The following is a 143743-nucleotide window of genomic DNA, read 5'->3' as shown; positions in this document are numbered from 1 at the left end:
CACGATTACAGAACGAAGGACCATTTTAGGTGCCCTATGTCAAGCCTGAACCAAGAAGCTCATAATTGACATCTAACGGATTCAATTTATTACAAATTGTAGATTAATATATAATCTCATGGTAAAAATTATTTATTTAAAAAAGTGTACTTTAATTTCTAATTTGTTTAATCTAATTTTGGAGTTTGAACGAAAGGCAAATGAAAAGTGTGCGTGCCGAGAGAGGTGACGTGTCTCATAGGAAGCGACGTGCTCCAGAGGGTGGCATCTGACGCTATTTTGGTTCAACACAGGGGGATTTTGCCGTTGTAAATTAATTGAACATTTGAGCCATCATGTCGATTAGTAGGCTCAGTTGCATATTAGTGTTCGTAAATTGACCACTGTTTCCTGGACACAAGTTGGACAGACTGCATTATCAAGGAGTGAAAGGTAAAGTTTATGACAGACAACGTCCACACTGAATTAGTAACGAATGCATACTAGCTGGTCTCTGATACTAGCTACTCTCAGGTTGATTGATATAAGCTCTATGTTCACTGTGTTTAGTGTAGCTGTCGGCTAGAGATATCTATTGACTTTTTCAACAACATCACGGTTAGCTGATGTTATGGAGCTTAGCCAATTCAACAGGAGAACGTTTTATGGGTTGTGGCATTGTAGACTAAACAATCCACCTCTCTGCCATGTCAATAATGTCCTCCATTCTGTAACGTTGTATTAAATGTATTAATACTGTCTGACCCTTCTGAACAAGCCCCATGTTGATGACGCACCTGTCAACCTGTCAGTGTCATCAGGCTTCTTTAAACATGTTGTCTGTCTACTCCAGGATGGTGCGGGTGGTGTTTCTCCACCCAGACCTGGGTATAGGTGGTGCAGAGAGGCTGGTGGTGGATGCAGCTGTAGCTCTACGCTCTCGCGGCTGCAGTGTTCAGATCTGGACGGCCCACCATGATCCCACACACTGCTTCTCAGAGACACTGGACCCAGACCTGAACGTGGTGGGTGTCTATAACAGTGTAATCTAATAACAGTGTTATAACACACACAAACACACTCGCACTGTTTTCCTATCTGACCCTGTTTGTCATCTCCAGGTGTGTGTGGGTGACTGGTTGCCCACCAGTGTGTTTGGGTACCTGCATGCCCTGTGTGCCTACCTCAGGATGATCTACGTAGCTCTCTACCTGGTCTTCCTCAGTGGAGTAGAGTATGACGTGGTCTTCTGTGATCAGGTTTGTGACACACCGTCAAATTTTATTTTTTCTCTTCACTTCAGCATAAATCAAATCAAATGTATTTATATAGCCCTTCTTACATCAGCTGATATCTCAAAGTGCTGTACAGAACCCCAGCCTAAAACCACAAACAGCAAGCAATGCAGGTGTAGAAGCACGGTGGCTAGGAAAAACTCCCTAGAAAGGCCAAAACCTAGGAAGAAACCTAGAGAGGAACCAGACTATGAGGGGTGGCCAGTCCTCTTCTGGCTGTGCCGGGTGGAGACTATAACAGAACATGGCCAAGATGTTTGAATGTTCATAAATTACCAGCATGGTCAAATAATAATAATCACAGTAGTTGTCGAGGGTGCAGCAAGTCAGCACCTCAGGAGTAAATGTCAGTTGGCTTTTCATAGCCGATCATTAAGAGTATCTCTAACGCTCCTGCTGTCTCTAGAGAGTTGAAAACAGCAGGTCTGGGACAGGTAGCACATCCAGTGAACAGGTCAGGGTTCCATAGCCACAGGCAGAAGAGTTGATACTGGAGCAACAGCACGGCCAGGTGGACTGGGGACAGCAAGGAGTCATCATGCCAGGTAGTCCTGAGGCATGTTCCTAGGGCTTAGGTCCTCCGAGAGAGAGAAAGAAAGAGAGAATTAGAGAGAGCATACTTAAATTCACACAGGACACCGTATAAGACAGGAGAAGTACTCCAGATATAACAAACTGACCCTAGCCCCCCGACACACAAACTACTACAGCATAAATACTGGAGGCTGAGACAGGAGGGGTCAGGAGACACTGTGGCCCCATCCGATGATACCCCCGGACAGGGCCAAACAGGAAGGATATAACCCCACCCACTTTGCCAAAGCACAGCCCTCTGACCACTAGAGGATATCTTCAACCACCAACTTACCATCCTGAGACAAGGCCGATTATAGCCCACACAGATCTCCGCCACGGCACAACCCAAGGGGGGCGCCAACCCAGACAGGAAGATCACGTCAGTGACGCACCCCTCCTAGGGACGGCATGAAAGAGCCCCAGTAAGCCAGTGACTCAGCCTCTGTAAAAGGGTTAGAGGCAGAGAATCCCAGTGGAGAGAGGGGAACCGGCCAGGCAGAGACAGCAAGGGCGGTTCGTTGCTCCAGAGCCTTTTCGTTCACCTTCACACTCCTGGGCAAGACTACACTCAATCATATGACCCACTGAAGAGATGAGTCTTCAGTAAAGACTTAAAAGTTGAGACCGAGTCTGCATCTCTCACATGGGTAGGCAGACCATTCCATAAAAAGTGAGCTCTATAGGAGAAAGCCCTGCCTCCAGCTGTTTGCTTAGAAATTCTAGGGACAATTAGGAGGCCTGCGTCTTGTGACCGTAGCGTACGTGTAGGTATGTACGGCAGGACCAAATCGGAAAGATGGGTATGAGCAAGCCCATGTAATGCTTTCTATGTTAGCAGTAAAACCTTGAAATCAGCCCTTGCCTTGACAGGAAGCCAGTGTAGGGAGGCTAGCACTGGAGTAATATGATCCATTTTTTGGGTTCTAGTCAGTGCTAAATACGGCTGCTAGAATCCTAACTGAAGTTTATTTAGTGCTTTATCCGGGTAGCCAGAAAGTAGAGCATTGCAGTAGTTTAACCTAGAAGTAACAAAAGCATGGATTAATTTTTCTGCATCATTTTTGACAGAAAGTTTCTGATTTTTGCAATGTTACGTAGATGGAAAAAAGCTGTCCTTGAAACAGTCTTGATATGTTCTTCAAAAGAGAGATCAGGGTCCAGAGTAACGCCGAGGTCCTTCACAGTTTTATTTGAGATGACTATACAACCATCAAGATTAATTGTCAGATTCAACAGAAGATCTCTTTGTTTCTTGGGACCTAGAATAAGCATCTCTGTTTTGTCAGAGTTTTGTCAGAGTTTAAAAGTAGAAAGTTTGCAGCCATCCACTTCCTTATGTCTGAAACACAGGCTTCTAGCAAGGGCAATTTTGGGGCTTCACCATGTTTCATTGAAATGTACAGCTGTGTGTCATCCGCAAAGCAGTGAAAGTTAACATTATGTTTTTGAATGACATCCCCAAGAGGTACAATATATATATATATATAGTGAAAACAATAGTGGTCCGAAAACGGAACCTTGAGGAACACCGAAATGTACAGTTTATTTGTCAGAGGACAAACCATTCACAGAGACAAACTGATATATTTCCGACAGATAAGATCTAAACCATGCCAGAACTTGTCCGTGTAGACCAATTTGGGTTTCCAATCTCTCCAAAAGAAAGAATGTGGTGATCGATGGAATCAAAAGCAGCACTAAGGTCTAGGTTACCTTTTCATTTTGACTCTCACCTTCACACTTGTCTTTTTTTGCTTTCACTTTTTCTGTAGTTGTGATTGTAGTAGATACAACCCTACTCTCTCTCCTATTACAGGTGTCGGTGTGTATCCCAGTCCTGAGGTTGTCTCGTCAGAGGAAAAAGGTTCTGTTCTACTGTCATTTCCCAGACCAGCTCCTGACCCAGAGAGGCTCAGCTCTGAAAAAGCTCTACCGCGCCCCCATAGACAGACTGGAGGAACTCACCACGGGCATGGCTGATATGGTGAGAGTATAGAACCAGAGAAAGAAGGATTAGATTTTAAGAGTAGAAAATACCAACAGTTTCATTCATTTAATTTCAATGGAAACTAGTTTTGATTTTCCCAATTGAGCTCTCTCCTCTGACCTTGTTGATGAGATATCACTGACTGATCCTTCTTGTTTCTTGTCCCAGGTGCTGGTGAACAGTTGTTTCACCGCAGTGGTCTTTAGGGAGACCTTCCGTTCCCTGGATGGGGTCCAGACTGACGTCCTCTATCCCTCCCTCAACACACACAGCTTTGACAGCCCTCCTGAGGAGCAGCTAGAGCAGGGTCTGGGGGGCTTGATCCCTGAAGGTGTGTCCTGCCTCTTCCTGTCTCTGAACCGCTATGAGAGGAAGAAGAGCCTGGGTCTGGCCCTGGAGGGCCTCTCTTCCCTGAAGACCCGCCTCGCCACAGGGGACCAGGCAGGAATCCACCTGGTGGTGGCAGGGGGGTACGACGGCCGTGTTGCTGAGAATGTCCAGCACTACGCTGAGCTGAAGGAGCTAGCAGCACGGCTGGAATTGGAGGACTCTGTCACCTTCCTGCGCTCTCCCTCAGACAGCCAGAAGGTGGCGCTGTTGCGGGGCAGTGCATGCGTTCTCTACACGCCCAGCAGAGAGCACTTTGGGATAGTGCCAGTGGAGGCCATGTACTGCTGCTGTCCCGTCATTGCTGTGAGGTCTGGAGGGCCTCTGGAGAGTGTAGGTGACGGGGAGACGGGCTTCCTGTGTGAGCCCACGGCCGAGGCCTTCTCCCTGGCCATGGAGAAGCTGTTCAGAGACCCCCAGCTCCGCAGGGACATGGGCCAGGCCGGCAGGAGGCGGGTTCAGGAGAAGTTCTCCCTGGAGGCCTTCTCAGACCAGCTGCACGGGTACATCCTCAGGCTGACCCAGTGACACCTCTGCTGGAGCAGTAACTGGGCTGGGGTGCGTTAGCGGAGCAGCTTTCGGTAGAAGTCGCCCTTAGACACATCTAGATCATCTTACCTTCTCTCAATCCCTGCCTAAATCCTAACCAAAGAATGGAGAACTGACCTGAGATCAGCATCTCATTGGTGCATTTTCATCCTACTGCAACTATAGCCAGGTAGAGGTGGATGGGCTAGATGTGTAGGGATAAAATACAGTTACTGAGGACTGGAGGACAGACTGGGGAGGGGGTAATGTAGAGGTACGCTGACTGAGGAGGACTCTAGACAATTAGTCATTGTTCCTCCAGGAGGGGTTACTGAGGACTGGAGGACAGACTGGGGGGGGGGGTAATGTAGAGGTACGCTGACTGAGGAGGACTCTAGACAATTAGTCATTGTTCCTCCAGGAGGGGTTGCTGAGGGAATGAAGGGATGGAATCTCAGCTCCAATTAACAAAAGAGTAAGGACTTTACCCATACTGCCCCGGGGCCTCTCGTAACAATACCAGCACCGGCCCTTGGTTCCAGAAGTGTGTGTGTGAGGGGGTGACCAAGGGCTTAATGAACAAGAGCTACAAAACCACTAGGATGGATCTGTAGTGTGATAGACGTGCTGCTGTGTGTTTGCGCATGCCACCGAGCGCCATTAGCCAGTTGGCAGCCACAGATCGATAAGCAGGATGTTTGCCACTTCCTCTGCCCTTTCAGACCTTGGTTACTTTTCACAATGAGGGAATGTTTGGCCTGTACATTACTGTTGCTGTCGGTCTCTGGGTTATTAGGAGATGATGCTGTGTGTTGGTCATTATGTGTGTGTGTGTAGCATAGAAGGTCATGTTGTCTGCTGGTCAGTCTGTGTTACTAACCTCTAGAAGAGCTCTTATTGACATTCCTCAAGTCTTAATAAAACAGTCAGAGGACACATTTCTGGTTTACCAACTCTGCTTGTTTTGTTGTCAAGTTCTTTCTTTTTCTATTTTGTACCAGACTGTTGTGTATCAGGCAGGTGTCCAACACACGAACACACACTCCAAATCCAACTGTCATCTACCCACTGCAAATGCAATGCCACCGAGAGAGGAGTGGAAAAGTAGAGATATATGTTTGTGAATGTGTGTGTGTGTGTGTTCAGTCAATGTTTCAGTGAGCAGAGGAATTAGCAGGCGATGAGGAGGGCTGTTACCACGGGATTTAGAGACCGTGCTAGGAGGGGAAGATAAAGCAGCCCTCTGGAACCACCAGTGAGAGAACACACACACACTGGAGCCACGGGGAGAGGAGTGTGGGAGAGGGTGGGCTGAGGTGGTGGGAGACTGAGTGTGGTGAACGGATCTCCTCCCCCCCCCCCCCCCCCAATCACCACCTGGGCTCTCAGCAGCTCATAAACACAGTGATTTAAACTAGGAGACTATCAGGCTTCTGGACACACAGGAGGACTGTTCTTCTGTCTCCCCATCTGTCTGTTTCTCTGTCTGTATGACTGTCAGTCAGTCCCCCTCATCCCTTCCCACCTCCTCCTCTGAGCCCTGTGGTGGGGTAGTGTAATTCTGTTATTGAGACACCATGTGTCCTGAGCTGCAGTGATAACCACCGACCGGGAGCCACCGGCACTCAGGCTTAATTCATTAATGAGACCGCGGGGTTGGTTTTAAATAGGCTCTAATTCCACACACACAGACACCAGGAGAGATTGGGAAGTTGGTGGAGAGATGTATAGGTGTGTGTCTGTGTGTGTGTGTATGTGTGCTGGGTTTTTATCGATGTGAATGTGTGCTGGGGGGAGGGGGAGGTGAGATGTATCGGTGTGTGTGTGTTTATCTGTTTTGTTGGCAGTTTGGGAGCGTGTACCCTTATTATTACAACATTAAAGATGAACTCTGTTTTTTTAAACCAGCTCTCTGATTGGATGTTAATCATGCTTTCTGATTGGGTGTTAATCATGGGCTAAATGGAGATGAGGGAATAACAAACAAGTTAATCACTACAAGCCTTCACCTGGTCACAGACCGCTGGGCTAGAGCCCCGAGAGAACACACACACACATATACATCTCGCCATCACCTCCAACCCAGAGTGATGAGAAGTCATGAGGATTGCTCCAACTCAGAGAGGGATTGTGCACTTATCAAAAGTCAACTGAATTTGTCTATTGTCTAGGACAGTAGTTCCCAACCAGGGGTACTAGGACTTGGTCTATCCACAGGGGGTACTTGAAGACTCATGAGAACATAGGCTTACTGGTAAATTGCAAATGGGGGGCACTTCTGGGCTACTCCGGGCAGAGCTAAATTCAGTTGGTGGTACAGTAAGGTAAAGACGTTAGGAACCACTGGTCTAGGATGTTGGTAGTTCTGGTAACTCTGTCCTCCAAACGTCCCTTGTTGGGATGAGTAATGTCCTCGTCAGTGTAAAGGGTTAATGCAGAGAAGAGAGAACGCTGTAGGCCTGTAGAGTGTCATTGATAGATTGTTTAAACAAAGCAAATCTACATTGATATTCATGGGACGTCTTTCAGCGCTGTTTTACATGGAACACGTTAGCAAATTATGGATTTCAGATTTTACTGCTTCTATAAAGTATTCAAATATATTAGCATATACTGTACCTCGTAACTGTTAACTCTGCAGAGCCTTCGGAGTGATACACGCATAAACACACATGTGCACCTGCATGCACACACACACAAACTTTGTGTAAAAGTGATTTAGTCCAGTGACATAAAATAACCATCTCTGGGAGGTTTTAATAAAGCTATCAACAATGTCTGATAGTGGCGGGTTATAGATAGCCTCAATAAAACTCTATGTTTATGGCTCTGCAAGGAGAGACATTATAGGACTAACTCTACCCAGTCTACAGTAGGCTGTAGGGGCTGCTGCTCAAAAGATGGCGTAGACAGAGAGACACAGATCTAATACTGTATTGTAGAATAGGAGTTATCTTTACTGTGAATAGAACTGGTCATATTTATCTAGTCTTGAATCTTGATGTGTCCTGGGTGTCACACAGGCTGTCTCCCAGAGTGGCAGTCAGAACAGAGGAGAGAGGTCACAGGCTGTCTCCCAGAGTGGCAGGCAGAACAGAGGAGAGAGGTCACAGGCTGTCTCCCAGAGTGGCAGGCAGAACAGAGGAGAGAGGTCACAGGCTGTCTCCCAGAGTGGCAGGCAGAACAGAGGAGAGAGGTCACAGGCTGTCTCCCAGAGTGGCAGGCAGAACAGGGGAGAGAGGTCACAGGCTGTCTCCCAGAGTGGCAGGCAGAACAGGGGATGGAGGGTAGGGATGGAGGGTAGGAGGGTAGGGATGGAGGGAGGAGGGTAGGAGGGTGGAGGGTAGGGATGGAAGGTAGGGATGGAGGGAGGAGGGTAGGGATGGAGGGTAGGAGGGTAGGGATGGAGGGAGGAGGGTAGGAGGGTGGAGGGTAGGGATGGAAGGTAGGGATGGAGGGAGGAGGGTAGGGATGGAGGGTAGGAGGGTAGGGATGGAGGGTTGGGATGGAGGGAGGAGGGTAGGGATGGAGGGTAGGAGGGTAGGGATGGAGGGTTGGGATGGAGGGAGGAGGGTAGGGATGGAGGGTAGGAGGGTATTGATGGAGGGAGGAGGGTAGGGTTGGAGGTAGGAGGTTAGGGATGGAAGGAGGAGGTTAGGGATGGAGGGTAGGAGGGTAGGGATGGAGGGAGGAGGGTAGGGATGGAGGGTAGAAGGGTAGGGATGGAAGGTAGGGATGGAGGGAGGAGGGTAGGGATGGAGGGTAGGAGGGTAGGGATGGAGGGAGGAGGGTAGGGATGGAGGGTAGAAGGGTAGGGATGGAGGGAGTAGAGTATGGATTGAAGGTAGGGATGGAGGGAGCAGGGTAGGGATGGAGGGTAGAGATGGAGGGAGGAGGGTAGGGATGCAGGGTAGGGATGGAGGGAGGAGGGTAGGGATGGAGGGAGGAGGTTAGGGATGGAGGGTAGGAGGGTAGGGATGGAGGGAGGAGGGTAGGGATGGAGGGTAGAAGGGTAGGGATGGAGGGAGTAGAGTATGGATTGAAGGTAGGGATGGAGGGATCAGGGTAGGGATGGAGGGTAGAGATGGAGAGAGGAGGGTAGGAATAGAGGGTAGGGATGGAGGGAGGAGGGTAGGGATGGAGGGTAGGAATAGAGGGTAAGGATGGAGGGAGGAGGGTAGGGAGGGAGGGAGGAGGGTAGGGAGGGAGGGAGGGAGGAGGGTAGGGATGGAGGGAGGAGGGTAGGGATGGAGGGGGTAGGGATAGAGTGAGGGAGGAGGGTAGGGGTGGAGGGGGTAGGGATGAGGATGAGGAGGGTAGGGATGAGGAGTAGGAGTGTAGGGATGGAGGGGGTAGGGATGAGGAGAAGGAGGGTAAGGATGGAGGGGGTAGGGATGAGGAGGGGAAGGGATGGATGGGGTTAGGGATGGAGAGATGGAGGAGGGTAGGGAGGGAGGAGGGTAGGGATGGAGGGTAGGAGGGTAGGGATGGAGGGTAGGGGTGCAGGGTAGGGATGGAGGGTAGGAGGGTAGGGATGGAGGGAGGAGGGTAGGGATGGAGGGTAGGAGGGTAGGGATGGAAGGTTGGGATGGAGGGTAGGAGGGTAGGGATGGAAGGTTGGGATGGAGGGAGGAGGGTAGGGATGGAGGGGGTAGGGATGAGGAGGAGGAGGGGGGTAGGGATGGAGGGGGGTAGGGATGGAGCGGGGTAGGGATGAGGAGGAGGAGGGGGGTAGGGATGGAGGGGGGTAGGGATGGAGCGGGGTAGGGATGAGGAGGAGGAGGGGGGTAGGGATGGAGGGGGTAGGGATGAGGAGGAGGAGGGGGGTAGGGATGGAGCGGGGTAGGGATGAGGAGGAGGAGGGGGGTAGGGATGGAGGGGGGTAGGGATGAGGAGGAGGAGGGGGGTAGGGATGGAGGGGGGTAGGGATGGAGGAGGGTAGGGATGAGGAGGAGGAGGGGGGTAGGGATGGAGGGGGGTAGGGATGAGGAGGAGGAGGAGGGGGGTAGGGATGGAGGGGGGTAGGGATGAGGAGGAGGAGGGGGGTAGGGATGGAGAGGGGTAGGGATGGAGCGGGGTAGGGATGAGGAGGAGGAGAAGGGATGGATGGGGGTAGGGATGAGGAGGAGAAGGGGTGGATGGGGGTAGGGATGAGGAGGAGGAGGAGAAGGGATGGATGGGGTAGGGATGAGGAGGAGGAGGAGAAGGGATGGATGGGGGTAGGGATGAGGAGGAGAAGGGATGGATGGGGGTAGGGATGAGGAGGAGGAGGGGGGTAGGGATGGAGGGGGGTAGGGGTGGAGCGGGGTAGGGATGGAGGGGGGTAGGGATGGATGGGGGTAGGGATGGAGGGGGGTAGGGATGGAGGGGGGTAGGGATGGAGGGGGGTAGGGATGGAGGGGGGTAGGGATGGAGGGGGGTAGGGATGGATGGGGGTAGGGATGGAGGGGGGTAGGGATGGAGCGGGGTAGGGATGGATGGGGGTAGGGATGGAGCGGGGTAGGGATGGAGGGGGGTAGGGATGGAGGGGGGTAGGGATGGAGGGGGGTAGGCATGGAGCGGGCTGGGATGGAGGGGGGTAGGGATGGAGGGGGGTAGGGATGGAGGGGGGTAGGGATGGAGGGGGGTAGGGATGGAGGGGGGTAGGGATGAGGAGGAGGAGGAGAAGGGATGGATGGGGGTAGGGATGAGGAGGAGGAGGGGGGTAGGGATGGAGGGGGGTAGGGATGGAGGGGGGTAGGGATGGAGCGGGGTAGGGATGGATGGGGGTAGGGATGGATGGGGGTAGGGATGGAGGGGGGTAGGGATGGAGGGGGGTAGGGATGGAGGGGGGTAGGCATGGAGCGGGGTAGGGATGGAGGGGGGTAGGGATGGAGGGGGGTAGGGATGGAGGGGGGTAGGGATGAGGAGGAGGAGGAGAAGGGATGGATGGGGGTAGGGATGGAGGGGGGTAGGGATGAGGAGGAGGAGGAGAAGGGATGGATGGGGGTAGGGATGGAGCGGGGCAGGGATGGAGGGGGGTAGGGATGGAGCGGGGTAGGCATGGAGCGGGGTAGGGATGGAGGGGGGTAGGGATGAGGAGGAGGAGGAGAAGGGATGGATGGGGGTAGGGATGAAGAGGACAAGAGAGGGAGGGTGGAGGGAGGGAGGGAGGAGAAGCGGTGGAGGAAGCTAACCTCAGTCTTCCTCTACCTCATGTGTCTGCATACACACCTACTAACCTCTCTGTGCTAAGCTCACACCCGATGCTTAGTTAAACACCCGGGGGGGGTTATTTGTGGAGACTTGCCTTGGGCATGGGTACTGGGGTGGGGTAGGGAGGGATGTGGTGCATGCGGGCGTCAAGGGAGGGGGTTGAGGCTGATTGGGGGAGCAGTGGGCCCAGCCTGGTACAGAGGGACCATCAGCACGCCAACCGTGATGCCAGCGAGCCCTCGTCTCAGCTGGAGAGAACAACCTCACATGATTACACACACCGGGGTGAACGTCAATCACTGTGTTTGTGTGTAGCACAAAGACAATGCATGTCTTCTTGTCTATATGTTTGCGTGCGTGTGTGTGTGGATATGTGTGTGTTAGCTGCAGAAAGAGAATGCCAGTCTGTTAGTCTGGTTTGTCAATGTGTTGAAGTCTGTGTTAAAGTTTCTGTGTGTGTTTATGTGTGTGTGTGTGTTAACTGCAGAAAGACAATGCCGTTTTTTAGTCTGGTTTGTCAATGTGTTGAAGTATGTGTGTGTGTTAGCCATTAGACAATGCCCTCCTCCTCAACATGAGATAGACTGTGTGTGTGTGTGTGTGTGTGTGTGTGTGTGTGTGTGTGTGTGTGTGTGTGCCCAGTGATGGCCTGTTAGATTGAGCTGTCAGTTGCCAGGCATCAGATGATGATTAATGTTCCACGCAAACAATACGAGGCTGGCAATGATCATAAATATGCTAATGGCCATTATCAATACACACACTACCCTGACGGGAGAGGGGGAGGGAGGTTACACTTTAATTCAGGTCACTGAGATAAATAGAGAAATGAATCCCCCCCACCCCCCCTCAACACAAACACACACTGTTGAAGCTGATTGAGTGGAGAGGATGGTGTGTCGTGTGTTATTTTGGGGTGGGGCGCTCACTGAAATGAAGAGGAGATGATTGGTGTCACATTAAGGATGCGTGTTTGTTTAGTGTGTGCATGTGTGTTTGCTGTGCGTGTGCAGAGTGTGTTTGTGTGTGGGTATAGGAGATGATTGGGGCGGTGTAAGGGATGTTTCTGCCAAGGCTCTGATTAAGACTCTACAGGTTCATTCAGCTATGATCACTGCTACATGGCAGAGAGATGCGGAGAGAGGGAAGAATGGAGTGAGGGAAAAGGACCAGGAGGGAGGGACAGACAGAGACTAGAAAGGACAGAAAACAGAGAGAGGGAGAGAGAGATAATGATGTTGTGGGCCACAGGTTATTATGTCTCAGGCTGTTCTAGTCCAGTAAGACTAACCTGACGACTTCTTACAAAGACTATCACTGACTGGTCAGTCTTGTCTCTTTTCGGTCTCTCTCTGGTCTCTCTGATCTATCTCTGGTCTCTCTTTCCGGTCTCTCTGTGGTCTCTCTCTGGTCTCTCTCTGGTCTCTCTCTCTGGTCTCCCTCTGGTCTTTCTCTGGTCTCTCTCTGGTCTCCCTCTGGTCTCTCTCTCTGTTCTCCCTCTGGTCTCTCTCTGGTCTCTCTCTGGTCTCCCTCTGGTCTCTCTCTTGTCTCTCTCTGGTCTCTCTCTCTGATCTCTCTCTGGTCTTTCTCTGGTCTCTCTCTTGTCTCTCTCTGGTCTCTCTCTCTTGTCTTTCTCTGGTCTCTCTCTGGTCTCCCTCTGGTCTCTTTCTGGTCTATCTCTGGTCTCTCTGGTCTCTCTCTGATTTATCTCTGGTCTCTCTGGTCCCAGGTCACTCTTAGATACACAGAGTCATTAGGCCTATACTAATTTAGCACATTATTTCTCCACCCACCTGTCTCCTCCTTTTCAGCTCTTTTCCCTCCCCCTTCTCTCTCTGTCTACTGCAGAGGGCTGTGGGGGGAGACTGGAGGTACCCATGGGTCTCTCTGACCTTCATCGTCCTTTAACACTCATACATACGCACATAAACTGTTGATGGAGAGTGTAATGTGTGTGTAGGGTGAGGGGCGGGGGTTGCTGATTAGGGCTAATGAGCTCACAGGGGACTGGGATAGAGGAGGACCAGCCAATCGCTCACTAAGGGAGTCAGTGTTGGGGAATAGTGAACTATATGTAGTTCAACTAGTAATTTAACTACATTTTGCAGTAGCTTGGTGGAAGTTGAAATAAAATAAAATCTTGGTTGTGTTTCAGTTAATTACTTTTTGTCATGTAGTGGTATAGCTAACTACTGCAACTTTGCAAAAAGAAACGAAAATATGGGTGAAGTAGGCAATCATTTCCTTTATTTTTCGGTGTCATAACTGCCTAATTCTCACATGAAACAGTGTTTTTGTGTTTAATAGGTTAAATTACATATTCTGTTAACATATGACCCCAAAGTGTAATGTTCTTGCAATTTCTAGTCGATGACATTCCAGATGTACATATGATCATTTGTCACAAAGTAGTTTGGATTTAGTGAACTACTTTTTCAAAGTAACTTTAGTTCAGGAAACTATATTTTTCTTAAGGGTAGCTCTAATGTAGCTTCACTTCTTGCAGTGTGAAGTAATTGGTATCTAGGTAAACTCTACTTTCAGAGTAGCTTCACCAACACTGGGAGCCACACTCCTCTCATTTCTGGGGACGCCTCACGTCCCAAATGTGTCAATCACAGGAGGTTGGTGGCAACTTAATTGGGGAGCATGGGCTCGTGGTAATGACTGGAGCAGAATTAATGGAAAGGTATAAAACATATTGTTTCTATGTGTTTGATGCCATTCCATTCTCTCAGTTCGGGCCATTATTATGAGCCGTCCTCCCCTCAGCAGCCTCCACTGGTGTGAATGTGTATGAATGTGTCCCGGGCACAGGGAAAGACGGTATGGAGGAGGTCTGCTCTCGGTCCTGGGGGAGGGAGGGAGGGTCACAGCTAGAGGGTTCCTCTCACAACCCTTCATGGTCCTTCAGCGCCCCACAGCCATTTAGCTCTACGCTCCACTCTGGGGTTGGTCATTAACCCTGGTCTGAGGTCAGGGCCTGGTCAATAAGGCTTAAGGTCAGTGGTTAGCGGTTTAACCGCAGTGGGACAAGGTTGTTGTTTGGTTGAGATGTAGAGTGCTGGTGTGATGGTCTGGTTAGCCAAGTGGAGATAACTCATATTAGAAGCCAGACACTGATCTGGAAGCCTGTGTGTTTCTGTAAGTGCGTCTCTGTTAGTGTGTGTTTGTATGTGTCTGCAGGTGTGTGTGTGTCTGCAGGTGTGTGTGTGTCATTAGAATGCATAGCGTCTCTCTGTCCGGCAGGCAGAGCCTTAGCCCCGTGCTCCAGAGTGGAGTTATAGATTAGTGTCCGTGGCTGGAGCAGGCAGGGGGCCGGGGGAGCCGCCATAGCCCAGGCTGGGGCAACGTAGACTGGGCACGGCTCACAGCTCATCAGCCTGTCTCTGGAGGGTGGAGAGCTTCACGCGGAGCAGAGCTGTGATTAACCACACTAATGACAGACCAGCTCCCAGCTCCCACTGCTGCCCAACACCATAATCACTGCTTCAGGGTGTGCATGTGTGTGTGTGTGTGTGTGTGTGTGTGTGTGTGTGTGTGTGTGTGTGTGTGTGTGTGTGTGTGTGTGTGTGTGTGTGTGTGTGTGTGTGTGTGTGTGTGTGTGTGTGTGTGTGTGTGTGTGCGTTGTATGTGCGTGCGTATGTGTGTGAAGTGGCTTGGCCATCATTCACAGATTGAGTCACTCTCACTAACTCTGCCTCTCTCTCTCCTTCTTTCTCTCTTTCTCTCTCCCCCCTCTCTCTCCCTCTCTCTCTCTCTCTCTCTCTCTCTCTCTCTCTCTCCCCCTCTCCTTCTGTCTCTCTCTCCTTCTTTCTCTCTTTCTCTCTCCCCCCTCTCTCTCTCCCTCTATCTCTGCTCTCTCTCTCTCTCGCTCTATCTCTGCTCTCTCTCTCTCTCTCTCTCTCTCTCTCCCTCCCACTCTCCTTCTTTCTCTCTCTCCCATTCCTAGTCCTCTCTCTTTCTCTGAAGGAGATTAGATCTGATCCAGGCCTTTAGAGCTCCTTCCTACTTAAGAAGCCAGAAGCCTGTGAGTGTGTGTGTGAGTGTGAGTGTGAGTGTGAGTGTGAGTGTGTGTGTGTGTGTGTGTGTGTGTGTGTGTGTGTGTGTGTGTGTGTGTGTGTGTGTGTGTGTGTGTCAGTGCTCTGGGACATTGAATTAATGGTAGAGGGACGGCAGGTAGCCTTGTGATTAGAGTGTTGGGCCAGTAACCGAAAGGTTGCTAGATCGAATCCCTGAGCTGACAAGGTACAAATCTGTCGTTCTGCCCCTGAACAGGCAGTTAACCCCCTGTTAGTAGGCCGTCATTGTACATAAGAATTTGTTCTTAACTGACTTGCCTAGTTAAATAAAGGTTAAATTAAAAATTAAAAACGTGATGGATGTCCTCTGTCCCTCTGCTGATAAGCCAATCCCCTCAGCCAAAGCTGGAGCACTACCCTCTCAGCCACATCCACACACAGCAAGACCAATCCTAGATGGTTCTATCTAGACCAATCCTAGATGGTTCTATCTAGACCAATCCTAGATGGTTCTATCTAGACCAATCTACATGGTTCTATCTAGACCAATCCTAGATGGTTCTGTCTAGACCAATCCTAGATGGTTCTGTCTAGACTAATCCTAGATGGTTCTGTCTAGACTAATCCTAGATGGTTCTGTCTAGACTAATCCTAGATGGTTCTATCTAGACCAATCCTAGATGGTTCTATCTAGACCAATCCTAGATGGTTCTGTCTAGACCAATCCTAGATGGTTCTGTCTAGACTAATCCTAGATGGTTCTGTCTAGACTAATCCTAGATGGTTCTATCTAGACCAATCCTAGATGGTTCTATCTAGACCAATCCTAGATGGTTCTAGACCAATCCTAGATGGTTCTATCTAGACCAATCCTAGATGGTTCTATCTAGACCAATCCTAGATGGTTCTGTCTAGACCAATCCTAGATGGTTCTATCGAGACCAATCCTAGGTGGTTCTATCTAGACCAATCCTAGATGGTTCTATCTAGACCAATCATAGAGGGTTCTATCTAGACCAATCCTAGATGGTTCTGTCTAGATCAATCCTAGATGGTTCTATCTAGACCAATCCTAGATGGTTCTATCTAGACCAATCCTAGATTGTTCTATCTAGACCAATCCTAGATGGTTCTATCTAGACCAATCCTAGATGGTTCTATCTAGACCAATCCTAGATTGTTCTGTCTAGACCAATCCTAGATTGGTCCACCCACACAGACAGCATCGTGAAAAAGGTGCAGCAGCGCCTCTTCAACCTCAAGAGGCTGAAGAAATTTGGCTTGTCACCAAAAGCACTCACAAACTTCTACAGATGCACAATCGAGAGCATCCTGTCGGGCTGTATCACCGCCTGGTACGGCAACTGCTCCGCCCTCAACCGTAAGGCTCTCCAGAGGGTAGTGAGGTCTGCACAACGCATCACCGGGGGCAAACTACCTGCCCTCCAGGACACCTACACCACCCGATGTCACAGGAAGGCCATAAAGATCATCAAGGACAACAACCACCCGAGCCACTGCCTGTTCACCCCACTATCATCCAGAAGGCGAGGTCAGTACAGGTGCATCAAAGCTGGGACCGAGAGACTGAAAAACTGCTTCTATCTCAAGGCCATCAGACTGTTAAACAGCCACCACTAACATTGAGTGACTGCTGCCAACACACTGACTCAACTCCAGCCACTTTAATAATGGGAATTGATGTAAAATATATCACTAGCCACTTTAAACTTTAAACAATGCTACCTAATATAATGTTTACATACCCTACATTATTCATCTCATATGTATACGTATATACTGTACTCTATATCATCTACTACATCCTTATGTAATACATGTATCACTAGCCACTTTAACTATGCCACTTTGTTTACATACTCATCTCATATGTATATACTGTACTCAATACCATCTACTGTATCTTGCCTATGCTGCTCTGTACCATCACTCATTCATATATCTTTATGTACATATTCTTTATCCCCTAACACTTGTGTCTATAAGGTAGTAGTTTTGGAATTGTTAGCTAGATTACTTGTTGGTTATTACTGCATTGTCGGAACTACAAGCACAAGCATTTTGCTACACTCGCATTAACATCTGCTAACCATGTGTATGTGACAAATAAAATTTGATTTGATTTAGATGGTTCTAGACCAATCCTAGATGGTTCTATCTAGACCAATCCTAGATGGTTCTACCTTAACTCTACCATTAATTCGATACAACAGTACCTTATCTCTACCATTAATTAAATACAACAGTACCTTATCTCTACCATTAATTAAATACAACAGGACCTTATCTCTACCATTAATTCAATACAACAGTACCTTATCTCTACCATTGATTCAATACAACAGTACCTTATCTCTACCATTAATTCAATACAACAGTACCTTATCTCTACCATTAATTCAATACAACAGTACCTTATCTCTACCATTAATTCAATACAACAGTACCTTATCTCTACCATTAATTCAATACAACAGTACCTTATCTCTACCATTAATTCAATACAACAGGACCTTATCTCTACCATTAATTCAATACAACAGGACCTTATCTCTACCATTAATTCAATACAATCATATGGTTTTAGATTCTGCTCCACCTCACTCTGTGATATCAAATCTAACCGTTTGTTTTGTTGTGCGTCAGCGTTCAGTTCTCTGTACTTGGTAATGGGTCCCCAGGGAAGCACAGATCATTTGAGGTCAGGTGGATCTGTGGGTGCAGAGTGACCACATTGCGGCCACATCACATCAATGCTGGAGCGATAGAGAGACTACAGCTGCCAACAGCAACAGCCTATTGATCCCTAACTAAAGGAATGTGTGTGTGTGTGTGTGTGTGTGTGTGTGTGTGTGTGTGTGTGTGTGTGTGTGTGTGTGTGTGTGTGTGTGTGTGTGTGTGTGTGTGTGTGTGTGTGTGTGTGTGTGTGTGTGTGTGTGTGTGTGTGTGTGCACCTGTGTAATGGCCCAGCCAGCTGTACTTACCCTCCTCTCTTGAGTGGAGTGATTCCTGACGGCTGCTAAATGACGTCTCGTGGCTGAAGACCCTACAGTTAGAGCACTGACCACAGAACATCACAGCGCTTTGTGTGTGAAGCAAGGAAGACCAGAAGGTAAGAGGGTAGGAGAGGACGAGAGAGAGAGAGGGGGGGGGGAGATAGATGGAGAGAGAGAGAGGGTAGGAGAGGACGAGAGAGAGAGAGGGGGGGATAGATGGAGAGAGAGAGAGGGTAGGAGAGGACGAGAGAGAGAGAGGGGGGAGATAGATGGAGAGAGAGAGAGGGTAGGAGAGGACGAGAGAGAGAGAGAGAGGGGGGGGTGAGATAGATGGAGAGAGAGAGAGGGTGAGAGAGATGGAGAGAGAGTGAGAGAGATGGAGACCAGATGTGAGTAGTCTGTCTGTGTTCAATAGGCCAGTATTCTCTGGAGACCAGTATTGATTGACAGCTCTGACTAAGCCATCCACATCACTGCTGATCCCTCTCAACATCCACATCTTACCGTGTGTGTGGGGAGATAGACCTGTACACACACAGACACAGGTATACTGACACAGATGCAGACACACAGTGCACACACAGACATACACACATAGATGCAGACACACACACACACACACACACACACACACACACACACACACAGTGGCAGTGTTTCTGAATTGGGCTGGCGGCTGTTGTTCTCTTGTCACTCACTCGTCTCTCAGACCCAGGAGACACACCGCTGACATTTAGCAGATTCTCTCCCTCCATCCATCCTCTCTCTCTCCCTGTGTGTGTGAGTGTCTAGGGTGTCTATGTGGTAATGAACGGGCCTTTGACTTTACTAAGATAAGTCAGGAGTCCCTCATTACCCACCATGCACTGCTCCCCCATGTAGAGTGGTAATTGAGAGGGAGAAAGGGAGAGAGAGAGATTGAGAGGGGGAAGGAAGAGAAACAGAGAGAGAGGAGAGACAGAGAGAGACAGAGAGAGAAGAGACAGACGAAAGAGAGAGAGGGAGAGAGAGAAGAGAGAAGAGAGAGAGAGACACAGAGAGAGAGAGAGAGAGAGAGAGAGAGAGAGAGAGAGAGAGAGAAGAGAGAGAAAGAGGGAGAGGGTGAGAAGAGAGAGAGAGAGAGATAATAATAGTTGGATAAACAGAGGATAATTGGGAGGATCGGGAGTGAGCGGAGCGATTGATCAGGGTCATTACAGAGCTCAGACAGAGAGAAGAGGGGTGAAAGGTCATCAGTGCAGCAAGGACACACACACACACACACTCACTAACACAAGCATACACACACGCACACACACACGCACACACGCACATGCACAAACGCACACACACACACACACACACACACACACACACACTGGATTTAGCAGCTGCAGAGACAGAGACAATTTGAACCTGTTCACGTGTTGCACTAGCAACACCTACAGGTGGGTTATGATTTTACCCCAGTCTTCCCCAGTCTCAGTCAGTCACTAGCAACACCTACAGGTGGGTTATGATTTTACCCCAGTCTTCCCCAGTCTCACTCAGTCACTAGCAACACCTACAGGTGGGTTATGATTTTACCCCAGTCTTCCCCAGTCTCACTCAGTCACTAGCAACACCTACAGGTGGGTTATGATTTTACCCCAGTCTTCCCCAGTCTCAGTCAGTCACTAGCAACACCTACAGGTGGGTTATGATTTTACCCCAGTCTTCCCCAGTCTCAGTCAGTCACTAGCAACACCTACAGGTGGGTTATGATTTTACCCCAGTCTTCCCCAGTCTCAGTCAGTCACTAGCAACACCTACAGGTGGGTTATGACTTTACCCCAGTCTTCCCCAGTCTCAGTCAGTCACTAGCAACACCTACAGGTGGGTTATGATTTTACCCCAGTCTTCCCCAGTCTCACTCAGTCACTAGCAACACCTACAGGTGGGTTATGATTTTACCCCAGTCTTCCCCAGTCTCAGTCGAGTCCCTCTCCGTCTGCCCAGCAAGAAATGTATGAAATGAAACAAAGTCTGTTATCATAAAGGTTGGTTTTCATATCTAATTATTCTGTTGGTTATTTCATTAACATAACAGTGTTGTACTTTAGCACACAATCATTGTGATTACTATGGCTAAACCAATTGCACAGTACCGACTGTGCCAGACATTAGAACAGTGGACCTATACTGCCATCTAGAGGCAGGGATAAGCACAACCAGTGAAGAAAGTGAGAATGTTGTGTGTGTGCCACTGTGCGGACAGCTGTTCAGGTAAAGACTCGTTCACACACAGACTGGTGTTGGTAAAGGAATCATGACAATTGAACATACTGTATGTCTCTGACGGGAATGTAAAATTTAAAAAACACTAACACCACCTCATTGAATCTGTAAACATGGGCACCCATATAGATATTATCCTGCCAAACTTGCCCTCCAAATTCACCTCTGTTGTTTTCAATCAGGATCTCAGCGATCACTGACTCATTGCCTGCATCCGCTATGGGTCCACGGTCAAACAGCCACCCCTCATCACTGTCAAAAGCTCCCTAAAACACTTCTGTGAGCAGGCCTTTCTAATCGACCTGGCCCGGGTATCCTGGAAGGATATTGACCTCATCCCGTCAGTAGAGGATGCCTGGTCGTTCTTTAAAAGCAACTGTTCAGGGAAGTCAGAAACCAATACACGCAGGCAGTCAGGAAAGCGAAGACTAGCTTTTTCAAACAGAAATTTGCACCCTGTAACTCCAAAACTTTTTGGGATGCTGTAAAGTCCATGGAGAATAAGAGCACCTCCTCCCAGCTGCCCACTGCATTGAGGCTAAGTAACACGGTCACCACCGATAAATCCACGATAATCGAGAAGTTCAATAAGCGTTTCTCTACGGCTGGCCATGCTTTCCACCTGGCTACCCCAACCCCGGCCAACAGCTCCACACACCCCACAGCTACTTGCCCAAGCCTCCCCAGCTTCTCCTTCACCCAAATCCAGATAGCAGATGTTCTGAAAGAGCTGCAAAATCTTGACCCGTACAAATCAGCTGGTCTAGACAATCTGGACCATCTCTTTCTAAAATTATCCGCCGCCATTGTTGCTACCCCTATTACCAGTCTGTTCAACCTCTCTTTCATATCGTCCGAGATCCCTAAAGATTGGAAAGCTGCCAAGGCCAAGGCTTTCGACTCTGTCAATCACCGTATTCTTATCGGCAGACTCAACAGCCTTGGTTTCTCTAATGACTGCCTCGCCTGGTTCACCAACTACTTCTCAGACAGAGTTCAGTGTGTCAAATCGGAGGGCCTGTTGTCCGTACCTCTGGCAGTCTCTATGGGGGTACCACAGGGTTCAATTCTCAGGCCGACTGTTTTCTCTGTATATATCAACGATGTCGCTCTTGCTGCGGGTGATTCCCTGATCCACCTCTACGCAGACGACACCATTCTGTATACATCTGGCCCTTCTTTGGACACTGTGCTAACTAACCTCCAAACGAGCTTCAATGCCATAAAACACTCCTTCCGTGGCCTCCAACTGCTCTTAAAAGCTAGTAAAACCAAATGCATGCTTTTCAACTGTTTGCTGCCCGCACCCACCCGCCCGACTAGCATCACTACTCTGGACGGCTCTGACTTAGAATATGTGGACAACTACAAATACCTGTGTGTCTGGTTAGACTGTAAACTCTCCTTCCAGACTCATATTAAACATCTCCAATCCAAAATTAAATCTAGAATCGGCTTCCTATTTCGCAACAAAGCCTCCTTCACTCACGTCGCCAAACATACCCTCGTAAAATTGACTATCCTACCAATCCTCGACTTTGGCGATGTCATTTACAAAATAGCTTCCAACACTCTACTCAGCAAACTGTATGCAGTCTATCACAGTGCCATCTGTTTTGTCACCAAAGCCCCTTATACCAACCACCATTGCGACCTATACGCTCTAGTCGACAGGCCCTCGCTACATATTCGTCGCCAGACCCACTGGCTCCAGGTCATCTATAAGTCTATGCTAGGTAAAGCTCCGCCTTATCTCAGCTCACTGGTCATGACAACAACACAAGTAACACGCGCTCCAGCAGGTATATCTCACTGGTCATCCCCAATGCCAACACCTCTTTTGGCCGCCTTTCTTTCCAGTTCTCTGCTGCCAATGACTGGAACGAATTGCAAACATCACTGAAGCTGGAGATTCATATTTCCCTCACTAACTTTTAACATCAGCTATCTGAGCAGCTAACTGATCGCTGCAGCTGTACATAGTCCATCTGTAAATAGCCCACCCAATCTACCTACCTCATCCCCATATTGTTTTTATTTACTTTTTTGCTCTTTTGTACACCAGTATCTCTACTTGCACATCATCATCTGCTCATCTATCACTCCAGTGTTAATTTGCTAAAATGTAATTACTTCGCCACTGTGGCCTGTTTATGGCCTTACCTCCTCACGCCATTTACACACACTGTATATAGACTTTTTTCTCCATTTTTTTGTTCTATTGTGTTATTGACTGTGCGCTTGTTTATTCCATGGGTAACTCTGTGTTGTTGTTTGTGTCGCACTGCTTTGCTTTATCTTGGCCAGGTCGCAGTTGTAAATGAGAACTTGTTCTCAGATAGCCTTCTTGGTTAAATAAAGGTGAAATAAAAAATATTTTGAAAAAAAATAATTGAAAATAATTGAAATGCGACTCTGTATGAGATGATGGGAGAACTGAACCTGTCACTGGGTTTGAGAGCTCTCTTTATCCCTACATGTTATATACACGTTCTATATTATACAGACCTCCTTAAACCTCCAAGGACGGGCTCTTAGTAGAGTGCTTGGTGTGGTTCCAGTAACATCAGTGGACATAGAACATGTACAAACTGTGGAGATGAAGAGAGATTTTCAACCCAATAACAGGTTCAGTTCTCCCACCGCCTCATACAGAGTCACATTTCAATGAGGTCAGCTCACCCACTGTTTCACTTTATCTGTCCTTGGTGTTGGTTTTTTTCTTCATTTGTTTCCGTCAGAGTCATATGTTCAATTGTCATTATTCCTTTACCAAGACCAGTGTGTATAGAGAAGGGGACTGAGTCCAGTAGACTACATTAGTTCTGAAGAGGTATTGTTTCAGAATGAGGGATGCTGGAGCTCTGCTGGTGTTGTTGTTCTGTCTGTCTGGGACATGGGCTCAGAGCCTGAGTGGAGGGGTTAGGGAGAATGACATCACTCTACAGGGTCACAGTGAACAGGGGGAGACCCTGGTTTCATCAGAGTCATACACCAACATTGGTGGAGTGTACAACCAACTACAGGTACTAATGACCATACATACTAAGGCTGCGTTTAGACAGGCAGTACAATTCTGATCTTTTTTCCAGTAATTGGTATTTTAACCCATCACATCAGATCTTTTGCAGAGCTGATCTGATTGGTCAAAAAAACAATTAGTTTAAAAATTGTTGATTGATGCGTTTATATTTTTGTGCCGTGTAGAACCATGTTTATGAGAGAAAGACATCTCCCTGCGTCTGTTCCGTACTGGTGTCTTCACAGCACCAGTGAGAGGAGTCTACTCAGATTCACCCCTTTTGATTACCACATATCGCAAACCCTGGGTGTGTGTCTATACAAGAATAGCCAGAGTTATATGGATACAGGAACATAATAATGATGAGGATAATACATACATATCTAATGCAATGTCTCTAGAGCTGGAGGATGGAGATGTGGTCTACATGAGTCTCCCCTCAGGCAGCGGGCTCTTTGATAATACTGATAACCCTAACACTTTCCAGGTCTTCCTGCTCTTCCCTTTGTGAGGGGAGCACCATGCATTCTGTAATGAATTCAGATGTCTGATGTGAGCTGCTCTGGGTTCCAATGTTCCTCTAACCAATAAATAAACAAGCATTAAAGACAAACAATTACAATTATTATCTTTGTATTGTTGACAAGAGAAGAAGAACCGGAGAGATTTGAGAATCACAATCCTTGTAAAGCCAGTTGTAACCACTGGTAAATTGTGTGGTTAAAACTGCTCTTTTCAGCAGTTTGGCCTTAGTCCTTGGGAGTTATCAATGCTGTCAACAATAACATGCAATGTAGATTCTATAATATTTTCACATCACACAAAGGAATAAGAAACCAACCTATCATAGCAGACATTTCTGCATAATAATTGTATAAATCCCTACATTACCTCATATTGCTATTCAATTGGCATCTGTGTTTACATAAACAGTGCTGAATGGGAATTTAAACTGTATATTGATAATGCAAAGTGTACATCGAGGTTTCCTATTGGACGCTGCAGCGATTGGCTCTATCGATGGACGTAATGGGCCATTAGGAGAGAGGAGAGGAGACGGGCGAAACCAACAACAGACACATTCATCCCTAAACTGGGATATCATTACATTATTTTAAGATGAAATCCAATCACTTGGATTATCATGGACGTCTCCGTTTCCCACAAGATTTAAGTGAATTGGCAAAACAGATCGGTTCAGTTACAAATCCCGCTAATTCCAGATTGGTTTAACCGAGGCTCATTCGTTTGACATGACTGGATCCCGCTCCTCTCGCGCCCATTCACACTACGGGAAATAGCCTACGACACACTGAACAACCGCGTTGAAAATATTCTGTAGTGATGCGATTGAGGTCCAGTGATTAGGCTCCGTAAAGAAATGCTGAAATACAACCAACAATGAGGATTCCGTCTCAGTTCTGTCTCCTTTAGACCGTTTTTACACTCCCTTTTTGGCCATGATTTTCCTGCGCAGCCTGCTACAGCTGACGGTGCTCCTGGTCCAGGGCAGTTGGCGGGGGGTAGCGCCGAGTCCCACGGATGAAGGCGCACTGCGGGCGAGCCACGGAGACCACGGAGAGCCGGGCCACAAGGAGCCCCATAAGGACTCATACAGTACGTTCGCCTCGGAGTTCCTGGAGTCTAGACATCTATCGGATGAGGGTGAGAAAGGGATACAGGATAGGCCATTTCTGAACGAGGCATTTAGCTTACTGTGGCCTTCATGGTCATCAAGGCTGTGTTTGTTTATGTGTAGGCCTTCTCTTGTTGGAAATCAGAGGGCGCATCTACATATCTGTGGTTGATACGTAATTCGTGGTTAATTGGCTATTTATGTGATGATGCGCAGGTTGACAGACCGAGCGTACAGTGTCTTACTTCCACTCGAGTCCACTCATGCATAGATCAGGACCCTGGCCAGCTACCCGCAGCTCCTCGCTCTGGCTCTCACTGGCCGGTCTGGAGATGGGCGAGCATTGGACAGTTCTTCACCACATTAAATGTTGTATATTATTAGAATTTATTTAGTATTTATTTTACTTTTAAAATAACATATTTCAAACTATCCCAATTTTGTTATGAAACGTGAAGGAACGTGCTTCTCTGAATGCACATTAGGCTGAAACCCACCAAATTACGAATATGGTAGAACTTCTAGAAGATGATTTTTGGGGAGGCAGGCCTAATGATTTTGTATGTGGTGTGTGTTCTCCAGGCTACCCCTTCCCCACCGCCCCTCCTGTGGATCCCTTCGCCAGGATCAAAGTCGTAGACTGTGGAGTCACCAAGGGCTGCATAAGGTCAGTGTGTGTGTATGTGTTTTGCTTGCTTGCAAGCATGTGTGTGTGTCAAGGGGTTTCTCTGTGTACTGTGGTCCCCCTCTGGCAGGTGTGGGTGCACATCACTCTGAAGAGGTTACATTTCCTCATTGTGTGTGTAGGTATGGGAAGCCGGGGTGTGATGCAGAGACGTGTGACTATTTCATGAGTTACCGGCGGATCGGGACAGACGTGGAGTATGAGATGAGTGCTGACACTGACGGCTGGGTGGCTGTAGGCTTCTCCTCAGACAAGAAGATGGTAAGGGACCGTATCTGTGTGTGTGCGGGCATAGGTGTGTGTGTGTGTGGGTGTGTGTGTGTGTGTGTGTGGGTGTATGAGCATGCGTGAGATCTATTCTTACACTCTAAATTTGCTTCCAACAATTGAGTGGGTAAACCTAATAACCAACATTACTGCAATGATGTTATTATGTTATTAGGTTATTATTTGATTAGGTTATTATGTTATTTGGTTTACCCATTCAATTGTTGGGAGCATATACAGAGCATTCAGAAAGTATTCAGACCCCTTGACTTTTTCCACATTTTATTACGTTACAGCCTTATTCTAAAATGGATTACATCATTTTTTCCTTCCTCAATCTACACACAATACCCCATAATGACAAAGCACATTTTTTGTTGTTGTTGCATATTTATAAAATAAAATAAACTGAAATATAACATTTAAATAAGTATTCAGACCCTTTACTCAGTACTTTGTTGAAGCACCTTTGGCAGTGATTACAGCCTCGAGTCTTATTGGGTATGACACTACAAGCTTGGCACACCTGTATTTGGGGAGTTTCTCCCATTCTTCTCTGCAAATCCTCTCAAGTTCTGTCAGGTTGGATGGGGAGCGTCGCTGCACAGCTATTTTCAGGTCTATCCAGAGATGTTTGATCGGGTTGAAGTCTGGGCTCTGGCTGGGCCACTCAAGGACATTCAGAGACTTGTCCCGAAGCCACTCCTGTGTTGTCTAGGCACTCTGGAGCTCTGTCAGAGTGACCATGGGGTTCTTGGTCACCTCCCTGACCAAGTCTCTTCTCCCCTAATTGCTCAGTTTGGCCAGGCGGCCAGCTTTAAGAAGAGTCATGGTGGTTCCAAACTTCTTCCATTTAAGAATGATGGAGGCCACTGTGTTCTTGGGGACCTTCAATGCTGTAGAAATGTTTTGGTACCCTTCCCCAGATCTGTGCCTTGACACAATCCTGTCTCGGAACTCTATGGACAATTCCGTCGACCTCGTGGCTTTGTGTTTGCTCTAACATGCCCTGTCCACTGTGGGACCTTATATAGACGGGTGACTGCCTTTCCAAATTATGTCCAATCAATTGAATTTACCACAGGTGGACTCCAATCAAGTTGTAGAAACATCTCAAGGATGATCAATGGAAACAGAATGCACCTGAGCTCAATTTCGAGTCTCATAGCAAAGGGTCTGAATACTTATGTAAATAAGGTATTTCTGATTTAAATGTTTAATAATTTTGCAAAAGAAATCTAGCAACGCCTGTTTTCACTTTGTCATTATGGGGTATTGTGATGTCATTATGGGGTATTGTGATGTCATTATGGGGTATTGTGATGTCATTATGGGGTATTGTGATGTCATTATGGGGTATTGTGTGTAGATTGATGAGGAAATGTTTTGTTTAATCCATTTTAGAATAAGGCTGTAATGTAACAAAATGTGGAAAAAGTCAAGGGGTCTGAATACTTTACGAATGCACTGTATAGAGTGTGGGACTTTCTTTCTTTTGATACAATCTACTCTTGGTTAGTCAACAGCACCTCTACAGACATTTTGGGGTCAGAGTCAGCTCAGGCTTTTACTACATCTGGTACACATGAAGTCTGCCATGAAAGACACATCACAAAAACAAGGCTGATTGGTCAACCTATCCTTCATGCTGATTGGTTCTCCTCACCCCCACCCCTCTCAGGGAGGAGATGACGTGATGGGCTGTGTCCATGACGATAATGGGCGTGTTCGTATCCATCACTTCTACAACGTGGGCCAGTGGGCTAAGGAGATCAAGAGGAATCCTGCCAGGGACGAAGAGGGTGTGTTTGACAACAACCGTGTGACCTGTCGCTTCAAACGGCCGCTCTACGTCCCGAGAGAGGAGACACTGGTGGATCTGCATCTCTCCTGGTTCTACCTGTTGGCCTGGGGGCCTGCTATACAAGGTCAGTCAAGGACTGGGTGTGTGTGTGGTATTGTGTGTGTGCAGAGAGTGGATGTGTGTGTTCATTAGTATGTACAGTCCATTCGTAAAGTATTCAGACCCCTTGACTTTTTCCACATTTTGTTACGTTACAGCCCTATTCTAAAATGGATTCCATTGTGTTTTTTCCTCCTCAATCTACACACAGTACTCCATCATCACAAAGCAAAAACAGCTTTTTAGACATTTTTGAAAATGTATTCAAAATAAAAAACAGATATCACATTTACATAAGTATTCAGACCCTTTACTCACTACTTTGTTGAAGCACCTTTGGCAGTGATTACAGCCTCGAGGCTTCTTGGGTATGATGCTACAAGCTTAGCACACCTATATTTGGGGAGTTTCTCCCATTGTTCTCTGCAGATCCTCTCAAGCTCTGCCAGGTTGGATGGGGAGCGTCGTTGCACAGCTATTTTCAGGTCTCTCCAGAGATGTTCGATTGAGTTCCCAAATCTGGGCTCTTTCCGAATGCACTTTACATGTAAATGATTTCCCTACCCTTTTTCTCTTACTCTCCTCCCCACTCTTCTCTTTCCTCCAGGTTCCATCACACGTCATGACAACGATGCTCCGCCAGTCTCTGATCACATGATCAGCATCTATAAATATGAGGACATCTTCATGCCGTCTACTGCCTACCAGACGTTCTCCTCACCCTTCTGTCTGCTGCTCATAGTAGCCCTCACCTTCTATCTGCTGATGGGCACCCCCTGAGAGAGAGGAGACGAGAGGAGATGAGATTAGAGGAGACGAGATGAGAGAAGATGAGAGAGGAGACAAAAGGAGAGAAGAGACAACCCATTAACCCAGAGAGAGGAGAGAAGAGAGGAGACGAGATGACAGAGGAGGAGAGAAGAGACGAGGAGAGACGAGATGAGGGGAGACAAGTGGAGAGATGAGAGGAGACGAGGAGAGAAGTGGAGAGATGAGAGGAGACGAGGAGAGAAGTAGAGAGAAGAGGAAAGAGACAGCAATAAGACTGAGAGTTCATTGTATTTCTGTCTGCCACACCCTCAATGCAGGGTGCTCTTTACACAGAATTACACTATAAATATATATGAATAAATATATACAGTAGGATACTATATATAATTTACATTGAGGACTCATCAGGAAGCTTGCAAATCATTCTGAAAATTGTACTGTGCTACCATAACAACATACACTAACCCATTAGTCAGAATATCTGAAATACTGTGTGTTTCTAGAGAACAGTAGCATAACCTTTAGTTTTGGCAAGGTATTTCATTTAGTGTATTTATGTTTACGACAGTAAGGTATCACACTCCTGACAACAAGTATTACTCCAACGCATGTGGTGAATCACAACTGGACCCTGAATATGTGAAGAACCTACAGACACGATACAAGGAGACATTACACACTGGGACAGACTACTGAGCCTGGAGAGAGACTTCACTTAGAGAGAACCGTCCAGATTGATGTGAGCCAAAGAAAGGCAGACGGGTCATAGTTTATTATCCTGCTGAAACATACTGCTTCTGTATGCAGCCATGCTTTACACAACACTCATTCTCCACAGGGAAATACAGTATTATTAGTAGTAGTATTATAGTATTTGTATACAGAAACTAAGACTAGGTGGTTGAACAGATGTTTTTTTGTTTGTTTCAGCCCAGTCTCACTGAGTAACACTGAACTCTCTACTGTATTCCACAATGCCATTTTACATGCTGATGATTAAGACAGGGTTCTCTTTTCTCTATGTGTGAGAGGGTCCATTTTCTTAGGACTGATTTATTCCACCACGTGCTTGGTCATGTTTCCTTTGTCTGTGGCGAGGTGTGTGTGTGTGTGTGATCACTGTTTGCTGATGATAGGGCAACTGACTGTATGATTGATGGTGCATGATTCCTTTGTAGATATGCAATAACACACCGATCAGCACTGAGGCTGTAGTGGACATGATGACAGCCAGGGACATGGGCTCTGTCTGACAGCTTGCCTTGGCCCTGCAGCATATGGCCTAACGCTGAAGGAATCTATGGCACAGAGTCCAGTTGTATTTGTACCGTTCACTGAACCGTTGTGTTCCATGGAAATGCTTCCTCACTGAAACAGTGTTTAGTGTCTAACATGCAAGTGTTTTTGTTATCAATAAAGCTGTGTTCAGTACACTCCAACATCTGGTTTTCATCCTTGTGGGTCATGTGATGGCTCTGTCAGCTGCATCATGTGCCCCTCTAGGCCACGTACATTTCATCTGCAATCTAATGAATTTACAATGAATTACACAACCATACAACAACTGTGTGGTTGTGTGGCTGACATATTTTTGGACAAGCAGCATATTCAAAATAATTCCAGATAATAGAGGATAGGGATAGACTACGGCTAACTAGGTAACCCTTCATTTTAAAAAGGCCCTTATTACAGTGTAATTACAGTGTAACAGGTATTGTCGTTAACTGTAACAGCTCATAGTTACAGTGTAACAGGTATTGTAGTTAACTGTAACAGCTCATAGTTACAGTGTAACAACATGTAACTGGTAGTAATTGAGGTCTGTAATTACAAAGGTGTAACAATGAATCCTTGTTGCCACGCTTGTTACAAAAGGGCAGGTTTCCACTAAATTCACCAATTGAGTGTTTTGTTTATTCTCAGCTGCATACAGTTCCAACTGTCACAAAGGTTGTGATCCCTCGTGGATGTGCTGGGTGTTGGAGAAATGATGCTCAATAGCCTGTAACCACTTACTCATGAATGTGCACTGTTGAAACTACATCCCCACTCAGTGTTGCTGCTAGCACTTGCCACTAAAATAAAGTGTTCAATCTGGGTTAATTCGGTCATCCCAGATGAGGAAAAACAAACTATTTGAAAGCATAGTACATGTAATGTACTAAGTACAATGTAATTACTAGTTGTTACACGGGATTTAGCTAGTTAAAATGAAGCGTATCTTGAGGGGTATTTAGTTGTAATTAATGTGTACTTATACAGTACACTACACATCCTGACAACCTGGCCCTCATTTTAAAGCTTCTGGAAGTTTCACTTAATTTCTGTACCTTATTGTGAAATGAAGTGAAACTTCCAGAAGCTTGAAGGCCAGGTTGTCAGGATGTGTACTGTATAAGTAAATACCCCTCAAGATACACTTCATTTTAACTAGCTAAATCCCGTGTAACAACTAGTAATTACATTGTACTTAGTACATTACATGTACTATGCTTTGAAGTAGTGTATTTTTCCACATCTGCGATACCACCCATATTAGATCCCAGCCAGTGAGGTTGACTTACTGATTTGTTACCAGCTCAACCAAGTCAACCCAGATTGAACACTTTATTTTAGCGGCAAGTGCTAGCAGCAACACTGAGTGGAGATGTAGTTTCAACAGTGCACGTTCATGAGTAAGTGATTAGAGGCTATTGAGCATCATCTCTACGACACCCAGCGCATCCACGAGGGACTATTGGTTGTTAAATACAATACTTGTTAAATAATAATACTTGTTACACATGTAATTACGCTCTAATATGGGCACTTAAAATGAAGTTTTAACTATACCTGTTTTGTAATGATTGTAATGATAGGCTATGCAAATATGTGATTACTTTGCATATTTCCTTCGTGACAGCACGGACATCCTGAATTCGTGGTGATCCTCCTGACAAAGGTCTGTTTATTCACGTTTCTGTGTGTAGTTCAACTGGGCATTCCAAAGAGTAGGCTACTAGCAGCAAACTAAGCAGCGAGCACAGCTCTGTGTGGCACCAGCCAGCTACAATACCCATCATACCTTGCGACGGTCACGTCACCAGTACGTCTAGTGTTGTGTTGTTCCTCATGTGTGATAGCGGTATCAAAGATCCTGGAAACGAACGCTTCTTCTTCCGTCTGTGGTGGAATTGGGTGGGATCCGCAGGAGGAACGCAGACCGAGGCGGATTCATTGAAGATGGCAGACGAGGAGGACTCGGGGCCGGAGGCAGAGCCGGCTCCTTCCTCTCCCGCGGAAACCCCTAGTTCCGCCCGGCCTCACTACGTCTCGTTCTCCGAGAGCGTCCAGCCAGCGGTGGGCATGATGAGCCAGCTACTCAGCCAGCCTTCCTCCCTCAAATTCGACAAGAACATCAAACAGGCCTTCTACAACACAGGAGCGATGATTTTCGTGGCTATCTGTTGTGGAGCGGCTGTGCTAGTCTTCTTTATCCTGGAAGCCTTTCTGAGACCACTGCTCTGGGCCGTTCTCTGCGGGACCTTCCTACACCCATTTAAACACTCCCTAGCCCGGCTGGGACGCTCCTGGCTCAACGGCCTGCAGGACACCGGGACGCCGATACTCCTGGGGACGCTGCTGGTCCCGGTGTGGTGTTTCAACCACGGGGTGGATTTCCTGGGGGGTCTGGTGCTGGAGAGGCTCACGATGCTGCTGGTGATCGGGGCAGGCGCGCCACTCATTTACTTCTTTTACCTGTTCTGGAGCGTCATTGGCATGCAGGTGATCATCGGGCACGTGTGTGGCGTCATCGGGAGCGCGCTGGACTGCTTCCACTATGTGTGGGTGAGTGACAGAGACACCACTGACGCTGAGGGAGGAAGGCCCCCACAACAATAAGAAAGGCTTTTCCAATACTGTAGCCTACAACAGGATGGGCAGGGGATAAGACTGTAATGCAGCCCTTACATGAATCAAGTACTCAGCTAACTACATTTAGATTTCTCTCTACTCCCTCATCATCGTCTCTGTCTCTCTCTCTCTCTACTTCCTCCCTCATCTTCTCTCTCTCTCTCTCTCTCTACTCCCTCCACCATCTTCTCTCTCGCTCTGCCCCCCCTCTCTCTTGCTCTACGCCCCCCCCCCATCTTCTATCTTCCTGTCTTCCTCTCTCTAGGTGATGACAGTGGTGTTGGGGTATGTGCTGGCTGTAGCCTGCAAATGGAGCCCCGGTACAGAGAGATACCTGAGGACTATGTCTGTACCTGTCTGGACCATACTACTCTTCTACCTGGGTGAGGAGAGGGGGAGAGAGGGAGAGAGAGGAGGAGCTATGTGAGTGAGAGCCATGCCTGGACCTGTCTGGACAGCATGTTCTATTCTTCTACCTGGATACAGACAGGGGAGTGGGAGAGGGAGAGGGAGTGGAGGTAACTTATGTTCCATCATAAGATAAGGAAGTGTATAAAGGTCAAGTGTGTGGCCGTGGTCTCAGGATATTTAGTCTTTAGTATTAATCGATAGCTGGTAGTGTGCTGGGAGAGAGGGAGGGGTGTTAACCTTCAGGCGGAAATGTTAAAAGATTCTGAGAGCTGAAGCACTGCTAGGACAGAGGTATTTACGGGGGGGGGGGGGGGGGGTGTAGTAGTACATTCTGATGAGAGCTGAAGCACTGCTAGGACAGAGGTATTTACATGGGGGGGCGGGGGGGGGGGTAGTACATTCTGATGAGAGCTGAAGCACTGCTAGGACAGAGGTATTTACAGGTGGGGGGGGGGTAGTACATTCTGATGTAGTTTCAAAAGGAGTCTACTGTTCATTAATCATCACATTGCCATACTCCCCTCCCACCATATACCTCCCCCTCTCCCCCATGCTTCTCTCTCTAGTGTCTCTGACTGGCTCGTGGAGAGTTCCTGTGTTTGTAATCATGGTCACGCTCCTCATCGTGGGCTCTCAAGAGAAACCACCTGTCCCTGGCAACTCGGGTGAGCTGTCAGGACAGGTGTTGTCGTTCGCTGCTAACACCATCTACATGGCCATCTCCTGCAGTAACCTCCACTTGGGCCCCGAGAGAGATACCAGCACCAGTAGTGTCTCCGCAGGTCAGATAACACACACACACACACACACACACACACACACACACACACGTAGGCGTTGTACTGCAGTAACTAACCATCAGCCACAAAAAGCTCTCTAAGTCATAATTCTATATTAATTCAGTAGATGTTGAAGGTTTGGACTGATTTAACGACCACTTTCCATCACGTTTTCAATCCAAATATACTTCATTGTCTTGACTGTCACAGTCACAACGGCTTAACACCTCTCATCTCTCCTCTCCTCACTCCTTCCTTTCCTCATCTCCCCCTCCTCTCTCTCTGTAGATGGGGTGGACTCTGTGGGCCCTGGCCCTTCCGGTCCCCCCTCTGTCTTCCCGTTCCCCCGTCAGGCCCGTCCTGAGCTGAGGGGTCTCTTCCAGAAGGAGAAGGGGTCCCAAAGAGCCAGTGATATCTACTTTGTCCTGCTGGCCTGGGCTTTTGTACTGGTCCAAGTCTGGCTCAATCTCTGGATGCTACAACTACTGCCTATCCCAGTGGCTGGTAATATCTGAAACACACACACACACACACACACACACACACACACACACACACACACACACACACACACAAATGCATAACAGTGTGTGTGTTTGTGTGTGTGTGTGTGTTGCAGTGTGGGTGTTGAAGAAGCTGGTGGTACATTTTGGTCTGAAGCGATTCGCTGAGAAGACTCTGTCGTCATGGTGGGTAGGACTGGAGAAGTTTGGCCGTGAGCGACAGGACGCCATCATGCCTGGACCAATCAAAGGACTCGTTCAGTTCCTGCTACGCGTTGACACCAAGGTAATGGCCCACCCCCCCGGCCAACCCCATAAGACAAACAGCCACCCTGCCACCTCCCTGAGACACACAGCCACCCTGCCAACCCCCCTGAGACACACAGCCACCCTGCCACCTCCCTGAGACACACAGCCACCCTGTATTTTTATAAACCACTTCCTGATCTATCTCTGGTCACCGCTGGAGGGTTCTGATGCATACAACACTGTAGACAAGATACAACACAATTGTTATCCACCGTGATTCTGATCAGCTAGCAGCAGGGTAGTGTCCTGTCTACCCTGGGGTAACGGTTCTGGACAGTTAAGGTAAGTGTTGAAGCTGGGTGAAGAGGCAGGAGCTGGTCTTCTCTATGATATATGAATGAGTTAATATTACTACTGAATGATCGCTCTACAGGTTAATATTACTACTGAATGATCTCCCTACAGGTTATATTACTACTGAATGATCTCCCTACAGGTTAATATTACTACTGAATGATCTCCCTACAGGTTATATTACTACTGAATGATCTCCCTACAGGTTAATATTACTACTGAATGATCTCCCTACAGGTTAATATTACTACTGAATGATCTCCCTACAGGTTAATATTACTACTGAATGATCTCCCTACAGGTTATATTACTACTGAATGATGTCACTTAATTGTTTTACCTCTTGTCTCACCCGCTCATCTCACCCCCCTCGTCTTACCCCCTTGTCTCACCCCCTCGTCTTACCCCCTTGTCTCACCCCCTCGTCTTACCCCCTTGTCTCACCCCCCTCCTCTCACTCCCTTGTCTAACCCCCCTCATCTTCACCTCTACACCTCATTGAGGAAAGAAGAAAAAATATTGCACTCTCGCTCTCTTTTTGTCTGCACCGTTTTGTTGTTTTTTTGTATTCTGCTCAAGCACACGTTGACACATCTGGTATCCAATCAGAACGGCATTCACTCCCTGCATCCAATCAGAAATACCCTGCAGCACTTCCTGTTTTCTAAAGCCCCCCTTTACTGCCTGTATCCAATCACAATCTGTGTTGTTTGTGCTTGGGAACCATGTGATGATTGCTTCACAGGTCTGTCAAATAATAATTTCCCCAATGTCTCTTTGTCTCCTCCTGAAGCTCTGGCATTGGCTTAACAAGCAGGTAATGTTCTGGAGGAGAGCTCTGCTGAGAGAGGGAGAGAGAGGGAGAGAGAGAGAGAGAGAGAGAGAGAGAGAGCATGAAAGTGTGTGTCTGATAATGTCAAAATGAGAATGAAAGAGAGAAGAAGAGGAAGATTGTGTATGAGTGTGAAATAGTCAGAGAACAAAAGAGAGAGAATGATAAAGGAAGGAAGAAAGAGAGTATGTGAAGCAGTGTGAGCGCCCTATAGTAGCTTGGAGTGACGCTGTAACCATCCCTCCATCCTGTCTCCGCCCCTCGCTGACCTCACTTCCTCCCTGCTTCCTGCTTCTGTTGTGGTGAAGCTACAGTGGGGCGAGCTCATTTATTGGCTCCTCAACCTTCCGTAGCTTCTCCTCTGTGATTTGATTGGCTGGTTGGCTTCTGAGCGTGTGTGAGGTGCATGGAGAGAAGAGACTGCTTTAGACCAAGCTGAGGGGAGTGCCGGGGGGGTTGGGTTGGGGGGGAAGGGCTGCCCCTACTATTACCAAGACAGGGTAGACGCCCCCTGCTATTCCCTAGTTCTGGAAATGAAGCGCTGTACCATGGCATTAGCAGACTTCCTAAAGAAAGATCTGGGTGGTGTCCTGGAGGTTACATGGGTTTGGGAGGGGTGGGACTGAGCTGGTACTGGGTTGGATTGAATTGAATTGGAGTCTGATCCATATTGGACAGGGGGGGACATCCATATAAATGACTATTCTGTAGTGAAGGCGTTAGATTAGCATCTTTAAAGGTAGACTCAGCCTCAAGCAGCACGACTGATATTGAGATGAGTGAGATACAAGACTTCGCTTTCACACAGTCACACAGTATCCGTGCATGTTCACAGGTTCGCTTCACACTGATAGAGCGTGCTAGCTACGGGACCAAAACAGAGGAGAAGTTGAGCCTCTCTCTCCAACGCTCTTAGTTGTTGTGGAAATTGATCAACTCGCTGGTTACTTTGTGCATCTACATCATATCGCTGAGTCTACCTTTAAAACAGCAGTTACATCAAACCAATTCTGATTCTGACTGGTCTTGAGCTGAGCTTTGCTGTAGTCTATATTTCTGTAGAGTCTATATTGTAGATTTTCTAGTTCTCTCAGCTTCTCGTTCTGTTATGTGTTGACTCAGGATGTGTTTCAATACTCTGAGGTTGCCACCATATTGCTTCATGTGCTGTCAGGTCAGTGGCCATGTTGTGTAATACCACTGGGACACTGTCTTACTAACATCTCACCGTCACCTCCAGCCTCCTGATGGTAACGTTCAGCATTCTTCCTCAGTGACCTCACACACTCCCAGGTCACTTAGGAAGGCGTCATAATGCTGTCATAAGGTATCATATGGTTGTTATAAGGCAGGGGACATAGAGAAACCTAAATACTGGGAAGTGACTGTCCTTCTCTGTGGCCCTTAGAGGAACTGCCTCTTAAAAGTTACAATAAAGACGTGTAAAGAGATTGCAGACAGAGCACACGTCTCACACACAGCCCTGGGGTTTAACATGCGTGCACTCATGCATGGTGTGTGATAGAGTGTGTCTGTGTACACAGGCTGTTCTCAGGATCCAAGATGGCGGCGGTAGGGTTTAGTTCAGACACAGAATGTCTGCCTTGGTCTCTGGTTTCCCAGGGGAGAAGGACACAGGTTTCTCCATGTGTCCAGTCACATCTGCGACAACTCCTAATGGCAGATACTGACTTATGTCTCTCTTTCACCTTTCCCTTTCTTTTATATCACTCTCTCTTTTCTCTCACTCTTTGTCTGTTCTCTCTCTCTCTCTCTCTCTCTCTCTCTCTCTCTCTCTCTCTGTAGATGGTCATATGGTTAGAGCGCTCCCTGGATAAACTCATCAGTATCTTCATCATCTTCCTGCTGGTGACAGGAACTCTGCTCATGGGTCTCCTGCTCACTGCTATGGTGCGGTACTGTGTGTTCCTCAGAGCTTACCATAGTTTGATTTCCTCCTCTTCCACTGTACATAGCTAATTGAGATATAGGCTATTTTCAGCATAACCTCACTCTCTCTCTCTCTCTCTCTCTCTCTCTGTAGGTTCATCATGAGAGTGTTCATATCATAGAGGTCACCAGTAACCTTATCAACGAGACTGTGTCCAGCCATCCAGAATGGGCCAAGTGAGACACACACACACACACACACACACACACACACACACACACACACACACCTTGTACACTTGGCTGTCCATCAATATTGATGATGACGTTACTCCCAATTGTCACAGAGGTGTGATTACTGTGTGGGGTTGTGGTTGTGCCAGTGGCTGTGCAGGCCAAAGCCAGACCTGCATGGTTTGCCACAGGAGGAGTGTGTTGCCCCTGCTGCTGGGGTTCATGTTGGATTCTCCTCTGTGATTATGTCCTGGATGTGTGTGACATCCAGGTGGAACACCAGGTATGTCGGTTGCTAGCCAGGTTCTCCAAATTAGAGATTGCCAAGGTACAGTATGTGACCATTGATGTTGACCATTGATGTGGAAGGTGAGCTCTTCTTGCTGGGTGGTGAGTTGTTGACCATTGATGTGGAAGGTGAGCTCTTCTTGCTGGGGGGTGAGTTGTTGATGTGGAAGGTGAGCTCTTCTTGCTGGGTGGTGAGTTGTTGACCATTGATGTGGAAGGTGAGCTCTTCTTGCTGGGGGGTGAGTTGTTGATGTGGAAGGTGAGCTCTTCTTGCTGGGTGGTGAGTTGTTGACCATTGATGTGGAAGGTGAGCTCTTCTTGCTGGGTGGGTGAGGTGTTGACCATTGATGTGGAAGGTGAGCTCTTCTTGCTGGGTGGGTGAGGTGTTGACCATTGATGTGGAAGGTGAGCTCTTCTTGCTGGGTGGGTGAGGTGTTGACCATTGATGTGGAAGGTGAGCTCTTCTTGCTGGGGGGTGAGTTGTTGATGTGGAAGGTGAGCTCTTCTTGCTGGGTGGATGAGGTGTTGACCATTGATGTGGAAGGTGAGCTCTTCTTGCTGGGGGGTGAGTTGTTGATGTGGAAGGTGAGCTCTTCTTGCTGGGTGGATGAGGTGTTGACCATTGATGTGGAAGGTGAGCTCTTCTTGCTAGGGGGTGAGTTGTTGATGTGGAGGGTGAGCTCTTCTTGCTGGGGGGTGAGTTGTTGATGTGGAAGGTGAGCTCTTCTTGCTGGGTGGATGAGGTGTTGACCATTGATGTGGAAGGTGAGCTCTTCTTGCTAGGGGGTGAGTTGTTGATGTGGAGGGTGAGCTCTTCTTGCTGGGGGGTGAGGTGTTGACCATTGATGTGGAAGGTGAGCTCTTCTTGCTGGGGGGTGAGTTGTTGATGTGGAAGGTGAGCTCTTCTTGCTGGGTGGATGAGGTGTTGACCATTGATGTGGAAGGTGAGCTCTTCTTGCTAGGGGGTGAGTTGTTGATGTGGAGGGTGAGCTCTTCTTGCTGGGGGGTGAGTTGTTGATGTGGAAGGTGAGCTCTTCTTGCTGGGTGGATGAGGTGTTGACCATTGATGTGGAAGGTGAGCTCTTCTTGCTGGGGGGTGAGTTGTTGATGTGGAGGGTGAGCTCTTCTTGCTGGGGGGTGAGTTGTTGATGTGGAAGGTGAGCTCTTCTTGCTGGGTGGGTGAGGTGTTGACCATTGATGTGGAAGGTGAGCTCTTCTTGCTGGGGGGTGAGTTGTTGATGTGGAGGGTGAGCTCTTCTTGCTGGGGGGTGAGTTGTTGATGTGGAAGGTGAGCTCTTCTTGCTGGGGGGTGAGTTTTGATGTGGAAGGTGAGCTCTTCTTGCTGGGGGGTGAGTTGTTGATGTGGAAGGTGAGCTCTTCTTGCTGGGGGGGTGAGTTGTTGACCATCGATGTGGAAAGTGAGCTCTTCTTGCTGGGGGGTGAGTTGTTGATGTGGGAGGTGAGCTCTTCTTGCTGGGGGGTGAGTTTTGATGTGGAAGGTGAGCTCTTCTTGCTGGGGGGTGAGTTTTGATGTGGAAGGTGAGCTATTCTTGCTGGGGGGTGAGTTTTGATGTGGAAGGTGAGCTCTTCTTGCTGGGGGGTGAGTTTTGATGTGGAAGGTGAGCTCTTCTTGCTGGGGGGGTGAGTTGTTGATGTGGAAGGTGAGCTCTTCTTGCTGGGGGGTGAGTTGTTGATGTGGAAGGTGAGCTCTTCTTGCTGGGGGGTGAGTTTTGATGTGGAAGGTGAGCTTTTCTTGCTAGGGGGTGAGTTGTTGATGTGGAAGGTGAGCTCTTCTTGCTGGGGGGGTGAGTTGTTGACCATCGATGTGGAAAGTGAGCTCTTCTTGCTGGGGGGTGAGTTGTTGATGTGGAAGGTGAGCTCTTCTTGCTGGGGGGTGAGTTTTGATGTGGAAGGTGAGCTCTTCTTGCTGGGGGGGTGAGTTGTTGATGTGGAAGGTGAGCTCTTCTTGCTGGGGGGTGAGTTGTTGATGTGGAAGATGAGCTCTTCTTGCTGGGGGGCGAGTTTTGATGTGGAAGGTGAGCTTTTCTTGCTGGGGGGTGAGTTGTTGATGTGGAAGGTGAGCTCTTCTTGCTGGGGGGTGAGTTGTTGATGTGGAAGGAGGGCTCTTCTTGCTGGGGGGTGAGTTGTTGATGTGGAAGATGAGCTCTTCTTGCTGGGGGGTGAGTTTTGATGTGGAAGGTGAGCTCTTCTTGCTGGGGGGTGAGTTGTTGATGTGGAAGGAGGGCTCTTCTTGCTGGGGGGTGAGTTGTTGATGTGGAAGGTGAGCTCTTCTTGCTGGGGGGGTGAGTTGTTGATCTGGAAGGTGAGCTCTTCTTGCTGGGGGGGTGAGTTTTGATGTGGAAGGCAGTGTTTTCCATTAGCATCGGCAGTCAGCTAATCAGCCGCGGAGTGGTGGCGCATAGTAGGCTATTTACTTAGGTAGCCACGTGGAGTGGTGGTGCATAGTAGGCTATTTACTTAGGCAACCACGTGGAGTGGTGGTGCATAGTAGGCTATTTACTTAGGTAGCCACGCGGAGTGGTGGCGCATAGTAGGCTATTTACTTAGGTAGCCACGTGGAGTGGTGGTGCATAGTAGGCTATTTACTTAGGTAGCCACGTGGAGTGGTGGTGCATAGTAGGCTATTTACTTAGCCAGCCACGCGGAGTGGTGGTGCATAGTAGGCTATTTACTTAGCCAGCCACGCGGAGTGGTGGTGCATAGTAGGCTATTTACTTAGGTAGCCACGCGGAGTGGTGGTGCATAGTAGGCTATTTACTTAGCCAGCCACGCGGAGTGGTGGTGCATAGTAGGCTATTTACTTAGCCAGCCACGCGGAGTGGTGGTGCATAGTAGGCTATTTACTTAGCCAGCCACGCGGAGTGGTGGTGCATAGTAGGCTATTTACTTAGCCAGCCACGCGGAGTGGCGGCGCATAGTAGGCTATTTACTTAGGTAGCCACGTGGAGTGGTGGTGCATAGTAGGCTATTTACTTAGGTAGCCACGTGGAGTGGTGGTGCATAGTAGGCTATTTACTTAGGTAGCCACGTGGAGTGGTGGTGCATAGTAGGCTATTTACTTAGGCAACCACGTGGAGTGGTGGTGCATAGTAGGCTATTTACTTAGGTAGCCACGTGGAGTGGTGGTGCATAGTAGGCTATTTACTTAGCCAGCCACGCGGAGTGGTGGTGCATAGTAGGCTATTTACTTAGGTAGCCACGTGGAGTGGTAGGCTATTTACTTAGGTAGCCACGTGGAGTGGTGGTGCATAGTAGGCTATTTACTTAGCCAGCCACGCGGAGTGGTGGTGCATAGTAGGCTATTTACTTAGGTAGCCACGTGGAGTGGTGGTGCATAGTAGGCTATTTACTTAGCCAGCCACGCGGAGTGGCGGCGCATAGTAGGCTATTTACTTAGGTAGCCACGCGGAGTGGTAGGCTATTTACTTAGGTAGCCACGTGGAGTGGTGGTGCATAGTAGGCTATTTACTTAGGTAGCTACACGGAGTGGTGGTGCATAGTAGGCTATTTACTTAGCCAGCCACTCGGAGTGGTGGTGCATAGTAGGCTATTTACTTAGCCAGCCACGTGGAGTGGTGGTGCATAGTAGGCTATTTACTTAGCCAGCCACGCGGAGTGGCGGCGCATAGTAGGCTATTTACTTAGGTAGCCACGCGGAGTGGTAGGCTATTTACTTAGGTAGCCACGTGGAGTGGTGGTGCATAGTAGGCTATTTACTTAGGTAGCCACGCGGAGTGGTAGGCTATTTACTTAGGTAGCCACGTGGAGTGGTGGTGCATAGTAGGCTATTTACTTAGGTAGCCGATAGTGGGCGCTAGATCTGCACGACTGTCTGATTGATTTGCATTCCCAGTAATACATACACTGGTTTCCCCCGTGGACTGGCTCGCACATAAAACGTCCTTCATTCAGCCTGAAAAGTTGTCATTTCCCTCCTTCACTATCTTTAATAGTCTTAATAAACCCAATTTTTTCCATCACCATTGGCTGAACGCGCTGTGCAACATCGCTGGCTACTTTTTCTATTTGGCAGGGTACTATGTACTTGTGGAAAACACTGGGAAAGGTGGGCTGTTCTTGCTGGGGGGTGAGTTGTTGACCATTAATGTGGAAAGTGAGCTCTTCTTGCTGGGGGGTGCGTTGTTGACCAATGATGTGGAAGGTGGGCTCTTCTTGATATATGGTGAGTTGTTGACCAATGATGTGTGTCTTGCTGAGACTGCCGGAGTTGTAGACGGAGGAGACAGGCTCAGTGAATGCTACATGGATTCTGGTGAGTGGGAGAGGACATATTGCTGTGTAAAGATGTGTTGAGTTGAGGTCTTGCTGGTGGCTTGGAGGCACTGGAGGTTGAATAGATTGTCATCCAGCCAGAACTGCTTTATTTACCCAACATTCATCTCTTCATGGTACAGACGGCTCAAAGGCACTCAGCTCTGACAGAGCGGTGGAATGGGCCTGGGTGTTAACTAGGTGAGCAGTGGACTGGGCCTGGGGGTTAACTAGGTGAGCAGTGGACTGGGCCTGGGGGTTAACTAGGTGAGCAGTGGACTGGGCCTGGGGGTTAACTAGGTGAGCAGTGGAATGGGCCTGGGGGTTAACTAGGTGAGCAGTGGACTGGGCCTGGGGGTTAACTAGGTGAGCAGTGGACTGGGCCTGGGGGTTAACTAGGTGAGCAGTGGACTGGGCCTGGGGGTTAACTAGGTGAGCAGTGGACTGGGCCTCTCATAGACATCACACCACCCTGTGGTGATAACCCCCTGCCCCTCATAGACATCACACCAGCCTGTGGTGATAACCCCCTGCCCCTCATAGACATCACACCACCCTGTGGTGATAACCCCCTGGCTCCTCATAGACATCACACCACCCTGTGGTGATAACCCCCTGGCTCCTCATAGACATCACACCACTCTGTGGTGATAACCCCCTGGCTCCTCATAGACATCACACCACCCTGTGGTGATAACCCCCTGGCTCCTCATAGACATCACACCACCCTGTGGTGATAACCCCCTGGCTCCTCATAGACATCACACCACCCTGTGGTGATAACCCCCTGGCTCCTCATAGACATCACACCACCCTGTGGTGATAACCCCCTGGCTCCTCATAGACATCACACCACCCTGTGGTGATAACCCCCTGGCTCCTCATAGACATCACACCACCCTGTGGTGATAACCCCCTGGCTCCTCATAGACATCACACCACCCTGTGGTGATAACCCCCTGGCTCCTCATAGACATCACACCACCCTGTGGTGATAACCACCTGGCTCCTCATAGACATCACACCACCCTGTGGTGATAACCCCCTGGCTCCTCAAAGACATCACACCACCCTGTGGTGATAACCCCCTGGGCCTCATAGACATCACACCACCCTGTGGTGATAACCCCCTGCTCCTCATAGACATCACACCACCCTGTGGTGATAACCCCCTGCTCCTCATAGACATCACACCACCCTGTGGTGATAACCACCTGGCTCCTCATAGACATCACACCACCCTGTGGTGATAACCCCCTGGCTCCTCATAGACATCACACCACCCTGTGGTGATAACCCCCTGGCTCCTCATAGACATCACACCACCCTGTGGTGATAACCCCCTGGCTTCTCATAGACATCACACCACCCTGTGGTGATAACCCCCTGGCTTCTCATAGACATCACACCACCCTGTGGTGATAACCCCCTGGCTCCTCATAGACATCACACCACCCTGTGGTGATAACCCCCTGGCTTCTCATAGACATCACACCACCCTGTGGTGATAACCCCCTGCTCCTCATAGACATCACACCACCCTGTGGTGATAACCCCCTGCTCCTCATAGACATCACACCACCCTGTGGTGATAACCCCCTGGCTCCTCATAGACATCACACCACCCTGTGGTGATAACCCCCTGGCTCCTCATAGACATCACACCACCCTGTAGTGATAACCCCCTGGCTCCTCATAGACATCACACCACCCTGTGGTGATAACCCCCTGGCTCCTCATAGACATCACACCACCCTGTGGTGATAACCCCCTGGCTCCTCATAGACATCACACCACCCTGTAGTGATAACCCCCTGGCTCCTCATAGACATCACACCACCCTGTGGTGATAACCCCCTGGCTTCTCATAGACATCACTCAACAGCTGAACAGGGTGCTTTATTGGTTAATCAGTCCCTGACTCTTTCTCTCTCCTCCAGTTGGCTCCCTGAGGCACAGGTCATCCAGAAAGCTATGAACTCAGCTGCCACTAACGTCTACCAGCACGGTCGAGAATGGATAACATTCAAGGTAAGAGAGACAACAGGAGAGAGATGGAAAGAGAGGGAGGGGGGTGGAGACACACTGGTAAAATCACTGATTGTGTGTGTGTGGTGTGTGTGTAGCTCCATAAGATGCTTGGTGAAAAGGGGAACCACACAGCTGTCATAGAGAAGCAGGTTCTGGAACTGTGGGATAGACTGTACCACTCCTGGTTTGTCAAGGTAACGCAGGGGGGTGGCCTGGTCCATCAGACCATAGTATAGGGGGGTTCACATGGTCACATCTTCATGTTTGGCTTGAGAATATACAGACTGAAACACTGATTACCCCTTATAAACACAGACCAGAACTACACTATACATTCATGTATGTCTCACTCTTCCAACACCGTCTGCGTGTGTGTGTGCGTGTGTGTGTGTGTGTCTGTGTGCTTACGTGTATGTCTGTGTGTGTGTCTGTGTGCTTACGTGTGTGTCTGTGTGTGTGTCTGTGTGCTTACGTGTATGTCTGTGTGTGTGTGTCTGTGTGTGTGTGTGTGTGCGCGTGCGTGTGTGTGTGTCTGTGTGGTTACATGTATGTTTGTGTGTGTGTCTGTGTGCTTACGTGTATGTCTGTGTGCTTGTGTGTGTGTCTGTGTGTGTGTCTGTGTGCTTACGTGTATGTCTGTGTGCTTGTGTGTGTGTCTGTGTGTGTGTCTGTGTGCTTACGTGTATGTTTGTGTGTGTGTCTGTGTGCTTACGTGTATGTCTGTATGGTGTTTCTGTCTCAGAATGTAACCCATACAGGAGGGCGTAACCGTAGTGGTGGTCAGAAGCTTGTCCAGAGACAGAACAGCTGGCTGGGAGAGATCTTAGACTGGCAGGACATCGCCTCCTTCGCTCAGGAGAACATAGAAACACTGCTCTCTGTGAGTACACGTGTGTGTGTGTGTGTGTGTGTGTGTGAGTACACTTGTGTGTGTGTGTGTGTGTCTGTGTCTGTGTGTGTGTGTCTGTGTGTGTGTGTGTAACGTGTGTGTGTGTCTGTGTGTGTGTGTAACGTGTGTGTAACGTGTGTGTGTGTGTGTAACGTGTGTGTGTGTAACGTGTGTGTGTGTGTGTGTGTGTGTGTATAACGTGTGTATCCTCTGCTATAGATAGTGGAGTCTCTGTGGGTGGTGATGAGTCGGAACGTTGGGCTGCTGATCTCCACAACGACCACACTCCTCACTGTCCTCTTCCACAGCGGCACAGCTCTACTCAACTTCGCCCTCAGCCTGGTAACACACACACACACACACACACACACACACACACACACACACACACACACACACACACACACACATAGCTCTCTCTGTGTGCCTCCTCCTTCATACCTTAATATTTACACTGTTGAGTGTGTGTCCGTGTGTGTGTGTGTCGTTTTGTGTGTGTGTGTGTAGGTGATATTCCTGACGACGTTGTTCTACCTGCTGAGTTCCAGTGGAGAGTACTACGAGCCTGTCAAATGGGTGATCAGCCTCACTCCTCTGTCCCAGCCCGGACCATCCTCTAACATCATAGGACAGTCTGTAGAGGAGGCTATCAGGTACACACACACAGCACACACATAAACACACACACACGCACGGTCTTGTACAGCTAACCTTGTGGGGACACACAATTCAGTCCCATTCTAAATCCTATTTTCCCTAACCCCTAACCCGTACACTTACCCTAACCCATACACTTACACTAACCGTAACTGTAACCCTCAAATTAAACCAAAAACCTAACCTGAACGCTAAACCTAACCCTAGCTCCTAAACCTAGCTCTTAAACCTAACCCTAGCTCCTAAACCTAACCCTAGCTCTTAAACCTAACCCTAGCTCCTAACCCTAGCTCCTAAACCTAAACCTAGCTCCTAAACCTAACCCTAGCTCCAAAACCTAACCCTAGCTCTTAAACCTAACCCTAGCTCTTAAACCTAAACTTAACCCTAGCTCCTAAACCTAACCCTAGCTCTTAAACCTAACCCTAGCTCCTAAACCTAACCCTAGCTCTTAAACCTAACCCTAGCTCCTAAACCTAACCTTAGCTCCTAAACCTAACCTTAGCTCCTAAACCTAACCTTAGCTCCTAAACCTAACCCTAGCTCCTAAACCTAACCCTAGCTCCTAAACCTAACCCTAGCTCCTAAACCTAACCTTAGCTCCTAAACCTAACCTTAGCTCCTAAACCTAACCTTAGCTCCTAAACCTAACCTTAGCTCCTAAACCTAAACTTCTGGTCCCCACAAGAATATTTAAACACGTCCACACACACACTTCACACATTTTACATGTTAAAACATATGTTTGTTTAATTGTGTGTGTTTTAGAGGGGTGTTTGATGCCTCTCTGAAGATGGCAGGGTTCTATGGTCTCTACACCTGGCTGACACACACCATCTTCGGCATCCACATCGTCTTCATCCCCTCTGGTGAGTGTGTTCAAAACTGACTGATCAAATAGAACATCTTAACTTGCTGATGTTTGACTGACTAGACTGGAGACGAGGAAAACCCTCCTTGTGTCCAAACTATTAGATGAATAACTTGTATAACAGGACTGTTCTATTCTGTTCTATTATAACAGGACTGTTCTATTCCAGTCTTCTGTCTTACTATTGTCAAACATGTTCCATGTGTCCTCTTCCCTCGCCCCCTTCAGCCCTGGCAGCTATCCTGGGTGCAGTGCCATTCCTGGGGACGTACTGGGCCGCGCTGCCCGCTGTGTGTGACCTGTGGCTGGCCCAGGGAGAGGGGGTCAAAGCCTTGCTACTGCTACTCTTCCATCTGCTGCCCACCTACTTCGTAGACACAGCCATCTACTCCGATATATCAGGGTACGAGTGTGTGTGTGTGTGTGTGTGTGTGTGTGTGACACAGCCATCTACTCCGATATATCAGGGTACGAGTGTGTGTGTGTGTGTGTGTGTGACACAGCCATCTACTCCGATATATCAGGGTACGAGTGTGTGTGTGTGTGTGTGTGTGTGAGAGAGTGTGTACGTGTTTGTGCGTATTCACTGTTTATGAGATCAGTGTGTAAGAGAGAGAAATCTAATCTGTTATGATATTAAAGTAAGTGTGTGTTGATATCTGTCCCCCCCCCCCCACAGTGGTGGCCACCCGTATCTGACTGGTCTAGCAGTGGCAGGAGGAGCATACTATCTGGGTCTGGAGGGGGCGATCATCGGTCCTATCCTGCTCTGTATCCTGGTGGTAGCCTCCAACATCTACAGTGCCATGCTGATGAGCCCCAACTCTGCCCAGCCCACCCCTGTACAGTCTAGCTGGCCACAACACCCTGCCAGGTCCTTCATGGACACCACTCCCTCGGTGCTGAAGAGGGTGAGCGAGTGAGAGGTGGAGTGTCTCCTGGTTTCTCATTGGCTGGGTGCCTGTCCCTTGGCTTCTTATAGACTGATTACCTGGGAGTAGCACCCTTTCCTCCCTTGTGCTCCTCCCGAGCTCTACGGGATCTCCCAGGCGGAGTGGCAGGGTGTGAGGGGAGGTTACCCACGAAGCCATCAGCCTGATGAAGCTACTTTTCAGACCATGGAGTTGAGACCCTCCCCTCCCCCAACACATATGAGACCATAGAACAGATTTACATTACAAATCAAATAAATGGTCCACAATATGTATACTGGGCACACCATATTTAATAGTGAATGTTTAATCATCTCGCTGAATGCGGTGCCTCTTTCAGTGTTGCAATAAGGGATGGGACATGTGGATTGTAGAACATGGGTCTGTTCTATCCATTCTATGTACACATATAAGACCCCCCAGTACCATATCTACAGACCTGCCTAAGGTGGGATGTATCTTACCCCACCCTCTCCCCCAATCCTTTCTGCCCCCTCTACCTGGCACTTTTGTGAAGGTTAAAGTTCAGAATGGGTCACACGTTGTACGCTGCAACGGAGCAATGGAGCACTGAGTCAATGAACTAACCCTGGATAGCTACTGGATGGGCAGGGTTTAGTTCCAGCCCAGCATTAACACATCTGATTCCAGTAATGAAGGATTTAATAAGGGAACTAAAGCCTGTACACACTGGTGCCCTCCAGAGGCCACCAATATTAACACTTAGCGCTTTTGGTTTTTATCATCTTTACTGTTATCATTAATATAATGCTGTTTTATTATCTCTATGGTTACGTGTTGTATGATGCATTGTCATGCTTATGAGTTCTGTTGACGTGGCAATGAGCACTGTATGCAGGCACTTCCTGTGCTGAGAGGTGGAACTTCCTGTGTTGATGTTTTTACATTTAAAAACAGATTAGTTTTCAGCTCAAGTTTATGTTTTGCTCTCTAACACGCGCGCGCGCGCACACACACACACACACACACACACACACACACACACAGGTTGATGTCAGTGCTGCTGTAAGGTGAATGTAATCTAAAGGGCTGTAGTTGTTACATGTCACGGTAATAAGGTAGTGGGTCCTGGCCTGTACTAACTACATCCTATTATAAATCTATCACATACATACCCCAGATTACACACACACATTCACTCCACATTTATGGGAGAAGGATGAACTTTCACATGATAAATGTAACTGTTTACACCAAGTGAACGATGTACAGGTATGTATTCTGAGTACTCTGTATGTGAAGCACGACATCCTCTAATGTGGCCAAAGCGTCAGCTGTCTGAGGTTGGGAGGACTGCTTATTTATCCTCAGACGGTTGGAGTCCTACTGTTGGCTCACTTCCCTCACCTCACACTGACGTCACCTGACCCTGGAACATACCGTTGCTGTGTTTTCTACTGGAAATGCACTGAGACAATAAACATGACTGTTTGAACTAAGATGGTGTCCTCCTGGTGTTGCTCAACAATAACAACTCCTTCATTTTCAGACTGATCATCACATAAAAAAAAAAATCCCCCTCAATGATCAATCATTAACCAAACTGATTTGAGCATTACAGGCTAACACTTGATATTGAAGTCATTGTCTAAACAAGTTACAAAACACGACAGAGAGGGGATGGGGACATGTTCCCACTCTGCAGAGTACACTGGAACTTATCCCTAGAGAGAGAAATCGTTCAATAAAAACATGAATCAATGCACTTATTTAGTTTTCTAATAAGGCTACTCACACCACACATTAACCTGTTGGATAACACATTTCAAAGGGCAGAAAGACAAACAGATGTACAAACCACATGAATAAAATAACAATGACAAATTACTAAACATTTATATTTTTCCTGCAGCATTTCTTAAGGCTATTTACACTAAAAACACAGAGAGAAAATGACTCCCACTGATTTAGAGTCCTGAAGTCAGGCTGTGTCCATGTTCCAACAAGTCCTTGTCCACTTTCAGATTGTGCCCACTTTGTCAGATATGCATCTACACATGGTATTAAAATGTGTCTCTCATCCGTCCACTGTGTCGGCATAGTGACCAGATTTCCTCGTCCCTTCTTGTATGCAAATGATTTTGAAATGGTCTCTTGTATTCTACTATTTGACAGTAAGTTGAGAACCTGACTGAGTTCATTAGGTTTAGTTTTTTTTTAGGGTTGATCCGAGGGCCTTCAAAAGGGGGCCTGATTTAGAAGGTGGGATGATGATGATATAAATGGTTTTAGTGTCCAGATACATCTACACTTGTAAAGATATTCAGACACAGTGGGTGCCTGTCTGCCTCCGGAGGTGGGAAGGAAGATCTGATCACAATCAGGTAATGTGTTTTTTGATTGTCTACACCTGTCTAAAAATGTAGGCACAATCAGAATGTGGACAAGATCAGGACAAAGCTATGTTATAGCTCCAGGTATAAACAGGACTAGAACATGTGTGCTGGAGCAGGAGGTGACTTGCCTGAGGACTCAGAACTGTCTTACTCTGCACAGGGTAATAGCTGAGTCAAGGCCATAGCACCACATAACGTGGCTCAGTGAAGGTGGCGTGGAATGTGTGCAGGTGGGTCAGTGTGTCAGAGGAAACACTGTAGAAGGACAGGGTACCACCTTGCCAATCCAGGTACACTCCTACTCTGCGGGAGCTGGAGGATGGTTAAAGGATGGGGGTGATCTTTATGTTATGAAAGGCATCATAGGACTTGTCATTGCAGTACAAACTCCAGGACATGTTATCGTAGCCAATCACACAGTCATTATTCCCTCCTTTCCTAACAAGTCTTCTATGTGTCAGCCCTACATAAGCGCCATAACCCTCCCACTCTGCCTCCCAGTAGCAGCGCCCAGAAAGAGGCTTTCTACACAGCATCGGAGACCACTGGTTTAACCTCTCTGGGTGCTCAGGATAGTCAGTCCATTTGTCTGTTATGTACACCATCTTTCTGTTTCCTTCTGTCAGAAAGAGCGCTGGATGTCTGGTGTTGAAGTCTGGTGTGAGCTCACAGGCATCTGATGAAACAAAATATGTCAACATTCTTATTATTGTAATTATAGTTTTTTCATGGGTTAATTTAGATTTCATTGTGATGCCTTGCTCCTATTACCAGAATGTGTTCAAATTGGAAACTTTTGTGCCTAGATTAAATCTGCATCAAGGAAGAGCAGCGAGATTGAAATTTAAAGGCAATTTTCTGCATTTGCGGAGACTACATTCACTGTAAACGTTCCATATGTCGGTTCAATTGTTTCAACAACATTTCTCCATGTCCAGTTTGCTAAAGCAAGGAACAACAAAAAATGATTTACTCAGGTTTACATAAGGTGTTGATCTTCCCAAGACTTCAATTTCTTCAGTGCTGATATTAACCAGCACTCAGAGTCATGTTGTACACTTGGAGAACAGACAGTGATTACATCTTCTTTAGAGAGACTTCCTGAGCTCACGTAGCGTTGGATCTCTACCAGTGAATGGTCATTCAACTCAGACAGTGGAAAAGATTGATGCTCCGCCCTGGAGAGGGATTCTCTCTGATCTTCTCCTTGATTTACTCAAAAGGCCTCACAGCAGAAAGTGGTTGGAATCCAGTGAGAGGCCCAGAAAGAAGCGGAGGAACAAGTCCAGGTGTCCATTCTAACTCTACAAGGCCTTGTCCACTGCACTGTTGTGAAGGATTGCAGGTATATCTTTGCTTCTGGTGCTAGTTCCCTTTTTATCCATCAGATTCACATTGTTGTTGATGAACATGTGAACACTCCTGTCCTCCCTGTTCACCCATGACTGCATGGCCATGCACGCCTCCAACTCAACGACACTACAGTGGTAGGCTTGATTACCAACAACAACCTGACGGCCTACAGGGAGGAGGTGAGGGCCCTCGGAGTGTGGTGTCAGGAAAATAACCTCACACTCAACGTCAACAAAACAAAGGAGATGATCATGGACTTCAGGAAACAGCAGAGGGAGCACCCCCCTATCCACATCGATGGGACAGTAGTGGAGAAGGTGGAAAGTTTTAAGTTCCTCGGCGTACACATCACAGACAAACTGAAATGGTCCAACCTCAGGAGGCTGAAGAAATTTGGCTTGTCACCATAAACACTCACAAACTTTTACAGATGCATAATCTGTAGCATCTATCGGGCTGTATCACCGCCTGGTACGGCAACTGCTCCGCCCACAATCGCAAGGCTCTCCAGAGGGTAGTGAGGTCTGCACAACGCATCACCGGGGGCAAACTACCTGCCCTCCAGAACACCTACACCACCCGATGTCACAGGAAGGCCAAAAAGATCATCAAGGACAACACCCACCCGAGCCACTGCCTGTTCACCCCGCTATCATCCAGAAGGCGAGGTCAGTACAGGCGCATCAAAGCAGGGACCGAGAGACTGAAAAACAGCTTCTATCTCAAGGCCATCAGACTGTTAAACAGCCATCACTAACATTGAGTGCCAAACAGCCATCACTAACATCCACCACACGATGATGATTGTGGACTACAGGAAAAGGAGAACTGAGCACGCCCCATTCTCATCGACGGGACTGTAGTGTAGCAGGTTGAGAGCTTCAAGTTCCTTGGTGTCCACATCAACAACAAACTAGAATGGTCCAAACACACCAAGACAGTCGTGAAGAGGGCACGACAAAGCCTATTCCCCCTAAGGAAACTAAAGAGATTTGGTATGGGTCCTGAGATCCTCAAAAGGTTCTACAGCTGCACTATCGAGAGCATACTGACTGGCCTGACTGGTTGCATCACTGCCTGGTATGGCAACTGCACGGCCTCTGACCGCAAGGCACTACAGAGGGTAGTGCGTACGGCCCAGTACATCACTGGGGCTAAGCTGCCTGCCATTCAGGACCTCTACACCAGGCAGTGTCAGAGGAAGGCCCTAACAATTGTCAAAGACCCCAACCACCCCAGTTATAGACTGTTCTCTCTACTACCCCATGGCAAGTGGTACTGGAGTGCCAAGTCTAGGACTAAAAGGCTCCTCAACAGTTTTTACCCCTAAGCCATAAGACTCCTGAACAGGTAATCAAATGGCTACCCAGACTATTTGCATTGTGTGCCCCCCACAACCACTCTTTTTTTACGCTGCTACTACTCTCTGTTTATCTTATATGCATAGTCACTTTAACTATACATTCATGTACATACTACCTCAGTTGGCCCGACCAACCAGTGCTCCTGCACATTGGCTAACCAGGCTATCTGCATTGTGTCCCACCACCCGCCAACCCCTCTTTTACGCTACTGCTACTCTCTGTTCATCATATATGCATAGCCACTTTAACCATATATACATACCACCTCAAATCAGCCTGACTAACCAGTGTCTGTATGTAGCCTCGCTACTTTTATAGCCTCGCTACTGTATATAGCCTGTCTTTTTACTGTTGTTTTATATCTTTACCTACCTATTGTTCACCTAATACCTTTTTTGCACTGTTGGTTAGAGCCTGTAAGTAAGCATTTCACTGTAAGGTCTACTACGCCTGTTGTATTCAGCATTTCACTGTAAGGTCTACTACACCTGTTGTATTCAGCATTTCACTGTAAGGTCTACTACACCTGTTGTATTCAGCATTTCACTGTGAGGTCTACTACACCTGTTGTATTCAGCATTTCACTGTAAGGTCTACTACACCTGTTGTATTCAGCATTTCACTGTAAGGTCTACTACACCTGTTGTATTCAGCATTTCACTGTAAGGTCTACTACACCTGTTGTATTCAGCATTTCACTGTAAGGTCTACTACGCCTGTTGTATTCAGCATTTCACTGTAAGGTCTACTACACCTGTTGTATTCAGCATTTCACTGTAAGGTCTACTACACCTGTTGTATTCGGTGCACGTGACAAATAAACTTTAATTTGATGCCAACATACTGACTCAAATCTCTAGCCACTTTAACTATTAAACATTGGATGTAATAAATGTATCACTATCCACTTTAAACAATGCCACTTCATATAATGTTTACATACCCTACATTACTCATCTCATATGTTTTTACTGTACTCTATATCATCTACTGCATCTTGCCTATGCTGTTCGGCCATTGCTCATCCATATATTTATATGTACATATTCTTATTCATTCCTTTCCATAAAGGAAATAATAGTTTGTAGGCCAAACCATTCGGACACCACAGACGATTTTGTGAGAAGACCGATGGTCTGACAAACACTACTCCAGCTCTGTCACCTTTCACCGCAGATCGGAAGTGGGACATAGGCAGATGCAGTGGATTGAGATACAAAAAACAATTATATTTCTAGTTTAAACTGACGGATTGTGTTTTTTATATTATGCAAATTAGATTTACAAGGACATATACCTAAAACATTTTATAAGATACTTACAAATAATATCAAGGGGTATGTGATATCAAAGTTTCACAAACTAAACTTTGCATTGATCTGTATATTCTGAGCACAGGGTAGACAATGCAAATTGAGCCCTAAAGGCTCTTTTCTCCAGTATGTCAGCAAGCTCTGCTTCTCATCTGCTTCTGACTCAGTCCTTCAAACCTCAACTCATTTTTCACAAAAGTGATGACATTGTCTTCAACCAACTATTGAGACAACAAATATAAAAATTAAATAGATATTTCAAGTTAGAGTCTTAACAATCTACAGGTACTGCCAAAATAAAGGAAACACTTGAGGAAATGAGGGATACAAAGTATATTGAAAGCAGGTGCTTCCACACAGGTGTGGTTCCTGAGTCAATTAAGCAATTAACATCCCATCATGCTTAGGGCCATGTATGAAAATGACCAGTTGCCAATTATTTTGATTACCATGGCCGGATGAAGAGATCTCTGTGACTTTGAAAGAGGAGTCTCAAAGGAGCATAGTGGGTTTAAAGGGTCTGTCTGTCTGTCTGTCTGTCTGTCTGTCAGACAGTCTGTCTGTGTCTCAGTCACCAGATCTCCACCACCATCAACAAAAGACCAAATGATGGAAGAATGGTGTCGTATCCTTCCTCTTACCTTTGATCAGTAGGAATGTCCTCCTCTCTGAATTGTAGAGGCTGACCTATTGACTGGTCACTCTTCATTGCCACAGCTGGGTATAGGTGACCTTGGTCTCTCCTGCAGGATAGAACTTCAACACAACATCTACTCTGTCCAATGATGACATAATATCATTGCTGGATTACCTTTAATGCCCAATATGTTCTCGCTATGCACACATGTGAAGAATTTACTTTGCCCTCCATCCCCCAAAACACACAAACACACTCACTCACATTCCTTTGACCTTTTAACTTCATCGTTAGTGTCATGTTCCCCAGAGACTTTTAGAGGCAGTACCCCCTCTTCTCTCTCCCCAGAGACTTTTAGAGGCAGTACCCCCTCTTCTCTCTCCCCACTTTTAGAGGCAGTACGCCACTCCTCTCCCTCCACAGAGACTTTTAGAGGCAGTAGCCCCCTCTTCTCTCTCACCAGAGACTTTTAGAGGCAGTACGCCACTCCTCTCCCTCCACAGAGACTTTTAGAGGCAGTAGCCCCCTCTTCTCTCTCCCCAGAGACTTTTAGAGGCAGTACCCCCCCCCCCCTCTCTCCCCAGAGACTTTTAGAGGCAGTAGCCCCCTCTTCTCTCTCCCCAGAGACTTTTAGAGGCAGTACGCCACTCCTCTCCCTCCACAGAGACTCATTATAGAGGCTGTTGTGTCTTCTATAACTATGAAAGAAATAGAGAAGTGCTTTAATGAAAATACTCTTGACATCAGAAAGATCTGTGGTAATATCTGGATTCAGCATCTTTGGACTGGAACTGGAACCGTGCTTCGCTATCAACGCTAAAACCATCAGCATTTCATGGTTAAGTGTCAGAGATGGCACCATATCCACAATCTGGCCTATGCCATTGTTTTACTGTATAGGTACACAAGGTGGCTGTTTCATTGGCCTAATAGTTATCTCAGGCTCAGCAAAACATCGCTATATAGTAAATCTGATCTGCTACTATATAGATCTAAGCAGCAAGAACACTTGGGTATAAGCCAGGACTCTCCAACACTGTTCCTGGAAAGCTACAGTCCTGTAGGTTATAACTCCAACCCTGTTCCTGGAGAGATACAGTCCTGTAGGTTTTAACTTCAACCCTGTTCCTGTAGAGATACAGTCCTGTAGGTTTTAACTCCAACCATGTTACAGGAGAGCTACAGTCCTGTAGGTTTTAACTCCAACCCTGTTCCTGTAGAGATACAGTCCTGTAGGTTTTAACTCCAACCCTGTTCCTGTAGAGCTACAGTCCTGTTGGTTATAACTCCAACCCTGTTCCTGGAGAGATACAGTCCTGTAGGTTTTAACTTCAACCCTGTTCCTGTAGAGATACAGTCCTGTAGGTTTTAACTCCAACCATGTTACAGGAGAGCTACAGTCCTGTAGGTTTTAACTCCAACCCTGTTCCTGGAGAGCTACAGTCCTGTAGGTTTTAACTCCAACCCTGTTCCCGGAGAGCTACAGTCCTGTTGGTTATAACTCCAACCCTGTTCCTGTAGAGATACAGTCGTGTAGGTTTTAACTCCAACCCTGTTCCTGGAGAGATACAGTCCTGTAGGTTTTAACTCCAGCCCTGTTCCTGGAGAGCTACTCTCCTGTAGGTTTTAACTCCAACCATGTTCCTGGAGAGCTACCCTCCTGTAGGTTTTAACTCCAACCCTGTTCCTGTAGAGATACAATCCTGTAGGTTTTAATTCCAACCCTGTTCCTGTAGAGCTACAGTCCTGTAGGTTTTAACTCCAACCCTGTTCCTGGAGAGATACAGTCCTGTAGGTTTTAACTCCAACCCTGTTCCTGTAGAGATACAGTCCTGTAGGTTTTAATTCCAACCATGTTCCTGGAGAGATACAGTCCTGTAGGTTTTAACTCCAACCCTGTTCCTGTAGAGATACAGTCCTGTAGGTTTTAATTCCAACCATGTTCCTGGAGAGATACAGTCCTGTAGGTTTTAACTCCAACCCTGTTCCTGTAGAGATACAGTCCTGTAGGTTTTAATTCCAACCATGTTCCTGGAGAGATACAGTCCTGTAGGTTTTAACTCCAACCCTGTTCCTGGAGAGATACAGTCCTGTAGGTTTTAACTCCAACCCTGTTCCTGTAGAGATACAGTCCTGTAGGTTTTAACTCCAACCATGTTCCTGGAGAGATACAGTCCTGTAGGTTTTAACTCCAACCATGTTCCTGGAGAGCTACAGTCCTGTAGGTTTATAACTCCAACCCTGTTCCTGGAGAGCTACAGTCCTGTAGGTTATAACTCCAATCCTGTTCCTGTAGAGCTACAGTCCTGTAGGTTATAACTCCAACCCTGTTCCTGGAGAGCTACAGTCCTGTAGGTTTTAACTCCAACCCTGTTCCCGGAGAGCTACAGTCCTGTTGGTTATAACTCCAACCCTGTTCCTGTAGAGATACAGTCGTGTAGGTTTTAACTCCAACCCTGTTCCTGGAGAGATACAGTCCTGTAGGTTTTAACTCCAGCCCTGTTCCTGGAGAGCTACTCTCCTGTAGGTTTTAACTCCAACCATGTTCCTGGAGAGCTACCCTCCTGTAGGTTTTAACTCCAACCCTGTTCCTGTAGAGATACAATCCTGTAGGTTTTAATTCCAACCCTGTTCCTGTAGAGCTACAGTCCTGTAGGTTTTAACTCCAACCCTGTTCCTGGAGAGATACAGTCCTGTAGGTTTTAACTCCAACCCTGTTCCTGTAGAGATACAGTCCTGTAGGTTTTAATTCCAACCATGTTCCTGGAGAGATACAGTCCTGTAGGTTTTAACTCCAACCCTGTTCCTGTAGAGATACAGTCCTGTAGGTTTTAATTCCAACCATGTTCCTGGAGAGATACAGTCCTGTAGGTTTTAACTCCAACCCTGTTCCTGTAGAGATACAGTCCTGTAGGTTTTAATTCCAACCATGTTCCTGGAGAGATACAGTCCTGTAGGTTTTAACTCCAACCCTGTTCCTGGAGAGATACAGTCCTGTAGGTTTTAACTCCAACCCTGTTCCTGTAGAGATACAGTCCTGTAGGTTTTAACTCCAACCATGTTCCTGGAGAGATACAGTCCTGTAGGTTTTAACTCCAACCATGTTCCTGGAGAGCTACAGTCCTGTAGGTTTATAACTCCAACCCTGTTCCTGGAGAGCTACAGTCCTGTAGGTTATAACTCCAATCCTGTTCCTGTAGAGCTACAGTCCTGTAGGTTATAACTCCAACCATGTTCCTGGAGAGCTACAGTCCTGTAGGTTATAACTCCAACCCTGTTCCTGGAGAGCTACAGTCCTGTAGGTTATAACTCCAACCCTGTTCCTGTAGAGCTACAGTCCTGTAGGTTTGAACTCCAACCATGTTCCCGGAGAGCTACCCTCCTGTAGGTTTTAACTCCAACCCTGTTCCTGGAGAGCTACCCTCCTGTAGGTTTTAACTCCAACCCTGTTCCTGGAGAGCTACAGTCCTGTAGGTTATAACTCCAACCCTGTTCCTGGAGAGCTACAGTCCTGTAGGTTATAACTCCAACCCTGTTCCTGTAGAGCTACAGTCCTGTAGGTTTTAACTCCAACCCTGTTCCTGGAGCGCTACTGTCCTGTAGGTTATAACTCCAACCCTGTTCCTGTAGAGCTACAGTCCTGTAGGTTATAACTCCAACCCTGTTCCTGTAGAGCTACAGTCCTGTAGGTTTTAACTCCAACCATGTTCCTGGAGAGCTACCCTCCTGTAGGTTTTAACTCCAACCCTGTTCATGGAGAGCTACCCTCCTGTAGGGTTTAACTCCAACCCTGTTCCTGGAGAGCTACTCTCCTGTAGGTTTTAACTCCAGCCCTGTTCCCAGAGCTACCCTCCTGTAGGTTTTAACTCCAGCCATGTTCCTGGAGAGCTACCCTCCTGTAGGGTTTAACTCCAACCCTGTTCCTGGAGAGCTACTCTCCTGTAGGTTTTAACTCCAGCCCTGTTCCCAGAGCTACAGTCCTGTAGGGTTTAACTCCAACCCTGTTCCTGCAGAGCTACTCTCCTGAATGTGTGTTACTGATGGACTGATCACCGGTGGACTGATCACTGATGGACTGATCACTGGTGGACTGATCACTGATGGACTGATCACCGGTGGACTGATCACGGATGGACTGATCACTGGTGGACTGATCACTGGTGGACTGATCACTGATGGACTGATCACCGGTGGACTGATCACTGATGGACTGATCACTGATGGACTGATCACTGATGGACTGATCACTAATGGACTGATCACTGGTGGACTGATCACTAATGGACTGATCACTAATGGACTGATCACTGGTGGACTGATCACTAATGGACTGATCACTGGTGGACTGATCACTGATGGACTGATCACTACTGGACTGATCACTGGTGGACTGATCACTGGCGGAGTTCAAGATAATCTGTTGTCTCATGAATATGTGAGTAAAGAGAGAGACAGGAGTCCATGTTGTCGTTGTGGTGTTCTGTAAACGTTCTGACTTTTATTTCTACAACGTTTGAAACAGCTCAGTGTGGAAGTCTGGATATAACTCATACAGCTGTCAATCAAACAAACCCCACCCCTCCCCGACAAGAGTCGATCCTTTACATACAAACAGTCCTCGCCCGTCTCACAGTCAAAACCCACCAATCAGAAATCACACATCTTTATCGTACAGTCATTCAATCAAACATGAATCCGTCAAGTAAAGCCCCCCCCACCCACCTCCACAGCAAAGATGAGCCAATGAAATGTCAGAACCGTGTGTAAACCCCTCCCCCAACAGAGGAGGTTGAAATAGTTAATGATAGACGTCATCTCTCAGACTGGCAAACTGATAAAAGCGTGTGATACAAAAAACAACTAAAAAGAAGAGGTTAACCAAAATGATAAGTGGAACGTTAAGTAAATGAGTGATATGAGCAGAGGTCTGTGTTGAAATGTTAAGTAAATGAGTGATATGAGCAGAGGTCTGTGTTGAAATGTTAAGTAAAGGAGTGATATGAGCAGAGGTCTGTGTTGAAATGTTAAGTAAAGGAGTGATATGAGCAGAGGTCTGTGTTGAAATGTTAAGTAAAGGAGTGATGAGTAGAGACGTCTGTGTTGAAATGTTAAGTAAAGGAGTGATATGAGTAGAGAGGTGTTGAGATGTTAAGTAAAGGAGTGATATGAGTAGAGAGGTCTGTGTTGAAATGTTAAGTAAAGGAGTGATATGAGCAGAAAGGTGTTGAGATGTTAAGTAAAGGAGTGATATGAGTAGAGAGGTCTGTGTTGAAATGTTAAGTAAAGGAGTGATATGAGCAGAAAGGTGTTGAGATGTTAAGTAAAGGAGTGATATGAGCAGAAAGGTGTTGAGATGTTAAGTAAAGGAGTGATATGAGTAGAGAGGTCTGTGTTGAAATGTTAAGTAAAGGAGTGATGAGTAGAGAGGTCTGTGTTGAAATGTTAAGTAAAGGAATGATATGAGCAGAAAGGTGTTGAGATGTTAAGTAAAGGAGTGATATGAGCAGAAAGGTGTTGAGATGTTAAGTAAAGGAGTGATATGAGTAGAGGTCTGTGTTGAACTGTTAAGTAAAGGAGTGATATGAGCAGAAAGGTGTTGAGATGTTAAGTAAAGGAGTGATATGAGCAGAAAGGTGTTGAGATGTTAAGTAAAGGAGTGATATGAGCAGAAAGGTGTTGAGATGTTAAGTAAAGGAGTGATATGAGCAGAGGTCTGTGTTGAAATGTTAAGTAAAGGAGTGATATGAGCAGAAAGGTGTTGAGATGTTAAGTAAAGGAGTGATATGAGTAGAGAGGTCTGTGTTGAAATGTTAAGTAAAGGAGTGATGAGTAGAGAGGTCTGTGTTGAAATGTTAAGTAAAGGAATGATATGAGCAGAAAGGTGTTGAGATGTTAAGTAAAGGAGTGATATGAGCAGAAAGGTGTTGAGATGTTAAGTAAAGGAGTGATATGAGTAGAGGTCTGTGTTGACCAGAAATATATACGTGGTTATGGAGTGTGATACTGTGGGACACCTTTACATCCCTCTCCCACATTCATGATCAAACACTTACTGCATTCCTGAACCGCCTCCATATTATTCTAACCATACAAAGCATAGAAGTCAATGTATGAAACAGAGATACTGCCCTTAACTGACCTCTGGACAGTCTATGCAGCTCCACTGTGCTGTTCAGTGATATAGAAACCGCATTAAACTGATGTGCTGATAAGAGTGGAGTTGACGGGCTGGGGTTAGCATGGAGTTAGCGCCACACACACACACACACACACACACACACACACACACACACACACACACACACACACACACACACACACACACACACACACACACACACACACACACACACACACACACACACACACACACACACACACACCATGGAGGATGGAGCCATTGGAGTGTTTTATCAGGACGTCTTCAGGAAGAAGATATGATAGAGAAGATTAAAGTGACAGTCTAGTTCAGCTTGTGTGTTATTTCTGTTTGTGTATGTGTGTAACCTGTGTTTGAATGTGTGTTATTTCTGTTTGTGTATGTGTGTACGTGTGTAACCTGTGTTTGTATGTGTGTTGATTTCTGTTTGTGTATGTGTGTACGTGTGTAACCTGTGTTTGAATGTGTGTTTATTTCTGTTTGTGTACGTGTGTAACCTGTGTTTGTATGTGTGTTTATTTCTGTATGTGTGTAACCTGTGTTTGTATGTGGGATTATTTATGTGTGTGTCTGTGTGTTACTGTGATCATTAGAGCCATCACATTAGATATGCAGAGGCCCAGGGCCGTGTGTGTACACGTGTGTATTAGCGGAGGAGGATCAGGTTGCCTCCTGACACTGATCTAAGATCAGTTCTTGTTTCCTACCCATAATGGTTAACATTAGGATTAGGGGAGGGTAAACTGATTCTTGATCTGTGACTAAGGGCAACGTCAACCAGCAGCCGTATTAGCTCTATGTTAAACACTTTACCTTAAAGACATAAACAGACAGATAAACTACAGTCGCTGCTCTGTGGAACTCTCACAGTAATAAACAAAGACATGTAAAAAAGTCTACATAGAAATCTCAGTATATCACAAACATATTATTTCTGTCTCTATATCTGTCTGTAGGAGTGCAGGTCTGTCAATTAGGGATTCAGTTCAGTTTGTGGTTCAGCGCATTGTTCCTCGGTGCTTCTCTGGAGAGTTCTGAGTCCCCCCTCCCTCTCTGTCTCCATCTCCTCTCTCTGTGTCCCCCCTCCCTCTCTGTCTCCATCTCCTGTCTCTGAGTCCCTCTTTAGGCTGCAATTCAGGGGAGGAACACTAGAGGGAGACAGACACTGCTAGGTGTCTGTATGGGGCTGTCCTCATACATGCACAGTCATACAATACTGCAACAGGAGGGCATATCCCAACACATGTACACACATGCTCGCTCAAACACACATACACACACACACACACACACCCTTCCTTCATATGAGTTCAACAGAGTCAAAACTCAATGAAAAAAATGTTTTCACTAATGAGCCACCTTTACTTGAGAACACATTTGCGCACACACACACACACACACACACACACACACACACACACACACACACACACACACACACACACACACACACACACACACACACACACACACACACACACACACAGTCAGGTAAACATAAGTGATGAGTTTGCAGCGTTGGGGAGACTGCCTTGTCCATGGAAGTCCTCTCTGTGAGTCTCTCTCTCTCTTTAACAACATGTCTCTCCAGGAGCGGGTCTCTCTCTTTAAAAGATCACCAGTCTCTCTTCATAAAAGTATGAGTCTCTCCTCCATTGAGTCCAAACATGTTCCCTCTCCCAGACACCATAGAAGGGCCCTGCTTCATCCCATTCAGCGTGGACTGTCCCTTCTGCCCTCCTCCTCTTCCCTCCTCTCACTCTCTCTCTCTTTCCGTCAGTGTGTGTGTGTGTGTATGTGTGTGTGGGTAGGCGGCGGTCAGAAGATCTCAGGCAGCGTGACGTTGCGCAGCAGCCACTGTTGAGAGCGAGTGTGTGTACAGTCTCTGACGCTGGGCACCTGGCTGTCCTCCTCACTGGCCTTGTCCAGACACTGGTTACTATTGACGTGGATCAGGGTCAACTTCTACAGAGACAACAGACAGAGAAACAGACCTGGGTTAACTTCTACAGACACAACAGAGAAACAGACCTGAGTCAACTTCTACAGAGACAACAGACAGAGAAACAGACCTGGGTCAACTTCTATAGAGACAACAGAGAAACAGACCTGAGGCAACTTCTACAGAGACAACAGACAGAGAAACAGACCTGGGTCAACTTCTACAGACAACAGACAGAGAAACAGACCTGAGTCAACTTCTACAGACACAACAGACAGAGAAACAGACCTGGGTTAACTTCTACAGACACAACAGACAGAGAAACAGACCTGGGTCAACTCCTACAGAGACAACAGAGAAACAGACCTGGGTTAACTTCTACAGACACAACAGACAGAGAAACAGACCTGGGTCAACTCCTACAGAGACAACAGAGAAACAGACCTGGGTCAACTTCTACAGAGACAACAGAGAAACAGACCTGAGTCAACTTCTACAGAGACAACAGAGAAACAGACCTGAGTCAACTTCTACAGAGACAACAGAGAAACAGACCTGGGTCAACTTCTACAGAGACAACAGAGAAACAGACCTGAGTCAACTTCTACAGAGACAACAGAGAAACAGACCTGGATCAACTTCTACAGACACAACAGAGAAACAGACCTGAGGCAACTTCTACAGAGACAACAGAGAAACAGACCTGAGGCAACTTCTACAGAGACAACAGAGAAACAGACCTGGGTCAACTTCTACAGACACAACAGACAGATAAACATTTTTTTTTAAATATATTTGAGTCATTTAGCGACGCTCTTACCCAGAGCAACTTACTGTTTAAAAGTGCATTCATCTTAAAGTAACTATCCTGTGAAAATCTGACTTTTAAAAGTGAATATTCTGATAACTCATACCCATATGTTGTGGACTCATCCTATATTCATGTGGCCAAAGCATAAAATTAAAGGAAAAACACTTCAATCTGGTATGTCAAAAAGACAGTTTAAAAAAATGCTTGCTATTTCCTCATTGATGATGATGTCATCCTCCTGAGGATGCACTGGCCAATCAGCGATCTACTCGCGTGAATAATTTGAATGACTTGTATACGCCCACACCATTCAGTTGTTGGGGTAGGGCCACACCATTCCAATACAGAAAATCAGCTTTATATCATACTTCATAAATAAAAAATTGGAAGGAAAACTATATATTTCACTCATATTGTAATGAATTATATGACATATTTAATAGAAATGTGGAAACACTTGACAGTTACTTTAAGGTAGCTAGGTAAAACAACAACTAGCACACTCAGCAGGGTCAGTGGTAGTAAGAAAAGACAAGGAGGGGTTGTTTACTGTTGACAGACAGACATACCATGGGGTCATACTCCCAGAGCTGGTTTCCTTTGAGGTGATGACACTTGAGCATCATGACAGGACCGTTGAGTTTGGACACGTCTAGACACAGGTCATCTGTCCTTATCTCTTTATTGGCCGTGTAGCTGAACACCTGCAGGGGACGACACACGGTCAGACGGGAAGACAAGAGACCTCTCTCTCTCTCTTATGTCATTCACATTGTATCTCTCTCCTCTGAGGTCAGAGAAGTTGCTCAGGTTAATGTCACTATGATAAACACCAAAGGTAATCTCATTACTGTTGTCCTGTCCTCAGTTGATCAGTTACGGTTTCCTCCCATGCCATGGCAGTTCTAGTTACCTGGTTTCCTCCCATGCCATGGCAGTTCTAGTTACCTGGTTTCCTCCCATGCCATGGCAGTTCCAGATACCTGGTTTCCTCCCATGCCATGGCAGTTTTAGTTACCTGGTTTCCTCCATGCCATGGCAGTTCCAGATACCTGGTTTCCTCCCATGCCATGGCAGTTTTAGTTACCTGGTTTCCTCCCATGCCATGGCAGTTCTAGTTACCTGGTTTCCTCCATGCCATGGCAGTTCCAGATACCTGGTTTCCTCCCATGCCATGGCAGTTCTAGGTACCTGGTTTCCTCCCATGCCATGGCAGTTCTAGTTACCTGGTTTCCTCCCATGTCATGGCAGTTCTAGTTACCGGGTTTCCTCCCATGCCATGGCAGTTCCAGATACCTGGTTCCCTTCCATGCCATGGCAGTTCTAGTTACCTGGTTTCCTCCCATGCTATGGCAGTTTTAGTTACCCGGTTTCCTCCCATGCTATGGCAGTTCTAGTTACCTGGTTTCCTCCCATGCTATGGCAGTTCTAGTTACCCGGTGTCCTCCCATGCCATGGCAGTTCTAGTTACCTGGTTTCCTCCTATGCCATGGCAGTTCTAGTTACCCGGTGTCCTCCCATGCTATGGCAGTTCTAGTTACCTGGTTTCCTCCCATGCCATGGCAGTTCTAGTTACCTGGTTTCCTCCCATGCTATGGCAGTTCTAGTTACCCGGTGTCCTCACATGCCATGGCAGTTCTAGTTACCTGGTTTCCTCCCATGCCATGGCAGTTCTAGTTACCCGGTGTCCTCCCATGCTATGGCAGTTCTAGATACCCGGTTTCCTCCCATGCCATGGCAGTTCTAGTTACCTGGTTTCCTCCCATGCCATGGCAGTTCTAGTTACCCGGTGTCCTCCCATGCCATGGCAGTTCTAGTTACCTGGTTTCCTCCTATGCCATGGCAGTTCTAGTTACCCGGTGTCCTCCCATGCCATGGCAGTTCTAGTTACCTGGTTTCCTCCCATGCCATGGCAGTTCTAGTTACCTGGTTTCCTCCCATGCCATGGCATTTCTAATAACCTGGTTTCATCCCATGCCATGGCTGTTCTAGTTACCTGGTTTCCTCCGATGCTATGGCAGTTCTAGTTACCTGGTTTCCTCCCATGCCATGGCAGTTCTAGTTACCTGGTTTTCTCCCATGCCATGGCAGTTTTAGTTACCTGGTTTCCTCCCATGCCATGGCAGTTCTAGTTACCTGGTTTCCTCCATGCCATGGCAGTTCCAGATACCTGGTTTCCTCCCATGAAATGGCAGTTTTAGTTACCTGGTTTCCTCCCATGCCATGGCAGTTCTAGTTACCTGGTTTCCTCCATGCCATGGCAGTTCCAGATACCTGGTTGCCTCCCATGCCATGGCAGTTCTAGATACCTGATTTCCTCCCATGTTATGGCAGTTCCAGTTACCTGGTTTCCTCCCATGCCATGGCAGTTCTAGATACCTGGTTTGTGACTGTTACCTGGTTGCCTCCCATGCCATGGCAGTTCTAGTTACCTGGTTTCCTCCCATACCATGGCAGTTCTAGTTACCTGGGTTCCTCCCATGCCATGGCAGTAGATACCTGGTTTCCCCCCATGCCATGGCAGTTCTAGTTACCTGGTTTCCTCCCATGCCATGGCAGTAGATACCTGGTTTCCCCCCATGCCATGGCAGTTCTAGTTACCTGGTTTCCTCCCATGCCATGGCAGTTCTAGTTACCTGGTTTCCCCCCATGCCATGGCAGTTCTAGTTACCTGGTTTCCTCCCATGCCATGGCAGTTCTAGATACCTGGTTTCCTCCCATGCCATGGCCGTTCTAATTACCTCGTTTCCTCCTATGCCATGGCAGTTCTAGTTACCTGGTTTCCTCCCATGCCATGGCAGTTCTAACTACCTGGTTTCCTCCCATGCCATGGCCGTTCTAACTACCTGGTTTCCTCCCATGCCATGGCAGTTGAAGATGCCAACTTTCTCGTTCTCCTTCCGGGCCATGTTGTCCAGACACTGGTTAGTCTCCACGTTACGGATCTGACAGAACAACACACAACCAACAATTATCACTGATTGAATGTGTGTGTGTTTAGTGTGTGTGTGTTGTATGTTTAGCGCGGGTGCACCTCTCCCAGTGAGTAGTAGTGTCGTGGTATCTGGGAGTCAGGATAGACGTTCTCCAGGTACCAGCTGAAAGGTTTACACTGCAGCTTCTGTCTCAGAGACGAGCGAGACGTGATGTCACCATAGTCCACCTTCGTCACACCTGAAACACAGTGTTTTCCATTAGCGTCAGCTGTCGGCTAATCAGCCGGTTACAGATTCATTTTTAGCCAGCTACATTTTCCACTTCATAATAACTAGGCTACTTTTCATTTAAAAGTTTCAGTTCGCTAGTCCATCGAGCCCTCCCCCGCTAGGATGAACGATATGTATCTTCTAGCGATCTATTTATAGGACAGGCGCCGGTCAGTCACAAAGTGAGTGATGACAGGGAAATTCAGCAGAGAGGAAGAGGCAAAGTGAGAGGTTTCACGCTCGCCAAAATCTGTCCAATGCTTTTCTATGGTCTTATTTTGGACCTAAGCTTGTCACCTGCCTTCCCATCTTTGGGACAACGACTCCCATTGGTAGGGAGGAGCCATGAGCATCTCGTCATACAGATTTCTGGTTGCAGTCAAATTTCTTTACACCTGTGGGAGAGAGCATATCCTTACATATCCCATGTACTGTAACTGGTAACGATGTGTGGAAATCCATGACTTAGCCTAATTATTGTTTACTGACACAAAATCATTGATTTTCTTTTACGTTTCACATAACCAGAGTCACGCCCTGACCATAGAGAGACATTATTTCTCTATGGTGTAGTACGTCAGGGTGTGACTGGGGGTTGTTCTAGTTAGTTATTTCTATGTGGGGTTCTGGGTTATTATTTCTATGTTGGTGATTGGTATGATTCCCAATTAGAGGCAGCTGGTAATCGTTGTCTCTCATCGGGGATCATTTTTAGGTAGCCTTTTTCCACCTGTGTTTTATGGGATATTGTTTTGTGTTTGTGCACCACGTAGTCACGTTTCATTGTTAGTTTATTGTTGTGTGTTTGTGCACCACGTAGTCACGTTTCATTGTTCGTTTATTGTTGTGTGTTTGTGCACCACGTAGTCACATTTCATTGTTAGTTTATTGTTGTGTGTTTGTGCACCACGTAGTCACGTTTCATTGTTAGTTTATTGTTGTGCGTTTGTGCACCACGTAGTCACATTTCATTGTTAGTTTATTGTTGTGTGTTTGTGCATGTGCACCACGTGGTCACGTTTCATTGTTAGTTTATTGTTGTGTGTTTGTGCACCACGTAGTCACGTTTCATTGTTAGTTTATTGTTGTGTGTTTGTGCACCACGTAGTCACATTTCATTGTTAGTTTATTGTTGTGTGTTTGTGCACCACGTAGTCACGCTTCATTGTTAGTTTATTGTTGTGTGTTTGTGCACCACATAGTCACGTTTCATTGTTAGTTTATTGTTGTGTGTTTGTGCACCACGTAGTCACATTTCGTTGTTAGTTTATTGTTGTGTGTTTGTGCACCACGTAGTCACATTTCATTGTTAGTTTATTGTTGTGTGTTTGTGCACCAGTCACATTTCATTGTTAGTTTATTGTTGTGTGTTTGTGCACCACGTAGTCACATTTCATTGTTAGTTTATTGTTGTGTGTTTGTGCACCACGTAGTCACGTTTCGTTGTTAGTTTATTGTTGTGTGTTTGTGCACCACGTAGTCACATTTCATTGTTAGTTTATTGTTGTGTGTTTGTGCACCACGTAGTCACATTTCATTGTTAGTTTATTGTTGTGTGTTTGTGCACCACGTAGTCACGTTTCATTGTTAGTTTATTGTTGTGTGTTTGTGCACCACGTAGTCACATTTCATTGTTAGTTTATTGTTTTGTGTTTGTGCACCACGTAGTCACATTTCATTGTTAGTTTATTGTTGTGTGTTTGTGCACCACGTAGTCACATTTCATTGTTCGTTTATTGTTGTGTGTTTGTGCACCACGTAGTCACATTTCATTGTTAGTTTATTGTTGTGTGTTTGTGCACCACGTAGTCACATTTCATTGTTAGTTTATTGTTGTGTGTTTGTGCACCACGTAGTCACATTTCATTGTTAGTTTATTGTTTTGTGTTTGTGCACCACGTAGTCACATTTCATTGTTAGTTTATTGTTGTGTGTTTGTGCACCACGTAGTCACGTTTCATTGTTAGTTTATTGTTGTGTGTTTGTGCATGTGCACCACGTAGTCACATTTCATTGTTAGTTTATTGTTGTGTGTTTGTGCACCACGTAGTCACGTTTCATTGTTAGTTTATTGTTGTGTGTTTGTGCACCACGTAGTCACATTTCATTGTTAGTTTATTGTTGTGTGTTTGTGCACCACGTAGTCACATTTCATTGTTAGTTTATTGTTGTGTGTTTGTGCACCACGTAGTCACATTTCATTGTTAGTTTATTGTTGTGTGTTTGTGCACCACGTAGTCACGTTTCATTGTTAGTTTATTGTTGTGTGTTTGTGCACCACGTAGTCACGTTTCATTGTTAGTTTATTGTTGTGTGTTTGTGCACCACGTAGTCACATTTCATTGTTAGTTTATTGTTGTGTGTTTGTGCACCACGTAGTCACGCTTCATTGTTAGTTTATTGTTGTGTGTTTGTGCACCACATAGTCACGTTTCATTGTTAGTTTATTGTTGTGTGTTTGTGCACCACGTAGTCACATTTCGTTGTTAGTTTATTGTTGTGTGTTTGTGCACCACGTAGTCACATTTCATTGTTAGTTTATTGTTGTGTGTTTGTGCACCAGTCACATTTCATTGTTAGTTTATTGTTGTGTGTTTGTGCACCACGTAGTCACATTTCATTGTTAGTTTATTGTTGTGTGTTTGTGCACCACGTAGTCACGTTTCGTTGTTAGTTTATTGTTGTGTGTTTGTGCACCACGTAGTCACATTTCATTGTTAGTTTATTGTTGTGTGTTTGTGCACCACGTAGTCACATTTCATTGTTAGTTTATTGTTGTGTGTTTGTGCACCACGTAGTCACGTTTCATTGTTAGTTTATTGTTGTGTGTTTGTGCACCACGTAGTCACATTTCATTGTTAGTTTATTGTTTTGTGTTTGTGCACCACGTAGTCACATTTCATTGTTAGTTTATTGTTGTGTGTTTGTGCACCACGTAGTCACATTTCATTGTTCGTTTATTGTTGTGTGTTTGTGCACCACGTAGTCACATTTCATTGTTAGTTTATTGTTGTGTGTTTGTGCACCACGTAGTCACATTTCATTGTTAGTTTATTGTTGTGTGTTTGTGCACCACGTAGTCACATTTCATTGTTAGTTTATTGTTTTGTGTTTGTGCACCACGTAGTCACATTTCATTGTTAGTTTATTGTTGTGTGTTTGTGCACCACGTAGTCACGTTTCATTGTTAGTTTATTGTTGTGTGTTTGTGCATGTGCACCACGTAGTCACATTTCATTGTTAGTTTATTGTTGTGTGTTTGTGCACCACGTAGTCACGTTTCATTGTTAGTTTATTGTTGTGTGTTTGTGCACCACGTAGTCACATTTCATTGTTAGTTTATTGTTGTGTGTTTGTGCACCACGTAGTCACATTTCATTGTTAGTTTATTGTTGTGTGTTTGTGCACCACGTAGTCACATTTCATTGTTAGTTTATTGTTGTGTGTTTGTGCACCACGTAGTCACGTTTCATTGTTAGTTTATTGTTGTGTGTTTGTGCACCACGTAGTCACGTTTCATTGTTAGTTTATTGTTGTGTGTTTGTGCATGTGCACCACGTGGTCACGTTTCATTGTTAGTTTATTGTTGTGTGTTTGTGCACCACGTAGTCACGTTTCGTTGTTAGTTTATTGTTGTGTGTTTGTGCACCACGTAGTCACATTTCATTGTTAGTTTATTGTTGTGTGTTTGTGCACCACGTAGTCACATTTCATTGTTAGTTTATTGTTGTGTGTTTGTGCATGTGCACCACGTAGTCACATTTCATTGTTAGTTTATTGTTGTGTGTTTGTGCATGTGCACCACGTAGTCACATTTCATTGTTAGTTTATTGTTGTGTGTTTGTGCACCACGTAGTCACGTTTCATTGTTAGTTTATTGTTGTGTGTTTGTGCACCACGTAGTCACGTTTCATTGTTAGTTTATTGTTGTGTGTTTGTGCACCACGTAGTCACGTTTCGTTGTTAGTTTATTGTTGTGTGTTTGTGCACCACGTAGTCACATTTCATTGTTAGTTTATTGTTGTGTGTTTGTGCACCACGTAGTCACGTTTCGTTGTTAGTTTATTGTTGTGTGTTTGTTCACCACGTAGTCACGTTTCATTGTTAGTTTATTGTTGTGTGTTTGTGCACCACGTAGTCACATTTCATTGTTAGTTTATTGTTGTGTGTTTGTGCACCACGTAGTCACATTTCATTGTTAGTTTATTGTTGTGTGTTTGTGCATGTGCACCACGTAGTCACATTTCATTGTTAGTTTATTGTTGTGTGTTTGTGCACCACGTAGTCACGTTTCATTGTTAGTTTATTGTTGTGTGTTTGTGCACCACGTAGTCACGTTTCATTGTTAGTTTATTGTTGTGTGTTTGTGCACCACGTAGTCACGTTTCGTTGTTAGTTTATTGTTGTGTGTTTGTGCACCACGTAGTCACATTTCATTGTTAGTTTATTGTTGTGTGTTTGTGCACCACGTAGTCACATTTCATTGTTTGTTTATTGTTGTGTGTTTGTGCACCACGTAGTCACATTTCATTGTTAGTTTATTGTTGTGTGTTTGTGCACCACGTAGTCACATTTCATTGTTAGTTTATTGTTGTGTGTTTGTGCACCACGTAGTCACGTTTCATTGTTAGTTTATTGTTGTGTGTTTGTGCACCACGTAGTCACGTTTCATTGTTAGTTTATTGTTGTGTGTTTGTGCACCACGTAGTCACGTTTCATTGTTAGTTTATTGTTGTGTGTTTGTGCACCACGTAGTCACATTTCATTGTTAGTTTATTGTTGTGTGTTTGTGCATGTGCACCACGTAGTCACGTTTCATTGTTAGTTTATTGTTGTGTGTTTGTGCATGTGCACCACGTGGTCACGTTTCATTGTTAGTTTATTGTTGTGTGTTTGTGCACCACGTAGTCACGTTTCGTTGTTAGTTTATTGTTGTGTGTTTGTGCACCACGTAGTCACATTTCATTGTTAGTTTATTGTTGTGTGTTTGTGCACCACGTAGTCACATTTCATTGTTAGTTTATTGTTGTGTGTTTGTGCACCACGTAGTCACATTTCATTGTTAGTTTATTGTTGTGTGTTTGTGCACCACGTAGTCACATTTCATTGTTAGTTTATTGTTGTGTGTTTGTGCACCACGTAGTCACGTTTCATTGTTAGTTTATTGTTGTGTGTTTGTGCACCACGTAGTCACATTTCATTGTTAGTTTATTGTTGTGTGTTTGTGCACCACGTAGTCACATTTCATTGTTAGTTTATTGTTGTGTGTTTGTGCACCACGTAGTCACATTTCATTGTTAGTTTATTGTTGTGTGTTTGTGCATGTGCACCACGTGGTCACGTTTCATTGTTAGTTTATTGTTGTGTGTTTGTGCACCACGTAGTCACGTTTCGTTGTTAGTTTATTGTTGTGTGTTTGTGCACCACGTAGTCACATTTCATTGTTAGTTTATTGTTGTGTGTTTGTGCACCACGTAGTCACATTTCATTGTTAGTTTATTGTTGTGTGTTTGTGCACCACGTAGTCACATTTCATTGTTAGTTTATTGTTGTGTTGTTGCTAAGTTTCACTATGAAATAATTCTGTGGAACTCAACATTCGCTGCGCCTTGATCCGTCTCTACAAACGAACGTGACAGCCAGCCACAGGGAGCGGCCTAGGCTATTTACTGTGTGCTGATTGACAACTGAACAGCAAGTGTTGACTAGTTTATAAAAAGTGTCGAACTGACTGAATAAATTCCATCTCCTACATCCCTTGCCATTCAACATGGTTATATGTCCATGTTGTCGCATCGTGACAAGTCAACCTAAGGATTTCCTAGGTTTCCTTTCCTAGGATGTCGGTGCTTGCCAGACAGGGACGATAAAGTGAGTGACTCATCTCGTCAGTCTGTAGCCTACCGAATGGCATCGGAGAGACGTTCATTTGGCTCCTTAATTTGCATAGTTTGGCTCCCTAATGTTTGGCAATTATCTGCAGATAAATTATGAAAACATTCGATGAAGATGATGAATCATCACTGAAGGAACAATAGACAGTGGAGAGCCTCATTCTGGTCAAAATATGATAATTAGGCCCTCAAGAAACCCAGGCATTAAAACGGAATTCAACAATATTCACAAATGTATTGACCTTAAACTTCCCCCAAATTATCATAAGACAGGAACAGAATGCATCACTGATTTCGTATAAGTCAAGAGGCAACGAGAATGCCCCTGTCTGTTTCTGCAGTGCACAAGTCTACCACTTTGTGTAACCGTTAGCGATGAAGCTAATGTCTTCTGGTAGATGGAAAGGCTCCCAAAAAACTCCTCAATGAAATGTTAACTACAAAGTAGCCTAGCTTCCCTGGCAGAATGATATCAGGGTTATTTCATCTACCATCATATGTGGCTGTAAAAACCCTGCTCAACAACAGCCTCTTGCTAGCTGCGCACTTGAATGAAAGGGTAAATACACCCCAAAAAGACAAGTATCAGATTTATCCCAGACCTCAGAAGCCTCCTGATGTGGTTTAAGCATTGTTCTGTATTCAGAACATCCAATGTGATTTTGAGAGTGAAAACGGGGAAAATGGAAACCTGGAAAAACAAAACCTTAAATATATTATTCTAGATAAGGTGGGCTATTTACTTCATTTTTCTGTTTCAATAAAATACACAATTTGAAGAACAAATATAATTGTGGCAATCCATATGTTGTAGTAAAAGTGTAAATACCACTTTAAATCAAGAGAACACTGGTTAAATGCTAAAAAAAAAGGTTTAATATTCTCCTACTTAGAAAATAGCCCTGGTCATATAGGCATAGACCTAGACAACTAACAATACCAAAACAAGGAACAATACACTGAATTCATCCTTTTGTTGTCATTTCAATTGCAAAGTCATGTCTTTCTACATAATACCGCAACACATTTTTTACAATCTGGGACATAAACTCGATAAAGTATTCAATATTTCCGCTGTGTATTTCAGATGGAATCAAGTTGTTACAATGTACCAGAGACCACCGAAATAGAGCTGCTTTGGCCTGGCTGGCTACTTTTCTATTTGACTGGCTACTCTATGTAGTGGTGGAAAACACCCAACACACATCACCATGGTCACAATCACCAACTACCTAAAGGACTGGAAGAATCTTACAAACATGTTTCTCATAGTGTGTTTGATATTCTCTGGATTAGGGATTGTTATTACAGTAAGGGGAAGCAGTGAACACTAAACTTCCTGTTAGTGGAAGAGAGGTGAACCTTTGACCTTGTTCTCGCCTGTCCTCTACCTGATCTGTGTAGGGGTGTGTGTCTGTGTGTCTGTCAGTGGTGAGATGGCAAGGTTAATAGAGACTGTGTAGCGTGAAATTATTCTGTCCCCCCTCTGTCAGGTCACCACGGCAACATCACATTGTTAATGGGGTTGGCCCTGTCCGGGGGTATAGTTGGATGGGACCACAGTGTCTCCCGACCCTCCTATCTCAGCCTCCAGTAATTATGCTGCAATAGTTTATCGGGGGGCTAGAGTCAGTCTGTTATATCTGGATAATTTTTCCTGTCTTATCCGGCATCTTGTGTGAACTTAAGTATGCTCCCTCTAATTCTCTCTCTCCCCCTTTCTCTCTCTCTCTCTTTCTCTTCTCTCAGAGGACCTGAGCCCTAGGACCATGCCTCAGGATTACCTGGTCTGATGACTCCTTGCTGTCTCCAGTTCACCTAGTCGTGCTGTTGCTCCAGTTTCAACTGTTCTGCCTGCGGAAATGGAACCCTGACCTGTTCACCGGACGTGCTACCTGTCCCAGACCTGCTGTTTTCGACTCTCTCTCTCTACCACACCTGCTGTCTCTAACTCTTAATGATCGGCTATGAAAAGCCAACTAACATTTACTCCTGAGGTGCTGACCTGTTGCACCCTCTACAACCACTGTGATTATTATTATTTGACCATGCTGGTCATCTATGAACATTTGAACATCTTGGCCATGTTCTGTTATAATCTCCACCCGGCACAGCCAGAAGAGGACTGGCCACCCCTCAGAGCCAGGTTCCTCTCTAGGTTTCTTCCTAAGTTCTGGCCTGTCTAGGGAGTTTTTCCTAGCCACCGTGCTTCTACATCTGCACTGCTTGCTGTTTGGGGTTTTAGGCTGGGTTTCTGTACAGCACGTTGTGACATCAGCTGATATAAAAAGGGCTTGATAAATACATTTGATTGATTGATTGGAGAATACATATCTGGCTTCTGTTTTGAAACAGCCCCCAGACACACAGCAACTCGCCCCTCCCTCAGACTCACCAGGGGAGATGATGTAGAAGAAGTTTTTGAACTGGTCCATCCAGACCTCGGCCAGGCGTCTGTTGTTCTTATTGATGATCTGACCCGTTCCCCCTGGAAACGTGTAGGGCGTGGCCTTCCGGAACACGTGACCCACGTGAGAACACGTCACGATCTCCAACGTCCCCCCGCACTGCCAGATCTACAACACACCAGAAACACTCATGTTACAACTACATAGCCCTGTGTGTGTGTGTGTGTAGGTGCACATTTCTCTGGCTAGCTAACAGAGAATTCCATCCAGCTACTATAGCAAGATACTTAGCAACGCTAACAATACTTGTACCACCACACTTTCTCCCTCACCTCCAACTTTCCAAATGCCAGTTGTTTTTCGGTTACAGCTCATGAAGTGTGCTTCATCACCCGGCTTCTCACCTATCTTTTTGTTATCATCCAGGGGACGCGCTGCTGTAACTGGCAAACTGCCTCTGCACCCTACTGCTGTCTTTCAGAGCGCCCTGATTCTGTAACTAGCACATTGGTTGTCTATTCTCTCTGCATTCTGTTATGTGAATGATTGGCTGAGCCTTGGACACAGACAGAGTTGCTCCAAACGTGCATCACTCGTTCGCTTACAAACCTGCATCGCTCGTTCGCTTACAGCCAGTAGTGATCCAAAGCTCCCCCTCCCAAACTTTTCTCATCTGATCTACACGATTCACGTAGGTCGCCTATTTTGGATTCAAAACGGTGAATTTCACCAAAAGTGAACTAGTTTGCATAGCTGTGTGTGTGTGTGTGTGTGCTTGCATGCCCTGTGTATGTGTGCGTGTGTGTGTGCCCTGTGTATGTGTGTACTCACCCTAAAGGAGATCTCCAGGTTCTCTCCTCCCCAAATGTCCATACCTGCGTCATACGTCCCTATCTCTTGGAAATAATCTCTGTCTATAGAGAACAACCCACCGGCCATGGTAGGAGTCCTGGAGAGAGAGAGAGGGGGGAGAGGGAGGGAGAGGGGAGGGGGAGAGAGGGGAGAGGGAGGGAGAGGGGAGGGGGAGAGAGGGGAGGGGGAGAGAGGGGAGGGAGAGAGAGGGGAGGGAGAGAGAGTGGAGGGAGAGAGAGGGGAGGGAGGGAGAGAGAGTGGAGGGAGAGGGAGGGAGAGGGGAGGGGGAGAGAGAGAGAGAGAGGGGAGGGAGAGAGAGTGGAGAGGGAGGGAGAGAGAGTGGAGAGGGAGGGGAGGGAGAGAGAGAGAGAGAGGGGAGGGGGAGAGAGAGAGAGAGAGAGTGGAGGGAGAGGGGAGGGAGAGAGAGAGAGAGAGAGAGGGGAGGGAGGGAGAGTGGAGGGAGAGGGGAGAGAGAGAGAGAGAGAGAGGGGAGAGTAGTGGAGGGAAAGAGTGGAGGGAGAGAGGGAGCGAGAGGGGAGGGGAGTGGAGAGAGAGAGGAGAGGGAGGTGGGTGGGAGCAAGGGGGGAGATAGGGTGGGGAGAGGGGGAGAGAGAAGAAAACAGTCACTCAACTACATTCTGGTTTCATGTTTGCGACAGAGATCACAAGTTTGTCCGTAGAGATGATATCTTCAGAGGCACAAAACATCAAGTCGACCTCCAGAGATGTTTTTTCCTGTTTTTCCATCTCAATACAATTCAAATCAATGTAAGGGCATTATTGGCATGGGAAACATTAGTTAACATTGCCTAAGCAAGAAATCTCTCTCTCCCTGTCAGTCTCTCAGAAGGAGGGATATACAGTGGCAGGAATAAGTATGTGAACCCTTTGGAATTACCTGGATTTCTGCATAAATTGATCATCAAATTTGATCTGACCTTCATCTGAGATCAAATCACTACAATAGACACAAACAGTGTGCTTAAACTAATAACACATAAATGATTGTATTTTTCTTGTCTATATTGAATACATAATAAAATATTCACAGTGTAGGTTGGAAAAAGTATGTGAACCCCTAGGCTAATGACTTCTCCAAAAGCTAACCTGGAGTCCAATCAATGATATGAGATTAGAGATGTTGGTTAGAGTTGCCCTCCCCTATACAAAACACTCACAAAATGTGAGTTTGCTATTCACAAGAAACATTGCCTGATGTGAATCATGCCTCGAACAAAAGAGATCTCAGAAGACCTAAGTTTAAGAATTGTTGACTTGCATAAAGCTGGAAAGGGCTACAAAAGTATCTCTAAAAGCCTTGATGTTCATCAGTCCCACGGTAAGACAAATTGTCTATAAATGTAGAAAGTTCAGCACTGTTGCTACTCTCCCTAGGAGTGGACGTCCTGCAAAGATGACTGCAAGAGCACAACGCAGAATTCTCAATGAGGTTAAGAAGAATCCTAGAGTGTCAGCTAAAGACTTACAGAAATCTCTGGAACATGCTAACATCTTGACGAGTCTACGATACATAAAACACTAAACAAGAATGGTGTTCATGGGAGAACACCACGAAAGATACCACTACTGTCAAAAAATAAACATTTCTGCATGTCTGAAGTTCGCAAAAGAGCACTTGGATATTCCACAGCGCTACTGGCAAAATATTCTGTGGACAGATGAAACTAAAGTTGAGTTGTTTGGAAGGAACACACAACACTATGTGTGGAGAAAAAAAGGCACAGCACGCCAACATCAAAACCTCATCCCAACTGTAGAGTATGGTGGAGGGAGCATCATGGTTTGGGACTGCTTTGCTGCCTCAGGGCCTGGAAAGGTTGCTATCATCAACGGAAAAATGAATTCACAAGTTTATCAAGACTTTTTGCAGGAGAATGTAAGGCTATCTGTCAACAATTGAAGCTCAACAGAAGTTGGGTGATGCAACAGGACAACGACACAAAACACAGAAATAAATCAACAACAGAATGGCTTCAACAGAAGAAAATACGCCTTCTGGAATGGCCCAGTTAGAGTGCTGACCTCAACCCGATTGAGATGCGGTGGCATAACCTCAATAGAGTGGTTCACATCACAAGAATATTTCTGAACTGAAACAGCTTTGTAAAGAGGACTGGTCCAAACTTCCTCCTGACCGCTGTGCAGGTCTGATCCACAACTACAGAACACATTTGGTTGAGGTTATTGCTTCCAAAGGAGGGTCCACCAGTTATCACATCTAAGGGTTCACATACTTTCCCCACCCTGCACCGTGACTGTTTAAACAGTGTGTTCAATAGACATGAAACCGTAGAATTGTTTGTGTGTTATTAGTTTAAGACTGTGTTTGTCTATTGTTGTGACCTAGATGAAGATCAGATCAAATTGTATGACCAATTTAAGCAGAAATCCATCTAATTCCAAAGGGTTCACATACTTTGTTGCCACCATATGTCATTGAGCTAGACTTGTTTTCAAGATGTTGATCAGGAAGACAACAGGGAACATGGTGCCAGTGCCACATAGAACAACAAATAGAACAGCACACGTCCCCCTGGGGAAACATATTGTGGGAACACGATCTGAGCTGTGCACTGTGTGGGGAGTCACACATGTCCTGTTGTTGGCCAGCTGGGAACAGAAAAGTAGAAAAACACCTCAGCAGACCAGGCAGGGAAACAGAAAAACACCTCGGCTGATATTAGCTGGCTAAAGATATTAGCTGGCTAAACTCAATAACATGTTGTTTTACTGAAACTACTTTACCCAGGTCACCTCACGAATAGACCTGTCTCTTTCCCTGTGTTGTGATGGAAACGGGACCTCTCAATGTGCCTCTGATAGTCCCAGTTGGACTGGTGGGGAACATGAACAGGAAGAGGTGATGAGGGACAAGCGAAAACAAACCCTGGGTTTTATTCCTGAATGTTCCCAGAGTTTCCCCATCCTCAACTACACAGGAACACAGCAACACAGCTACACCACACTGAGCTCATGTATTTGACTGAAAACAGAACTTATAACTAAGTCCCAGCTATGCCACTATTACTAGTCTATTACATTTAGATTCAGTAGAGTGTTAGAAGCAGGGATGATATCCTCACTGACTGGAGCTGAGGAGAGTCTACGTCCCAGTCTCTATGCCAGCGCTGTAGATGGGTAGTGTGTCCTACCTACCGGACGGGCAGAGTGCGGTCTCCCTTGCGGCGGTCCATCTCTCTCTGGGGTACAGGGTACCAGCGGAAGTTCAGCTTCCAGTTGAAGCCTCCGTAGGTCATGTCAGAACCAGCCATGTACTCAAACGTGTCATCACTGATCACGTCGATGATGGGACACACCACCGTTTTCCTGCAACACATATTCCCACACCACCACATCAGAAGACCTTTAGACCCACAATGACAAAGTGTTGAGTAGATGCTTGGACTTGTGAGTCCTAATCATTTCAATCACTTCTAATATCCAGAATATCTGCAGACCTCTACTGTGTTGACAACAGCAGTTACTAGTGTCTGGTGTTGCACCTGCCACTACTATCATGCTGTGTGTACACACACACACACACACACACACACACACACACACACACACACACACAGCCTGCCAGTCACTAGACAAACGTCAATCAACAGTAGGTAGGTAGTTCCTTAAATGAAGTATCCTTTAATAATAGACCACATGGAAAACTCAAAACTTTATTTTTTAAATATGAATTAAGACATGTTAAATGTCTCTCTGTGACTTCTAGGATGATTTAACCCACTTAACCGCAACATTTATCCAAGTTGAAATGTTTTATTGACACCAGTCATGAGAAACACACAATGGTAGAGTTTACAGACCATGGGCTGAGCAACCCTTCCTCCATAAGAAGACATACAGAGGGGTAGAAAGATAGAAGCTGGAGTACGCTGGGAGAAAAATGGGTTCAGAACAGAACTAAATAATAGTAATTAAGAGGTAATTAGACAAGTAGACAAATAAATAGTGAATAGATGATGAAAGGGCTCTTGACTTGGACCATAATTGGGGCACAGCCAACACGTGTGAATGAGAGAGAAAACTGACTTCCAGAATCCCTCTAGTTTGGGGCACAGCCAACACGTGTGAATGAGAGAGAAAACTGACTTCCAGAATCCCTCTAGTTTGGGGCACAGCCAACACGTGTGAATGAGAGAGAAAACTGACTTCCAGAATCCCTCTAGTTTGGGGCACAGCCAACACGTGTGAATGAGAGAGAAAACTGACTTCCAGAATCCCTCTAGTTTGGGGCACAGCCAACACGTGTGAATGAGAGAGAAAACTGACTTCCAGAATCCCTCTAGTTTGGGGCACAGCCAACACGTGTGAATGAGAGAGAAAACTGACTTCCAGAATCCCTCTAGTTTGGGGCACAGCCAACACGTGTGAATGAGAGAGAACACTGACTTCCAGAATCCCTCTAGTTTGGGGCACAGCCAACACGTGTGAATGAGAGAGAAAACTGACTTCCAGAATCCCTCTAGTTTGGGGCACAGCCAACACGTGAATGAGAGAGAAAACTGACTTCCAGAATCCCCCTAGTTTGGGGCACAGCCAACATATGTGAATGAGAGAGAAAACTGACTTCCAGAATCCCTCTAGTTTGGGGCACAGCCAACATATGTGAATGAGAGAGAAAACTGACTTCCAGAATCCCTCTAGTTTGGGGCACAGCCAACATGTGTGAATGAGAGAGAAAACTGACTTCCAGAATCCCTCTAGTTTGGGGCACAGCCAACATGTGTGAATGAGAGAGAAAACTGACTTCCAGAATCCCTCTAGTTTGGGGCACAGCCAACACGTGTGAATGAGAGAGAAAACTGACTTCCAGAATCCCTCTAGTTTGGGGCACAGCCAACACGTGTGAATGAGAGAGAAAACTGACTTCCAGAATCCCTCTAGTTTGGGGCACAGCCAACACGTGTGAATGAGAGAGAAAACTGACTTCCAGAATCCCTCTAGTTTGGGGCACAGCCAACATATGTGAATGAGAGAGAAAACTGACTTCCAGAATCCCTCTAGTTTGGGGCACAGCCAACACGTGAATGAGAGAGAAAACTGACTTCCAGAATCCCTCTAGTTTGGGGCACAGCCAACATATGTGAATGAGAGAGAAAACTGACTTCCAGAATCCCTCTAGTTTGGGGCACAGCCAACATATGTGAATGAGAGAGAAAACTGACTTCCAGAATCCCTCTAGTTTGGGGCACAGCCAACACGTGTGAATGAGAGATGTATGACAGCTTCTGCACTTATCAACCCCAACATTTATCCAAGTTTTCATCATCATTGTAAAGCCATAGTTGCTTTGTTGCATTAAAAAAGTCATTTGTGAAGATGATTATTTATGTAATGTGAATAGTGATTCATTTATTTAATGGTCCTTCATTGTAAGGTCAACCCAGTTAGGTGAACTAAACTCTAGTTTTAACACGGTGAAACTAGTCCTTTCAAAAATACAATTCTAAAGAAACATTGAACATCTAATAGTCAAATCCTGGTGTAAAAGCAGGTGAGCTGGTTCTACTCCTTCGGTCATTTTCTGGTGTTTTGTGGTGGAAGACTGAGCAGTTGGAGCACAGCCCTGTTACCCAGAGATACACAGGCTAGACATGTTTTAACAATGTTACTGTTTTGGTGAAGCTTGGATTCAATTGCCCCTCTCATTGCACACAACATGCTTCCATTCCTCCGCCACAAGGGAATTTATGGCTAATTTAAGATGATGTCGTCAACCCTTTACGGTCAACTGTTACTTTATTTGCCACTTACTACAGTATTATTTTATTTAACCTCTTGAGATGGAAAACAGGTTTTTTATTCATTTGAACATGTGCTCTTTATGACAGAAGAATTTTAAAATTAGGTGAACTAAAACGTTGCTTTTCTCCACCACTGAAAACATCTAACTGGTGGAACGACCCAAGTCCTGCTGTCAGCTCAGCACATTTACAGCTGTAGCACGGAATACAATCTGACCTCTATCTCTCTCCCTCTGCTGTGTGTGTGTGTGTGTGTGTGTGTGTGTGTGTGTGTGTGAGTGTGTACCAGCCTGAGGACATAAGTAAACAGAGGCTTTGTAATTAAGCATAAAAAAAACACAAGGACAAGCCCCCTGCAGGCTCAACAAATTGTTACTCATTTATTTATTACACCCAGCGTATGTGTGTGTGTGTGTCTGTGTGTGTGTGTGTGTGTGGAGTGTGTGTGGTGTGTGTGTGTGTGGTGTGTGTGTGATGTGCCTGTGGGTGTGTAACATACCTGTCTAGTTTGATGCGGGCCAGTAGAGGTTCCAGCCAGCCAATGGTGCACTCACAGTGAGCATCTAGAAACGTGATCACCTACATGACAACAAACACTTTACTGTTACAGAGAGGCTACTGACAGCAGCTGCATCTGAGCAGCATTTCACCATTCATACACACACACACACACACACACATACACACACACACACCTGTCCGGTGGAGAGTGAGGCTCCTTTCAGTCGAGCTCTGATCAGTCCAGATCTCTGTTCCATCCTCACCACTCTGACTGGAACCTCCATCCTCCTGACATACTGCTCTAACGGCCGCTTCAGGAAGTCTACAACATACACACACATCACACACACACACACACACATCAGAGACACACACACACATCACACACAAATGCAAGCCCAAAAACATATACTTAGTGTACTACCAGACCCATAGATGAAATAAATCCATCATCTGTAGATATGTGTTTGTGTGTGTGTGTGTGTGTGTATATGTGTGTATGTGTGTGTGTGTATATGTGTGTATGTGTGTGTATATGTGTGTATATGTGTGTATGTGAGTGTATATGTGTGTATATGTGTGTGTGTCTGTGTGTGTGTGTGTGTGTGTGTGTGTGTGTGTGTGTGTGTGTGTGTGTGTGTGTGTGTATATGTGTATATGTGTGTGTATATGTGTGTGTATATGTGTGTGTGTATATGTGTGTGTATATGTGTGTGTGTGTGTATATGTGTGTGTATATGTGTGTGTGTATATGTGTGTGTGTGTGTATATGTGTGTGTGTATATGTGTGTGTGTGTGTGTATACACGTCAGCATACCTGAGTATGGTGAGTGAAAGAGAGAGTGTGATCTCTGGTGTGGTCTGACTGGTAAGTGATATCTCCCTCCCAGACAGCATGCTCTCAGAGCTAAAGGATACCACCGACCCACTATCCCTTCCCCCTCCTCCCTTTCATCCCTCTATCCCAGGGGGTCAATAGGGGAACAGAGGGGGGTTGGAGGGAGGCTGGGGGTAATCCCTGCTCCCGGGGTATTAGGGACCTAATAATCTGCCCAAACAGGGATTAACAGCACTGGGCTGAGAGACAAGACACAGCACTCACACACACACACACACACACACACACACACACACACACACACAATAGCAAACACACACACACACACAGACGCATACATGCAGTCACACAGAGACACACAGTCACACACACATATTGTGCACACAGCCTTACACAGCATTTAGGAACAAGCCCAGATAAGCCCAGATAAAGAGACAGACAGTGCATCTCAGCGTGTACCTCTCTCACTAGCATCGTCCACCAGTACCACCTCCTCCAGCAGAGACTTGGGGGAGCGGTCGATGACAGAGCGGACGGTCCGCAGCAGAGTGGACCAGGCCTCATTGTGGAACACGATCACTACACTGGTACGAGGCAGATCGTCTGGATACAGCTTATTCTTACAGCTACGGAAGAGACAGAGAGAGAGAAACTAGCAGTTAGAGACTACATATACAAGACGACACATACACACAGAGAACACATACACACACTCACACAGAGAACGCATACAGAACACACACAGAGAACACACTCACACACCCACACAGAGAACACATACACACAGAGAGAACACATACAGAACAAACACAGACACACACACACACACACACACACACAGAGAACACATACAGAACACACACACACGAGAGAACACATACAGAACACACACACAGAGAACACATTCAGAACACACACACACATACACACACACACACACACACACACACACACACACACACACAACACATACAGAACACACACACAGAGAACACACACACACACAGAGAACATATACAGAACACACACACACAGAAGGGTCTTTCATGATGAACTGCAGTAATGTTTCCTGTGGTTCTGGAACAAGCAGCACATGATTTCATCATTAATATACATGGTGCATATCGTCCCCAATAACTTCAGCACACAGCTGGAGCCACATGACAGATGGGGTGACATGGCCTTTGACATGAGTGGATTTGAAAGATCAAGAAAATGAGCATCAAAGAGAATCCTGCTCCCTCCCTCACACCTGCTCCCTCCCTACCTCCCTCACTCCCTCCTGCTCCCTCCCTCCCTCACTCCTGCCCTCCCTCCCTCACTCCTGCTCCTGCCCTCCCTCCCTCACACCTGCTCCCTCCCTACCTCCCTCACTCATTCCTACTCCCTCCCTCCCTCACTCCTGCTCCCGCCCTCCCACCCTCACTCCTGCTCCCTCCTGCCCTCACACCTGCTCCCTCCCTCCCTCACTCCTGCTCCCTCCCGCCCTCACACCTGCTCCCTCCCTAACTCCTGCTACCTCCCTCACTCCCGCCCTCACTCCTGCTCCCGCCCTCACTCCTGCTCCCGCCCTCACTCCCTCACTCCTGCTCCCTCCCGCCCACACTCTTGCTCCCTCCCTCCCTCACTCACTCCTGCTCCCTCCCGCCCTCACTCCTGCCCTCCCTCCCTCACTCCTGCTCCCGCCCTCCCTCCCTCACTCCTGCTCCCTCCCTCACTCACTCCTGCTCCCTCCCTCACTCACTCCTGCTCCCTCCCCCACTCCTGCTCCCTCCCGCCCACACTCTTGCTCCCTCCCTCCCTCACTCACTCTTGCTCCCTCCCGCCCTCACTCCTGCCCTCCCTCCCTCACTCCTGCCCTCCCTCCCTCACTCCTGCTCCCTCCCTCACTCACTCCTGCTCCCTCCCTCACTCATCCTGCTCCCTCCCTCCCCCACTCCTGCTCCCTCCCGCCCTGCCTCCCTCCCCCACTCCTGCTCCCTCCCGCCCGCCCTCCCTCCCTCACTCCTGCTCCCTCCCTCTTGCCCTCACTCCTTCTCCCTCCCTACCTCACTCCTGCTCCCTCCCTCTTGCCCTCACTCCTGCTCCCTCCCTCCCTCACTCCTGCTCCCTCCCTCTTGCCCTCACTCCTGCTCCCTCCCTCTTGCCCTCACTCCTGCTCCCTCCTGCCCTCCCTCCATATATCTGCAGAATGTTCCCTCTCTCCCCACCCCTCCCTCAGAGTGATGGAATGTAGCAGGGGAGGAGAGGTGAGAGAAGAGGTGAGGATTCCTTCCCTCCTCCAGTTGCTCTGTCTCTGGAACCTATTACCTCACACACACAATCGTGGTGTGTGTGTGTGTGTGTGTGTGTGTGTGTTTCTGCTCGTAGGGAGGGGGTAAAACAGTTGCGTCAGATTACTCACTTGTCCACACACACATCAACACACACCAACACACACCAACACAAACTTACCTAACCCTGTGAGCTACTAGCATGACTTTCCAGACATGATCTATGCTCCGAGACAGACAGAAAACATGACGTCTATAACTCATCATCATCAAGAGTGTGTGTGTGTGTGTGTGTGTGTGTGAGACGTATACATGGAGAAAGAGAGAGTAGACAAGTTGTGAAAGGAACAACTGGGTTATAGTGTAATCAGCTGCAGGCTGAGGATGAGGCAGTAAATTGTGGGGGAGGTCAGTACATTGTGGGGGAGGTCAGTACATTGTGGGAGCCCCACCCAGACCAGCTCCAGCCCCACCCAGCTCCAGGCCCACCCAGACCCAGACCAGCTCCAGGCTCACCCAGACCCAGACCAGCTCCAGGCCCACCCATTCCCAGACCAGCTCCAGGCCCACCCAGACCCAGACCAGCTCCAGGCTCACCCAGACCCAGACCAGCTCCAGCCCCACCCATTCCCAGACCAGCTCCAGCCCCACCCATTCCCAGACCAGCTCCAGGCCCACCCAGACCCAGACCAGCTCCAGGCTCACCCATTCCCAGACCAGCTCCAGGCCCACCCACTTCCAGACCAGCTCCAAACCCACCCAGCTCCAGGCCCACCCATTCCCAGACCAGCTCCAGCCCCACCCATTCCCAGACCAGCTCCAGGCCCACCCATTCCCAGACCAGCTCCAGTCCCACCCATTCCCAGACCAGCTCCAGGCCCACCCAGACCGAGACCAGCTCCAGGCCCACCCAGACCCAGACCAGCTCCAGCCCCACCCATTCCCAGACCAGCTCCAGGCCCACCCACTTCCAGACCAGCTCCAAACCCACCCAGCTCCAGGCCCACCCAGCCCCAGACCAGCTCCAAACCCACCCAGCCCCACCCGGACCAGCTCCAGGCCAGCCCTGCCCAGCCCTACTCCAGGCCAGCCCCTCCCCTATCCAGCCCAGTTCCACCCCTACCCTACCCAGTCCAGCTCCACCCCCAACCAGCCCAGCCCCTATCCAGCCCAGCTCCACCCCTATCCAGCCCAGCTCCACCCCCACCCAGCCCAGCACCATCCCTATCCAGCCCAGCTTCACCCCCACCCAGCCCAACTCCAGCCCAGTCACTGCTGCTATTGACTGAGTCTTATCTGTTAATTGGAAAAGCAGGTGGAGGGAGACGAGCCTGGGACAAAACACTCTCAGTAATCAACTAAAGCTCAGAAAGAGAAACACATTTCACACATCAATGTGCACTGTCTGACTCCAGGCAAGGCTGTGTGTGTGTGTTAGGCTTGGGCGGTATCCAGATGTTCGTCATCCCAACCTTCTCTCATCCCGGGATTTACGGTATAACCGGCACAGCACACAAGGGGGCGCTAAAAACACAAGAAAAGCCATTGGGCCTCTAATACCAGGATGCTAACAAAATTCGCACAAACTAAAAGCTATATCACATAGATGCTGTTAGCTAAACGCTAATGAGCGAAAACGAACATAAACTAACCGCAAATGCAAATCCTGCTCATAAAGTTACACAAGCATAGCTAGAGGAGCAGAGGGGAGAAGAAAGGTAGAAGATATAAACGCTAAAGGAAGCACAGGGAGAGATTTAGCAGCAGTACAGAAAACTCATCCAGAGATCTTTGATTTCTGGCAAAAAGCCATTATAAGATATCAGATGGCAAACGTTTAATAGTGAATTGGAGTGTAAATTCATCTCATGTGCGCTGCAGAAGAGAGACTCAAGTGTTCTGGGGAACTACACTTCATAATGTAAAATAATGTGACAGCTGAAATGAAGAACACAAACAGACCTTTCATATGCCTGGAAGGTCGAGTCATTAACATAATCTATAACGATTCATCTATAACGAATCATCTTTAACTAATCGTCAATAACAAACTAGATAATAACAGATATTTGTCTAACATCTATTCTAATGACCTATAACTAACCATCTGTAACTAACTAACAAACCATAACAATAACTAATAATCATCAATAATAACCTAATACCAAATCACTGCAATTATCTATATTATATTAAAAACTGTCTGGTTCAGGCCCCGAATGCTGATTGGCTGACAGCCGTGCTATATCAGACCGTATACCATGGGTATGACAAAACATTTATTTTCACTGCTCTAATTATATTGGTAACCAGTTTATAATAGCAATAAGGCACCTCGAGGGTTTGTGATATATGGGCAATATATCACGGCTAAGGGATGTATCCAGGAATAAGAAGAGCCCTTAGCCGTGGTATATTGGCCATATATCATACCCCCTTGGGCCTTATTGCTAAAATATAAATTGGTTGGTTTGAGGCCTGATTGCTGATTGGCTGTAAGCTGTGGTATATCAGACTGTATACCATGGGTGTAACAAAAACATTATTTGTAATGTTCTAATTACCTTAGTAACCAGTTTGTAATATCAATAAGGCACCTCGGGGTTTGTGGCATAAGGCCAATTGAGCACAGCTTTAATAAAGATATGTTATTAGTCTGTTGTAGGTGATTATCTCTAGACTAGAGAGGATCTGTTGTAGGTGATTATCTCTAGACTAGAGAGGATCTGTTGTAGGTGATTATCTCTAGACTAGAGAGGATCTGTTGTAGGTGATTATCTCTAGACTAGAGGATCTGTTATAGGTGATTATCTCTAGACTAGAGAGGATCTGTTGTAGGTGATTATCTCTAGACTAGAGAGGATCTGTTGTAGGTGATTATCTCTAGACTAGAGAGGATCTGTTGTAGGTGATTATCTCTAGACTAGAGAGGATCTGTTGTAGGTGATTATCTCTATACTATAGAGGATCTGTTGTTCACTGTAACATGGACAATAAAGCACAGTTTAAAAAAATATATGGTATTAGTCTGTAGTAAGTGATTATCTCTAAACTAGAGAGGATCTGTTGTAGGTGATTATCTCTAGACTATAGAGGATCTGTTGTTCGCTGTAACATGGACAATAAAGCACAGCTTTAATAAAGATATGTTATTAGTCTGTTGTAGGTGATTATCTCTAGACTAGAGAGGATCTGTTGTAGGTGATTATCTCTAGACTAGAGGGGGATCTGTTGTAGGTGCTTATCTCTAGACTATAGAGGATCTGTTGTAGGTGATTATCTCTAGACTAGAGAGGATCTGTTGTAGGTGCTTATCTCTAGACTAGAGAGGATATGTTCTAGGTGATTATCTCTACACTAGAGAGGATCTGTTGTAGGTGATTATCTCTAGACTAGAGAGGATATGTTGTAGGTGATTATCTCTAGACTAGAGAGGATCTGTTGTAGGTGATTATCTCTAGACTAGAGAGGATCTGTTGTAGGTGATTATCTCTAGACTAGAGAGGATCTGTTGTAGGTGATTATCTCTAGACTAGAGAGGATATGTTGTTTGTTGTAACATGGACAATAAAGATGGATTACCAGCTATAGACTCACCCCTCCAGGCGGACATCAGGCAGGGTTCTGTTGAATGCGATCATCTCCGAGGCCATCAGGTTAAACTGGTTGATCTTAAACATCTCCTTCATCTTCTCCTGGTTCTCTTTAGAAATCACCACAGGTTTACCTCCTTCTCCTGGACCCTCCCTGGGACGCAATACTGTATCTACAACACCACAGAGAGAGAGAGAGGGGTGAGTGTGTGTGTGTGTGTGTGTGTGTGTGTGTGTGTGTGTGTGTGTGCGCGCGCGTGTGTGTGTGTGTGTGTGTGTGTGTGTGTGTGTGTGTGTGTGTGTGTGTGTGTGTGTGTGTGTGTGCAATGTGTTTGTGTGTGTGTGCTCACCGTCCCTGCCTGGCAGGCCCCTCTCCCTCTTGTCATCACACTTGTTACACTCGCTGAAGTAGAGCAGGATGAACATGTCCAACATCACCCACACCAGGGAGGTGGCCAGAACCACCTTACAGTAGGCAAACCTCCGCATCCTAGAGAGACAGGAGACAGGAGACAGGAGAGAGACAGAGAGAGGAGAGGAGAGAGAGAGGAGAGAGAGAGAAGAGAGAGGAGAGAGGAGAGAGAGACAGAGAGCGAGAGAGGAGAGAGAGGTAATAAGATGAACACCAGGAAGTTAACCTCAGACTTCCTCATTATGTTACAGAGAGAAATGGCTAGTCACAATCACACACCTTACACTCTTAGAAAAAAAGGTGCTATCTAGAACCTAAAATGGTTCTTCGGCTGTCCCCATAGGAGAACCCTTGAAGAAACATTTTTGGTTCCTAGTAAAACCCTTTTGGTTTCCAGGTGAACCCTTCTGGGTTCCATGAAGAACCTTTTCCACAGAGGGTTCTACATGGGGACAGCTGAACCACCATTTTGGAACCCTTTTTTTCTAAGAGTGGATCAATTAAAGCTTTCTTTCTCTCTCTCCCTCTGTCTCGTATCTCTCCGTGTCTCTCTCCTTTCTCTGCTGACCAAAACACACCCTGTCCTCTCCCTCTGTCTCGTATCTCTCCGTGTCTCTCTCCTTTCTCTGCTGACCAAAACACACCCTGTCCTCTCCCTCTGTATCGTATCTCTCCGTGTCTCTCTCCTTTCTCTGCTGACCAAAACACACCCTGTCCTAACCACCTGTCCTCTCCCTCTCCCATCTCTTATCTGCCGTGTGGTTAACACACCCTGTCCTAACCACCTGTCCTCTCCCATCTCTTATCTGCCGTGTGGTTAACACACCCTGTCCTAACCACCTGTCCTCTCCCATCTCTTATCTGCTGTGTGGTTAACACACCCTGTCCTAACCACCTGTCCTCTCCCTCTCCCATCTCTTATCTGCCGTGTGGTTAACACACCCTGTCCTAACCACCTGTCCTCTCCCATCTCTTATCTGCTGTGTGTCTGTCTCTCTGTCTCCTCTCTAACTGTGCAGTGGTCTCCTCTCTCTGTCTCCTCTCTAACTGTGCAGAGGTCTCCTCTCTCTGTCTCCTCTCTAACTGTGCAGTGGTCTCCTCTCTCTCTCTGTCTCTCTCTAACTGTGCAGTGGTCTCCTTTCTCTCTCTCTCTGTCTCCTCTCTAACTGTGCAGTGGTCTCTCTCTCTCTCTCTCTCTAACTGTGCTGTGGTCTCCTCTATCTATCTCTCTAACTGTGCAGTGGTCTCCTCTCTCTCTCTCTAACTGTGCTGTGGTCTCCTCTATCTATCTCTCTAAATGTGCAGTGGTCTCCTCTCTCTCTCTCTAACTGTGCAGTGCTCTCCTCTCTCTCTCTCTCCTTTAACTGTGCAGTGGTCTCCTCTCTCTATCTAACTGTGCAGTGCTCTCCTCTCTCTCTCTCCTTTAACTGTGCAGTGGTCTCCTCTCTGTCTCTCTCTCCTCTAACTGTGCAGTGCTCTCCTCTCTCTCTCTGTCTCTCTCTCTCTAACTGTGCAGTGGTCCTCCTCTCTCTCTCTCTCTCTCTCTCTCTCTCTCTAACTGTGCAGTGGTCTCCTCTCTCTCTCTCTCTGTCTCATCTCTAACTGTGCAGTGGTCTCCTCTCTCTCTCTGTCTCTCTCTCCTTTAACTGTGCAGTGCTCTCCTCTCTCTCTAACTGTGCAGTGGTCTCCTTTCTCTCTCTGTCTCTCTCTAACTGTGCAGAGGTCTCCTCTCTCTGTCTCCTCTCTAACTGTGCAGTGGTCTCCTCTCTCTCTCTGTCTCTCTCTAACTGTGCAGTGGTCTCCTTTCTCTCTCTCTCTGTCTCCTCTCTAACTGTGCAGTGGTCTCTCTCTCTCTCTCTCTCTAACTGTGCTGTGGTCTCCTCTATCTATCTCTCTAACTGTGCAGTGGTCTCCTCTCTCTCTCTCTAACTGTGCTGTGGTCTCCTCTATCTATCTCTCTAAATGTGCAGTGGTCTCCTCTCTCTCTCTCTAACTGTGCAGTGCTCTCCTCTCTCTCTCTCTCCTTTAACTGTGCAGTGGTCTCCTCTCTCTATCTAACTGTGCAGTGCTCTCCTCTCTCTCTCTCCTTTAACTGTGCAGTGGTCTCCTCTCTGTCTCTCTCTCCTCTAACTGTGCAGTGCTCTCCTCTCTCTCTCTGTCTCTCTCTCTCTAACTGTGCAGTGGTCCTCCTCTCTCTCTCTCTCTCTCTCTCTCTCTCTCTAACTGTGCAGTGGTCTCCTCTCTCTCTCTCTCTGTCTCATCTCTAACTGTGCAGTGGTCTCCTCTCTCTCTCTGTCTCTCTCTCCTTTAACTGTGCAGTGCTCTCCTCTCTCTCTAACTGTGCAGTGGTCTCCTTTCTCTCTCTGTCTCTCTCTAACTGTGCAGTGGTCTCCTCTCTCTCTCTCTCTCTCTCTAACTGTGCAGTGGTCTCTCTCTCTCTCTCTCTAACTGTGCAGTGGTCTCCTCTCTCTCTCCTGTAACTGTGCAGTGCTCTCCTCTCTCTCTGTCACGTGCCTCTCAGGTTTCAAGAGGAGGAAAGCCATTCTGCAGTCAGCCATGCCAACATCTCCTCCCCTCTATAGAGTTCACAGTGAATGAACAGGCCAGGCTTCCTCAGGGCCAGAGTCTACAGTTACCAGAGACGATATTTCCTCCTAAGAGCTCAGGAGCTTGACCTTTAAATGTTTCATTTCATCAACGGTATAGTACAGCTTGATACACTTCTGTCTCCTCTTCTACCTCTCCCTGTCTTACTCTATCCTCACTGGCCCCTCCACTGGGCAGAGTACGGTGGCCTGGTGGAGAGAAGTGTGTGTTTAAGAGGATGTGTGTTCGTGAAAGAGAGAGAGTGAGTGTTGTTCATGGATGTGTGTTATCTGGCGCAGCGTGTTCGCACACAACGTTGTTACTCCTCACAGCTGAGTGACAAAGCGTGGGCAGAGAGCGACCACTGAATAGGTCTCCTCCTCACTAAAAATCCATCTCTGCTACTCTCCTTATTTCTGGATCACTCTCTCTTTAGTCTTTTCCAAACAAACTCTGTTCTTTATCATTTTCTCTCTCTTTCTCCTACTAGCCTTTCCTCTCTGTAACATAATGAGGAGGTTTGAGGTTAACTTCCTGGTGTTCATCTTATTATCTCTCTCTCCTCTCTTTCTCTCTCTCCTCTCTCACTCTCTCTCTCCTCTCTTCTTCTCTTTCTCTTTCTCCTCTCTTTGTCTCTCTCCTCTCTTTGTCTCTCTCTCTCTCTCCTCTCTTTCTCTTTCTCTCTCTCTCTCTCGCTCCTCTCTTTCTCTCTCTCCTCTTTCTCTCTCTCTCCTCTCTTTCTCTCCCTCTCTTTCTCTCTCCTCTCTTTCTCTCTCTCTTCTCACTCTCCCTCACCTCCTCTGTCACTCTCTCTCTGTCACACTCTCTCTGTCACTCCGTCTCTAATGTGGGAGCTGGGCCAATACCAGCTCACACTGACCTCATGTGAACTTCACTGACCTAATACGACATACACACACACTGAGACACGCACACACGCACACTAGAGGTCGACCGATTATGATTTTCAATGCCGGTACCGATACCGATTATTGGAGGACAAAAAAAGCCGATACCGATTAATCTGCCGACTTAATTTTTTAAAATGTATATATAAATTATATATATATATATATATATATATATATATATATACACACACACACACACACACACACACACACACACACACACACACACATTTTTGTAAAAATGACAATTGCAACAATACTGAATGAACAATGAACACTTTTATTTTAACTTAATATAATACATATGGGCTTTTGGATGGGTGTTCTTAAGATGATTCCACAGGTTGGTGGTATTTTTTGATTTAGCCGTTGCTGACCCCATGCTTACATCTTTATCACAAATAAGACACCTTGCTTTCCCTGGTGCCAATTCCATGTAATAGTCCCACACTGGTGCTCTGCTTTTCTCTGCCATCTGTAAACACACACACAGCTCTGAAGTGACAACGATACTGAAGAGTCTGCTTAGGAGACAAATACTCTCAACTGTTTGAATAAAAATAGAGTTTAAGTTACCTGTGATGAATGTTGAAAACAAAAACTGTCATTTCTATATGCAGGAAATCCTATTTTAATAATGGACATGGTAAGAATTGACTACCAAAGTGCGAGTCATATTTCCCATGACACCTTCTAGCAAAATCTGAAAATCGGTTCCTTTATTCATTTATTCCATAGGATATTTTTAGATTCACTTAAAATAAGGTCTGTGTTTCGTGTAGGCTTACACCACCGTGTCAATTTTATAACTGTGTAGATATCCATAGGACAAGGTAACTCTGATCAATATTGGCTAAATATAAGCGAAGATCATTTTTTTTGTAGAGTTGTTTATGAAAATAATGTTGACAAACGTTACCTTCTCCTAGTGAGATTTCTCCTAGTGAGATTAAGCCTGAACGAAACACAGACCTTATCTGAAGTAGATCAAGACATTCTCTATGGAAGACATGAACAGAGGTGGTTTAAGCCTGAACGAAACACAGACCTTATTGGAAGTAGATCAAGACATTCTCTATGGAAGACATGAACAGAGGTGGTTTAAGCCTGAACTAAACACAGACCTTATCTGAAGTAGATCAAGACATTCTCTATGGAAGACATGAACAGAGGAGGTTTAAGCCTGAACGAAACACAGACCTTATTGGAAGTAGATCAAGACATTCTCTATGGAAGACATGAACAGAGGTGGTTTAAGCCTGAACGAAACACAGACCTTATTGGAAGTAGATCAAGACATTCTCTATGGAAGACATGAACAGAGGTGGTTTAAGCCTGAACGAAACACAGACCTTATTGGAAGTAGATCAAGACATTCTCTATGGAAGACATGAACAGAGGTGGTTTAAGCCTGAACGAAACACAGACCTTATCTGAAGTAGATCAAGACATTCTCTATGGAAGACATGAACAGAAGTGGTTTAAGCCTGAACTAAACACAGACCTTATCTGAAGTAGATCAAGACATTCTCTATGGAAGACATGAACAGAGGAGGTTTAAACCTGCACTAAACACAGACCTTATTGGAAGTAGATCAAGACATTCTCTATGGAAGACATGAACAGAGGTGGTTTAAGCCTGAACGAAACACAGACCTTATCTGAAGTAGATCAAGACATTCTCTATGGAAGACATGAACAGAGGTGGTTTAAGCCTGAACGAAACACAGACCTTATCTGAAGTAGATCAAGACATTCTCTATGGAAGACATGAACAGAGGTGGTTTAAGCCTGAACGAAACACAGACCTTATCTGAAGTAGATCAAGACATTCTCTATGGAAGACATGAACAGAGGTGGTTTAAGCCTGAACGAAACACAGACCTTATCTGAAGTAGATCAAGACATTCTCTATGGAAGACATGAACAGAGGTGGTTTAAGCCTGAACGAAACACAGACCTTATCTGAAGTAGATCAAGACATTCTCTATGGAAGACATGAACAGAGGTGGTTTAAGCCTGAACGAAACACAGACCTTATTGGAAGTAGATCAAGACATTCTGTATGGAAGACATGAACAGAGGTGGTTTAAGCCTGAATGAAACACAGACCTTATTGGAAGCAGATCAAGACATTCTCTATGGAAGACATGAACAGAGGCGGTTTAAGCCTGAACGAAACACAGACCTTATCTGAAGTAGATCAAGACATTCTCTATGGAAGACATGAACAGAGGTGGTTTAAGCCTGAACGAAACACAGACCTTATTGGAAGTAGATCAAGACATTCTCTATGGAAGACATGAACAGAGGTGGTTTAAGCCTGAACGAAACACAGACCTTATTGGAAGTAGATCAAGACATTCTCTATGGAAGACATGAACAGAGGTGGTTTAAACCTGAACGAAACACAGACCTTATCTGAAGTAGATCAAGACATTCTCTATGGAAGACATAAACAGAGGTGGTTTAAGCCTGAACGAAACACAGACCTTATTGGAAGTAGATCAAGACATTCTCTATGGAAGACATGAACAGAGGTGGTTTAAGCCTGAACGAAACACAGACCTTATCTGAAGTAGATCAAGACATTCTCTATGGAAGACATGAACAGAGGTGGTTTAAGCCTGAACGAAACACAGACCTTATTTGAAGTAGATCAAGACATTCTCTATGGAAGACATGAACAGAGGTGGTTTAAGCCTGAACTAAACACAGACCTTATCTGAAGTAGATCAAGACATTCTCTATGGAAGACATGAACAGAAGTGGTTTAAGCCTGAAACACAGACCTTATTGGAAGTAGATCAAGACATTCTCTATGGAAGACATGAACAGAGGTGGTTTAAGCCTGAACGAAACACAGACCTTATTGGAAGTAGATCAAGACATTCTCTATGGAAGACATGAACAGAGGCGGTTTAAGCACGAAACACAGACCTTATCTGAAGTAGATCAAGACATTCTCTATGGAAGACATGAACAGAGGTGGTTTAAGCCTGAACTAAACACAGACCTTATCTGAAGTAGATCAAGACATTCTCTATGGAAGACATGAACAGAGGAGGTTTAAGCCTGAACGAAACACAGACCTTATTGGAAGTAGATCAAGACATTCTCTATGGAAGACATGAACAGAGGTGGTTTAAGCCTGAACGAAACACAGACCTTATCTGAAGTAGATCAAGACATTCTCTATGGAAGACATGAACAGAGGTGGTTTAAGCCTGAACTAAACACAGACCTTATCTGAAGTAGATCAAGACATTCTCTATGGAAGACATGAACAGAAGTGGTTTAAGCCTGAAACACAGACCTTATCTGAAGTAGATCAAGACATTCTGCAGATCAAGATATTCTGTATGGAAGACATGAACGGTAAAATAACGAAGGAACCCCTTTCAAGTTCAGCCACAAGTTTTTACAGGAATTATAACGCGTCAACTATTTCTCTCTAAACCATATACCTTTGACTATTAGGAGCCTGCTGCTGCCTACCACCCCTCAGTCAGACTGCTCTATCAAATATCAAATCATAGACTTAACTATAATAAACACACAGAAATACGAGCCTTAGGTCAAATCCGGAAACTATCACCTCGAAAACAAAATGTTTATTCCGTTCAGTATTTTATCTAACGGGTGGCATCCATGAGTCAAAAATATTCCTGTTACATTGCACAACCTTCAATGTTATGTCATAATTACGTAAAATTCTGGCAAATTAGTTCGCAACGAGCCAAGCTGCCCAAACTGTTGCATATACCCTGACTCTGCGTGCAATGAACGCAAGAGAAGTGACACAATTTCACCTGGTTAATAGTGCCTGCTAACCTGGATTTCTTTTAGCTAAATATGCAGGTTTAAAAATATATACTTCTGTGTATTGAATTTAAGAAAGGCATTGATGTTTATGGTTAGGTACACAATGGGGCAACGACAGTCGTTGATTGATTGTTTTTTATAAGATAAGTTTAATGCTAGCTAGCAACTTACCTTGGCTTACTGCATTCGCGTAACAGGCAGCCTCAGGTGCTAATCAGGTGGTTAGAGCGTTGGACTAGTTAACTGTAAGGTTGCAAGATTGAATCCCCGAGCTGACAAGGTAAAAATCTGTCGTTCTGCCCCTGAACAAGGCAGTTAACCCACTGTTCCTAGGCCGTCGTTGAAAATAATAATGTGTTGTTAACTGACTTGGCTAGTTAAATAAAATGTGTAAAAAAATATATGAAAAATTTGAATCTGCAAAATCGGCGCCCAAAAATACCGATTTCTGATCGTTATGAAAACTTGAAATAGTCCCTAATTAAATCGGCCATTCCGATTAATCGGTCAACCTCTAGCACACACACACACACACACACACACACACACACACACACACACACACACACACACACACACACACACAGTCCCTCAGCTTGCCTTCTCTGCAGACTGTATTTCTAATCAGGGATGGCAGAGGACACCCCACTATGTCTTCCCTGCTCACGCAGGCTCCTGGCTCACTGTGTGTGTGTGTGTGTGTGTGTGTGTGTGTGTGTGTGTGTGTGTGTGTGCGTGTGAGTCAGAGTGTCTATATTACATATCAGGTTTGTTAGTATTTGCAGTCTTTGACAAAAATAGACTGCCTCTCTGACACAACACAGACAACCCCCCCTCTCTCTCTCTCTGTCTCTCTCTCTCTCTCTCTCTGTGTCTCAAATCCCTCCCTCTTTCTTTTCTCTCTACCTTCTTCATCTCCATATCTTCACTCCATTTCCCCCTCCCTTCGATTAACATCCCTCTCTCATTTCTCCTCCCCCCCTCTCCCCTCTCTCATCTCCCCTCCCCTCTTTCATCTCCCCTCCCCTCTCTCATCTCCCCTCCCCCTCCCATCTCCCCTCCCCCCTCTCTCATCTCCCCTCCCCCCTCCCATCTCTCATCTCCCCACCCCTCTCTCCCCTCTCTCATCTCCCCTCCCCCCTCCCATCTCTCATCTCCCCTCCCCTCTCTCCATTACGTTTTCTCCTTTCCAGAGTGGTTGCCATCACTACTTGCCTTCACAGAGGAGATCCCCTCCTCTCTTCTTCTCTCCTTCCTCTGCTGGTTTAATCCTCCGTTCAAGGGAGATTGCACAACTACTAGGTTACAGCCAGAGAATAATGATCCTCTGAGGCTTGGAGATGTTCACTACTCAAGGATTTATGGAGTTGCTATGAGGAATGTGCTCAATGGGATTCTCGGTGTATCCTGTGTGCGTGTGTCGTGCGTTGTCATGACACCAGAATTTAGAACCCAGTGCATTATCAAGCACACACAAACACACACACACGGTCATAAATGATCATAGTGTGTTTGTGTGAGCAGCCCAGGCACACACACACACACACACACTAGGGCTTGCACAATTACCATGTAAATGACGGATGAAGACGTCATAACCGTTAATTATTTGTAATAAAAACTATTCTAAAACAAGTCTGAGTTGGGAATGAACAGCTGACTGAAATATGCATGGTTCCCCGGTTCAAATGTTAAAGATACGAGTGCATCGGCCCGTGGAGCCCAAACCGTTCCAAATGTAGCATGAATCAGTCAGAAAAACCATTCAAACGTTACGAACCAGTTCACTGACGTTGTTTACTCACATCCTTTTATTTCCCCTCTGAAAATATCTGGAATCTTTTGTGACTTAACCTTTCTGATCTCCCCATCCCGGATCCGGGTTCGTGAATACAGACTCAAGCTCATTACCATAACGCAACGTTAACTATTCATGAAAATCGCAAATGAAATGAAATAAATATGCTAGCTCTCAAGCTTAGCCTTTTGTTAACAACACTGTCATCTCAGATTTTCAAAATATGCTTCTCAACCATTGCAAAACAAGCATTTGTGTAACAGTATTGATGGCTAACGTAGCATTTAGCATTAGCATTCAGCTGGCAACATTTACACAAAAAAACAGAAAAGCATTCAAAAAAATAATTTACCTTTGAAGAACTTCAGATGTTTTCAATGAGGAGACTCTCAGATAGCAAATGTTCAGTTTTTCCTGAAAGATTATTTGTTTAGGACAAATCGCTCCGTTTTCTGCGTCACGTTTAGCTATGAAAAAACCCCTGTATCCAGGATTGTGTAAATCTATCAGCAAGCTCATTAGCATAACACAACGTTAACTATTTATGAAAATCGCAAATGAAATGAAATAAATATGCCATCTCTCAAGCTTAGCCTTTTGTAAACAACACTGTCATCTCAGATTTTCAAAATATGCTTCTCAACCATAGGAAAACAATAATTTGTGTAAAAGTAGCTAGCTAGAGTTAGCATTTCGCGTTAGCATTTAGCGTTAGCATTAGCGTTAGCATCCAGCACGCAACATTAACAAAAACATAAAAGCCTTCAAATAAAATCATTTACCTTTGAAGAACTTCTGATGTTTTCAATGAGGATACTCTCAGTTAGATAGCAGATGCTCAGTTTTTCCAAAAAGATTCCTTGTGTATTAGAAATAGCTCCGTTTTATACATCACATTTGGCTACCAAAAAAAATCCATAAATTCAGTCCTCAAAACGCAAACTTTTTTCCAAATTAACTCCATAATATCGACTGAAAACATGGCAAACGTTGTTTAGAATCAATCATCAAGGTGTTTTTCACATATCTCTTCATTGATACATCGTTCTTGGACACATGCTTTCTCCCCTGAATCAAATGGTAAAGTAGAAGCAGCTGGCAATTGCGCACCGAATTCGACGCAGGACACCAGGCGGACACTTGGAAAATGTAGTCTCTTATGGTCAATCTTCCAATGATATGCCTACAAATACGTCACAATGCTGCTAAGACCTTGGGCGAACGACAGAAAGTGTAGGCTCATTCGTTGCGCAATCACAGCCATATAAGGAGAGAATGGAAAACAGAGCTTCAGAAATTCTGCTAATTCCTGGGTGATGCATCATCTTGGTTTCGCCTGTAGAATGAGTTCTGGGGCACTTACAGACAAAATCTTTGCAGATTCTGAAACTTCAGAGTGTTTTCTTTCCAAAACTGTCAAGAATATGCATAGTCGAGCATCTTTTCGTGACAAAATATCGCGCTTAAAACGGGAACGTTTTTTATCCAAAAATGAAATAGCGCCCCTAGAGCTCTAACAGGTTAATAGATGCTCCTATTGAACTAAGCAGGAAATGCTTATGACCGTATTGATCTCCAAGTCAGATTACAGCTGTGCATACAGAGCACAGCTGCTCACGCCAACCAGAACCTCCCCGATCAAATACTCCTATATCTGCACGGCGCCTTCAGCATTCAAACGCATGGAAAATGGCTCTCGCAATGTCAAATCATAGGCTTTATTAGTTGGGTGACAATGTCAAATCATAGGCATTATTAGTTGGGTGACAATGTCAAATCATAGGCTTTATTAGTTGGGTGACAATGTCAAATCATAGGCTTTATTAGTTGGGTGACAATGTCAAATCATAGGCTTTATTAGTTGGGTGACAATGTCAAATCATAGGCTTTATTAGTTGGGTGACAATGTCAAATCATAGGCTTTATTAGTTGGGTGACAATGTCAAATCATAGGCATTATTAGTTGGGTGACAATGTCAAATCATAGGCTTTATTAGTTGGGTGACAATGTCAAATCATAGGCTTTATTAGTTGGGTGACAATGTCAAATCATAGGCATTATTAGTTGGGTGACAATGTCTAATCATAGGCATTATTAGTTGGGTGACAATGTCTAATCATAGGCTTTATTAGTTGGGTGACAATGTCAAATCATAGGCTTTATTAGTTGGGTGACAATGTCAAATCAGAGGCATTATTAGTTGGGTGACAATGTCAAATCATAGGCTTTATTAGTTGGGTGACAATGTCAAATCATAGGCTTTATTAGTTGGGTGACAATGTCAAATCATAGGCATTATTAGTTGGGTGACAATGTCATTTGCTGGGTCATTGTAGAAAAGGGTGTTTTACTGACAGACTTGTGTAGGCTACCAGAGTGGACACAACTCACATCCTACAGACTGCACATCTTACTGCTGATTGGGCTTTTAGATGGCCAGATTCACCATAACACATTGTTTTGGTAGTTCTGCTTCCATTTTTACATGAACATGATAAAGTTGTAATTTCCTAACTAGGACAGCTGCCCTGTAGGCCTGTGGTCTGAGTCTGAGCAGGAGAACACCAGCTCTCCTCCGGAACTTTGCAAACGGTCAAAACCATTCGCTTTTCAAATCCAAAGCTATGCAATATAATGAATGTGTTCATGCAACAAATGTTAATGGATCGAATGGTATCGAACTCAATCACATCAATTCCTTCCCCTATTCAAACCGAATCGCACCGATACTTTTGGTTTGAAACGTATCGTTCCTGTATCATATCGGAGCCCATGTATCTAGATGTGTGTCAAATCGTGCTTGTAAGGAGAGATGCACATCCCTAGTCATTTGAGTTGAATCAGCAAATCACAGAGTATATTTCCTGCTTTTACTTCCTGTTTTTACTTCCTGTTTTGCTCCTATGAGTACACTCGCAATTCCTGCCAGTCCACCCATTATGCCCATTCTACTCATTCTATTTCTATGGCAGCACATGCAGAGGAGAGGAGAAAATGTGTCCCCCCCCAATTATTTTTTTTGCTATTCGGACGGTTATTACGGAGACACAGTTGTTTGACTGACCAGGACTGTCACAGCCCTAACACACACACACACACACACACACACTTCTGAATCAGTCTCTCTCTAGGACGCGGCTACGGTTCAGTTTCAGGTCAGAACCTCGTGGGGGTCAAGAGCTCAGACTTACTCTAGACACACAGAGAGAGAGAGGGGGGAGGGGGAGCGGGAGGGAGGTAGAGGGGGAGGGAGGTAGAAGGAGGGGGAGGTAGAGGGAGGGGGAGGGAGGGGGAGTGAGGGGAGGTAGAGGGAGGTAGAAGGGAAGGGAGGTAGAAGGAGGGGGAAGGTGGTAGAGGGAGATAGAGGGAGGGGAGGGAGATAGAGGGAGGTAGAGGGAGGGGGAGTGAGAGGGAGGGGGAGGTAGAGGGGGAAGGCGGTAGAGGGAGAGGGAAGGCGGTAGAGGGAGGTAGAGAGAGGGGGAGGGAGAGGGAGGGGGAGGTAGAGGGAGGGAGATAGAGGGAGGGGGAGGGAGGTAGAGGGAGGGAGAGTGAGAGGAGGTAGAGGGAGGTAGAGGGGAAGGGAGGTAGAAGGAGGGGGAGGTAGAGGGGGAGGGAGGTAGAGGGAGGGGGAGGGAGGTAGAGGGAGGGAGGGGGAGAGGGAGGGAGGTAGAAGGAGGGGGAAGGCGGTAGAGGAAGGTAGAGGGGGGAGGTAGAGGGAGGGAGGTAGAGGGAGGGGGAGGGAGGTAGAAGGAGGGGTAAGGCGGTAGAGGGAGGTAGAGGGAGGGGGAGGGAGGTAGAAGGAGGGGGAAGGCGGTAGAGGGAGGTAAAGGGAGGGGGAGGGAGAGGGAGGGGGAGGTAGAGGGAGGGGGAGGGAGGTAGAGGGAGGGAGGTACAGGGAGGGGGGTAGAGGGAGGGGGAGGGAGGTAGAGGGAGGGAGGTAGAGGGAGGGAGGGAGGTAGAGGGAGTGATAGGGGGAGGGAGGGAGGTAGAGGGAGTGATAGGGGAGGGAGGTAGAGGGAGTGAGAGGGAGTGAGAGGAAGGTAGAGGGAGGTAGAGGAAGGTAGAGGGAGGTAGAGGGAGGTAGAGGAAGGTAGAGGGAGGTAGAGGAAGGTAGAGGGAGGTAGAGGAAGGTAGAGGGAGGTAGAGGAAGGTAGAGGGAGGTAGAGGTAGGTAGAGGAAGGTAGAGGGAGGTAGAGGGAGGTACAGGAAGGTAGAGGGAGGTAGAGGGAGGTAGAGGTAGGTAGAGGAAGGTAGAGGGAGGTAGAGGAAGGTAGAGGGAGGTAGAGGGAGGTAGAGGGAGGTAGAGGTAGGTAGAGGAAGGTAGAGGAAGGTAGAGGGAGGTAGAGGAAGGTAGAGGAAGGTAGAGGGAGGTAGAGGAAGGTAGAGGGAGGTAGAGGGAGGTAGAGGGAGGTAGAGGGAGGTAGAGGGAGGTAGAGGGAGGTAGAGGGAGGTAGAGGAAGGTAGAGGGAGGTAGAGGGAGGTAGAGGAAGGTAGAGGGAGGTAGAGGGAGGTAGAGGGAGGTAGAGGGAGGTAGAGGGAAGTAGAGGGAGGTAGAGGGAGTGATAGGGAGGTAGAGGGAGGTAGAGGGAGTGAGAGGGAGTGAGAGGAAGGTAGAGGGAGGTAGAGGGAGGTAGAGGAAGGGGTAAAGAGAGAGAAACTGCCCACAAAGGCAAAATAAAAGCACTGTCAAATTGATTACTGATGCAAAGCTTGGCACCAATGCAAAGTGGAATGAAACACTTCAATCTCAATTCACTCAGGCATTTTAGGACTGGAATCAATACACATTACTGTCACTGTGACGGTGTTTCCTAGCACCAACACACACACAACCAGTCTTATAAACCACAACTCCCCTCCTCCCCCTGGCCTCTATGAATCCTGTGTAATTGCTCTTTTAATTGCTCTTGTAATTAGGGCGTGGTGACTACATCTCTGAGGCTTTGCACACACACACACACACACACACACACACAAGCATCTCTGTGAGCAGTTTGACCCAGCAGACTTCTATCAGCCCCTCTGTGTCATATTGACCTGGTGGAGTCAATGTCGGATGACTACAGTTTAGCCATGTGAAAGCTGTAGTAGTAAAACTAACAGAACTGGTCCTCTCTCACACACACACACACAGCTGTACCTGTCCTGCTGAGTAAAGGGGTCTCTGGTCCAGATGTACAGAGGCTCCACCAGCAGGGGGAGGAGCTTCAGAGATCCCACTTCCTCCTTCGCTTGTCACTCAAACATGCTCCCTGGAGACACAGAAACACATTGGTCAGTCTTCAAGCAACTCCCTCACACATACAGACACAGACAGTACAGACCTGAGTCCAAGTGTCGCCCCACTGGCAAGACCATGAGAAGACTAGTGTGGTTTAACGTAGAAAGAAGACTAACTCGTCAGACTTCAGACCAACAAAGAGGTGTGATGGGTCTGTATCCGGAAACATGTTGCATAAAGCTCACTTCATTCTTCAATGTTAATTCTATTTGTTTCACTGCATCAGGGACAGTGTCCACTGGCGTGTGGTTTACAGCCTTCTACAGTGTGAGAGTTCAGAAGGGCTCAGGAAGCCCCTGTTCAGTGATCTGTCTCTCACTCCTCTCCTCTGTGTGGACACGACATGTTCCTACTCGATGGTTTTCCCATCCTGACCCATCACTCTGGACCCGACCTGGCCCAACCCACCGCCACAGTGTTCCCATCACACCTCAGGGACACACACACGCAGGAGTGACGTCATCCAGAGAGAGAGAACGAACGGCGTCACGGGGAGCGGAAGAGAGATCAGACGGCGTGTCACTCAACAGGCTAACACACACTTCCTTCACCACTTCCCTCTGTGGCAGGAAACGCATCATCACCATCACATCATATCACCTGGCTGTCTATCACTCAGAACATAGAGCAGGATCCAGATCATCTCTGTCATCAGCATTATTCACTGCTCACAGCTTCACAGCAGCCTCAGTATGTCTCACCTCCCAAGACCAATCCTCTATGGTTTCAATGGACTCAAATATATTTCAATCAAAGAAGACAAATAACATCCAGCCAAAGATGAACCTGTGATGGTACAAAGACACACACACACACACCCCACACACACACACACACACACACACACACACACACACACGCTACACTGGAGGCTCAAGAACCAGCAGCAGGATGAGAGGCCGGAGTGACGCATGAGGAATGGATTGAGGGAGGGCTGAAGATTCTCAGAGCTGCTCATTTCAGGGGATTAATCTTCTATTTCTGACAAACAGAAATAAACCCCCCCAGAGAAAGAGAGAAAGAGAAAGAGAGACAGAGAGACAGAGAGAGAGAGACAGAGACAGAGAGACAGAGAGCGAGAGAGACAGAGCGAAAGAGACAGAGACTGAGAGACAGAGAGAAAGAGACAGAGACTGAGAGACAGAGGGGGAGAGAGACAGAGAAAGAGAGAGACAGAGAAAGAGAGAGACAGAGGGAGAGAGAGACAGTGAGAGAGACAGTGAGAGAGACAGAGAAAGAGAGAGTAAGAGAGAGACAGAGAGAGAGAGAGAGAATGTCGCCCTCCAGAACCGCAGTCTGGTCCTTGGCCTACATACAACCAAGACATCAGTCTGGTCTAGAGGGGCTTTATCCTGACAGAATGTGTGAATGCGAGGCATTGGGTTTCCACTGTAGCAGATAATGTCGTCCTTCAGCGTCTGATGGCAAAGAGATCTCCCACTGGGAACAGACGTCAAGTCAACGTCTATTCCACGTTGGTTCAAAGTCATTTCATTTAAATTATATGGAAACAACGTTAATTCAACCAGTGTGTGCCCAGTGGGCTGTGTGTGTGTGTGTGTGTGTGTTTGTGTGTGTGTGTGTGTAACCCCCTCGACACACACACCATGCTCTGTGATGCAGAGCTAGAAAATGAGTGTTTCAGTTGTAGTGTAATGTGAAGATTAGAGAAGAACAAGCAAGGAGAGCATCTATAAATACACTGCTACACTGCCTGGCAATCATCACCAACCTGCATCCATCCATCCCTCCAGACCCAGGCAGGCAGCACAAAACATCACCCTATCTAGTACCAATGATAGGAGGATGTCCATGCATCCCTCTAATTCTCCCTCCCTCCCTCCCCCCCATCTTCTCAAGCCAGTGGCTCACTGAATCTCCTGCCAGTTTGCGTTCTCTAGCCCAGTGAGTGTGTGTAGATATGTGTGTGTCTGTCTGTGTAAGTGTGCTTGTGTGGTTTTGTGTGTGTGAGGTCAGGTGTGTGAGGTGTTAATAACAGTGAAGCAGATAGCAGTCACTAGGCTCCTCTCCAAAGCAGACAGCCAGGTCTACCAACAACACATTCCACAGAGAGTAGATAGCTCTAACAGAGAGTAGAGGGTTCTAACAGATAGTAGAGGGTTCTAACAGAGAGTAGAGAGCTCTAACAGAGAATAGAGGGCTCTAACAGAGAGTAGAGAGCTCTAACAGAGAATAGAGGGCTCTAACAGAGAATAGAGGGCTCTAACAGAGAGTAAAGGGCTCTAACAGAGAGTAGAGAGCACTAACAGAGAGTAGAGAGCTCTAACAGAGAGTGGAGAGCTCTAACAGAGAGTAGAGAGCCCTAACAGAGAGTAGAGAGCACTAACGGAGAGTAGAGAGCACAAACAGAGAGTAGAGCACAAACAGAGAGTAGAGAGCTCTAACAGAGAGTAGAGAGCTCTAACAGAGAGTAGAGAGTTCTAACAGAGAGTAGAGAGCACTAACAGAGAGTAGAGAGCTCTAACAGAGAGTAGAGAGCTCTAACAGAGAGTTGAGAGCACTAACAGAGAGTAGAGAGCTCTAACAGAGAGTAGAGAGCTCTAACAAAGAATAGAGGGCTCTAACAGAGAGTAGAGAGCACTAACAGAGAGTAGAGAGCTCGAACAGAGACTAGAGGGCTCTAACAGAGAGTAGAGAGCTCTAACAGAGAGTAGATAGCCCTAACAGAGAGTATAGAGCACTAAAGGAGAGTAGAGAGCTCTAACAGAGAGTAGAGGGCACTAACAGAGAGCCTCAAAACATTATATAATGTCTGTCTGACATACTACACACAACATATTACACATTCTCTGCTCTCACACACACACATGGACAAGCGCTTGCACGTGCCACACAGACTGACTTAGCTTTGGGACATACTATGTTCTCTCTCACATCTGCATAAACACAGACCCACGCGCGCGCAGCGGTAAAGAGCATCAACATGCTACAACAACATACATGTTATGTCACCCAAACGCATCAAATGTCACCCCTACGCATCCGCTCAAAACAACATATACTGTCATATAAACACGCTAAAACATAAATAATCAACCGTTAGACGCTCATATGTCACTGAGATGTGATGTTTCCTAAAGGCACTGAGGCGTTCTTCAGACTACATACATGTCATGTGTAGCCCCAGCTCAGTGAGGCAGCCGTCCAGGTGTGACTGTGTCAATGGAAGGTAGAACTAGACGTTAGCTCAACGGGGACTGAGAGACAGAGGTTGGGGGCCGTGTCGGGTGATTATCATGGTGATTAACAGGCCGCTCCAGCTATGCCTGTCAAAACCACAAACCCTGACGCATGCTATGACATCACTCTCTAGAACCCCTCTCCTCCCTTCTTCTCTCCTCTCCTCCATCCCTCCTTCTCTCCTCTCCTCCCTTATTCTCTCCTCCCTTCGTCTCTTCTTCTCTCCTCTCTTCCATTATTCTCTCCTCTCCTCTCTCCCTTCTCTCCTCTCCTACCTTATTCTCTCCTCTCCTCTCCTCCCTTCTTCTCTCCTCTCATCTCCTCTTCTCTCCTCCGTCTAGCCCCAACAGCACTACAGAATCCAGTCTCAGCCAACACCCTCCTTTCCTTTCTCCTCTGCATTCTCTCCTCCTCTCCCACGCTGCCCTGTTTCCATTCTGTCTGTATAAATACCATTCCTGAGGAAGGAGAGAGACAGAGGGGCACACTCGGGGTGTAGGAGTATTTAAAGTGTTAGGATATCAGGAGCGTAGGAGCGTAGAGGACAGTCCTCTCTCCACACACTCGTATGGTACCTTAACACAGATAATAAACAGCTCCACTGTTCTGGAACTAAACATGGTGGAGGAGTTCCATTTCAGCACAGTCAGGCCATTCTGAGCATGTAAAGTCAGCTCAGAATAGCTGTAGAACCCCCCTTCATCCTTCTCTCTCTCTTTCTCTGTCCACAGCCCAGCAACCACTCTTCACAGAACCACCATGGCAACCACACTAGTAGCTGGAAGAGAGAGAGAGAGAGAGCGAGAGAGAGAGAGAGAGAGAGAGAAAGAGAGAGAGAGAGAGAGAAAGAGAGAGAAAGAGAAGAGAGAAGAGAGAGAAAGAGTGGTAGAAGAGGAGATCTGAAAGGAGTTGGCTGTGTAACTGTTGTAGCAACAGCTGTCTGGCCATCAGCAAGCAGTTAGGCCATGGCAGTATGTCTGTTGTGTGTGTGTTGTGGAGGCATGTGTGTGTTCGAGTATGAGCTTGTGTGCCAGCCCAGCTGTCTGTTCACAGTCCACAAGTGTGTGTGTGTGTGCGCACGCCTGTGTAAGTGTGTGTCAGAGGCTAGCGTATGCCGAAACAGAGAGGTCTCCAAGGACGACATCCTCTGCTCTCAACAACAATGCCAATGCCAACACACACACCAGGGTTTCCGTTAGGAAAATGTGGCTCCGGACATTTGACCGGCAGCAAATAATGATTATTTATTTTCAGGGGAAGATCAGCTGTAATACTGCAGATAGAGTGTGGGTTCTTTCAATGTAATTGTCTGTATCATTTCCAATCCCCCAATATTTTTTTTTTTAAACAAACATTCTATTGTATTATGTTCCCTTAACCCTTCCACCCCTGTCCTAATTGGAGTAAATTAATGGACAACAATACTTAGGCTTCTACTTCTAGTTGATACATACTATCTACATTAAACACATGGCACATTTCACACTAGTTATCTATTTATTTTAGTCCCACCCTCAACCCTTCCCATCAACAGCACCCACCTGTAGCACGCTCTCCAGCAGGTATATCTCACTGGTCATCCCCAAAGCCAACACCTCCTTTGGCCGCCTTTCCTTCCAGTTCTCTGCTGCCAATGACTGGAACGAATTGCAAAATCGCTGAAGTTGGAGACTTATATTTCCCTCACTAACTTTAAGCATCAGCTATCTGATCAGCTAACCGATCGCTGCAGCTGTACATAGTCCATCTGTAAGTAGCCCACCCAATTTCCCTTATTATTTTTTTGTAATAATGACAATTACAACAATACTGAATGAACACTTATTTTAACTTAATATAATACATCAATAAAAGCAATTTAGCCTCAAATAAATAATGAAACATGTTCAATTTGGTTTAAATAATGCAAAAACAAAGTGTTGGAGAAGAAAGTAAAAGTGCAATATGCCATGTAAGAAAGCTAACGTTTCAGTTCCTTGCTCAGAACATGAGAACATATGAAAGCTGGTGGTTCCTTTTAACATGAGTCTTCAATAGTCCCAGGTAAGAAGATTTAGGTTATAGTTATTCTAGGAATTATAGGACTATTTCTCTCTATACCATTTGTATTTCATTAACCTTTGATTAATTTGATTAACCTTTGATTAACCTTTGACTGGATGTTCTTATAGGCACTTTAGTATTGCCAGTGTAACAGTATAACTTCCATCTCTCCTCGCCGCTACCTGGGCTCGAACCAGGAACACATCAACAACAGCCACCCTCGAAGCATCGTTACCCATCGCTCCACAAAAGCTGCGGCCCTTGCAGAGCAAGGGGAACAACTACTCCAAGTCTCAAAGCGAGTGACATGTGAAACACTATTAGCGCGCACCCCGCTAACTAGCTAGCTATTTCACAGGAGTTACACCAGCCTAATCTAGGGAGATGATAGGCTTGAAGTCATAAACAGCGCAATGCTTAAAGCATTGCGTAGAGCTGCTGGCAAAACGCACGAAAGTGCCGTTTGAATGAATGCTAACGAGCCTGCTGGTGCCTACCATCGCTCAGTCAGACTGCTCTATCAAATCATAGACTTAATTATAACATAATAACACACAGAAATACGAGCCTTAGGTCATTAATATGGTCGAATCCAGAAACTATCATTTCGAAAACAAAAAGTTTATTCCTTCAGTGAAATACAGAACCGTTCTGTATTTTTTCTAACGGGTGGCATCCATAAGTCTAAATATTCTTGTTACATTGTACAACCTTCAATGTTATGTCATAATTGCGTACAATTCTGGCAAATTAGTTCGCAACGAGCCAAGCGGCCCAAACTGTTGCATATACCCTGACTCTGCGTGCAATGAACGCAAGAGAAGTGACACAATTTCACCTGGTTAATAGTGCCTGCTAACCTGGGTTTCTTTTAGCTAAATATGCAGGTTTAAAAATATATACTTCTGTATATTGAATTTAAGAAAGGCATTGATGTTCATGGTTAGGTACACGTTGGAGCAATGACAGTCCTTTTTCGCGAATGCGCACCGCATCGATTATATGCAACGCAGGACACGCTAGATAAACTAGTAATATCATCAACCATGACCAACTAGTGATTATGATTGATTGATTGTTTTCTATAAGACCAGTTAAATTCTAGCTAGCAACTTAGTTTGGCTTCTTACTGCATTCGCGTAACAGGCGGGCTCCTCGTGAGGCAGGTGGTTAGAGCGTTGGACTAGTTAACCGTAAGGTTGCAAGATTGAATCCCTGAGCTGACAAGGTACAAATCTGTCGTTCTGCCCCTGAACAAAGCAGTTAACCCACCGTTCCTAGGCCATCATTGAAAATAAGAAAGTGTTCTTAACTGACTTGCCTAGTTGTGAAAATATATATATATTTAAGAATAAAAATAAAAATCGGCGTCCAAAAATACAGATTTACGATTGTTATGAAAACTTGAAATCGGCCCTAATTAATCGGCCATTCCAATTAATCGGCTGACCTCCACTATGAACAGTACCAAAACAAGTGATGTAATGATTCTGTCTCTTCACAGCCAAACCTGGACAACTGGGATGGTTGTATCCCCTCATAACATTCTATTGGTTGTATCCCCCACATAATATTCTATTGGTTGTACCCACATAACATTCTATTGGTTGTATCCCCTCATAACATTCTATTGGTTGTATCCCCACATAACATTCTATAGGTTGTATCCTCCACATAACATTCTATTGGTTGTATCCTCCACATACACTTTCTATTGGTTGTATCTTCACATAACATTCTATTGGTTGTATCCCCACATAACATTATATTGGTTGTATCCCCCACATAACATTCTATTGGTTGTGTCCCCCACATAACATTCTATTGGTTGTAATCCCCCACATAATATTCTATTGGTTGTATCACCACATAACATTCCATTGGTTGTATCCCCACATAACATTCCATTGGTTGTATCCTCCACATAACATTCTATTGGTTGTATCCCCCACATAACATTCCATTGGTTGTATCCTCCACATAACATTCTATTGGTTGTATCCCCCACATAACATTCTATTGGTTGTATCCCGCACATAACATTCTATTGGTTGTGTCCCCCACATAACATTCTAGTGGTTGTATCCCCTCATAACATTCTATTGGTTGTATCCCCCACATAACATTCTATTGGTTGTATCCCCACATAACATTCTATTGGTTGTATCACCACATAACATTCTAGTGATTGTATCCCCCACATAACATTCTATTGGTTGTATCCCCCACATAACATTCTATTGGTTGTATCCCCCACATAACATTCTATTGGTTGTATCCTCCACATACCATCTATTGGTTGTACCCACATAACATTCTATTGGTTGTATCCTCCACATAACATTCTATTGGTTGTATCCTCCACATAACATTCTATTGGTTGTATCCCCCACATAACATTCTATTGGTTGTATCCCCTCATAACATTCTATTAGTTGTATCCCCCACATAACATTATATTGGTTGTATCCTCCACATAACATTCTATTGGTTGTATCCCCTCATGACATTCTATTGGTTGTATCCCCCACATAACATTCTATTGGTTGTATCCTCCACATACCATCTATTGGTTGTACCCACATAACATTCTATTGGTTGTACCCACATAACATTCTATTGGTTGTATCCTCCACATAACATTCCACTGGTTGTATCCCCACATAACATTCTATTGGTTGTATCCCCTCATAACATTCTATTGGTTGTATCCTCCACATAACATTATATTGGTTGTATCCTCCACATAACATTCCATTGGTTGTATCCCCACATAACATTCTATTGGTTGTATCCCCTCATAACATTCTATTGGTTGTATCCTCCACATAACATTCTATTGGTTGTATCCCCCACATAACATTCTATTGGTTGTATCCCCCACATAACATTATATTGGTTGTATCCTCCACATAACATTCTATTGGTTGTATCCTCCACATAACATTCTATTGGTTGTATCACCACATAACATTCCATTGGTTGTATCCTCCACATAACATTCTATTGGTTGTATCCTCCACATAACATTCCATTGGTTGTATCCCCCACATAACATTCTATTAGTTGTATCCCCCACATAACATTATATTGGTTGTATCCTCCACATAACATTCTATTGGTTGTATCCCCCCACATAACATTCTATTGGTTGTATCCCCCACATAACATTCTATTGGTTGTATCCCCCACATAACATTCTATTGGTTGTATCCTCCACATACCATCTATTGGTTGTACCCACATAACATTCTATTGGTTGTACCCACATAACATTCCATTGGTTGTATCCTCCACATAACATTCCATTGGTTGTATCCCCACATAACATTCTATTGGTTGTATCCCCTCATGACATTCTATTGGTTGTATCCCCCACATAACATTCTATTGGTTGTATCCTCCACATACCATCTATTGGTTGTACCCACATAACATTCTATTGGTTGTACCCACATAACATTCTATTGGTTGTATCCTCCACATAACATTCCACTGGTTGTATCCCCACATAACATTCTATTGGTTGTATCCCCTCATAACATTCTATTGGTTGTATCCTCCACATAACATTATATTGGTTGTATCCTCCACATAACATTCCATTGGTTGTATCCCCACATAACATTCTATTGGTTGTATCCCCTCATAACATTCTATTGGTTGTATCCTCCACATAACATTCTATTGGTTGTATCCCCCACATAACATTCTATTGGTTGTATCCCCCACATAACATTATATTGGTTGTATCCTCCACATAACATTCTATTGGTTGTATCCTCCACATAACATTCTATTGGTTGTATCACCACATAACATTCCATTGGTTGTATCCTCCACATAACATTCTATTGGTTGTATCCTCCACATAACATTCCATTGGTTGTATCCCCCACATAACATTCTATTAGTTGTATCCCCCACATAACATTATATTGGTTGTATCCTCCACATAACATTCTATTGGTTGTATCCCCCCACATAACATTCTATTGGTTGTATCCCCCACATAACATTCTAGTGGTTGTATCCCCCACATAACATTCTATTGGTTGTATCCCCTCATAACATTCTATTAGTTGTATCCCCCACATAACATTCTAGTGGTTGTATCCCCCACATAACATTCTATTGGTTGTATCCCCCACATAACATTCTAGTGGTTGTATCCCCCACATAACATTCTATTGGTTGTATCCCCCACATAACATTCTATTGGTTGTATCCCCACATAACATTCTATTAGTTGTATCCCCCACATAACATTATATTGGTTGTATCCCCTCATAACATTCTATTGGTTGTATCCCCCACATAACATTATATTGGTTGTATCCCCCATAACATTATATTGGTTGTATCCCCCACATAACATTCTAGTGGTTGTATCCCCCACATAACATTCTATTGGTTGTATCCCCTCATAACATTCTATTAGTTGTATCCCCCACATAACATTATATTGGTTGTATCCTCCACATAACATTCTATTGGTTGTATCCTCCACATAACATTCTATTGGTTGTATCCCCCACATAACATTCTATTGGTTGTATCCCCCACATAGCATTCTATTGGTTGTATCCCCAGATAATATTATATTGGTTGTACCCACATAACATTCTATTGGTTGTATCCCCAACATAACATTATATTGGTTGTATCCTCCACATAACATTATATTGGTTGTATCCTCCACATAACATTCTATTGGTTGTATCCCCCACATAACATTCTATTGGTTGTATCCCCTCATAACATTCTATTAGTTGTATCCCCCACATAACATTCTATTGGTTGTATCCTCCACATAACATTCTATTGGTTGTATCCTCCACATAACATTCTATTGGTTGTATCCCCTCATAACATTCTATTAGTTGTATCCCCCACATAACATTATATTGGTTGTATCCTCCACATAACATTCTAGTGGTTGTATCCCCACATAACATTCTATTGGTTGTATCCCCCACATAACATTCTAGTGGTTGTATCCCCCACATAACATTCTATTGGTTGTATCCCCTCATAACATTCTATTAGTTGTATCCCCCACATAACATTCTAGTGGTTGTATCCCCCACATAACATTCTATTGGTTGTATCCCCCACATAACATTCTAGTGGTTGTATCCCCCACATAACATTCTATTGGTTGTATCCCCCACATAACATTCTATTGGTTGTATCCCCACATAACATTCTATTAGTTGTATCCCCCACATAACATTATATTGGTTGTATCCCCTCATAACATTCTATTGGTTGTATCCCCCACATAATATTATATTGGTTGTATCCCCCATAACATTATATTGGTTGTATCCCCCACATAACATTCTATTGGTTGTATCCCCCCACATAACATTCTATTGGTTGTATCCCCTCATAACATTCTATTGGTTGTATCCCCTCATAACATTCTATTGGTTGTATCCCCCACATAACATTCCATTGGTTGTATCCCCACATAACATTCTATTGGTTGTATCCCCCACATAACATTCTATTGGTTGTATCCCCCACATAACATTCCATTGGTTGTATCCCCACATAACATTCTATTGGTTGTATCTCCCACATAACATTCTATTGGTTGTATCCCCACATAACATTCCATTGGTTGTATCCCCACATAACATTCCATTGGTTGTATCCCCCACATAACATTCTATTGGTTGTATCCCCCACATAACATTCCATTGGTTGTATCCCCACATAACATTCTATTGGTTGTATCCCCCACATAACATTCCATTGGTTGTATCCCACATAACATTATATTGGTTGTATCCCCCACATAACATTCTATTGGTTGTATCCCCCACATAACATTCCATTGGTTGTATCCCCAGATAATATTCTATTGGTTGTACCCACATAACATTCCATTGGTTGTATCCCCACATAACATTCCCCACACAACAAGAATTCGGTATAATCATTTCAGTTGAAAAGCTCTAAGCTTTGAATCCAGCGTTGTTTTGTATATCAGTTCATAAACCACGTGCCAAGGAATCGGCACATCGAAAAACTATTTTGCAACCTGTATGGTGGTAACATTGAAATTTTCCAGACATTTAAGTAATTTAACCTGATGAGGGCGTACACCCACAGTGCTCAGGATGACAGAAATCACATTATGTTAATTCATCTTAACAGAACATGCAACTCCAGGATGACACAGCGTCTGTCCTTCCTATCAAATTCTGATACTAATTTGAAGATGTTAGAATAACTGTCCACATTTACTTTTCCTCGGTCAACAAGACCAGTAACGATTATCACTAGCCTGTCAATCTACAATCACCCATAGTAGAAAAGTTGACCTATTCTATTGGTGCAACAAAATAAATAGCCTTTTCAAAACAGACTCTGGGACAGTTGTGGGACGATAGATCCCAAAGCCATACAACCAGTAGGTCTAGGATACACAAACAAAACTTTAAAAAGCAATGAGGCTGATGAAACAGATCAGAACGTTTAGCGTATAATGTTTATAAACTATTATTTCTACACATCATAAGCGCATCAATGCGCACAAGGCAGTAGGTTACGTGCGAATGTTCGTTCAATAATGGAGTTAGCGGGAAAACAGTGCAACGCATATATACGAGAGGTTTGATGTGACAGAGATGAAAATATCTGTCACATGAAATGTAGAAAGACAGGAGCTCTAAAGATGCAACAGCACTTGATTAGCGAATGGGAAGCACGCTTTAATTACCAGTAAAAAAAAATAAAATAGTAGCTCTTTTTAATTATGGCCATAAAAACAGTTTTTAACACGCGATTGCATTTTGAATTGTTGTGCAATGATTGAGCTTATAAAAGCATGTTTCACTCCAGCAGCAACGAAGGAGCTGTTTGAGGATTGAGGAGCTGTTTGAGGAGCTGTTTGAGGATGGAGGAGCTGTTTGAGGAGCTGTTTGAGGATTGAGGAGCTGTTTGAGGAGCTGTTTGAGGGTTGAGGAGCTGTTTGAGGAGCTGTTTGAGGATTGAGGAGCTGTTTGGGGAGCTGTTTGAGGGTTGAGGAGCTGTTTGAGCTGCTTCCTGTTTACAGAGAGTGGTGACTGCTGAGCAGAGGAAAAGGAACAACATAGACACTGAAACCACATTGACAGACCTGGGCCTACATGTACACCAGTCCACCTACACAAACCAACACCGTCCAGATATCTTGTCCTCTACAGGATATAACCAACTGTAGCTAGTGACAGTCCAGATCTCTTGTAATCTAGCTACAGTAGGTTATATCCTGTAGCCACAGTCCAGATCTCTTGTCCTCTAGCTACAGTAGGTTATATCCTGTAGTCACAGTCCAGATCTCTTGTCCTCTAGCTACAGTAGGTTATATCCTGCAGTCACAGTCCAGATCTCTTGTCCTCTAGCTACAGTAGGTTATATCCTGTAGTCACAGTCCAGATCTCTTGTCCTCTAGCTACAGTAGGTTATATCCTGTAGTCACAGTCCAGATCTCTTGTCCTCTAGCTACAGTAGGTTATATCCTGTAGTAACAGTCCAGATGTATTAATCCCTCTCGCTCTCTCCCCTCCAACTCATTCTCCCCCCTTATCTCCTTTCCTCTTATCCCCTCTCCTCCTATCATCTTATTCTCTCCTCTCATCCCCTCTCCCCTTCACCCCCTCTCTCATCCCCTCTTCTCATTTTTCATTTAGCAGACACTCTTATCCAGAGCGACTTCGCAGCAATTAGGGTTAAGTGCCTTGCACAAGGGCACATCGACAGATCTTTCCCCTAGTCGGCTCTGGGATTCTTCTCCTCTCATCCCCTCTCTTCATATCCCCTCTGATCTCCTTTCCTATTCTCTTCTCCTCTCATCCCCTCTCTTCATATCCCCTCTGATCTCCTTTCCTATTCTCTTCTTCCGAACATTTCTAATTTTCCTCATGTTTCTGATGCCAGCATGACATTCCCAACGTTCTCAATCCCAGCTGGGTTGGCATTCCCAGCCAAATGACTCACGCGGGAAAATGTTGAATATTTTTGGTCACATGACCACACTCGCTTCCTCTTCCAGTAAAAGGCCAGAAGCCATGGGACAGGTTGATACACCCTGGGATATGGTTTTACACAAACACACACAGAAACGCACAACTGCTTTGTCTGTCTGTCTGTCTGCAACCCCCCAGCCCTCCATCCTCTCTCACTACAGACGCTACACCGATATAGTAGGAGTAATAAATGAGCCACTCAATAGACTGTTGGTTGCTGTAAAATGTAACTATCATTGACTAGGCACAGACACACAGTCACACACAGTCACGCACAATCACATGCACACACACACACACACACACACACAAACCTAACCTGGGCCAGCACCAGTAGCAATGCAAATGAGAACTATATCAATATTACATTTAGCACTTCTTCACACAGTGCACAAAGCTTAACACACACACACACACACAGTCTTGGTATTGTAATTGTAGAAGTGTGATATTGGTATTCGACAGTGTAGGCCAAGAGGTCTGTTCTAACTCCTCCCAACACTAGAGGTCCGTTCTAACTCCTCCCAACACTAGAGGTCCGTTCTAACTCCTCCCAACACTAGAGGTCCGTTCTAACTCCTCCCAACACTAGAGGTCCGTTCTAACTCCTCCCAACACTAGAGGTCCGTTCTAACTCCTCCCAACACTAGAGGTCCGTTCTAACTCCTCCCAACACTAGAGGTCCGTTCTAACTCCTCCCAACACTAGAGGTCTGTTCTAACTCCTCCCAACACTAGAGGTCTGTTCTAACTCCTCCCAACACTAGAGGTCTGTTCTAACTCCTCCCAACACTAGAGATCTGTTCTAACTCCTTCCAACACTAGAGATCTGTTCTAACTCCTCCCAACACTAGAGGTCCGTTCTAACTCCTCCCAACACTAGAGGTCCGTTCTAACTCCTCCCAACACTAGAGGTCCGTTCTAACTCCTCCCAACACTAGTGGTCCGTTCTAACTCCTCCCAACACTAGAGGTCTGTTCTAACTCCTCCCAACACTAGAGGTCTGTTCTAACTCCTCTCAACACTAGAGGTCTGTTCTAACTCCTCCCAACACTAGAGGTCCGTTCTAACTCCTCCCAACACTAGAGGTCCGTTCTAACTCCTCCCAACACTAGAGGTCCGTTCTAACTCCTCCCAACACTAGAGGTCCGTTCTAACTCCTCCCAACACTAGAGGTCCGTTCTAACTCCTCCCAACACTAGAGGTCCGTTCTAACTCCTCCCAACACTAGAGGTCCGTTCTAACTCCTCCCAACACTAGAGGTCTGTTCTAACTCCTCCCAACACTAGAGGTCTGTTCTAACTCCTTCCAACACTAGAGGTCTGTTCTAACTCCTTCCAACACTAGAGGTCTGTTCTAACTCCTCTCAACACTAGAGGTCTGTTCTAACTCCTCCCAACACTAGAGGTCTGTTCTAACTCCTCCCAACACTAGAGGTCTGTTCTAACTCCTCCCAACACTAGAGATCTGTTCTAACTCCTTCCAACACTAGAGATCTGTTCTAACTCCTTCCAACACTAGAGGTCTGTTCTAACTCCTCCCAACACTAGAGGTCCGTTCTAACTCCTCCCAACACTAGAGGTCTGTTCTAACTCCTCCCAACACTAGAGGTCTGTTCTAACTCCTCCCAACACTAGAGGTCCGTTCTAACTCCTCCCAACACTAGAGGTCTGTTCTAACTCCTCCCAACACTAGAGGTCCGTTCTAACTCCTCCCAACACTAGTTTTCCGTTCTAACTCCTCCCAACACTAGAGGTCTGTTCTAACTCCTCCCAACACTAGAGGTCTGTTCTAACTCCTCCCAACACTAGAGGTCCGTTCTAACTCCTCCCAACACTAGTGGTCCGTTCTAACTCCTCCCAACACTAGTGGTCCGTTCTAACTCCTCCCAACACTAGAGGTCCGTTCTAACTCCTCCCAACACTAGAGGTCTGTTCTAACTCCTCCCAACACTAGAGGTCTGTTCTAACTCCTCCCAACACTAGTGGTCCGTTCTAACTCCTCCCAACACTAGAGGTCTGTTCTAACTCCTCCCAACACTAGAGGTCTGTTCTAATTCCTCCCAACACTAGAGGTCCGTTCTAACTCCTCCCAACACTAGAGGTCCGTTCTAACTCCTCCCAACACTAGAGGTCCGTTCTAACTCCTCCCAACACTAGAGGTCTGTTCTAACTCCTCCCAACACTAGAGGTCTGTTCTAACTCCTCCCAACACTAGAGGTCTGTTCTAACTCCTCCCAACACTAGAGGTCTGTTCTAACTCCTCCCAACACTAGAGGTCTGTTATAACTCCTCCCAACACTAGAGGTCCGTTCTAACTCCTCCCAACACTAGAGGTCTGTTCTAACTCCTCCCAACACTAGAGGTCCGTTCTAACTCCTCCCAACACTAGAGGTCCGTTCTAACTCCTCCCAACACTAGAGGTCCGTTCTAACTCCTCCCAACACTAGTGGTCCGTTCTAACTCCTCCCAACACTAGTGGGAGCAGAATTGAGACATCCAGAAAAGTCATTCTGATCTGTGGCTGCTGACCCACATGAGGCAGGTTGCCACTGATCACACACACACACACACACACACACACACACACACACACACACACACACACACACACAATGGGCCTGTTGTTCTCTAGCCCAGCGGCTGAGGGTAGATATGCTTATCAGAAGGAGAGAGAGAGAGAAGGAAAGAGTGAAAGAGAGAGGGGAAGGGGTCTCTCTACTCTCTCGGTCTCCCCATCTCTCATCCCCTCACACAACAGTGGGCTGGGTGAAATAACAGACATGTGAAAAAGATGTGAGCCACTGTGAAAGGGAAAGCTAGGCCACAATAGGCCAGTCCAATAGAAAGCTATCCTCTGTTGGTCTGTAGGGTGAGTGGAGTAGTACTGCTCTGCTCCCAGTTATCTCTCTAAATCCTGTCTACTCCAGGCCTTCCTGACTTAACCAGCTCTGCTCTGACTGGGGCACTCAGCCAACACACACACACACCATACGCACAGCACACATGACAATGAAACACACTCACTCACAAAGCAGACAGACACACAGAGACATACTCAATCATTCACAGACAGACAGACAGACTGAAGACTCTTGTGATTGGAGACGTGTGTGTGTGTGTGTGTGTGTGTGTGTGTGTGTGAGTGATTGACTCAATGAGTCAGCAGAATTTGGACACATTACATTTCCTCTGAGGGGGGGACACCATGGAAACCAGGCCTTTCCTGTGGGGGTCGTATCTCATACTAAAACAGATGCTGAAGGAGAGGCACACATAGGGTGGTGGGCCGAAGCCCAGTCGAGGGAGGAGATGATTTTTTATATACGACTGTAAAACTATTTTATGATGACTATAACATTTGTTGGCACCTTCAATTCCTGCACATTTTCTCATAAAAAATATTTCAACACAAATTTGCCCAACTGTTAAACTTGGAATCAATCAGAACTCCCATAAACACTCCTCGTGATGAAGGCAGCCAATGGCATCTTCGATGTAAACACAGCCTCTTGTGAAAACTCCAGCTGTTGCCTGATCAACAGGAACAGATATAGCTCGCTCCCCAAGACTGAAACAAGATAAATATATGTTTTTGAGGGCACAGACTTTGTTAGCGGGCCGAGACGGTGGCACTGTATTATCCTCAAAGTGGGCAAAGAAGGTGTTTAGTTTGTCTGGAAGCATGACGTCGGTATCCGTGACGTGGCTGTTTTTGTTTTGTAGCCCGTGATTTCCTGTAGACCCTGCCACATACTGAGCGGTTGAATTGCGACTCCACCATGTCCCTGTACCAGCAGTTCGCTTGTTTGATTGCCTTGAGGATGGGAATAATTACACTATTTCCCATCAATGAATCGGCTAAAAAGCATTATTTCGCAATGTTTTTTAAAAATTATATTATTATTCTTGCCTGCGGCAACTTTATTTAATCAACTTTTCTATTTTTTTCCTGGACAAAAGCCAGTTAACAGAAACCCTGACACACGTACACAACCACACATACACACGTACACATACACACGACCCCAGCACACATTGTCAGGAGGGGAGGGGGGCGAAACTAGGCCCAGTGTCCTCACTGTTGAGGACACTGGAGGCTCTGCCTCTATGTCTATTAGGAGGCAGAGAGGACCGGAGGATATCTGGCACAACATCATCTGAATACTAATCTGCAGAACAACACAAACAGCTGAAAAACAAACTGCAGAAAAACTGGATGAAGAACTGAATCAGTCATTTTGGATAAAAGGGGGAACAGCTTGTCTTGAGGCTCTGGGAAACCCAGAGAGAAACATTAGACTAGAAACACTGTCCATCTGACTGGTACATAGTACACACTGTCATCTTCTGTCTGACCTCACCCTAAACATGAACCACTAGTCTACCATTATGTCCTGAGTCTCTCCATCATAAACATTATATTCCACCATTTAAGAGAGGAGCACCATAAACATCACGAGGCTTTACACTCCCTTTAGAGCTCAGTGGTTTCTGACTTCCATACTTCCTTTAGAGCTCTGAGTGGTTTCTGACTTCCATACTTCCTTTAGAGCTCTGAGTGGTTTCTGACTTCCATACTTCCTTTAGAGCTCTGAGTGGTTCCTGACTTCTACACTCCCTTTAGAGCTCTGAGTGGTTCCTGACTTCTACACTCCTTAGAGAGCTCTGAGTGGTTCCTGACTTCCATACTTCCTTTAGAGCTCTGAGTGGTTCCTGACTTCTACACTCCCTTTAGAGCTCTGAGTGGTTCCTGACTTCTACACTCCCTTTAGAGCTCTGAGTGGTTCCTGACTTCTACACTCCCTTGAGAGCTCTGAGTGGTTCCTGCGTTCTATTACAGCATATATGAGAGGAAGTAACTGAGAGGCTTTACTAGAATGGAAAACATGACTAACATCATGTGAACTCTTGACTATAGAAAACTATTGCATAGGCGGGGCGAGCTCTTGGTTCAATACAGCATCTTGGTGCCCCTGGGTGGGGCTCAGGCGGGCGGACACTGACACACACAAAATAAAAAAAGTTACATTTACCAAATGCTTCAATCTGAAGCAATTTAAAGTAATGTGTGCATACATGGAATTCACTATCCTGGCATTGCAAGCACCATGCTCTACCTACTGAGCTACAGATGACCAATCAGGGCTGTAAAAAAAGGTTTGTAAAACCTGACGTTTATGGTTCTCCTGTCTTAAATGGTGAGACACACAGTCATCTCACAGTGATTCCTTGGTGGCATCACACCCTCCCACATGGTGTTAGTTAGCCTTGGCGAATTATCAACCTCACACAGCAGAGACACACTACCCAGCCAGAACGTATGTGTTGAGTGTGCGATAGGTGATTCCTGCCTGTGTGTGTGTGTGTGTGTGTGTGTGTGTGTGTGAGAGGAGAGAGAGAGTGTGTGTGGTTATATATATATATTACAGTGGGGAGAACAAGTATTTGATACACTGCCAATTTTGCAGGTTTTCCTACTTACAAAGCATGTAGAGGACTGTAATTTTTATCATAGGTACACTACAACTGTGAGAAAAATCCAGAAAATCACATTGCATGATTTTTAAGTAATTAATTTGCATTTTATTGCATGACATAAGTATTTGATAACCTACCAACCAGTAAGAATTCCGGCTCTCACAGACCTGTTAGTTTTTCTTTAAGAAGCCCTCCTGTTCTCCACTCATTACCTGTATTAACTGCACCTGTTTGAACTCGTTACCTGTATAAAAGACACCTGTCCACACACTTAATCAAACAGACTCCAACCTCTCCACAAAGGCCAAGACCAGAGAGCTGTGTAAGGACATCAGGGATACAATTGTAGACCTGCACAAGGCTGGGATGGGCTACAGGACAATAAGCAAGCAGCTTGGTGAGAAGGCAACAACTGTTGGTGCAATTATTAGAAAATGGAAGAAGTTCAAGATGACGGTCAATCATCCTCGGTCTGGGGCTCCATGCAAGATCTCACCTCGTGGGGCATCAATGATCATGAGGAAGGTGAGGGATCAGCCCAGAACTACACGGCAGGACCTGGTCAATGACCTGAAGAGAGCTGGGACCACAGTCTCAAAGAAAACCATTAGTAACACACTACGCCGTCATGGATTAAAATCCTGCAGCGCACGCAAGGTCCCCCTGCTCAAGCCAGCGCATGTCCAGGCCCATCTGAAGTTTGCCAATGATCATCTGGATGATCCAGAGGAGGAATGGGAGAAGGTCATGTGGTCTGATGAGACAAAAATAGAGCTTTTTGGTCTAAACTCCACTCGCCGTGTTGAGGAAGAAGAAGGATGAGTACAACCCCAAGAACACCATCCCAACCTTGAAGCATGGAGGTGGAAACATCATTCTTTGGGGATGCTTTTCTGTAAAGGGGACAGGACGACTGCACCGTATTGAGGGGAGGATGGATGGGGCCATGTATCGCGAGATCTTGGCCAACAACCTCCTTCCCTCAGTAAGAGCATTGAAGATGGGTCGTAGCTGGGTCTTCCAGCATGACAACGACCCGAAACACACAGCCAGGGCAACTAAGGAGTGGCTCCGTAAGAAGCATCTCAAGGTCCTGGAGTGGCCTAGCCAATATCCAGACCTGAACCCAATAGAAAATCTTTGGAGGGAGCTGAAAGTCCGTATTGCCCAGCAACAGCCCCAAAACCTGAAGGATATGGGTCTGTATGGAGGAGTGGGCCAAAATCGCTGCTGCAGTGTGTGCAACCTGGTCAAGAACTACATGAAACGTATATTCTCTGTAATTGCAAACAAAGGATTCGGTACCAAATATTAAGTTATGCTTTTCTGATGTATCAAATACTTATGCCATGCAATAAAATGCAAATTCCTTACTTAAAAATCATACAATGTGATTTTCTGGATTTTTGTTTTAGATTCCGTCTCTCACAGTTGAAGTGTACCTATGATAAAAATTACAGACCTCTACATGCTTTGTAAGTAGAAAAACCTGCAAAATCGGCAGTGTTTCAAATACTTGTTCTCCCCACTGTGTGTATATATATATATATATATATATACCTACACTGAGTGTACAAAGAATAAGGAACACCTTCCAAACATTGAGCTGCACCCCCCTTCACCCTCAGAAAAGCCTCAATTTGTTGGGGTGGGATCTACAAGGTGTTGAAAGAGTTCCACAGGGATGCTGGCCCATGTTGACTCCAATGCTTCCCACAGTTGTGTCAAGTTGGCTGGATGTTCTTTGGATGCTGGACCATTCTTCATACACACAGGAAACTGTTGAGTGTGAAAAACCCAGCAGCGTTGCAGTTCTAGTTCAAAGGCACTTAAATATTTTGTCTTGCCCACTCACCCTCTGAAAGGCCACATACACATTCTACTGTATGTCTCCAGTCTTAAACATCATTCTTTAACCTGTCTCAACATCTTCATCTACACCGATTGAAGTGGACTTACAAATTACATCAATAAGGGATCATAGGTTTCACCTGGAATCACCTGGTCAGTCTATGTCATGGAAAGAGCAAGGAAAGAGTTCCTAATGTTTTGTACTCAGTGTGTGTGTGTGGAGCTGGCAAGGCTCCCCAGTGGCACAGGCTGACCTGACCCACTTCTGCGTGCAATTCTATCCCTGATATGACCCTATGAGCAGCCAGAGGACACACACACAACACACACACACACAAAGCCTGAGAGGCAAAAACAGTAACATGGTGCTCTCTCTCTCACGCCACCCCTCTGCCTCACTCCCCTCTCTGTATCTCGCTCCTTCTCTCTCCATGGTCACTCTGAGTTTACAAATCAGTGCCTCTGCTATCTGATCTAACTATGACAAACATCCGGAAAAAAAACTCCCAGGTAAGGAGTGTGCAGTATATCAGTTTATATCAGACCATCAGATCAGAGAGAAGAACATGATGAAGCAGACTGGTAGAGTGAATGTATCTGATCAACACTGCACTAGGATTATGGAGAGCCTGTGGTAGCCTAGATGCTACAGACGTCTCTGAAAGATGCTAGACACAATCTTCATAAATAAGGCCCTTCTAAAATTCAGAACCTTTTGAAGATAAAAATAAAATCAGAGTGTTTCATTTATGACATCTTCCTGTTCCGAAGGTCAGTCAATGTTGAAATCCAAAACCCAGTTTGATTTGAGTGTTTTTAACAGTACATTAGCTATAAACTGACTGATCAAATAGAGAATCGTTAAGCTATTTGCTGATGTTTGCCTGACTAGCCTCAAAGTCAAGAAAAACCCTCCTTGTGTCAAAACTGTTCTTTCAATATGAATATCTTGTAAAACAGGGCTGTGTGTGTGTGTGTGTGTGTGTGTGTCTACATGTAACGTGCGTTGTTTGAAGGAGACCAAAGTGTAATTTGTGGTCATCATATTTATTTAAATGAGAACCAGCAACAAAATAACAAAGTGAAACCAAAACGAACGTACCATTCCGTAGGCTACAAGAGCTGTACAAAAACAAGATCCCACAACATAGGTGGAAAAAAGGCTACCTAAGTATGATTCCCAATCAGAGACAACGATAGACAGCTGCCTCTGATTGGGAACCACACTCGGGCCAAACACAAAGAAATGCATTACATAGACTGCCCACCCCACATCACACCCTGACCTCACCAAATAGAGAAATAAAACGTCTCTCTAAGGTCAGGGCGTGACAGTACCCCCCCCTCAAAGGTGCGGACTCCCGGCCGCAAACCTGAACCTATAGAGGAGGGTCCGGGTGGGTCTCTACCCTTGGCGGCGGCTCCGGTTCGGGGCATAGACCCCGCTCCACATCTGGCTCCCCCCACTTTGGTAGAGCCTCTGGTGCGGGGACCCTCGCCGCAGGCCCCGGACTGGGGACCCTAGTCGCAGGTCCCGGACTGGGGACCGTCGCCGGAGGCTCCGGACAGCGGATCAACGCTGGAGGCTCCGGGCCATGGATCATCACTGGAGGCTTCCTTCCTGGAGCCGGGACAGGTCTCACCGGACTGAGGAGACGTACTAGAAGCCTGGTGCGTGGAGCTGCCACAGGGCTTACCAGGCTGGGGAGACACACTGGAGGCCTGGTATGTGGAACCGGAACAGGTCTTATCGGACTGGGGAGATGCACTGGAAGCCTGGTGCGTGGAGCAGGCACCGGATACACTGGGCCGTGGAGGCGCACTGGAGGTCTCAAGCGTAGAGCCGGCACAACCCGTCCTGGCTGGATGGTTACTTTCGCCCGGCAAATGCGGGGCGCTAGCACAGGACGCACTGGGCTGTGCAGACGCACTGGAGACACGGTGCGCATCACCGCATAACACGGCGCCCGACCAGTCACACGCGCCCCACGGTAAACACGGGGAGTTGGCTCAGGTCTAAACCCTGACTCCGCCAATCTCCCTGTGTGCCCCCCCCAAAAAAATGTTTTGGAGCTGCCTCTCGGGCTTCCGTGCCGTGACCCCTTGTATAGTTGCCGTTCCTCTAATTCCTCGTATCCTCGCCGTTCCGCTCTAGCTGCTTCTATCTCCTCCCTTGGACGGTGATCATCTCCAGCCTGCTGTCACACCCTGGTCAAAGTATTTTGTGTTTATCTTTATTTATTTGGTCAGGCCAGGGTGTGGCATGGGTTTTTGTATGTGGTGTGTATGTATGGGGATTGTAGCTAGTGGGGTGTTCTAGCTAAGTCTATGGCTGTCTGAAGTGGTTCTCAATCAGAGGCAGGTGTTTATCGTTGTCTCTGATTGGGAACCATATTTAGGCAGCCATATTCTTTGAGTTTGTCGTGGGTGATTGTCCTTATTGTCCTGATGTCATTGTTCTGTGTTAGGTTACACAAGTATAGGCTGTTTCGGTTTTCGTTAATTTATTGTTTTGATAGTGTTTGTGTTTAGTGTGTTACTTCATTAAACATGGATTGCAATAGACATGCCGCATTTTGGTCCGACTCTCCTTCACATCAAGAAAACCGTTACAGAATCACCCACCACAAAGGGACCAAGCAGCGTGTCAACAGGCAGGAACAGCCCAAAGTGGAGTACAGTATGGACTATACTTCTTGGGAGGAGATAGACAGGTGGGCGGTCGACCCAGGGAGAGTGCCGGAGCCCGCCTGGGATTCGATGGAGCAGTGCGCGGAAGGATATAGGAGAATGGAGTTTGCGAAGCAAGCAAGGCGGCGCGGACGGAGGCCCCATAGTCAGCCCCAAAAATTTCTTGGGGGGGGGCTCAGGGAGAGTGTGGCAGAGTCAGGAGCCAGACCTGAGCCAACTCTCCCTGTTTATCGTGAGGAGCCAAGGAGGAGACCAGAACCAGAGCCGGTGTTGGGGGTGAGCGAAACAGAGACTGTGAAGGAGTTAATGGGGAAATTGGAGGAGAGAGAAATGAGGGAGTTGCTGTGTTGGTGTTTTAAACATGGAATTCGCCCGACGGAGCGTGTCGGGGATTTGATGGCACCTGGGTCAGCGCTCCATACTCGTCCTGAGGTGCGTGTTAGTCGGCTGGTGAAGATGGTGCCAGTCTCACGTACCAGGCCTCCTGTGCACCTCCCTAGCCTTGCACGTCCTGTGCCAGCACCGCTCTCAAGATCTCCAGTACGCCTTCACGGTCTAACCCATCCTGTGCCACCTCCACACCCCAGCCCTCCGGTAGCAGCTCCCCGCACCAGGCTTCCTGTGCGTGTCCTCGGCCCAGTACCACCAGTGCCAGCACCACGCATCAGGCCTACAGTGCGCCTCGCCTGTCCAGCGCTGTCGGAGCCCTCCTCCTCTCCAGCGCTGTCGGAGTCTCCCGCCTGTTTAGCGCTGTTAGAGCCTTCCTTCTCTACAGCACTGCCGGAGTCTCCCGCCTGTTCAGAACTGCCAGTTAGCATAGAGCTGCCAGTTAGCATAGAGCTGCCAGTTAGCATAGAGCTGCCAGTTAGCATAGAGCTGCCAGTTAGCATAGAGCTGCCAGTTAGCATAGAGCTGCCAGTCTGCAAGGAGCTGCCAGTCTGCAAGGAGCTGCCAGTCTGCATGGAGCTGCCAGTCTGCATAGAGCTGCCAGTCTGCAAGGAGCTGCCAGTCTGCAAGGAGCCGCCAGAGCTGCCTGTCTGCAGGATGCCGCCAGAGCTGCCAGTCTGCAAGGAGCCGCCAGAGCTGCCAGTCAGTATGGAGCAGCCAGGGCCGCCATTCAGCATGGAGCAGCCAGGGCCGCCAGTCAGCACGGAGCAGCCAGGGCCGCCAGTCAGCATGGAGCAGCCAGGGCCGCCAGTCAGCATGGAGCAGCCAGTCAGCATGGAGCAGCCAGTCAGCATGGAGCAGCCAGAGCAGCCAGTCAGCATGGAGCAGCCAATGCTGCCAGTCAGCATGGAGCAGCCAGTCAGCATGGAGCAGCCAGAGCTGCCAGTCAGCATGGAGCAGCCAGTCAGCATGGAGCTACCAGAGCTACCAGTCATCATGGAGCAGCCAGTCAGCATGGAGCAGCCAGAGCTGCCAGTCGACCAGACTCTCCCAGATCTGCCAGTCGACCAGACTCTCCCAGATCTGCCAGTCGACCAGACTCTCCCAGATCTGCCAGTCGACCAGACTCTCCCAGATCTGCCAGTCGACCAGACTCTCCCAGATCTGCCAGTCGACCAGACTCTCCCAGATCTGCCAGTCGACCAGACTCTCCCAGATCTGCCAGTCGACCAGACTCTCCCAGATCTGCCAGTCGACCAGACTCTCCCAGATCTGCCAGTCGACCAGACTCTTCCAGATCTGCCAGTCGACCAGACTCTTCCAGATCTGCCAGTCGACCAGACTCTTCCAGATCTGCCAGTCGACCAGACTCTTCCAGATCTGCCAGTCGACCAGACTCTTCCAGATCTGCCAGTCGACCAGACTCTTCCAGATCTGCCAGTCGACCAGACTCTTCCAGATCTGCCAGTCGACCAGACTCTTCCAGATCTGCCAGTCGACCAGACTCTTCCAGATCTGCCAGTCGACCAGACTCTTCCAGATCTGCCAGTCGACCAGACTCTTCCAGATCTGCCAGTCAGCCAGGATCTGCCGAAACCACCAGCCAGCCAGGTAGATTCATCAACCTGCCTGAGCTTCCTCTCACTCCTGAGCTTCCTCTCACTCCTGAGCTTCCCCTCAGTCCCGAGCTGCCTCAGTCCCGAGCTGCCCCTCAGTCCCAATCTGCTCCTCAGTCCAGTGGGGTTCTGGGTGAGGACTACTAGGCCATGGTCGGCGGCGAGGGTGGACTATCCAAGGACGCGAGGAGAAGGGACTAAGACATTGATTGAGTGGGGTCCACGTCCCGCGCCGGAGCCGCCACCATGGACAGACGCCCACCCGGACCCTCCCTATTGTTTTGAGGTGCGTTCGGGAGTCCGCACCTTAGGGGGGGGGTTCTGTCACACCCTGGTCAAAGTATTTTGTGTTTATCTTTATTTATTTGGTCAGGCCAGGGTGTGGCATGGGTTTTTGTATGTGGTGTGTATGTATGGGGATTGTAGCTAGTGGGGTGTTCTAGCTAAGTCTATGGCTGTCTGAAGTGGTTCTCAATCAGAGGCAGGTGTTTATCGTTGTCTCTGATTGGGAACCATATTTAGGCAGCCATATTCTTTGAGTTTGTCGTGGGTGATTGTCCTTATTGTCCTTAGTGTCCTGATGTCATTGTTCTGTGTTAGGTTACACAAGTATAGGCTGTTTCGGTTTTCGTTAATTTATTGTTTTGATAGTGTTTGTGTTTAGTGTGTTACTTCATTAAACATGGATTGCAATAGACACGCCGCATTTTGGTCCGACTCTCCTTCTCATACGGAAAACCGTTACACCTGCACCCAGGCCTTCCAGTATCTCCTCCCATGTCCACTCCTCCAGAAAATGCTGCTTGGTCTTTTTGTGGTGGGATCTTCTGTAACGTGCGTTGTTTGAAGGAGACCAAGGCGCAACGTAATTTGTGGTCATCATATTTATTTAAATGAGAACCAGCAACAAAATAACAAAGTGAAACCAAAATGAACGTACCATTCCGTAGGCTACAAGAGCTGTACAAAAACAAGATCCCACAACATAGGTGGAAAAAAGGCTACCTAAGTATGATTCCCAATCAGAGACAACGATAGACAGCTGCCTCTGATTGGGAACCACACTCGGGCCAAACACAAAGACATACAAAAAATAGACTGCCCACCCCACATCACATCCTGACCTCACCAAATAGAGAAATAAAACGTCTCTCTAAGGTCAGGGCGTGACACTACAATCAATGACAGTTCTGATCAGCATCAGTCAGATTTCACCATGAGTCTCTGTAAACCAGGAGTCTCCAACAGGTCAATCGCGAGCCTACCTATGAGTAGCTTGCCAAACAATTCTGAAAGTACATGCAATTTTCACATGTTCCACTGCAAACAGTCATTAACAAATCTCACAAGTATTAGACACAGCAAGCAGTCAGCTACTATCTAATCAACACAACATTGACATCATCCCACCCCTGGTTAGACACTATTGGCTTAAAAAGCCAAACCTAACACAATATCTGCCTATTTATTTCCAGCAATATTTCCCCTGTCTGTCTGTGTGGTGCAGGCGTTTGTCTATCACTCTGTGTGTAGCCAGTGGATGTGAAAACCATCTTGTGGGTTGACTGAAATACTTTCCCCAAAACGTTCTAGATATAATGTTACCTGCAAAGTAGGCTCACCTGGCAGAAGTATATCATGAGTAAGTATATCATTTCTATTTTTATTTGTTCTTTTCAAACTTCAAACCATGAAAAGAGCAGCAGCAGTAGCTTACAGAACCATGGCTAGACTGGCACATTCCTCAGCACATTCCTCACTTGATAGATGCCAATTAAAGGGGAATTACACTCTAAAATAAAAATGTGTTCGTTTTCTTCCAGACCTAAAAAAAGGTTTTTCGATGTGATTTAACAGAAGATCAAATTTCATTGTTTCTCTATGAACAATGGTAATTTTGAGAGTCAAAAGCCTCAACAATCTAAAACCAGGAAAAATATAACTGAGAAAACAATTTTGGAAAATATAAAACATATTTTGGTTGTTTTATGAACCATTATTTGACCAGGTTGACAGAAAACATAGTGTACAAGAGAAAGTAGTGCACTAAGGACCTGGGGAAGAGTTGCAGAGGATTGGAGAACTACATGCCTATTTGAAAGCTAGAAAAGGAATTGCAGCTCGCGTCATGTTTAAAAAACAATGGAGAGAGAGAGAGAGAGAGAGAGAGAGAGAGAGAGAGAGAGAGAGAGATAGAAGAGTTAAGGATAGAGAAAGAAGGTGAGAGAGAATTTTCTCTCTGGCAGCAGCTTTCCTTATAGCCATCAGAGGTATAGCCCCCTATGTGTGTCTGAGTGATGCTGTTGTTGTTATTATGACATCATCTTATTAGCTAACATCAGTAGCGTTGTGGTGCGATCATCTGAGATAATCTCATTGTCGTGTCAGTTGCATCGATCAATACTGGGGATCAACAGGAAATACAACAGTACATCCTTCTTCCTTCCTTCCTTCCTTCCTTCTAACTATAAAATAGATAACCATCCAATTCATCCCGTTCTGGACAGAAGTTGTTCTTAGGCACAGATCTAGGATCAGCTTGCCTTCCCCAAATCCTAACTTTACCCATTATGTGAAAAGACAACACGACCTTGGATCAGCGTCAATATCCAACTTAATCCCACTCCTAGTGTTGTTTCCCTGTCCCAGCCTTCGACACAGGGAGATAAACTAGGCCTAGGCTACATGGGCCAGTGATGAAGGTCAGTCTGAGTTATTAATATGGGATTCTGGTAGGTAACCTAGCGGGACATTAACTGAAAAGTCGCTGGTTCGAATCCTTGAGCCGACTAGGTGAAATCTGCCGAGATGCCCTTGAGCAAGGCAATTAACCCTAATTGCTCCTCTAAGTCTCTCCGGATAAGAGCGTATGCTAAATGACTAAAATCTACAGGCTGCAGTGATATAGATCTCTGTGGGTCAGTTATAATGATACAGGGTTTAGATATCAGGTGATACAGGGTGACTCCTCATCCCCAGTCTGCAGGGTTCTGTGTTCCGGCCACGGACCAGAGGGAACAATGGCATTCTTGTGCTGGGAGCTCCAGGTGGCTGGGGAAACCCAATCCTATCCAACCCCAGTCACCCAGTTTGAGTCTGAGCCTGCCTCACTGGCACAGCTCAGGGAGAACCAACGCTGCCTTCCTCCAGAGAGACAGCGCAGAATAGAGCTATTGTTCCACCAGAGCAACTCCAAACTACACACACTCACTAAATCCACTCTCTTAGAGAAACACACAGACAGACTCAGAAACACACACACACCAAATAGGGGAGCACATCTGCTGTGGTCTGGACCTGAACACGCAGCAGGACAGGAAACACATCATGCAGACGCCACGGCCTTGAATTGAGGAACATGATTCATTTCCTGTGAATGCTGGACAGTAATGCCTTAAAACAGGGCTTGGCTATTGGCTAACCCACAGCATTTCCACTGTAGAAGGGTAGTAAACATGACACAATAACTTTCAGTCTCACTTGAGGGGGGATTCAAAACATGGCACAACATCGCCAGACCGAGGACTTAGAGGGGCTTTGAACTTCAAATGCCTGAAGTCACACATGGTTTGAGAAAGGGTGTGTGTGTGTGTGTGTGTGTGTGTGTGTGTGTGTGTGTGTGTGAGGGAGGGAGGGAGGGATAGAGAGAGAGAGAGAGAGAGAGAGAGAGAGAGAGAGAGAGAGAGAGAGAAAGAGAGAGCTTGTGCAACTGTCATTACATTTAAACTGTTGCTAAAGGACAACTGTATTCTCTCTCCCTCTTTGCGGTTCAGCTGCAGTCGGCACTCCAAGCTCAGCTCTCTGCTGCTGTAAGCAATAACACAGTGTTGTGTTTCAGTGTACACAGCCATCCATGCCCTCTGGCCACATTGTGCTCTGGGTAGCGAGGGCCCATGCTAACAGATAAGGCCAGATAGTTTCCCTCCAGCGCTGCTCTGTTCTGCACATGTTCTCCTATTGTGCAAGCCAGAGCCACAGAGCCTGGGCCTCATCCACAGGCACAGAGTATAAATAATGGATGCCCATCTCTTCCTGCCCCTGGAGAAACATGACAGACTCATTTCATTCCCCTACATCTTCATCTGCAGCCAGAGAGTTACAGGATTGATTGTGAATCCATTTCCTTATCTATCAGATGTATAATTACAGCACTGTGAGTGCACGCTCACTGGCTCGCTCTGCTCGCATACAAAGACAAACACTCTCTTTCACACACAGAAACACACACACACATAGACCTGCTCTGGCCCGGAATCCACATACATTAACGCGCCTCTATAAAAGGTCCCATCCGGATTAGGTTACGTGAAATGTAATCAACTTCAGGCCTATTGTAGAGCACGAGCTGGAGCTGGGAGAGGCATGCATGGTTATAGGCCTCGTTCTGGACCGACTCCAACTGACTCAGAGTTCACAGCTGGTGGTAAGAAGTCATACAGTCATATTTAGTTGCTCTTATACATGTGTTGTAACGCTGTAATTACTATTGTAAAGATGTTCATTTGTTACACTAGTACTTTTGATGATTGCATTATACTAGAGTTGGTTGGAATAGGGGCTGTTACTTATTGCATTTCTGTGATAGCTACCCAAACCATTTTAAGTAGGCCTACTGACATTAATACAGACATGGGGAGCAACTAACAATAGGCTATATGAAGTGTTAGTGACTAGGCCTAAACCTTGGCTTACTTTCAGGTCAATGCTATTTTGTGATAAGTCATTATTGAGAGCAATATATCATCATAACAAGGGCATTTGTGAGTAGTTAGACCATTCCATCCAAATGCTCACAGAAAATAAACATTTTGGGGACAGTTTAAGCAAAGACTAGATGTTTTACTTGCTACAGTAAAATACATAGTTCAGTAGAATAATTGATGACAGCATGAATATTGAAATTACACAGCAGCTTTTCATGTACAGGCATATATTTCCTGTCGTGGTCTACACAGTCCAACACAACATCTCCAGCCTTCCTCCAGCCGACCATGTGACCGTTAGTTACCGTTACCTGGCCAGACGCTGTCAATCATCGACAACGGCAGTGCTTGCTTGCCAGCTAGCTGGTTATGGATTAGCTAGCTCAATTACCGACTGGTTTAGCATAAACAACACAATTTAACACCACTTTTCCAGCAATACATGTCGGGTATTATTTGCTAACATTTAAATACGTACCTTTTGAATGAAAACGGAGAAATGTATGTGGTTTCTCCTGTGTAGCCGAGGCTTGGTTATTTAGCGAGTCGCATTCCGTATCCCAACGAACCCCCTGCTGATCTCGAACCAGTCAGATGTGCTTTGACGAACAAAATCTCCCTTGCTTGTTATAACACGCAGCTAGCCAGCTTTAGCTAGATAATGGTGTTTAAAACAATACCCAATCTAAAACTAGCTCGATGCCAAGGGCAACTGAAAACTAAATCCAGTATTATGGACACTAAACATCCAGAAAGCTAGACACGTCGACTAACGTTACCAAGCTAACTGCCAAAGACGAGTTGTTCGCATGCGCTAGCAAATGGAGTGTCTGACTCTGCTCCAGTCGATGTGTGATGAAGAGATCACAGTTGTACCCCAAAAATAATCCGAGAAGAAGAGGTCATTTCCATGTTCGAAAACTACGACTTAAAAAATGTCGTGCGAAACGGCGTCCATTGAAAACATCGTACACGGTTAGGTCAGTACGTGATAGCAGAGCAATTTTGCCGAGTATGAGAGCTGGTAGCTTGTGTGTGTAGGCAGCACTCGGCTCGGGTTCAGAAAGCCCCTGCGGCAGTCGGTCGGGCGGCTGTCGGTTGCAGAGCACCCAGAGGCAGCATCGCACCCAATGACTGTGATCCCGATATGAAAGCATCCTCCCTCTCCAGCCCAACCCGGAAGAAAATTACAACACTGCAGTAACGTCATTCGTAATACACTGGTGGCTTTGAAATGGTTTACACATTTAATAAGGATGACTTATTAAGAAAAGCATATGCGACGTTTTAGCTGTAATAGCCAACTTGGGTCAGATGAACAAATTGGCCCATTTTGTTGCTATTCATCAAACTCAATGTAATAATGCCCTGCCCCTCTCTCAGGAATAGGCTAATTCAAGTCCTATAGCGCCATCTACACGACCCATTTATGGAGATTGTTCAATCTCCTATTTCCACTACAGTCCTGCATGGCAGGGGCCTAGTTGTAGTTGGTTCATTTACTGGCTATAGGCCCATTCTATCCAGTCTAAGAAAATTGCAACATTCTCAATGCTGTGTTGTGTTTCATAGGTTTTCTTTGATGACATTGGGTGTAAATAACAATAGCATGTGAATTACATTTTAATAACACCTGTTGAGGGCCACCATTGTTCCTGTTCCCAAGAAAGCTAAGGTAACTGAGCTAAACGACTACCGCCCCGTAGCACTCACATCCGTCATCATGAAGTGCTTTGAGAGACTAGTCAAGGACCATATCACCTCCACCCTACCTGACACCCTAGACCCACTCCAATTTGCTTACCGCCCAAATAGGTCCACAGACGATGCAATCTCAACCACACTGCACACTGCCCTAACCCATCTGGACAAGAGGAATACCTATGTGAGAATGCTGTTCATCGACTACAGCTCGGCATTCAACACCATAGTACCCTCCAAGCTCGTCATCAAGCTCGAGACCCTGGGTCTCGACCCCGCCCTGTGCAACTGGGTACTGGACTTCCTGACGGGCCGCCCCCAGGTGGTGAGGGTAGGCAACAACATCTCCTCCCCGCTGATCCTCAACACTGGGGCCCCACAAGGGTGTGTTCTGAGCCCTCTCCTGTACTCCCTGTTCACCCACGACTGCGTGGCCACGCACGCCTCCAACTCAATCATCAAGTTTGCGGACGACACAACAGTGGTAGGCTTGATTACCAACAACGACGAGACGGCCTACAGGGAGGAGGTGAGGGCCCTCGGAGTATGGTGTCAGGAAAATAACCTCACACTCAACGTCAACAAAACTAAGGAGATGATTGTGGACTTCAGGAAACAGCAGAGGGAACACCCCCCTATCCACATCGATGGAACAGTAGTGGAGAGGGTAGCAAGTTTTAAGTTCCTCGGCATACACATCACAGACAAACTGAATTGGTCCACTCACACAGACAGCATCGTGAAGAAGGCGCAGCAGCGCCTCTTCAACCTCAGTAGGCTGAAGAAATTTGGCTTGTCACTAAAAGCACTCACAAACTTCTACAGATGCACAATCGAGAGCATCCTGGCGGGCTGTATCACCGCTTGGTATGGCAACTGCACCGCCCTCAACCGTAAGGCTCTCCAGAGGGTAGTGAGGTCTGCACAACGCATCACCGGGGGCAAACTACCTGCCCTCCAGGACACCTACACCACCCGATGTCACAGGAAGGCCATAAAGATCATCAAGGACATCAACCACCCGAGCCACTGCCTGTTCACCCCGCTATCATCCAGAAGGCGAGGTCAGTACAGGTGCATCAAAGCTGGGACCGAGAGACTGAAAAACAGCTTCTATCTCAAGGCCATCAGACTGTTAAACAGCCACCACTAACACTGAGTGGCGGCTGCCAACACACTGACACTGACTCAACTCCAGCCACTTTAATAATGGGAATTGATGGGAAATGATGTAAATATATCACTAGCCACTTTAAACAATGCTACCTTATATAATGTTACTTACCCTACATTATTCATCTCATATGCATACGTATATACTGTACTCTATATCATCGACTGTGTCCTTATGTAATACATGTATCACTAGCCACTTTAACTATGCCACTTTGTTTACATACTCATCTCATTTGTACATACTGTACTCGATACCATCTACTGTATCTTGCCTATGCTGCTCTGTACCATCACTCATTCATATATCCTTATGTACATATTCTTTATCCCCTTACACTGTGTACAAGACAGTAGTTTTGGAATTGTTAGTTAGATTACTTGTTATTACTGCATTGTCGGAACTAGAAGCACAAGCATTTCGCTACACTCGCATTAACATCTGCTAACCATGTGTATGTTGGACACAATGTACAGTGCATTCGGGAAGTATTCGGACCCGTTGACTTTTTCTTAAATTAATCCTTATTCTAAAATTTATTAAATCACTTTTTTCCTCATCAATCTTCACACAATAACCCATAATGACAAAGCAAAAACAGGTTTTTAGACATTTTTGCAAATTTTGTTAAAAATAAAAAACTTAAATATCACATTTACATAAGTATTCAAACCCTTGATTCAGTACTTTGTTGAAGCACCTTTGGCAGCGATTACAGCCTCGAGTCTTCTTGGGTATGACACTACAAGCATGGCACACCTGTATTTGGGATGTTTCTGCCATTCTTCTCTGCAGATCCTCTCAAGCTCTGTCAGGTTGGACGGGGAGCATTGCTTCACAGCTATTTTCAGGTTTCCAGAGATGTTCGGTCCGGTTCAACTCTGGACTCTGACAGGGCCACTCAAGGACATTCAGAGACTTGTTCCGAAGCCACTCCTGCGCCGTCTTGGCTGTGTGCTTAGGGTTGTTGTCCTGTTGGAAGGTGAACCTTCGACCCGGTCTGAGGTCCTGGGCGCTCTCAAGGATGTCTCTGTAATTTGCTTCGTTTATTTTTCCCTCGATCCTGACTAGTCTCCCAGTCCCTGCCGTTGAAAAACATCCCCATAGCATGATGCTGCCACCACCATGCTTCACCTTATGGATGGTGCCAGTTTTCCTCCAGACGTGACACTTGGCAATCAGGCCAAAGTGTTCCATCTTGGTTTCATCAGACCAGAGAATCATGTTTCTCATGGTTTGAGTCTTTAGGTGCCTTTTTGCAAACTCCAAGCAAGTTTTCATGTGATTTTTACTGAGGAGTGGCTTCCATCTAGGCACTCTACCATAAATGCCTGGTTGTCCTTCTGGAAGTTTCTCCCATCTCCACAGAGGAACTCTGGAGCTCTGTCAGAGGGACCATCGGGTTCTTGGTCCCCTCCCTGACCAAGGTCCGGCCAGCCAACTCTAGGAAGTGTCTTGGTGGTTCCAAACTTCTTCCTTTAAGAATGATGGAGACCACTGTGTTCTAGGGGAACTTCAATGCAGAAATGTTTTGGTACCCTTCTCCAGATCTGTGCCTCGACACAATCCTGTCTACGGACAATTACTTCGACCTCATAGCTTTGTCTTTACTGTGACATGCACTGTCAACTGTGGGACCTTATATAGACGGGTGTGTGCCTTAAAAAATCATGTCCAATCAATTGAATTTACCACAGGTGGACTACAACCTAAGTTGTAGAAACATCTCAAGGATGTTCAATGGAAACAGAATGCACCTGAGCTCAATTTTGAGTCTCACAGCAAAGGGTCTGAATACTTACAGTATGTAAATAAGGTATTTAAGGAACTGTTTTCGCTTTGTCAATATGGGGAATTAATATGGGGTATGTGTAGATATCTGAGGATTTTTATTTATTTAATCCATTTTAGAATAAGGCTGTAACATAACAAAATGCGGAAAAGGTCAAGGGGTCTGAATACTTTTCGAAGACACGGTAGGCTAACAGTGTCAGATATTATACATGTTTCCCTCATTAAATTACACTCTGGGCCTGACTATCAGCAAGTTCCATTCACCACGACTGTGAATGGGTCGCGCTTCTTATCAACTGGAGAAAATGAAGTCATTGATTCTGATTGCTTTCTCTCTCTCTCTCCCTCTCTCTCTCTCCCTCTCTCTCTGTCTCTCGCTCGCTCTCTCTCTCTGTCTGTATGTCTCTCTGTCTCTCTTTCTCCCTCTCTGTCTCTCTTTCTCCCTCTCTCTCTCTCTCTCCCTCTCTCTCTCTCCCTCTCTCGCTCTCTCTCTGTCTCTCGCTCGCTCACTCTCTCTCTCTGTCTGTCTGTCTCTCTGTCTCTCTTTCTCCCTCTCTCTCTGTCTTTCTCCCTCTCTCTCTCTCTCCCTCTCTCTCTGTCTCTCGCTCGCTCTCTCTCTCTGTCTGTATGTCTCTCTGTCTCTCTTTCTCCCTCTCTGTCTCTCTTTCTCCCTCTCTCTCTCTCTCTCCCTCTCTCTCTCTCCCTCTCTCGCTCTCTCTCTGTCTCTCGCTCGCTCACTCTCTCTCTCTCTGTCTGTCTGTCTCTCTGTCTCTCTTTCTCCCTCTCTCTCTGTCTTTCTCCCTCTCTCTCTCTCTGACTCTCTCTCTGTCCCTCTCCCTCTCTCTCTCTCTCTGACTCTCTCGCTCTCTCACTGTCTGGTGGAGGTAATGCTTGAGCGTTCCCTGGCACCTCCTCTCTTATTGGCATAGTAAATAATTAGGAAAGATACAGTGCTGTCTGGGAACACACTTAAACCATCCCAGATGAACTGATGAAGCAGGTAGTAAACAATCCACACTGACATCTTATTGATAGAATGTTGTATAGAGGAAATGCAAAGTCCATAACAGTGACGTTTCTGTGCTGTAAAAGCCAAGCCAATTTCCGACCACTCGTTTCTTATTCCATGCAAGCTATAGGCCTACCTATTTCCCCCTCCCCAAACTCATATTCTATGGCAATTAATCTCATCCATTTAAATAGGCAGTATAGGCTATAATGATTGGTAGGTATTCCGTGCTGTATAGAAAAATATCACATTATATACAGAGCAATCGGAAAGTATTCAAACCCCTTGACTTTTTCCACATTTTGTTACTTTACAGCCTTATTCTAAAATGGATTAAATTCATATTTTTACCCATCAATCTACACACAATACCCCACAATGATAAAGTGAAAACAGGTTCTGAGAAATTTTTGCAAATGTATACTTTTTTAAAACAGAAATACCTTATTTACATAAGGATTCAGACCCTTTGTTATGAGACTCGAAATTGAGCTTTCCATTGATCGTCCTTGAGATGTTTCTACAACTTAGGTTGTAGTCCACCTGTGGTAAATTCAATTGATTGGACATGATTTGGAAAGGCACACACCCGCCTGCCTATATAAGGTCCCACAGTTGACAGTGCATGTCAGGGCCGCTCAGGGAGGTGACCAAGAAACCGATGGTCACTCTGACAGAGCTCCAGAGTTCCTCTGTGGTGATGGGAGAAACTTCCAGAAGGACAACCAGGCATTTATGGTAGAGTGGCTAGACGGAAGCCACTCCTCAGTAAAAATCACATGAAAACCCGCTTGGAGTTTGCAAAAAGGCATGAGAAACAAGATTCTCTGGTCTGATGAAACCAAGATGGAACTCTTTGGCCTGATTGCCAAGTGTCACGTCTGGAGGAAACCTGGCACCATCCATAAGGTGAAGCATGGTGGTGGCAGCATCATGCTATGGGGATGTTTTTCAGTAGAAAGGACTGAGAGACTAGTCAGGATCAAGGCAAAGATGAACGGAGCAAAGTACAGAGAGATCCTTGATGAAAACCTGCTCCAGAGTGCTCAGGACCTCAGACTGGGCCGATGGTTCACCTTCCAACAGGACAACAACCCTAAGCACACAGCCAAGACAACGCAGGAGTGGCTTTGGGACAAGTCTCTGAATGTCCTTGAGTGGCCCAGCCAGAGCCCGGACTTAAACCCGATTGAACATCTCTGGAGAGACCTTAACATAGCTGTGCAGCAACACTCCCCAGTTTTGAGTATAGGGTCTGAGTATTTACGTAAATGTGATATTTTACGTTTTATATTTGTAATACATTTGCAAAAAATGTCTATAAACCTATTTTTGCTTTGGCATTGTGGGGTATTATGTGTGGATTGATAAGGAAAAAAATACAGTTTTATCAATTTTAGAATAAGGCTGTAACGTAACAAAATGTGGATAAAGTCAAGGGGTCTGAATACTTTCCTAAGGCACTGTATATGTTGTACCCTGAGTACTCTTGCACAGACACAAATTCCCTTTCTCATAACAGGCCTGCTCTGGTGTAACTGAATGGAGTCCAGGCAGAACGAATGTAAATTATCTTCCTTTAACATAGCTCTAACTTACTCCCACTGCACACCATAAACTCCTGGAGGGGAGCTATCTCTCACTAATACAAAATAAAATGATTGTGGTGTAATTTTGTGAGACTTGAAAAATGATGCTCTTCTACTATTTTAGGTTCATAGTGAGACCTCTAGTGTGGTTGGATTGGATTGATTATGAACACTGACAACTCAAGGGTTTAGTACAGACAGTTGTGCATATAATAGTGCAGACAGTCTCCTCACACTACCTTATTTCTTATTATAATCCAGACACTATAATCCACAGCAATTTGCAGTCTTCTAACTGGTTTTCCTCACAGGTTTATTGGTCTCATATTGCTCATTGGTCTCAGAGTGCTTATTGGTCTCATAGTGCTTATTGGCCTTGTTGCTTATTGGTCTCATAGTGCTTATTGGCCTTGTTGCTTATTGGTCTCATAGTGCTTATTGAACTCTTTGCTTATTGGCCTCATTGCTTATTGGCCTCATTGCTTATTGGCCTCATGGTGCTTATTGGCCTCATTGCTTATTGGCCTCATTGCTTATTGGCCTCATTGCTTATTGGCCTCGTTGCTTATTGGCCTCGTTGCTTATTGGCCTCGTTGCTTATTGGCCTCAATGCTTATTGGCCTCATTGCTTATTGGCCTCATTGCTTATTGGCCTCATAGTGCTTATTGGCCTCATTGCTTATTGGCCTCATAGTGCTTATTGGCCACACACTTATAATCCAGTCATTTAGCACTCGCATCACTCTGATCCAGAGCAACTTATAGGTGCATAAAGGTTCAATAGGGTAGACCTCACATTCTGTTAGCCATTCTTCTCCTAGGCCAGCTGTCTCTCCCCCTCAGTGTCCACTGATATGGAATGACACCAAAGCTGAGTGTGAAATATGAGCTGATGGTCTGGTCTCTCTTCCCTGGGGGCAAACACACACACAAGCACACACATCAGATGTGATCAATCTTTATATCTCTCTAACACACACACCTTGCGAGACACCTCCGTTAACACGCAGACAGCACACCAGGTTCAGTGTCAATTCAGTAAGTACCCTGAAATTCCATTGATCTTCAATGCCTTTTAATGAGCATAATGTGGAATTGGAACCTGGTTTACATTCTGAATTGACTGGAATTGAAATGGATTTGACCCCAATCCATTAGCTCAAACATACACACATTTGAGCCAGCCATATCACCGTACACATCATTCACTCATATCCGGCGCCAGTCGAAGGCCTCCTGACACAGATTGATGGGGTGGTGCTGCAGGCTCTGGGTCTGATCTTTGGCTCATATCTAGAGAGTCAGTGGAGTAGAAGACTGTATCAACTCTGTGACATTAATCCGCTTTTAAATCACAACCTTCAAGAACAAAATCTATTTTTTTATTAATTTATTTTATTTCACCTTTATTTAACCAGGTAGGCCAGTTGAGAGCAAGATCTCATTTACAACTGCGACTTGGTCAAGATAAAGCAAAGCAGTGCGACAAAAACAACAACACAGAGTTACACATAAACAAATGTACAGTCAATAACGCAAAAGAAAAGAAAAATAGAAAATGTACAGTGTTTGCAAATGTAGAAGAGTAGGGAAAATAATTACAATTTAGCATTAATACTGGACTGATGTGCAGATGATGATGTGCAAGTAGAGATACTGGAGTGCAAAAAAGCAAGAGGATAAGTAACAAGTAACAATAGGAGGATGAGGTAGTTGGGTGTGCTATTTACAGATTGGCTGAGTACAGGTACAGTAAGCTGCTCTGACAGCTGATGCTTAAAGGTAGAGAGGGAGATATAAGACTCCAGCTTCAGAGATTTTTGCAATTTGTTCCAGTCATTGGCAGCAGAGAACTGGGTGGAAAGGCAGCCAAAGTAAGTGTTGGCTTTGGGGATCACCAGTGCAATTACCTGCTGGAGCGCGTGCTACGGGTGGGTGTTGCTATGGTGACCAGTGAGCTGAGATATGGCGGGGCTTTACCTAGCAAAGACTTATAGATGACCTGGAGCTAGTGGGTTTGGCGACGGATATGTAGTGAGGGTCAGCCAACGAGAGCATACAGGTTGCAGTGGTGGTTAGTATATTGGGCTTTGGTGATAAAACCGATGGCACTGTGAAAGACTACATCCAGTTTGCTGAGTAGAGTGTTGGGGGCTAATTTGTAAATGACATCGCCGAAGTCAAGGATCGGCAGAATAGTCAGTTTTACAAGGGTAAGTTTGGCGGCATGAGTGAAGGATGCTTTGTTATGAAATAGGAAGCCGATTGTAGATTTCATTTTGGATTGGAGAGATATGGGATGCGGCTGCATGCATGCCATGGCCCTCCTCTCTCACACCCGAGTGACATTGAGATTGTGTTCATTGAGAAATAGCTGGATAGAAAGGCTCCTAGTAACATGTTGTGAGGTATTCTATTTGGCACAATAGAATCCCAACCTGCATCTCATAATTGCCTGCAAGTCCTGTTGATGAATATTGAAGATTGACACGCAGATATCTTTTAATGAAAACAAGGCCTCCTTACTCATTTAGACCACTAGAAAGCAAGAGCATATAATCAATACTACGATTACAGAGCCCTCTGTAGCACCCAGGAACATGTAACATGTATTGTAGATCTCCAGGTGGAGTACAGAGCCCTCTGTAGCACCCAGGAACATGTATTGTAGATCTCCAGCTGGAGGGCAGCTGATGTTTGAATGTAAACAAGATGGCTCTGATGTAAACATCTCTTGAAGTCAGTTATCTGA

General features: G+C 46.0%; 5 protein-coding genes and 2 long non-coding RNA genes across 16 annotated transcripts in view; 5 read left to right on the top strand and 2 right to left on the bottom strand.

Annotated features, from left to right (window-relative positions):
- Nucleotides 1-7, bottom strand: part of LOC110508220 (protein transport protein Sec61 subunit beta) — a 6724-nt gene extending 6717 nt beyond the window's left edge. The window contains exon 1 of the mRNA XM_036966893.1: nucleotides 1-7. This exon is cut by the window's left edge and continues 150 nt beyond it. The gene's annotated coding sequence lies outside the window, so the exon portion shown is untranslated.
- A 224-nt stretch (nucleotides 8-231) lies between these two features.
- Nucleotides 232-5707, top strand: LOC110520778 (alpha-1,3/1,6-mannosyltransferase ALG2-like). 2 transcript variants are annotated; one of them, XR_005040269.1, is made up of 6 exons: nucleotides 232-432; nucleotides 833-1004; nucleotides 1101-1238; nucleotides 3667-3834; nucleotides 4006-5026; nucleotides 5126-5707. XR_005040269.1 is itself a non-coding variant. In XM_036966889.1 (5 exons), the coding sequence occupies exons 2-5, from the start codon at nucleotides 834-836 to the stop codon at nucleotides 4750-4752; spliced, it is 1224 nt and encodes a 407-aa protein (XP_036822784.1). In that variant the 5' UTR covers nucleotides 232-432; nucleotide 833; the 3' UTR covers nucleotides 4753-5707. The 2 variants fall into 2 exon arrangements, 1 of the variants encoding a protein (XP_036822784.1); XM_036966889.1 differs by having other exon boundaries at nucleotides 4006-5707.
- Nucleotides 5708-24306: 18599 nt separating this feature from the next.
- On the top strand, nucleotides 24307-29965 carry LOC110508167 (DOMON domain-containing protein FRRS1L). 2 transcript variants are annotated; one of them, XM_036966856.1, is made up of 5 exons: nucleotides 24307-24881; nucleotides 25483-25567; nucleotides 25708-25846; nucleotides 27534-27780; nucleotides 28363-29965. In XM_036966856.1, exons 1-5 carry the CDS (start codon nucleotides 24725-24727, stop codon nucleotides 28533-28535), a joined length of 801 nt encoding a protein of 266 aa, XP_036822751.1. In that variant the 5' UTR covers nucleotides 24307-24724; the 3' UTR covers nucleotides 28536-29965. The 2 variants fall into 2 exon arrangements, with proteins under 2 accessions (XP_036822751.1, XP_036822743.1); XM_036966848.1 differs by having other exon boundaries at nucleotides 24308-24929.
- Nucleotides 29966-31592: 1627 nt separating this feature from the next.
- Nucleotides 31593-49093, top strand: LOC110508150 (transmembrane protein 245). 2 transcript variants are annotated; one of them, XM_036966830.1, is made up of 16 exons: nucleotides 31593-32354; nucleotides 32686-32803; nucleotides 33398-33613; nucleotides 33899-34114; nucleotides 34230-34399; nucleotides 35510-35533; nucleotides 37355-37459; nucleotides 37593-37675; nucleotides 44194-44284; nucleotides 44380-44478; nucleotides 45027-45164; nucleotides 45393-45515; nucleotides 45681-45826; nucleotides 46599-46699; nucleotides 46930-47104; nucleotides 47381-49093. In XM_036966830.1, exons 1-16 carry the CDS (start codon nucleotides 31638-31640, stop codon nucleotides 47622-47624), a joined length of 2766 nt encoding a protein of 921 aa, XP_036822725.1. In that variant the 5' UTR covers nucleotides 31593-31637; the 3' UTR covers nucleotides 47625-49093. The 2 variants fall into 2 exon arrangements, with proteins under 2 accessions (XP_036822725.1, XP_036822734.1); XM_036966839.1 differs by lacking the exon at nucleotides 35510-35533 and having other exon boundaries at nucleotides 31594-32354.
- On the top strand, nucleotides 39463-44186 carry LOC110508233. 6 transcript variants are annotated; one of them, XR_005040268.1, is made up of 4 exons: nucleotides 39463-41173; nucleotides 41207-41292; nucleotides 41660-41702; nucleotides 41736-44186. It is a non-coding gene; the product is annotated as an uncharacterized LOC110508233 (long non-coding RNA). The 6 variants fall into 6 exon arrangements; XR_005040267.1 differs by adding an exon at nucleotides 41412-41626 and having other exon boundaries at nucleotides 39463-41378; XR_005040265.1 differs by having other exon boundaries at nucleotides 39463-40700; nucleotides 41207-41378; nucleotides 41412-44186.
- Nucleotides 49094-59032: 9939 nt separating the features above from the next.
- LOC118944866 lies at nucleotides 59033-60999 on the top strand. Its single transcript, XR_005040260.1, has 2 exons — nucleotides 59033-59794; nucleotides 59835-60999. It is a non-coding gene; the product is annotated as an uncharacterized LOC118944866 (long non-coding RNA).
- A 731-nt stretch (nucleotides 61000-61730) lies between these two features.
- LOC110508149 (polypeptide N-acetylgalactosaminyltransferase 1) lies at nucleotides 61731-134873 on the bottom strand. Of its 2 annotated transcripts, none has more exons than XM_036966815.1 (14): nucleotides 134203-134873; nucleotides 103592-103703; nucleotides 89269-89408; nucleotides 88923-89091; nucleotides 83512-83678; nucleotides 82409-82536; nucleotides 82213-82292; nucleotides 79108-79278; nucleotides 75910-76027; nucleotides 75066-75246; nucleotides 66605-66744; nucleotides 66417-66515; nucleotides 64140-64274; nucleotides 61731-62782 (listed from the first exon to the last, which is right to left on the bottom strand). In XM_036966815.1, exons 3-14 carry the CDS (start codon nucleotides 89405-89407, stop codon nucleotides 62636-62638), a joined length of 1674 nt encoding a protein of 557 aa, XP_036822710.1. In that variant the 5' UTR covers nucleotide 89408; nucleotides 103592-103703; nucleotides 134203-134873; the 3' UTR covers nucleotides 61731-62635. The 2 variants fall into 2 exon arrangements, with proteins under 2 accessions (XP_036822710.1, XP_036822714.1); XM_036966819.1 differs by lacking the exon at nucleotides 134203-134873 and adding an exon at nucleotides 108475-108496.
- Between the last annotated feature and the right edge of the window lie 8870 nt (nucleotides 134874-143743).

The sequence above is a fragment of the Oncorhynchus mykiss genome, chromosome 3, assembly GCF_013265735.2.
Source record: "Oncorhynchus mykiss isolate Arlee chromosome 3, USDA_OmykA_1.1, whole genome shotgun sequence".
Lineage (NCBI taxonomy): Eukaryota > Metazoa > Chordata > Actinopteri > Salmoniformes > Salmonidae > Oncorhynchus > Oncorhynchus mykiss.
The sequence above is the reverse complement of the archived record's forward strand: the minus strand, read 5'-3'. Positions and strand labels throughout refer to the sequence as shown.

Excerpts from the sequence above, each read along its gene's own strand:
- LOC110508150 (XM_036966830.1), top strand. The coding sequence starts at position 31,638 with ATGTGTGATAGCGGTATCAAAGATCCTGGAAACGAACGCTTCTTCTTC. Across the intron at positions 37,676-44,193 it reads AGCCATCCAGAATGGGCCAA|TTGGCTCCCTGAGGCACAGG; the intron begins GTGAGACACACA and ends TCTCTCCTCCAG. Across the intron at positions 46,700-46,929 it reads CATCGTCTTCATCCCCTCTG|CCCTGGCAGCTATCCTGGGT; the intron begins GTGAGTGTGTTC and ends CGCCCCCTTCAG.
- LOC110508149 (XM_036966815.1), bottom strand. The coding sequence starts at position 89,407 with ATGCGGAGGTTTGCCTACTGTAAGGTGGTTCTGGCCACCTCCCTGGTG. Across the intron at positions 82,537-83,511 it reads GGACGATGCTAGTGAGAGAG|ACTTCCTGAAGCGGCCGTTA; the intron begins GTACACGCTGAG and ends TGTATGTTGTAG. Across the intron at positions 82,293-82,408 it reads CCTCACTCTCCACCGGACAG|GTGATCACGTTTCTAGATGC; the intron begins GTGTGTGTGTGT and ends GTTGTCATGTAG.
- LOC110508167 (XM_036966848.1), top strand. The coding sequence starts at position 24,725 with ATGATTTTCCTGCGCAGCCTGCTACAGCTGACGGTGCTCCTGGTCCAG. Across the intron at positions 24,930-25,482 it reads TAGACATCTATCGGATGAGG|GCTACCCCTTCCCCACCGCC; the intron begins GTGAGAAAGGGA and ends TGTGTTCTCCAG. Across the intron at positions 27,781-28,362 it reads CTGGGGGCCTGCTATACAAG|GTTCCATCACACGTCATGAC; the intron begins GTCAGTCAAGGA and ends TCTTTCCTCCAG.
- LOC110520778 (XM_036966889.1), top strand. The coding sequence starts at position 834 with ATGGTGCGGGTGGTGTTTCTCCACCCAGACCTGGGTATAGGTGGTGCA. Across the intron at positions 1,005-1,100 it reads TGGACCCAGACCTGAACGTG|GTGTGTGTGGGTGACTGGTT; the intron begins GTGGGTGTCTAT and ends TGTCATCTCCAG. Across the intron at positions 3,835-4,005 it reads CCACGGGCATGGCTGATATG|GTGCTGGTGAACAGTTGTTT; the intron begins GTGAGAGTATAG and ends TTCTTGTCCCAG.